This window comes from Schistocerca serialis, chromosome 11, assembly GCF_023864345.2.
Source record: "Schistocerca serialis cubense isolate TAMUIC-IGC-003099 chromosome 11, iqSchSeri2.2, whole genome shotgun sequence".
In the NCBI taxonomy this organism is placed as follows: Eukaryota; Metazoa; Arthropoda; class Insecta; order Orthoptera; family Acrididae; genus Schistocerca; species Schistocerca serialis.
The window spans coordinates 125,437,455-125,581,633 of NC_064648.1; the positions used below are offsets into that span (position 1 = coordinate 125,437,455).

General features: G+C 40.5%; 1 protein-coding gene and 1 non-coding gene across 2 annotated transcripts; one reads left to right on the forward strand and one right to left on the reverse strand.

The window, feature by feature from the left end:
- Positions 1-35,925: 35,925 nt before the first annotated feature.
- On the reverse strand, positions 35,926-97,362 carry LOC126426526 (beta-1,3-galactosyltransferase 6-like). The gene is made up of 5 exons (XM_050088430.1): positions 97,216-97,362; positions 96,802-97,158; positions 85,342-85,529; positions 58,669-58,785; positions 35,926-36,223 (listed from the first exon to the last, which is right to left on the reverse strand). The coding sequence occupies exons 1-5, from the start codon at positions 97,360-97,362 to the stop codon at positions 35,926-35,928; spliced, it is 1,107 nt and encodes a 368-aa protein (XP_049944387.1).
- A 10,197-nt stretch (positions 97,363-107,559) lies between these two features.
- On the forward strand, positions 107,560-107,634 carry Trnar-ucu (transfer RNA arginine (anticodon UCU)). Its single transcript has one exon. It is a non-coding gene; the product is annotated as a tRNA-Arg (tRNA).
- Positions 107,635-144,179: the final 36,545 nt, after the last annotated feature.

The window sequence follows — 144,179 nt, forward strand, 5'->3', positions numbered from 1 at the left end:
AACTAGGTTGTCCTGAAATTCAAGAGACGTCCACAGTTTTCCCCACGAATTTCTCAGTGTATTTTCTGAAATATTCTGCCATGCCTCAGCAGCCCAATAAACATTGGTCTTTTTTATTTTGTCCACTAAAGGAATGCTATCATCTTGGATCAGCATTCTTAAAAATTGTTTTCTATAAATCAGTTTTAATGTTTGCAGTATGCCCTGGTCCATCAGCTGTAGAAGTGGTGTAACATACAGCAGCAAAAACTTCGCCATAATTTCTCCATCACATAATTCCTCAGTGCTGGGGTGAGATGGTGCATTATCAGTCATAAGGATTGCATGGGAGACAAATAATTTTCCTTAGAAAACTGTTGAACAGAGGGAACAAACTGGCCATGAAACCATTATTTGAACAGCTTGCCATCTATCCATGCTTTTTTCTGGTTGCTTTAATATACAGGCAGGGACTTCATGATGCAGTTTTTAAAAGCTCTAGGCCCAGCAGATTTGCCGATCAGCATTAAAGGCAGCTTGTGATTACCAGCATCTTTGCTACACGCTAATAAAGTCACACAATCCAGAATGAGATTTTCAGTCTGCAGCAGAGTGTGCGCTGATATGAAACTTCTTGGCAGATTAAAACTGTGTGCCCGACCGAGACTTGAACTCGGGACCTTTGCCTTTTGCGGGCAAATGCTTTACCATCTGAGCTACCGAAGCACGACTCACGCCCGGTCCTCACAGCTTTACTTCTGCCAGTATCTCGTCTCCTACCTTCCAAACTTTACAGAAGCTCTCCTGCGAACCTTGCAGAACTAGCACTCCTGAAAGAAAGGATACAGCAGAGACATGGCTTAGCCACAGCCTGGGGGATGTTTCCAGAATGAGATTTTCACTCTGCAGCAGATTGTGTGCTGATATGAAACTTCCTGGCAGATTAAAACTGTGTGCCCGACCGAGACTCGAACTCGGGACCTTTGCCTTTCGCGGGCAAGTGCTCTACCGTCTGAGCTACCGAAGAGCGACTCACGCCTGGTCCTCACAGCTTTACTTCTGCCAGTATCTCGTCTCCTACCTTCCTGTGGCTAAGCCATTTGTTACCATCATGTACTTACTTATCTGCTTGGTATACTTCATTCTAGAAACTTGTCACCGTAATTCCAGCTAATCTGAACAAATTGGTAATCCGAACAAGGTCCAGTCCCAATTACTTCGGATGAATGAGACTCTACTGTACTTTAATCCATTTTGCAAAGTGCACAGTTTTACATTTCTGAACATTTAAAACAAACTGCCAATCTTGGTAACAGTTTGAAACCTTATCAAGATCTGGATGAATGTTTGTACAGCTTTTCTCAGACAGTGCTTCATTATAGATAACTGTTTCATCTGTGAAAAGTCTGAGGTTGTTATTAATATTTTATGCAAGGCCATTAATATACAACAACAAAGATGCCATCACACTTCCCTGGAGCACACCCAAAGTTACTTCTACATCTGACAGTGAATCTCGTGCTTTGTCTTTCCTACCAAGAACTCCTCTGTCCAGCCACACATTTTGTTTGATGCCCCACACAATCATTCTTTTCTTAATAAATGTTATTATGGTACTGCATTACGTGCTTTTAAGAAGTCAAGAAATACTGTATCTATCCAATTTCCTTGAGCCATGGCTTTGAGGATATCATGATCAAACAAGTCGGTTTTCTCATGATCAATGTTTTCAGAGTCCATGTTGTTTGGGATGAAGAATGTCATCCTGTTTGAGATAACTCAATATGTTTGAGCTCAGGATACATTCAAGATTTCTACAACAGATATATGTCAATGATATCGGGCAATATGAGCTGGCTGTGAAGGGGTCTGTCCAATCTTATCTCTCTCCCACCTACATTAAATGATACAGGTCATTCCTCACACGGAATCACCTGACCAAGTTATAGGCCATTCCTCCTAAAGATCTGCCTACCCTTTTACTCTCCTACAGATCATCCACTATTTGGGTATTATGCCACATCTCAGCATCACCAGTAAACACAGTTACTAGTCCCCTTTTACTATCTTTTTTCACTCTAAACGATAAGTTTCTCTCATAATTGCTTTCTGCTGACATTACCTGATTGTTCTCTCTCTCTCTCTAAATATCTTAATTTCCTCTTTTTTAATTTTTTTTTTTACTTAACACATATAACATCTGTAAAGGTTTCTCTAAATCCAAAAAAGTCACAAACACTGGTAGCATTAATTTAAAGGAACCTTTACGTATTTCTTGAGACAGTCATGGTCAAAAAATAGTCAAAATGATTTCAAACATATAACATCACCATGTACATATACTTCTCATATGAACTCAGGATACATTCAACATTTCTACAGCAAATATATGTCAATGATATTGGCAATATTTTCTGTTACCCTTCTTGTGGATGGGTGTGATCTGTGCTTAATCCTCTGCTGCCTTCACTATTTCATCTCTCAAAGCTACCCATTCTTCTTCTACTGTAGTCATTTCCCCTGTGCTTGTCAATTGTTCCCTAATGCTGTCTCTGAAACTCTATACAAACCTCTGGTTCTCTCAGTTTATCCAGGTCCCATCTCCTTAAAATCTTGTCATTTTGCAGTTTCTTCAGTTTTAATCTGCCGTTCATAACCAATAAATTGTGGTCACAGTCCACATCTGCCCCTGGAAATGTCTTACAGATTAAAACCTGTTTCCAAAATCTCTGTGTTACCATTACATAATTAATCTGAAACCTTCTGGTGTCTCCAGTTCTCTTCCATCTATACGACCTTCTTTCATGATTCTTAAACCAATTGTTAGCTATGATTAAATGATGCTCTGTGCAAAATTCTACCCTATGGCTTCCTCTTTCATTCCTTTCCATATTCACCCACTACTTTTCCTTCTCTTTCTTTTCATTCTGTCGAATTCCAGTCCCCCTATGACTATTAAATATTTATATCCATTAACTATCTGAATAACTTCTGTATCTCATCATACATTTCCTCAATCTCCTCATTGCAGAGCTAGTTGGCATATAGACTTGGACTACTGCGGTGGGTGTGGGCTTTGCGTTGTGTCTCTTGGCTACAGTAATCCATTCACCTGCATTCCTATTTTTTTATTCATTATTAGATCTACTCCTGCATTACCCCTATTTGACTTTGTATTTATAACTCTATATTCACCTGACCACAAGTCTTGTTCCTCCTGCCACCGAACTTCACTAATTCCACTATATCTAACTTTAACCTAGCCATTTCCCTTTTTAAATTTTCTAACCTACCTGCCCGATTAAGGGATCTGACATTCCACACTCCGACCCGTAGAATGCCAGTTTTCTTTCTCCTGATAACGACATCCTCTTGAGTAGTCCCCGCCCGGAGATCCGAATGGGGGACTGTTTTACCTGCGGAATATTTTACCCAAGAGGACGCCATCATCATTTAACCACACAGTAAAGCTGCATGCCCTCGGGAAAAATTACAGCCATAGTTTCCCCTTACTTTCAGCCGTTTGCAGTACCAGCACAGCAAGGCCGTTTTGGTTAGTTTTACAAGGCCATATCAGTCAGTCATCCAGACTGTTGCCCCTGCAGCTACTGAAAAGGCTGCTGCCCCTCTTCAGGAACCACACGTTTGTCTGACCTCTCAACAGATACCCCTCCGTTGTGGTTACACCTACGGTGCTGCTGCCTGTATTGAGGAGGCATGCAAGCCGTCCCACCAACGGCAAGGTCCAAGGTTCATGTGAGGGATGTTATATCAACAATGATAACAAAGTTTGAAATTATTGGTATTCATAATCAGCACAGTTTTGTTCAAGTAATTATACAAAATTGTTAAGGCTTTCGTGGGCATTTATTGACAATCGGCCTGTTGGCTTCTGTCTCGGGGTCATCGGCCGACTTTGGTCTGATGATTTTTCTGACGTTTCGCCAGCACATGTGGCTGGCATTGTCAGAGTTTCATCCTCCATTCCACCACCAGCAATGGAGGGTGACCTTTGACAATGCCAGCCACTTGTGCTGGCGAAATGTCAGGAAAATCATGAGACGAACGTCAGTGGAAGAACCCGAGACAGAAGCCAACAGGCAGTTTGTGAAAGTAATTATAAACATGAATTCCAAATAATCAAAAGAATATAACAGATAATAAAGTTGGCTAAGTCCTGAGTTAATATTCAATATTTCTGGTGCTGTGCACTGCCATATAAGTGATAATCTCAAAGATACTTGAAAAAAAAAAAAAAAAAAAAAAAAAAAAAAAAAAAAAAAAAAAAAAAAAAAAAAAATGATGAAAATTTTGTGGGAAGAAAAACATAACAGGGGAAGAAATTCACCTGCTTTGTTGCAATTAATACCTAAATCATGCGTCTTTTCTGTGTGCCAGAAGTGAAATAAGCACAGTGAACAGTATCTTCTTTAATACAGAAATGTTTGAAGATGGAGTTCAGTACCTTTGCTTTCACTTTGATGCACTCAATTTCAGTTACTGTCACTCATTGAAATGTTTTTCCTGTTGGTTTAAGGTTTTTTGTAGCTGCTGGCTTGCTCCTTGTAGTTGAAGCTGAGTCAGAACGCTTCATGAGATCTGTCACCTGACATAACATCTGACATATTTACCTTTTTTTTTTTTTTATTTGGTCACTGTAGTTGGTTTTCTTGAAGTAAAGGTCCTGCTTATCAGAGCGTCTGAAATGCCATGCATAGTCAAGGAAAGGTTTGACTTCTTCATGTTCTGCAGCTGTTATTTGAGCAAAAGAAGAAAACTTACACTTGTATCACGAAAAAGCATGTACTTTTATAAACATATATTGCCTTGAATAGGTGTACAGATCATTAGAGTGACTCATTAATTAGAATAGAACACAACTTTTCATACAAATTTTGCCTTGAAGACTCCACATCATCCACGATTACAATATATTTTATTTGTCACAAAACCATCTTGTCTTTTGTTTTCATTCTTGGAGAGTGCAATTGCTGCTCGATGGTCGAGCCCCCCCCCCCCCCCCCCCTCCTCATGCTGTGACACCAAAATGTAAAAGGCCCTGCCCACAGCAGGTTTTAATGTCAGCATGCATAAAAACAAGCACCCGTGCGCAGTATATGTTTTGCATCTTACTCCCTACTTAATATTATTCTGCCATGATCATCTTTCATTGTACTACAGGAGTGTGAAACATTATTTGCCTAAACGGCATGTAACACTTCATATACTCCTCCCTTAAAGATGTTGGCACCTCTCACAATCTCAAAAAAGATTTGATTTCTCATTAACATACAACTATAAACAATCTAATTATTTATAAACACTTGATACGCTTTCCTTCTTTAAAAAAAAATAAAACTTCATATTTAATATAAGTCTTTTCGATTTTGTTGTTTCATTTCAGGTAAATTGCGCTAAAATTTTTAGTCTATTTTGTGTACCTCCATCTTATTTAGTTCGCATCCTGTGTGATGCAAGAAATTGTCATAATGACCAGTCTCTCTATATAGCAAGATATTGCTGTTATATATATATCACGCTCAAAATTAAACAAACTTCTTCAAGTTACTTATGGTTTTTATATTTATTTATTTAATTATTTAACAATGCATTGCTGCCAAGCCTGTAAACTGCAGAGTTTCTTGTTTACTTCTTGTATATGTACATAGTTAGTTACATTTTACTCTTTCTCACATTATTATTACCTGTGGACTTGCTTGTTGGGTAAATGCCTACTATTTGGTCTCTAGAGTCAAATATCAATACAGGCTCTAGTCTACAAGCATGGAACATTCCTGCTCCAACCATTTTTGTCTCTACTATCAGGTAAGTCTATTTGATTATAGAACTAATTTGGAGAAAACTGTCATATTGTGACCACCAGTCATTATACAGCTTCATACTTCAGTATTCACTGCACTTACACACCTTCTTTGGGCAATCACTGCGTCAAACAGATCTGGGTGTATCCTTATTTCCCTAAAAATATGGTACAGGTCATTCCTTCAGTGTATTCACCTGAACAAGGTATAGACCATCCCCTCTAGGGGTCTGTCCAATCTTATCTCTCTCCTACCTACATTAAATGGTACAGGTCATTCCTCACACGGATTCACCTGACCAAGTTACAGGCCATTCCTTCTAAAGATCTGCCTACCCTTTTACTCTCCTACAGATCATCCACTATTTGGGTATTATGCCACATCTCAGCATCACCAGTAAACACAGTTACTAGTCCACTTTTACTATCTTTTTTCACCCTAAACAATAAGTTTCTCTCATAATTGCTTTCTGCTGACATTACCTGATTGCTCTCTCTCTCTCTCTAAATATCTTAACTTCCTCCTTTTTAATTTTTTTTTTTACTTAACACATATAACATCTGTGAAGGTTTCTCTAAATTACCACTACCAGTCACAAACACTGGTAGCATTAATTTAAAGAAACCTTTACATATTTCTTGAGACAGTCATGGTCAAAAAATAGTCAAAATGATTTCAAACATATAACATCACCATGTACATATACTTCTCATGCTTATATATCTTTCTTCTGCATACTGGTGTGTACAGATTATCATTTACTTTCTTATAATTACTAGATTTAGACAATACAAAAGATTTTATCTTGTGAATACACAAGGATAATGTTAGCACTTTTTCTCCTGTTATCAAAACTTATTCCTTAAGGATCTACTCCTTGTTGAAAACTAGTTATCAGACCTTCTCATTCTCTTGTTAACTCTTAGGATCTTGCTTCTTATTCAGCTACGCATGTTATCACGCCATCAGTTTGTCTTGCCTTCCGTCTCCTACCTGGACCCTTTTCCCCTACAACATGTGGTGTGACTAACATGTGTCACTTTCTCAACCCTAAAAAAATTCTGTAAGACTATTGTCTTTGTCATACATGAAATGCCTGCCAGTGCAATTCTACCATTGTAGGTCATAAATTCTACAATACAAACTGTAAAAAGAAGGGATCCTGCAACAGGAAATTTGCATATGGACAGAGGGAAGATAGATCTGACACTTCTAATGGGGAAGTAAGAAATGGAAATAGGGAGATGGGTACATTAGCGCTGATCAAGAAAAGCAGACACTACCCCATAGACAGATTCCCTTACCACCCTCCACCGCAGGGACCCCATCTGATCATGGTGCTAGAGAGAGAAGCTGTTTAGTATTCCCTACAGAATGAACCTGCCACCAGCCATTCTATTCTTCTGACTTTATGTTTAAAAAATGTACAAAACCAATAACTTCTTATTGTGAATTCCAGAATATTTAGCTTACTGCAAGGTGAACAACTTTGATTCTGCTGTTTTTTCCCAACATTTGAGGCTTTAATGAAACAAATTGGTTAGAACTTCCCATTTTAACGTTTCCAAGTACATTTTGACCTCTTTCGCAACTTGGGGTCGAGCGTTGTTGTGCTGCAAAATCACTTTATTGTGCCTCTCGCTGTATTGTGGCCATTTGTCTTTTAATGCTCTGCTCAAGCACATTAAATGCATTCAATAATGAGCACCTGTGATTGTTTCACTTGGTTTTAACACCTCATAGTACACGACGCCGAGCTGGTCCCACCAAATGCAGAACATGATCTTCGAGCCGTGAATATTCGGTTTGGCCATCGATGTGGAAGCATGGCTGGGATATCCTCATGATTTTTTGCGTTTAGGGTTATTGTAATGAAATCATTTTTCATCCCAGTCACAATGTGATGCAAAAATCCCTTCCGTTTTTGCCTCTGAAGCAACTGTTTACAAACACACAAACGCCGTTCAACGTCTCTTGGTTTCAGCTCACATGGGACCCAAGTTCCTTCTTTCTGAATCATGTCCATAGCCTTGAGATGTTTTGAAATGGCTTGCTGTGTCACTCCCACTAATCATGCCAATTTTTCTCGAGTTTGACGCAAGTCTTCACTCAGCAATGTCTCCAATTATGAATCTTTGAAAACATTTCTCTTCCACCACTATGCCAGTCTACAACATTAAAATCACCATTGTTGAAGCATTGAAACCACTCATGACACATTCTTTCACTAATAGCATCCTTACCCATTGTACATGCGAGCATTTTATGAGAATCAGCCGTTATTTTCTTCATAGTGAAACAAAACTGTAACACCTGCAAATGACGAGAATTAGGCTCGTAAACTGACATTTTCCATCAAAAACAACTTTATGATGCAGACACAAATCGACTAATGTTTGAATGAGGTTATGTTGACCAAGGTCCAAGCTAACTGCCTGATGTCTGCGATCTGTTTCTTTTGACTGCTACTTACCATTGTTGCCACTTATCAGTAAACGGCAGAAGCAAAGTTGTACATCTTGTATATTCATAGCTTATGCTAAGACATTACGATTTAAAGCATATCTATGCAAATTTCATAGTACTTTAACTTCCTCCACTTTCTATTACTATCATAGAATAATAGAGCTAAAACCATTGTTATTCTTGGCTTTTCATGTACTACATGTACATTATACATCTTCAAAATTTTCCTTGAAATGTCAATTTATAGTTCAGTTTATTAACTAGGCTTGAAAGTGTGGTACAACAGCCTTATTATTAAGGTTATGGATCTTTTTTGTGTTTGCATAATCAGATTCGCTTGTACCTTCTCTCGCAAATTTTCCAAGTCAATCATTGGTGAATTCAGTCATGTAAACAATTTTAACAAGGGTTCTCCTATAAAGATTTTATTCATAATTTCTACAAGAGCTAATCCTATTGACATATGTGATAGGCTAATTCATTAAGGATTACTTGAAATTGTGGCACTAGTTGTGGCCAGGTAGTGTGCCTCATAGAGCAAAATGTTTTACACAGTTGTCCTAATTCCTTCATAACACATTCAAAACACTTAGTTTGTGGGCTATACTTGGACATAGTTACATGTCTTAGCCCTTCTCGAGCCTAGAATTCCTTGAAATTGTGGATAATAAATTGTGAACCATTATGAATTAATAGACATTATGGTTTACCCACATCTTGAAAATACTCTTCCGAACAATGCTTTCCTGTATCGCTATTTAACTGTTTAATGGGGTAAAGTTTGACATACTTTGACCAACATTTGACCAACACCAATATATAAGCTACTCCTCCCCTACCTGTGGGTAATTGGCCAAAGAAGTTTGCTGCCATTAAATCATGCAAACCTTGAAACTATCAGACGTAGTTTATAGTACACATCACTATTATCCTCTTTAACAAATTGACAGGTTGTACATGATTTCGACACAATAACTGCCTTCTGACTCACATTCTCGAGATTTGATAACCACTGTTATTCATGCCTACCTTCTTATGGATTAGCTACTTAGTACTCTGAATAGCCTCCCATAGTCTCGTCAAGTCCTTTTTTGTTTTCTTCAGCACCTTCCTTAGAAAGAGTGTTTGTGTTAAGTGACTCCACTTTCTCTTGTTCAGTAGACTTTACAGATTTGTGTAATCGTTCCTCAAAATTATGAGGGCTATTCAGAAAGTAGGGAACGTTTCCGTCTGATGCCACTAGGCACACACCAATTGTGTATATTTTGGTATATGCCTGCTCGGCAGCTCAGTCAGCATCCACCCATGACAGTGGGAACGTCTCTGCGTGTCTGGTTTTTTTGATATTCGAATTTGAAATGTGTGCTGCAATCAAAAACCCCGCCAGTTGTGAAGTGCGGTCTGTGATACGGTTTTCGTTGGCAAAAAACCTAAAACCTATAGAAATTTATCGTGAACTGTGCGAAGTGTACAGAAACAACATAATTAGTGAATGAAAGTTTTGTCCAGAAATGGTGCATTTGGTTTAAAAATGGCCAAGCCAATGTTCATGATGATGAGAAGAGTGGACGCCCAAGCAGTGTGACTGACGATCTTCTCACTAAAATTGATGAAACGAACTGTAAAAACCATCACTTCACAATAACGGTGCTTTCGCTTTCTTTTCCACAAGTTTCACGGACTTTGTTGTTTGAAATTGTCACTCAAATGCTGAGGTCCAAAATTTTGTTTTTGCACAACAATGCCCGACCTCACATGGCAAACCACTCTAAAGAACTCCTTAATTCATTCAAATGGGAAATTTTCCCACATCCGCCCTACAGCCCTGATCTTGCACCAAGTGACTTCCACTTGTTTCACAAGATGAAAAACTGGCTTGCAACGCAGCGCTTTGATGATGACGCAAAACTGCAGGTGGGCGTGACTCACTGGATTAAGTCTCAGGCAGCAGAATTTTATTGACAAAGGTCTTTCTAAGCTCATCCACTGCTATGATAAATGCCTCAATGTGTTTGGCGACTATGTGGAAAAATAATATATCGGTCGCTCTTTCAGATGTATATAATGAAATGTATTTCTTATACTTAGTTTTTTTTTATGCCAAAATGTTCCCTTATTTCTGAATAGCCCTTGTAGATAATGTTTCAGGTGTTTTATTATTTCTCTAAATTCTTTACATTGTTCTAAAACAGTTACATGGTCATTTGCCTTTGAGATTTGCTCTTTAACCTGGTTGAATTCTCTAATGGCAATTGTTAGTTTTACCATCTAATTCTTTGAATTGCTCTTTTGCTTCCTCATGAACTAAATCACATGGTCATCGACCTCATCTTTCAACTCCTGAGGCAAATGGGTGAAAGTATTTGGAATGTTAGTTAACTTAGCTTCTATTTCCTGTTTGACACATTCTTTTATATCTAATTTTAGTTCTTCTTTTCTGCCTGAAAGACAGTTCATTACTTTTAGACTCTACTTTGTCAGATAGTTCCTTAATAATAGAAATCATTTCGTCAAACATTTGTTGTAATAAGCCTTTAAACCATTGTGGAGCCTCTGTGGCCATTTTTCCTAGTAATGGCGGCCATAAAAATGCAAATATTCTCTATTATTACCCTCTGTTATGGTAATAAAGGGTTACGAAACAGATTTCTTGAATGTGCTAACTCTGAAACACTGTGTCATTGCCTAGATGAAAAAAAAGTTTTCAAAATGGATTTCTGTATTTTCTGAACAACTCACCCTTTCCGGTGAACTGCACTCTCTCATCATGAAACCAATGCGACTGCACGTGCATGGCGATGTACTGCGACGATTCGTACTGCCCGGTGCAGCCGATATCTCGATCACAGTGACAGGTGGACTACACTGTGTCGTATAGCAGCACCCCAGCAGTGTTGCTGAGCTATGATTGCAACCCTGGTGATGTCAGGATTTGAAATCTTCTTCTCTGGATCCGACAAAAAATTCTTTTCCTCTAAACCCGCTTAAAAATTGCTCCATTGTAGATAAAACATTCTTTTATCCATATGCCACCATTGTTTACTTGATATATAAATTTAATCGAAGTTGCTGTAATATGAGGGCTATTCAGAAAGTAGGGAACATTTCTGTCTCATGCTGCTAGGCGCGCGCCAATCGCGTATATCTTGGTATGTGCCTCTTCGGCAGCTCAGTCGGCATCCATTTGTGACAGCGGGAATGTCTCTGCATGTGTGGTTTTTTCGATATTCGAATTTGAAATGTGCGCTACAATCGAAAATCCCGTCAGTTGTGAGGTGCGGTCTGTGATATGGTTTTTGTTGGCAAAAAACATAAAACCTATAGAAATTTATCAGGAACTGTTCGAAGTGTACAGAAACAACATAATGAGTGAATGTTCCATGTGGATAAGGTGCATTCGGTTTAAAAATGGCCAAACCAACATTCACGGTGAAGAGATGAGTGGACGCCCGAGCATTGTGACTGACGATCTTGTCGCTGAAGTTGATGAAACGATTCATGAAAACCGTCACTTTACAATAATGGAGCTTTTGCTCTCTTTTCCACAAGTTTCACTGACTTTGTTGTTTGAAATTGTCACTCAAAAGCTAGGCTACATAAATTTTGTGCATGATGGGTGCCCAAAATGCTTACAGAGCACCATAAAGAACAGCGAATGGGGGCAATGTTGACATTTCTGGAGGACTACCACAAACACGGTGATTTATAACTGAATCAAATCATAACCGGTGATGAGACTTGGGTGAAACACCTCAATTGCAAGACAAAATTACAGTCCATGGAGCTGGGGCACACAAGGTCCCCCCAAAAACCAAGAAAATGTTTGCAAATCTTGTCAGCAAGGAAAATGATGGTGACAGTGTTTTGGGATAGGCAAGGTGTGCTTCTTATTGATTTTGTTGAACATGGAACAACCATAAATTCTGCCCGGTACTGTCAAACTTTGCACAGCCTCAGAAGAGCAGTTCAAAACAAACAAGCTGACGTCCAAAATTTTGTTTTTGCACGACAATGCCTGACCTCACATGGCAAACCACACTAAAGAACTCCTTAAGTCCTTCAAATGGGAAATTTTCCCTCATCAACCCTACAGCCCCGCTCTTGCACCAAGCAACTTCCACTTGTTTCCCAAGATGAAGAACTGGGTTGCAACGCAGCGCTTTGATGATGACGCGGAGCTCCACGCAGGCGTGACTCACTGGCTGAAGTCTCAGGCGGCAGAATTTTACGACAGAGGTCTTTCAAAGCTTGTTCACCACTATGATAAGTGCCTCAATGTGTTTGGCGACTATGTGGAAAAGTAGTATGTCAGTTGCTCTTTCAGATGTATAATAAAATTTATTTCTTGTACTTAGTATTTTTTAATGCCAAAATGTTCCCTACTTTATGAATAGCCCTTGTACTTGTAGAACAGTTGTATAAGTATGGTTTGTCTTCAGATTTCATGAATTGTTCCAATATTTGCTTTTGCTTTCTCCTTAATGGATTGTCACTGAGTTTAAACAATATAGTTATGTCCATTCACTTATAGTTTCTCCTTTTGTTTAATCCTTGTCTTTGAGCAATGCCATAATTTATCATTCATCGAATTTCAAGATATTGTATATTTATAGTTCTCTATTTTCTTCCTTTTACCCCAATGCTTTGTGCCCTATCATGGACACTGAATGAAGTGTTTTTTTCCCTTTGGTTTAGTTTTCAGTAGTTGCTGGCTTGCTCTTTGTACTTGAAGCTGGATCAGAATAGTTCATGAGATCTGTCACTCAACTTTTTTTCCCCTTTTTTTCTCTTTTTACAAAAACTTCGGCAGATGTAGTCGATTCTCTTGAAGTAGATGTCCTGCTAATCAGTGATTCTGAAATCCCACGTGTAGTCGAGGAAAGACTTGACTTCTTCACGTTCTGCGGCTGTTATTGGAGCTAAAGATAACTTCTACTCAAGTCCACTGCTTTCCTTTTATAAACAAATATTTCCTTCAATGGATGCACAGATCATACGAGCGACTCACGAATTAGAGTAGAACTTTTCATATGACATACGCCTCAAGTGCTCGACACGACAGCCGAGATTACGACAAAATTTTTATTTGTCTCAAAACCGTCTCGTTTTCATTCTCGGCCAGTGTGGCCGCTCCTCGATGGTCGAGCCAGCACCGAGCCACAATACCAAAGCGTTCTGGGGACAATGCTGCAAATTTCGAGCTCTGTCGAAATCCCACAAGCCTGGTCTGGTCGACACACACTGCCAGTTGCTGGAATGATACGAGTACACCTCAGGAGCCAAGACAGTGGGCACCACTTGCTTCTTGTACACCACAGTCTGCAGTCAGATGCATCTCGTTGCCTTAACAGCTGCGAGAATAACTTCATCGGCGTGTGTAAGGGGGGTAGGATGTCAAACGGGCCGACTTGGAGCAGGAGAGACACCACGTGACATTTTAATTTCCACTGTCTACACTTTTATAAATAATTTCATAAAACTTTGTCAGTATGACCAGGAACGATTCAGGATTGACCAATAGCAGTGGAAGTGCAGAAACACAGCAAAATATTTTTTTTTTTTACGTGTGAAATTTCATCATTTTTTCGCTTACTATTGGCTGCATTTGTTGCTGTAGGTACACTTTTCTTCATAAGTAAGAGAGATTCTTCGATGAATTTTGCACGACATACAAACCGTACTTACAGGTGTCTGAAACTCTAGAATTTATTTAATTTATGAAAAAATGAATGAGGTGTTACATTTTAAACTTCACGTTTAGAAAAAACTCAAATTTTATAGTTAATTATCTCAATTTTTACCACAGTTTTTAATAGATCTGAAAAACTCTAGAGTTTCATACACCTGTAAGTATTGTTTGCATGCTGCACAAAATTCATCAAAGAATCTCTCTTACTTACGAAGAAGAGTGTACCTACAGCAACAAATGCAGCAAGTAGTAAGTGAAAAAATGATGAAATTTCACGTGTAAAAAAATTTATTTTGCTTTGGTTTTGAACTTCCACTGCTATGAGAGTGAATTCTGAATCCTTCCTGCTCATGCCGACAAAGTTTTATGAATTTATTTGTAAAAGTATAGACAGTGGAAATTAAAATGTCCTGTGGTGCCTCTCCTGCTCCTAGTCGGTCCATTTGATGTCCTAACCCCCTTAATGAGGCCTGCAGGCAGACACATTGAGTGCATAAGGTGATTCTTTACATTTATTACTGTCATTTCCTTGCCTAAAGAAAATAAAAGGAAAAGTTTCAAGCAGACTGGAACAAGTTTTTCGAAATAAAAAGCTCAGGACCTAGTGAACCTGCACCAAAGATGAGTATTAATAATAAATGTAAATAGTTTTTATTACTTCTTTGATATTGCTGACTTCATTACTGGTATGTGGTATTAAGACATCAGAATCACCCTACTGTTCTAATTTTATTAAAATTATTAATTTTTAATGTATCTTGATGGGTTGAGAACTTAAAATGTTGCCAAATGGATAAAGGAATGAGGAATAATGTGTAACTTTAAAAAAAAAAAAAAAAAAATTGTACTCCCTAAAGGCATGTGTTTCTAATAACATTACACAATTACAGCAAGATATTCACACCTGACAATATTTTCCCGATTTGGCAGTTTTGAATCCCTAGACAATTTTTATGCGTACCAAGGATGTACATTATACAGGGTGTACATAAAGTTCGGGGACACTTTCAGTTATTTCTTGCACAAGAACTAAACATCGTTCAGATGTCATACATATTGCATTTTGAAGAGAAACTCTGAAAGTTTTTTTTTTTTTACAAACATTCAATATGCGAACTATGAGCGAACTGGCAGGCGTCAATAAGGTAATAGAATTCTCGCCACACCCATCCCAGCATGGCATCGTCAACTGTGGCAGTCACTTCCTGTATTCTCTCCCGGAGCTCTGCTACATCACGTGATAGAGGCGGTACGTACACCAGATCTTTAATGTGTCCCCACAGAAAAAAGTGTCACGGAGTGAGATCTGGTGATTGGGGAGGCCATTTCGTGAACTCGCTATGTTTGCAACTAGTGCTGACTATCGGCAAATCACCATACTACGCTGTGGTGGTATACGTGAAAAAAAAACTTTCAGGGTTTCTGTTCAAAATGACATATGTATGATATCTGTACAATGTTTGGTTCTTGTACAACAAATAATTGAAAGTGTTCCCAGACTTTATGAACACCATATATACTCCAGAAGCTTTTCCCAAACAATTAAAAAAAAAGTTTGAAAGTATGCAAAATAAGTGAGAACTCTTGTCTCTTAAATTGACACAATTAAAAACACTTTGGCAAAATATGCTGAATTTCTTCTTTGGCTTATCTATGTATTACTTAATTTTTAGTTGTGATTTGTGACAATACAAATAAAAATCAAATAACCATCTCAAATGGAATATATGCATCACACAAAACATTTATTTCAGCTTCTAAATAGTCACAAAAATACACAGACAGGTGGTGAAAGACAAGGAAGGAACACACAGTATTAATTAAGTAGATCATCATCAGAAAATACACTTACTTTTTGTCTCTCTCTCTCTCTCTCTCTCTCTCTCTCTCTCTCTCTCTCTTACGAGTGAGCAGTTCAATGAACTGGATTGATTTGTCATCAGTTATCACAATGCCCACATAACAGAACTTACTATACATAATTACTGAAAAGAAAAAAATCTTGCGAGTGATATGCTATTCAGTGATTACAATATAATCAGAGATTAGGCTTTTTCTTTTGGTTTCATTTCGCTCGACAATTTATTTATGCATTATATTGACAAAAAGCAGTATACATTCATGCATCAGCTGACTGGTTATGAAGTTAGGTTATAAAATTAGTAAAATATCATCATAAATTAATTTTCATGTTTTTCTCTAAATGGGCACTTTTTGTGTTTCGTTCAAGGTTACTAGTGGTCTTCTAACAATGCAATACAAACATATAACACTATGCAGAAATACTGTCAGATAGAAAACCAAAATACAAAGTGAGCAGAATATCACCAACCAGCCATGTCACATTCTCTCCTATTGGATGATCAATTTTTTTCACACAAGGTGAAATGCACATTAAGTTAACACAACATGTAAGAAAAATCAGTACAAGAAGGTACAGGCAGAAAAGAAAAGGGACAAGCAATATTTTCACTGACTAGAATATGAGCACCACACTTCTTTTGCCATGGCTTTAACATTTCATTGCTACCTAACCTTCAATACACTATTCCATCACAAAAATATATAGAGGCTGTGGAAGGAAGACAAGGGATGGGCAGTTACTATATAGTCACTATCATACACACAAATTAAGATTTCTTTGGTAGTTTGTTTGAGTATCACTAGCAAATATTATGCCATTTTTATTTGATAACATAAATAATTCAACACTAATATGGTACAGGGATTCAATATACACTGGGAAGATCTCAAAGACATTTGGAGAGACTAGGTAAAATATTGCCCCAAATCAACATTGCCTCTTTAATGAATATACAACTTATGTAGCTTAAATCACTTAGTTATTCAGTTATCATAAAACTGTCAAAAAAAATTAAACACTAATTAGTTTATTCACAATCAGGTACATAGTCATAATGTATTTGAACTTTTACTTCAACATTTACTTTGCAATACTAGTCAATGAAGGCCTTCGAAAGGAGATGTACATCAACGACAAGTGTATTGTGACATTTAAAACCAATTCATGCTATGTATAAACAGGAATTTGTCTCCACACACAAGACAAATACTTTTGTGTATGAAGGCAATTACACTCATCCTGGGTGTTGTTCTCACATTCATATACAAGGAATTTGACCGACAGGTGCGAACAAATTTTTATTCTCGCAATACATGAATTGATTCTAAATGTATGTACATTTACATTCTGCAAAATAAATGTTGAAGCGATTGTTAAACTTCTCCCAATAAGTTCAATGGCCTATTGTGGAGAAAACATTTTTTCCTTCAGAAAAAAGTTAAAAACCCATTAAAGCATAGAGACTAGCACAGGAGTCAAGTGAGGTACAAATAATACTTGTTGACAGATCCTTCACTGCTGGATAGGAGGCAACAGTGGACAAGACTTAGCCAACTATCATACTTAGAAGTGTTAATATGCAACATTTTGCAACATAAATACTACGAGGAGTTTCTAAAAAGGCTATGATATTTGGTAGGAAGAGATTCTTTGCAAATTTTCTTTTAATAATATATGTATTTCTGTTGCCATCTATTCCTCTGTCTCTCTCACTTTTTTCCTCACAGAACATATATTCAGGTCAGTCAGTTCTCACGTCATTAGGCACCGGTAATATTAATATTTAATGTGACAAAAGGCCAAGATCATAGGCCGCAAGAGATTACACGTAACATTGATAGCTTTTTCTCCTGAACAAGTTATTAATTTTTTTATTGTTATTTCTTTTCCCCCTACAGACAACCACTGCTCATTCATTATGTAATAACATCTCTTGAATATAGACTTCTTAGACAGATGTGAAAAATGCACTCACTGGTGGCACTGTTTATGGGGGGAAAATGTATTCTTCAAAAACTAATGCATTAAAGATAATTACCATTTCTGCTTTTCCGTTTCACATACATGAGTATTGTGACTGACTGCTTGATGACATTTATCAATGACTCGGTTATTACCGAGATTAGGCTACATCATCACAAACACAAATGCCACATAAGCACTAAACTGGCATGTGCCGGATTCAAAAGCTCAATAACATATACTACTCAGCGACAATAACGTTATAATTTCCTTATGTTCACAAAATTACAAATGTTTACATGAGGAATGAACCACACATTTTGTTACTCAACATAGTAACTAATATCAGTACTCAGACCAATGAGAAGTTAAAGCATTTGATTTGAACTTACTGCAATAATATACACAACTGCTCAGTTACATTCTTTTCTTTTTCTGCTACAAAGTTCATTACAGCTCTCTCTTATTTAGTTTGGCTCACTGAAGACACATTTATGTAAATACTTTGGAGTTAAGAAAACCACTCATTAAAAAGCAGAAGTGTTGAGTCTTTGACAGGCACACAGAGAAAAGAAAGAAAACTTGCTAGCTTTCAGAGATAGGATACTCCAAAAGCTAGCAAATTTTCTTTCTTTTATGTTTGTGCTTGCCACTGACTCAACACTTCTGTTTTTCAGTGAGTGGTCTCCTTCACTCTGAAGTATTTACACTCTCATTCTGCCAGAACTTCCCTACAACGCTGATGAAACTTTTAGATTTATAACGTCTTGCATCTTTTGATAGGATCAACACCTGAGGAGACCAAAGGTTGGAAAGAGTGTACAAGGGGGAAACACATAACATTTACTACATTTTCACAGAATGTTCTTTTAAAGTGAATATACGTCAATGATTATGTAACATCAATAGTTAAAACACCAACATGTTAAACATGAAAATACATTCACTGGTGGAAAAAATTGAGGAAAAACATGCATTATTCAAAGACTTATATATAACAGTTAATTGCTAATTCGTCTATCTCTCTTTCTTTTCTTTCTCTGTTTTAACATTTATATTTTTTGAGAGAATGTTGTGTTTAGTGACTTAAATAGACCATTCAGTTATTTCAGTGCTGACAATACATTGACATTGGAATTCACATGCAATACATGAAAATGCATGGGCATGTAGTATGTGCCAAAATATTATACATTTAAACTACTTTTATCTTCATAATATACCAGTGTTTACTTATGTTCACTTTTTTTCGGGAGACATAAACTACACATTCTCTGAGCAAATGGCTTAAATTACATCCATACTAAAGCAAATAAAAAGTTACAGCAATATGAACTAGACTCTTTGGAGGAACATTTTGTTCCTGTTTTTTTCCCTGTTTTCTTTTTGTTCCCTCATCCCCATTTCTCTCTCTTTCTACTCACTAGTTTGTCTACACTTTCTCTTGCTCAGGATATATTTAGGTGATCTAAAGATTACATCAACATGTGAGGAAACCATACAGCAAGATGATTATACTATGGGGAAACATTTAACATTCAGGACATCAATAGTTCTACAGCAACATTTATTGGAGGCGGAAGCTAAGCGAAGAAATTCATTATTCCACAGACAGATGTGTTACATTTCTCTCTTTCTGTCTCATGTTTTAGCACAACACTGTAAAATCCTAGAGTAGCAGAATGAGTAAGGATAGTCACTGATCAAATAGTGGAGGCATTGAGCAGCGGATATGTAAACAAACTGGAGATCAAACACAGTACAGCATCAAAGCTTGCTAACTTGCATTCTTCTACCGAGCATGTGACTGTTTCAGATTGAATCACTACTGGAAATAATATTTGAAATTCATGTATGCCTTTGTTTAAAATGTTCAACGTACCACTGGTAGCTTGTACTTACATCTCAGAAGCAATATTGTTTCTTAAGACACAAGAAATCTGGAAGGAAAACTTGAGAAAAAATATTCACAATCACTGTAAAAGACTGTGAGATATCTAGTGAACTACACTTTCACTATACGACAAACTCCAAGATGGTAAAAAAATCCATCAGATTTTTTTTAAAAAAAAAAAAAAAGAAAAGAAAAAAAAACATAATTTGAGAAAACTATAAATTTATGAAACAAAACTGCTAGCCTGCACTTAACTTCAGGTTAGCTTTGGGAATGCCCTACCTGTCTCTCCTCCACAAGGAAGGAACTAATAGTTTTGAAAACTAAAACAGTGTCGTGTACTTTTATGTGAGTCTATTAGCAGTAGGGCATCCTACATATTTTGCCTCTTGAAGGTAAGTATTGTCCAGAAATTCAATCTCATAATCTTATAAATTTCTCAAGCGGATTTCAATTATGATACAAAACAAGTCTGAGAGGTAAGTAAAGGCAAAAATTTATATTTCCACCACTCCTGTTCAATAAAAAGAGGATACGGATGACGAGTAGTCATACACAGGTACGCTTTTACTCAGTGCAAGTTTTGTATTTCTATGGATGGACCTCTTAAATCAGATCTACAAAACAGAATACGCAACTGTCGGCAAATATGGTAGAACAACAAGTTTAGCCCTTTCCACTCGAATGGCGAGTGGTGTTCAACATTGCGAATTTTCTCTTCCACTCTGATGTCGATCATCGTTCGAGACAATTTTTCGTAGCTGTCACATCTGACTGTCCTAGGAATGAATACTGCACAGTACTGCCATCTAGGGAAGCCCGTGTCAACTAGTGCTGAACTGCAGCAGTTGTGTTGAGAGAAAGGTTGCAAGTTAGTAGAGACAAAATGGCTTGCTCTTCACACACAGTTCTTTCTGAGGAAGAGACTGCAGAGCTTTTAGAGGAATGTCTAAGTGAAAAAAAAGAGTGACAATGATTTTGATGACAATGATTTCGATTGTGACAGTGGTTCATTTCTAAACAATTTGAGTGAAATGAATATAATAGAGGGAAACATTCCACGCAGGAAAAATATATTTAAAAACAAAAATGATGTGACTTACCATACGAAAGCGCTGGCAGGTCGATAGATACATAAACAAACACATACATACACACAAAATTCAAGCTTTCGCAACCAATGGTTGCTTTGTCAGGAAAGAGAGAAGGAGAGGGAAAGATGAAAGGATATGGGTTTTAAGGGAGAGGGTAAGGAGTCATTCCAATCCCGGGAGCAGAAATACTTACCTTAGGGGGAAAAAGGACAGGTATACACTCGCACACACACACGCACATATCCATCCGCACATACACAGACACAAGCAGACATTTCTCTGCCCAAACTCTTTGCCTTTACAAATGTCTTCTTGTGTCTGTGTATGTGCGGATGGATATGTGTGTGTGTGGGAGTGTATACCTGTCCTTTTTCCCCCTAAGGTAAGTCTTTCCGCTCCCGGGATTGGAATGACTCCTTACCCTCTCCCTTAAAACCCGCATCCTTTCATCTTTCCCTCTCCTTCCCTCTTTCCTGACGAAGCAACCATTGGTTGCGAATGCTTGAATTTTGTGTGTATGTATGTGTTTGTTTGTGTATCTATTGACCTGCCAGCACTTTTGTATGGTAAGTCACATCATCTTTGTTTTTAAATATATTTTTCCCAATTTGAGTGAAATGATGATGGAAACAGCTCACCCTGAAAAGTTTCAAAAAATATCATGCAATGAAAACTTTTGTATTGTAAGGCTGATGTACATATATTTGAACAAAAACCTACTTTTTGTTTTAATGCGTACCCTAATTGTTGATCAGTGGCCTCATTGTTGCCACAAAGAGACTCACGCAATTCTGTGTGGTATTCTCACCATCCGGGTGGTGACAATTTAAATAAGAGTGCACAGAGACGCCTTTGTCTACATTATGGAGTGCAAAGTGTTAACATGTCTGGTATCAAGAAGTACACTGCTCTGTACATGATCCAACTGACAGATAATAAATGCACGAATCTGGGTAACAATCATGAAAACAAAAGCATTTTCGCTGCGGTAGGAGAAATGATCATTGTAATAAGAGAAATAGGATCTCGCACGGAAAGATTTAAGTGCTCATTTTTCTCACACACTGTTCGAGAATGGAATGGTAGAGAAGTAGCTTTAAGGTGGTTCGATGAACCTTCTGCCAGATGCTTAATTGTGAACTGCAGAGTAATTGTGTAGATGTAGCTTCATTTATCAGTGTGCGCTGGAGAAGAAACAAAGTTTACAAACTGAGATCTTAGAGGGAGACATCGGATTCATTTCACGATGTCATACGCGCAAGGAACAGAAGTGAACACAACAGTGACAACATTTATTTTGTGTCTATATTATTTTTTGGAATGTAAATTGTGGTGACTGATTAGTCTGTAGCATAGTCTGAGATCTCAGTTGGGCTGTAAGGTAACTGGTAGTGAGTTGATGAATCGACAGATGTGAATACAAAGTCTCAGTTGTGACATACTGATCTGTTGAGTAGCCCTAGTTCTAGGTAAGGATGAAAAGTGACTGGTTGGGAGTTGCCCAAACAGCATCAGATGCTCCAACTAATACTCTCACATCTTATCTTTTCAGTCAAGTGATCCACTGTTGAATATCAAAATGTGTAAGAACTTTATCTTGGCTGCTTGTATCTAGATGTAAAGCCACCAGTTTTCAAATGCTCTCTTGCAGCAAATCACTTTAAAACAATTCTCATTTAATATACACTGTAGCATGCAGCTTATCACTGTAATTAAAGCTGGTGGCACACTATGAAACAAATGTCAGAGCAAACCCCCCAAACCTGGACCTTGTAATATTTGCAACTTGCAACCAGTGTTGTAATAATATAAACTGCACTGAATGTAATGCAACATGGGCCACAACAAGTTATTACACTCCAGTCTTCTTTCACATACCTTTCCATGGCTAAATGCTTCCACTTTATGGTCAGTGGTTACCTGTATTGATTCCACTGCTTTCTATTACTTCATTATTTACACAGAGCAGTCAGTTAGTTTAGCAGCGATACATATGATACATAGACACAGCATTGCAGAGCCAGGCGGTAAGACATTAAAAGTTAGACACATACAGTAACTGTTGAAAAGGATATTATCATATGGTGTCATTATTTCACCTGTTTCCAATAATCTCTACATTTTATGTGAGGAAATACTACTTGCACTACTAGCAAACTGGTTATGTTGTACCAGTACCATACATAAACCAATTAATTTCCGTTACAACACATAGCGGGATACTATTTATCGGCATCTACTCAGGTACAATTACGATTATATATTTGGATGCTGCTGAGCAATGTTTCCTCCAAACTGCGTGCAAAATATAGAGGACAGACGTGGTGCATATTCAGTTTGTACAACCTGTGTAAAGTCAGTATGCAGGTGTTGTAAGGTAGTGAGTTCACCTTGAAAATGTGTGCTGGAGAAAGTGTGAAATCTCAAAATTGCAGAAGGTGGCATAAGTTAATTCCTCGTTTAAAAATGACAGTAACTACGAATTTGGAACTTACAGAGGTACTGCTAAATGCTGTTTTTGAGATCTGCTCATAAATCTTAAAATAGCAGAGAAAAAGTCCTACCTGAGACACTCACCTGAGAAAACGAAAGTGAATTCCGAAAAGGATGTTTGTGTAGTGTAGGAGGGACCGTGTAGAAGAATTGGCTACCTGAAAGTCACTGAACTGCCTCTGTTCTGGTATAACAAGGACCACAATACCTTCAAATAGCAGCAACATCAAAATGACAGGTTTCAGGATAACCGACGGTGGGACAGAAAATTGACTGAAATTTCTTGACAGGGGAAAGGTCTTTGCTCTGGACTTGATGAGATACCTACATGATACTACATGGAGAAAGTAAAAGAACTTGCTCCTCTTTTAGGAGCAGTGTGCCACAGGTCACTGGACGAACAGAGCACGTCGTTCTGGTTTTCAAAAATTGAACAGAAGAAGACAACTATAGTCCTACACCACTGACATCAGTCTGTTGTACAATTTTGGAACACATTTTATGCACACATATTACTGCAAAAACTGTCTCTGTAGAATCAAAATGAATTCTGTAAGTTGCTGTTGTGTGAAATGCAGCTTGCTCTGTTCATCCATGAGACCAAGAAAGCAGTAGGCATCTGCACTCAAATTGATGCTGTTGTCCTTTGACTACCAGGAGGCAGAGGACAGTTTAACAGTGCCACCTAATGAACAGAATATGGGCATGTGTAATATCAGGCAAGCTGTGTGACTGAGTTCAAGAATTTCTAGCAAATAGAAAACGGAGCGACATTCATATTTTAGCGAAATTTTCAGATGTAAAAACAATTTTGGGTGTACCCGAAGAGAGTGAAATCAGACCATTAATTTTCATAATATACAGTGTATTTTTTCCCCCAACCTGGGACAACTAAATATCTCGAAAATGACACATTGCACAAAAAAAACTGTTCTAAGTGAAATGTTAATTTTAGTAAATGTGGCACCTCTCTGTGCTACAAATGACCACCTCCTAATCATGCCTTCTGCATGAATCTTTGTATTTTCAAATGGGAACCTCCTACTGTTATTGCATATTTGGATTCTACACCAAAAAATATGTATAGTTTACTCAAAGCATTGTTCCCCATTCAAGGGAGATGACACTGTAATTGACAAACATCAAGTGTGTTTAAGAACTGACAAATTTGATTCTACATTTCATTTACAAAGTAAATGTAAACCTACCTTTATGTTCTAATGGGTTCTATTAAATAAACAGAAGTATGCATACAGTGTGATTTAATTTTGAATGACCACTAATTACAGGTAAGGCTGATGACAAAATGAGATTCAGTAGAAGTGTGGTTCACCCGCAAAGGAAGTACCTTATGAAACCCTCATTGAAACAGTACTTGACTATTGCTCATTAGTATCAGCCTTACCAGATAGGACTGACAGAGAAAATAGAAAAGATGCAAAGGAAAGCAGAGCATTTTGCCACAAGTTCATTTAGGAAGTGCGAAATTGCGATTGAGATTCACAACCATCTCCCGTGGCAGACACTAAAGAGAGCTGTTACGCATCATGATGTGGTTTACTGGTAAAATTCTGAGAGCACTGTAATTTTTGTATTTTGTTCTAGGTTAAGAGGCATAGAAAACAAAAGCATTCATGATCTAGACTCAAAATTGTAATGTAAATTCCAAAGAATGATTGCTGCCTGGTATGGATGCCATTTTTCTTTCACTCAGCTACTGTGGTTGTGTCCACTTTGTGAGCACTGCGGCAAGTCTCTGGTTTATCGTCACTCTCCCCCATGCCCACCTCACAAGGCATCAAAGGTGCCATCGTAAAACAGCCAACAGTTGATTAGCTCTACATGATGTGTGAGTTACTGCTGTAAGCACAACACAAAAAATTTACATTTACAACTCAAGAACTTTATTCCTACCAGCTGTGGGTAATTTATCTTCCACATAATGACCTTTAAGAACTCATATATTGTTGAATGGAATTTTTATGATTCACTTTAGCATCAGTATGGTTGACCAATCACTAGAAATATGTCTACGACCCAATGTTGTCAACAGATGTGGTGTTAATATTCACAAAAAAATTTGGCCAAAACTAAATAAAATAGGTCTGTATACACAGAAAGTTTCAATAATAGTGAATACAAATTTACCCAAGTAGAGAAATGTTTCACTGCACAACACAATAAACTGAAACTGAAGTTTGATTGTGTAGCTTTAAAATGTGGTAACAAAAAAGTGGTGTGAGACAGAAACAGGTGCGACACTAATGGTGCTCCACAAAATCAGACTTTTATATGTCAATTAGAGTAGTCAACATGAAATAAGTAAATATAAGACGTAAATGCTTTATAATTAATGTAAAAATTATGTGATAGATTATAGCTGGGACTAACACTTTCGGGGAGCACTTGGTAATATAGCAAAAGGCATTAAGATTAACGGATTCTTCATCAAAAACATTCACTAAGTGAAGAGTGGTATCACTGGAAAAAAATGTGCAATTGTTAGAAACATATTTAAAGGGTAGACAGCAGTGCACGGAGGTTATGTACTCTAATGGAGAAATATTGGAGAGGAGAAGATCAAGTATAAGAAATTAACATCTTGGTGTTCCTCAGGGCTCCATTTTAGGTCCAGTCCTATTCATATGCTATGTAAATTCTCTTGACAATAAGCAATTGATCACTATGTATGACAATACACCTGGTGTCTGGTAAGCAGACAGTGAGCCAGCCTAGTTGAAGAGATACATAACTTTATTGAAAAGGCAAGAGCTAATTCTGAAAGAGAAAACTTTAAACATAGAAAAAAACTAGTATTAATCATTTTAAACTAAGTGGTCCAAACAGACAAAACACTGTGATTGATTGATGAAATTCTTCCAAAAACCTGCATAGATTGTAAATTCTTCGATTTGTGCATTGATGATCGACTTTCATGGAGTCAGCAAGTCGATTAAGTCTGTAAAAAAATAACACCTAGTCTATATGTATTAAGAAGATTATCACCATATCTCAATTCTGAAACCCTAAGTACTGTATATTATGAGTTAGTGCACCCTTTCTTGTCTTGTAGTACAGTACTGTGGGGTGGGACATGCCAAACTAATATGAAAAGGGTTTTCATACTGCAGAAGCGAGCCTTGAGCATCATAGCAAAAGTAAAATGAGGAACTTCTTGCAAACCCCTATTCACTGGACACAATATTCCCACAGTTTATGCCATGTATATACTAGAAACTATAATACTAGCAAAAGAAGACCGTAAGATCACAAAAAGAAACATGGATACCCACAACTATGAAACAAGTCACAGAAAATATTTTCATATGGTTAACAGATGATTAACTTTAACGGCAAAAATCCCCTGTCAAAGGTGTTACCAAATGAAGTTAAGATATTGACAGGAGATACTTTTAAAAATAGAGTTAAGCAGTGGCTTATCCAAAAATGCCCTTATAAATTGAATTTATCATGAATTATAATTTAATAAGAAATAATATAAACTAAAAAAATTGTAATTGTAAAAACTTTATACTTAGTTTCAACACACATGTATGTAAAATTATGTGTTACATGCAATAAATTTAATTGAATAGAACAGCCTGGCTCCTTTACAAATGAAAATTTACAATTCAGTGCCTCCTTAAAACAAAGAATAGACAATTTTAAATACCTCAGAAGATGGCTCTGTGAAACCTGTAGATCAGGTATGGATCTAAAATGCCATGTGGAGAAAAACTGTAATGCTTTCATAAAACAAAAGAAAATTCTAATAAGTACAGATCTACACATAAACCACAGAGTTTGATTTGTAAGATGTTATATCTGGTCTGTACTCCTATACAGTTCCGAAGGCTGGAAACTAAATACGCTAAGAGCAAAGAAGATCATTGCCTTTAAAATATGGAGTTACTGCAGAATGCTTAAAATACCGTGAACACTGAGATTAACTAACACTGAATTATTGCGATAAATAGACAAATGGCAAGAAATATTCTCCTGTGAGGAGAACTTCTGTGAAATGTGGAAGAACGAAATCTGTGAGGATGGGATGTGAGTCATGCTCCGGTAGCTCAGTCAGTAGAGCACTTGCCCACAAAAGGCAAAGGTCCCGAGTTCCAGTCTCGGTCCAGAACACAGTTTTAATCTACCAGGAAGTTTTGGTAAAGAGAAGAAAAACTGCAACCTAGCACATAGCCCATGAAACACCAAATATATACTTCTGTTGTTGATGACAGAAGGAAATATCAAGAGTAAAAGAAGAATACAGAAAAGAACAGTATCTTGTTTAGATAATGTTTCTGCAGTAGCCAGGATTACCAAGTGAACATCAATTACTACATACTGTGGTTCACAGAATAAAGATGCATCATATGGTTACCAACAGAACTGAAGAAACTTTGGTTAGTGAAACAAAAAGAAACACCACCTCTTTTAAAATTGATGACAATCTATTTTCTATACTTTACATTGAATTAATTTTCCTAATTGCCACAGAGCCAAGAAATCTAATTGTGTAGAATGTACTGCTTGGAACTGAATGATACACCTGTCTCACCCTCCCTTTCAGTCCCTATTTTTTTTTTTTCTGTGAACAAAATTTTTTTGTGAATATTCATGCCACATCTGCCAATGGCAATGATTGAAACTTTTTTGCAATAAAAGGTGATCCTACTAAATAAAAAATAATTTTTTGCTTCAGTTATCAACATTTTTGCTAGTAATATGTCATCTTCAGTCACAATATATTTTTGTCTTGTTTTATTTCATTGTGTTTCAGAGCTGAGTTTACATTTTCAATGGCTACATTAACGTGGTTTTTAGGCATCTTCTTCAGTTTAACCCACCCATTTAAATTTTTTACCAGTATGTTTGACCAACATGCAAGTATTATGGAGACACTTCATGAAGTCAAGTGGGAAACCCTAGAGGGAAGATAAAATTCTTTTAACATAGCGCTATTGACAAAATTTAAAGAATGATCATTTGAAACTAACTGCAGAACAATTCTGCTGCTGCCAATGTGCATTTTGTATATGAGACATGAAGATAAGATAAGAGAAATTAGGACTCTTATGGAGTCATATTGACAATAGTTTTTCCTTCACTCCATTTGCAGAGTGTAATAGAAATGAAAATGGCTACTAGTGGTTTCAGGTACCCTCCACTATATGGTGCCTTGTGAAATATGCACGAAGATGTATGTGCAGTTGTATATAGCCAAGAGCATTAAAATGCCCACTTTTGGAACAAGGGGAGGTGTGCTGGCTTCAGATTGAATCTGCCCTGTGGAGTAACTATGGGGATTAGTGTGCCAGCCAGCATGTACATGGCTTTTAGGTGGCTTTCCACACCCATTTAGGTAAATACAAGGCCCATTACCAAGTTACACCACAGTTACACAATGCACAAACACTTTGAAACATTATGTCACATTTGACAGTGCGACAAAAGTGAAATGCAGGCTAAAGTGGTGCACAGATTCCTACTGAAATGGAGCTGGCAGTAGCTTTAAAATGCCTTTGGGAGTGGTACCCACCATGGCATGGTTCTCCATGGCACTGCAGAGGTATTGTATGAGTCCCAGAATAGCACAGGCTGGATATACAACACCTGAATGGATGGATGGACATCTGCTTCAGTTTATCACCTTCATTTGGTCACAAAAAATTCCCCTGCATCAGTGAAAAACTTCTACTATTGCATTTGCACTTCAAATAATACAACATATTACAGGCGTACAGCATTATACTAGACTGTGAAGGATGGTAATAAAGTTTTAATTATCACATCCAAAAATTAAAGTCATGTAGTTAATTCACTACTTGCCCATTAAATTTTGGGTGTGCAGATGCATAAATTCTTTCCTCTTCTAATATTTCAGCTGTACATCGTCCAGCCATCTTCAGAGTGATACAAAAGATTGATGATCCAGCACTAACTCTGTGCTTTGAAACTAGTGGACTGTATCGCTGTGCAAGTGGCCACAGACACACTGGTGGTAGAGACGTCGATCAGCGGCAAAGAAGTACAGTGTGCACAAATTATATCTGTGGCTGCGCAGTTGGTATACGCCGGGATGTCAATGTATCACTCTGAGCTGAACTGTCATGATATCTTTGTAAGTTTATCACAGAAAGTACCAGATTCCATGAATTATCAAAGCTGGAGCCATCCCTATTAATTAAATCCACTGCCATGCAAATTTCATTTGCCTCTTTCACCACCAAGTCTCAGAAAGGTGACACAGATGCTAAAATTTTGACAGCTTTGTACAACGTGCTGTGGTCTGCCACAAATGATTTATTTGGCTGTAACAGAACCAAATAAATCAACTATGGCAGAACACTGTATTGATACTGATCAGCCTCTGTTGTACGAAACCATCAAAACTGTAGCATCTACATCATCTTTCTGGGACTCGGTGGTGAAAGAGGCAATTGGAATTCACTTGGTGATGAATTCAATTGATGGAGATAGTGGCTTTAGCTTGCAGTCACAGAGTCCAATGCTTTCTGTAATAAAGTTACAAAGACGCCACGACAGTGCAGCTCAGAGTGATATGTTGACATCCCACCGTGAATCGAGCGTGCAGCCACAGATACAATTTGTGCACACTGTAATTCTTAGTCACTGATTGATGTCTCCTGTGCCCACATATCTGTGGCCACTTACACAGTGGTGTGGTCCATGAGTTTAACAGGACAGAGCAAGTGCTGGAGCGTCACTGTTTTGGATCGCTCTGAAAATAGCTTATCAATATATCAAAATATTAGAAAAAGAAGTAGAATTTATGTGACTGCACTCTTGAACTTTAATGGAGCAGTCATTGCGCCACAAAAATATGAAGATGCACCATTCGTCGCTTGTTCACAGTCCTGGCACACACTGAAATCTCCACCCCACAGAAGTGTCTGACTGGTGCAGACCACTGGTACAGTGCGATTCTGTGTGGTAATTCATTTTTGGCAGCATAGGAAATGTTGCAGCTGAGTCAGACCAATCCAAATGACCTATTCAGTCATGTGGAACTACTGCGAAATACTGCTACTTCTCAATGCAGTATTTTGTTTCGGTTCCTCTGTTGCGGAGATTTCAGTAAGTGCCAAAATTTCTGGCACATACCTAAGAGCAAACCAACAAGTAACTGCTATATCACAGGCTTACACCTACTCAGCCAGCGTCCCACACTATGTTCAAGTTTCGCAGGCAGCCCACTTCCTTATACATTACACTCGCTACACACGGCCATCAGACCGTGACCGAAGTGTCGGCAGAGGTCGCTGGCCAGACGATCACTCTCCTGCACCAACTGTGCGACAGGAGGTGAGACCAACCGTATCCTGCACCGAGGGCTGTACTTAGGCTGGTGTATAATCCCTGGGCAGCCAGTTCACTCTGAGTGTCAGGAAGTCACTTTGGAGCTGCCACAATGACAACACAAGACTTCGTGTTAATGTTCCTTTGAGTGATCTTGTACAATTTCTGGATCTGTTTTCATTTGCGATACACTGGACTTGATTATGTTTTTGTCATATTGGAACCTTAATATTGGACTGTTCTTCAGGGATTTTAACTTGAGTTTAGTCAGAGTTCTCAACATTTTAACTTGAAAACCGGTGATTATTATTACAACAAATTTATGCAGTCGGCTGGCTCTATAGTTTATATATTGAAAATTTATCTATTGTTGCTGCTGTCAGCCATGTTTCAAATTTTGAGGTTTCTAAATGCCCAAGTATCCAAGGCTGTTACTGCATAACAAGATGTCAGAAGAAAAATACTTAACACTGGTGATTTTCCTTCCGAAAAAGACACCCTTGGTGATGTTGAAATCTGGTTGAGACTAATACAATAAACTTCTGCAACCAGTTGGCTGTATACTTTATATACTAAAAATTTATTTACAGTTTTTACTGTCAGCCATGTTTAAAATTGTGGGATTTTAACAGGTGACTGCCCTGTCACCACTTCAACTCTTCCCTGCATAGTTCTTTGTGTAATTACTAGTTAGTAACAGTTTTCAACAGTCTTTGCTTCCATTCTAGAGGCCTTCTGCTTTCCACTTATATTTAAGTTAATTCTTTCTTGTTGCCAGCTCTGCCAAACTTAGTTGTAGACTGACATTTTCCTGGGCTCTAATTCTAGCACCTTGTATGTGATGACTTTAGTCCTGAAACTTTGTTTAGTTACTTGAGATATCACTGGCTTTTTGCCACAGTAACTGTTTAGGGTTGATTCCAGTTTAGAACTGTTTCTTTTTTTCCATTAATAGGCACTCTGTCTCAAGTACAGTTTGTGTTTGAACCAGAAGAGTTTATTTTGTTCCTAACTGGTTTACGGCTTGTTTACAAGGAGGAACGGTGTGGTCTCTTAACTCAAATAAACTTAGAGTTCATTGCCTTCTATTTTCAACCATCTGTAACAGGTACTTTAGTAACGGCCAAACTTTACTTTTTTGAGGTTATAATTAAAACTTAACTACCCTTCACAGTATAGAATAATGTAGTACACGTAAGAATGCTGTATTATTGAAAGTGGAATTGCTAATGCAAAAGTTTTTCACTGAAGCACAAGCCGAGTATTCTGTGAGCAATTTTTCCCCCTTTCTTTTCATTTACATTTCTTTTTGCTTGTAGTCACCAAATGATGACTCTTATGTTATGTACAGGATTAAGTTTATGTTTATGTACAAGATTAATATGCAACATACTTGTGTACAAATATGTAATATATATCATATTTATCTAGAAGATTCATACATAATATAATTTATATACATATTAATATATATCACTCTTATCTACAAGGTTAATACATACTATAATTCCTATAAATATAAGTGTTTTGCAAATTACAGACTGCATACTAAGGTAATAGTTTCTATGCTTATTTGCAAATGTTTGTATCTGCTTCTATCTTACAATTTCTATTTTCCTACATAGATTATTTCATACTCTACAGCTATTTCTATTGCCTCTTCGACTACTTAATAAAATCTACACCTTACAAAATCTTGCAGCTTTAGCTGTCAAGTACAATTTCGCCTCATAGTCTACATCATAATCCCAGTTTTCAAGAAAGTTGATGGAAAGAAATATTGTAATAATTAGGGTATCACTTTAACACACCAACTGGGCAAACTTTATCAAGGAATTATAGCACATAAGATCAGACCATTCATTGAAGAAAATCCCTTGGAAGAACGGCATGGGCTGAGGAAGTGGAGATCGAGAACTGATTCAATTAATGGAAAAATACTATGAATGCAACCAAGCTCTGTGGTTAGACATTCTGGATATAAGGACAGCGTTTGATGCTGTGAATGGGAAAACAGTGTGGGAATCAATCCCTGAAAAAAAAAAAACTGGAATAATGACGACATGATACACAGGATCTAGAATATCTACAACCCATAGTAATGTCAGAACAGACACAGTGATTAAATCTGGATGTATGTAAGGTGAAGTTCTCTCTCCTCTTCTTTTCATTACTATGGTCAGTTATATCCAGAAAAAAGTACACCAAGCCATAGGATGCAAAAAAATGAAATCCGTGTTGTTTGCAGATAACACACGTCTGTGGGAGTGAGTCCAAAGAAGACCTTCAACATCAGTTAAACGCCTGGGCAGAAGCTCCAAAAGTATACAGTCCCATCTTCAGTCAGGAAATAAGGGAGGTGATGGTAGTGAAAAGATATGTGAAACTGATGAGACATGTGAAATGAAGGGGAAACAAGCGCAGATAAACTATCATTTCAAATGTCATGACAGTGTTGTCTCTGCTACTTGATTTATAAACAAAAAAACTGCTTACAGAATTCAAACAGCTAGTGACTACACAGTTAAAGATCTCAAATGGAACAATAAAGTACTCTTACAATGTAGGAGAGCAAACTTATTATAGTCCCATTCAGACATATGGTTATGAACATGCACCAGGAGAAGTAAATACATCAGCAGAAATCTGGCAGCTGAGGCGAGGTGAGGTATGTTCACACAACAGTCAGGGAGACATGGAGAGCTGGACTCTGGAATAAGGAAGCCAGATACAGGCTCAAGTTTTAAGACTGGAAGGCAAAATAACGTCACAGAGCTTGAAATGGTACGGACGTATGAGACACACGGTCGCAACTGGGCCATCGAGACTAATGTACGATCTGGAACTCAGATGCAAAAGACCGAGAGTAAGACCAAGGTCCAGTTACAAGGACGTATTGAAATCTGACATTCAATGGAGAGGACATACTTGGGGCAGCATCAGAGAGGGAGAGAAATTTAAGAACTGTAATCGGTCGAGAAACCTCATTTGTCGATACATCGAATAGGATGGAAAAACGTGGGATATGATGATGACGAGACTTAAAGAGCCTAGAATTCTTTCAGTGAAAGTAGACATTTACTTACAAAGAAAGATTTAAAATTTGTTGTCAATAGGTCGCCAGTTTGTGGTCGTACAGATTCTGGAAGTAGTTGTGCACACTGCTCCACTGATCCGTCCACTGTTATCTACTAATTCTAATTTTGTTGTCTATCTACAAATACTTAGCTTCCTTCTTGTGTTCTTGTTACGTGTTTCATAACATTTGGGTGATGGAGGTGATAAACTGAAGCATGTGTAGCACCTAGAAAATGCTGACATTATCCTTAAACATGGGGCTGTAGCTTGGAAGCACAGTTGGTTAAAACAGATTTAAATTTTGTTCCAAATGTATCACCAGTTTGTGGCCATATGGATTCTGGAATTAGTTGTGCTCACTGCTTCACTGATATGTCCACTGTTATCTACTAATTCTAATTTTGTTGTCTATCTATAAACACTTAGCTTCCTTCTTGTGTTCTTGTTACGTGTTTCATAATGTTTGGGTGATGGTGATAAACTGAAGCATGTGTAGCACCTAGAAAATGCTGGCATTGTCCTTAAATGTGGAACTGTAGCTTGGAAACACAGTTGGTTAAAACAGGAAAACAAAAATATTGTAACAAAATACAGAATATCACTAACAAAATTATTGCTAACCTGTGAGGTACGGTTGTGGAAAGCCCTTCACAATATATGTGTTAATATTTTCCTTTAGAATGTAAATACTTTAGGATCTAAAGAGGCCACTCAATGAAAAGCAGAAGCACTGAGTTGTCAACAGGCACACACAGAGGAAGGAAGGATTGCTAACTTTTGGAGTTATCATTCGACAGACTAGAGTACACAAACACATACCGTCTGTGTGCTTGTGTACTCTAGCTCATTAAAGAATAACTCCAAACATTAGCAAGTTGTCCTCCTTTTGTGTGTACCTATTGCCAACTCAATGCTTCTGCTTTTTGGTGAGTGGTCTCCTTTAATCCTAAAGTATTTACATTCTGCAAGAACTTTCCTAAAAGATCAACATTTTTTTTAATTTGAATAAAAACCACAATGTAATCAGTCACTGACTTTTTACAACATATTTCAGAGGTTATTCCCTATCATCAGGTGGCAGATTAGGTGTTCAGCTGAGGTGTACTTCCTGGAAAGAACCGACAGAGTTGAAATATCTGCAATGAAGAAGAGACACAAAGCAGTTAGTCACAATTCCATCTGTTTTTATTATGTTTCCAAATCTACATTATGGCTATAAATAGCCACCTTCAGTGCATTTTCATTACAATTCGGCAGACTCGCAGCAGTTCATGTCAATATACGTTCTTACAGACGTACGGTTCCTTCTGCCTACACACCTGTAAGAACATATGGTGACATGCACTTCTGTGTTGAATTGTACCGAAAATGCACTGAAGATGGCTATTTGTAACTGAGATATAGATTTGCAATCATAATAAAAGCTAATGGGACTGTGACTGACTGTTGTGTGCCTCTTCTTCCTTACAATCTACAGTCGCTGTGCACAACGGTTTCTGACGTAATCAAAGTCGGTCGAAATATCTGCAGTCCCGTGAATCACATTTGTTGTATACTTCATCCAAAAGCACCGCTCACAGTGAAAGAATGCGTCGGAGATGTACGGAAGTGCATATATTTTGATACTGGTGGATTCCCTCAGACAAAACACTTACTACACGCACAATATAACCTGCCACTTGTCTGGGAGTGTAGGAAACGGTGAAACGGTGGACTGTTTTCGTCCATTGCCGATTTCAACTCAGAGACAATAAGGCGCACCTCGGCAATACAGCATTGTGGTACACACAGCGAATGCAGTGTCGAGTCTAGCACACTGCTCGTTCTGTGAGGAGGAGGTGGAGCTCATTCTGTCCCACACCTCTGTTCAACTACTGGAGCAAGCCGTGTGTCAGGTAGTGATCGTACGCTCGTGCTCCCAGCATCCTCTGCAGAACTGTCCAGTTATATTGTGCGTAGAGTAAACAAAATACCTGATCTGCCACCCTGCGATGGAGGCAGGCTTTTGAACTGTGTCATAAATTTAAAAAACTTAAAGGGGGACAGTGCTGCTCATTATTTGTACCGTAAACAGACAAGTACCTCAGTGAAATGTTAGCTACCTTTCAAGCATTCGCATAGAGAGAGTCGGCTTTGTGCAAGATGAAGCAAGGCAGAGGAAACACAGCTGCGAGCAGCACCCTCAGCTCTACAGACATACAACAGAGTTACGACACAATGAGACAGCGAGTAGAAGCGGGGCCCTCCCGCACCGCTACACCACCTCACGGGACGGAGGGGTCGCGGCGGCGGCAGCAGCGGGAGGGCGGCGAGGTCCAGTCGTAGTTGTAGGAGAGGCGGTGGCGCGTCTCCTGCCCCTCCGGGCACGGCTGGTTGGAACCCCAGCGCAGCCGCTGCCACATGGCCACCATTTCGTCGGCGCTCTTCTGGTGTGTCACCAGGTAACTGTTGTGGCAGCCGCGGGACACCGACTCCGTGTCGAACCGCGGGTCGTGCACGCGCCGCACATTCTTCAGGGGGGCCAGCCACGTACCCACAGCCACGTCGTCTTTGTAGTACAGCCTGCCGACATTTGTCTGTGTGTACAGTACTGTCGGTGTAGAATGTCGGTGAGTACACTAAATTTGACTACAGAGGTTAACAGTCAATTCCTAAATATACTGTTTGTCGGTTAGACCAATTTTGATAATTATTTCATTCTCAATAGGCTGTAGTACTACTCTGCTAGGAGATCTGAGGAGATTAACTATCCTACTACACACTGACATCGGCTAAGGAGTGATGTGCGAGGATGCGTAAGTAATACATTTGAACAGACTCGAGATTTCCCCGTATGCCGCAGCATTCGATACTGTATTGCTGCTCGCAGTCACGTGACATTTGATTCGTTCGGCGCAAGTGTGTATGATATGTGAGAAATTAGGAGCAATCCAAAATAACGAGCTATAACTATGCTTAACTGTCGAGTGGGCACACTGTTTTTTTAAAACAGGAGCAGGCGCACTTCTATTTTGTGCACATGTCAATAGTAGATGCCTTTATGTCACCAGGGTAAAAACGTATGAGCAAGAGGTATATAATGTGATTCTTCAGTATCTCCCAGCGTTACTGTTGATCAAACCAGCAGAGAGGGTGACGAATCGGGACCTGAAACAGTGCCCTGAGATTGCTGTCTTACCTGCTGACAAAGATAATGCTACTGTTGTTCTTATCCACAAGGACTACATTGAGAAGAGTCTGCTAGATGATGACTCCTACAGGAAGATCAGTAGTGACCCCACAAAGAAGGTGGAAAACCAGGCTACATCTACATCTACATCTACATCTACATCCATACTTCGCAAGCCACCTGACTGTGTGTGGCAGAGGGTACCTTGAGTACCTCTATCGGTTCTCCCTTCTATTCCAGTTTCGTATCGTTCGTGGAAAGAAGGATTGTCGGTATGCTTCTGTGTGGGCTCTAATCTCTGATTTTATCCTCATGGTCTCTTCACAAAATATACGTAGGAGGGAGAAATATACTGCTTGACTCCTCGGTGAAGTTATGTTCACGAAACTTCAACAAAAGTCCGTACCGAGCTACTGAGCGTCTCTCCTGCAGAGTCGTCCACTGGAGTTTATCTATCATCTCCGTAACGCTTTCGCGATTACTAAACGATCCTGTAACGAAGCGCGCTGCTCTCCGTTGGATCTTCTCTATCTCTTCTATCAACCCTATGTGGTACAGATCCCATACTGCTGAGCAGTATTCGAGCAGTGGGCGAACAAGTGTACTGTGATCTACTTCCTTTGTTTTCGGATTGCATTTCCTTAGGATTCTTCCAATGAATCTCAGTCTGGCATCTGCTTTACCGACGATCAACTTTATATGATCATTCCATTTTAAATCACTCCTAATGCGTACTCCCAGATAATTTATGGAATTAACTGCTTCCATTTGCTGACCTGCTATATTGTAGCTAAATGATAGGGGATCTATCTTTCTATGTATTCACAGCACATTACACTTGTCTACATTGAGATTCAATTGCCATTCCCTGCACCGTGCGTCAATTCGCTGCAGATCCCCCTGCATTTCAGTACAATTTTCCAATGTTACAACCTCTCCATATACCACAGTATCATCTGCAAAAAGCCTCAGTGAACTTCCGATGTCATCCACAAGGTCATTTATGTATATTGTGAATAGCAACGGTACTACGACACTCCCCTGTGTCACATCTGAAATCACTCTTATTTCGGAAGCCTTCTCTCCATTGAGAATGACATGCTGCGTTCTGTTATCTAGGAACTCTTCAATCCAATCACACAATTGGTCTGATAGTCCATATGCTCTTACTTTGTTCATTAAACGGCTGTGGGGAACTGTATCGAACGCCTTGCGGAAGTCAAGAAACACGGCATCTACCTGTGAACCCGTGTCTATGGCCCTCTGAGTCTCGTGGACGAATGGCGCGAGCTGGGTTTCATACGATCGTCTTTTTCGAAACCCATGCTGATTCCTACAGAGCAGATTTCTAGTCTCCAGAAAAGTCATTATACTTGAACATAACATGTGTTCCAAAATTCTACAACTGATCGACGTTAGAGATATAGGTCTATAGTTCTGTACATCTGTTCGACGTCCCTTCTTGAAAACGGGGATGACCTGTGCTCTTCTCAAGGACACAGATTTAACACAGGGTGTCACGAAACAATTGTTACCTCAAGGATCTGTACCGCCAAAACATTGTGGACTCCCTAAAATTCACAAAGGCAAGGTGCCTTTGCACCCCATTGTCAACAGCATTAGGGCACCTACATATGAGATGATGCCTCCTACAGGAAGGTCAATAGTGGCCCCACAAAGGAGGTGGAAAACAAGAGTAAGGCTCTTCTCGAGGACACGGATTTACCAGAGGGCGTCATGAAAAAACTGTTACCTCACGGATCTGTACTACCAAGACATTATGGACTCCCTAAAGTTCACAAAGACGGGGTGCCATTGCACCCGATTGTCAGTAACACTAGGGCACCTACATATTTGCTGACAAAATACCTGAAGGAAATACTAAGCCCTTATGTGAATAAGTGCACGCATCTTATCTGCAATTCTGTGGATTTTTCACAATGTCTTGACAACTTCAGAAATCTGATGAGAAGACCAGCAAGCTTTTCAGGAGTGACTTGACTTCCACATATTTATTTTCTGTTTAATGGAGAAAACTACAAACAAATGGAAGGAGTGGCAATGCACAGTCCACTCTTACCTGTGGTCACAAATTTGTATACCGAGTACTTCAAGGACGAAGCCCTGGCATCATCCAAACGGATACCCATGTGTTTTTTCCATGATGTAGATGACATGTTCATAATTTGACCCCATGGAATTGACAAACTCCTTGACTTCTATACACATCTGAAATCTATACATGCCAACGTCAAATTCCATATGGAGACTGAAGCAGAAGGAACAGTACCATTCCTGGACGTCACGGTCAAGAGAACATCTGATGGGCCACGGTGTGTATCAGAAGAAAACACACACTGACCTTTATTTGCATGCAGAGAGCTGCCACCACCCGTCGCAGAGGAATGGGGTACTAAAAACACTAGTACACAGGCGTGCACTGTTTCAGGTGCAGAGTGTCTGTCCCAGGAGCTGGAACATCTCAGAACTGTATTGTGAAAAAAATGGTACCCGGAATGGCAGTTTACGCATGCTCCCCATCCCACAAAACAGTGCAATCTGTGGAGATGGAAGAAGCCACTAAGGAAGACATAGCCACTGCCTTGATGCCATACACTGGCACACTAACAGGAACAATTGTATGCATATTGTAGAAGTGCAGAGTAAAAACCATCTTTTTCCTGCCCAACAAAAAATACATATTATTGGGAAGTGTCAAAGATGATTTCAGTTTGTGGAAGGCTGGTGTACACCAGATTCCATGTCAATGTGGGAAGACATATATGGCACAGACCATGCACACCGTCGAGGATTATTGCCAAGGACACCAGAGGCACACTCGACTGATGTTGTTGTTGTTGTTGTGGTCTTCAGTCCTGAGACTGGTTTGAAGCAGCTCTCCATGCTACTCTATCCTGTGCAAGCTTCTTCATCTCCCAGTAACTACTACAGCCTACATCCTTCTGAATCTGTTTAGCGTATCCATCTCTTGGTCTCCCTCTACGATTTTTACCCTCCACACTGCCCTCCAATACTAAATTGGTGATCCCTTGATGCCTCAGAACACGTCCTACCAACCGATCCCTTCTTCTAGTCAAGTTGTACCACAAACTTCTTTTCTCCCCAATCCTATTGAACACCTCCTCATTAGTTATGTGATCTACCCACCTAATCTTCAGCATTCTTCTGTAGCACCACATTTCGAAAGGTTCTATTCTTTTCTTGTCCAAACTGTTTATCATCCATGTTTCACTTCCATACATGGCTACACTCCATACAAATACTTTCAGAAACGACTTCCTGACACTTAAATCTATACTCGATGTTAACAAATTTCTCTTCTTCAGAAACGCTTTCCTTCCCATTGCCAGTCTACATTTTATATCCTCTCTACTTCAACCATCATCAGTTATTTTGCTCCCCAAATAGCAAAACTCCTTTACTACTTTAAGTGTCTCATTTCCTAATCTAATTCCCTCAGCATCACCCGACTTAATTCGACTACATTCCATTATCATCGTTTTGCTTTTGTTGTTGATCATCTTATGCCCTCCTTTCATGACACTGTCCATTCCATTCAACTGCTCTTCCAAGTCCTTTGCTGTCTCTGACAGAATTACAATGTCATCCGCGAACCTCAAAGTTTTTATTTCTTCTCCATGGATTTTAATACCTACTTCGAATTTTTCTTTTGTTTACTTCACTGCTTGCTCAATATACAGATTGAATAACATCGGGGAGAGGCTACAACCCTGTCTCACTCCCTTCCGAACCACTGCTTCCCTTTTGTGCCCCTCGACTCTTATACCTGCCATCTGGTTTCTGTGCAAATTGTAAATAGCCTTTCGCTCCCTGTATTTTACCCCTGCCACTTTCAGAATTTGAAAGAGAGTATTCCAGTCAACATTGTCAAAAGCTTTCTCTAAGTCTACAAATGCTAGAAATGTAGGTTTGCCTTTCCTTAATCTAGCTTCTAAGATAAGTCGTAGGGTCAGTATTGCCTCACGCGTACCAATATTTATACGGAATCCAAACTGATCTTCCCCGACGTCAGCTTCCACCAGTTTTTCCATTCGTCTTTAGAGAATACGCATTAGTATTTTGCATCCGTGACTTATTAAACTGACTGTTCGGTAATTTTCACATCTGTCAGCACCTGCTCGACTGATATATCCCACCAAACCAGCCATCTCAGAGAACTGTTTGTCTGAGAATCATGCAATGGAGTAAGATCATACCAGGATCTTGGCACAGACTTCCAAATACTGGGACAGTGTTGTTAGAGAGGGTGTATAAATTCGTACCAGGAATGAGCTCATCAACTGAGTTGCAGCTACAATCTTAGGAACATTTGGGAATCAGTACTGAGTTTAATTATGAAGGCTCTCAGCATTAAAATGATCTGGAGACCAGGGTGGACAGAGAAATCACATCAATGCCATCACAGATGGCAATGCTAGCATCTCTGTGACTGCCGAAGTGCAACGCGGACAGTGGACGGAATGGGTTGCAGGGGCAGGGGATGTCAGTCCGCCGCACGCCCTCAAAAGCTCAGTTTGCCAGCACACCTGATGATGGCAACATGTCTGATCACTAAAATATTGTGTCCGTTGGACACTATGAACCAGCAGTTCACCTGTGGACTGTTCAATCACGTACGAGCAATATCACAGAATAATCTTCGTTTAATTTAACAATGATGAAACAAAAGTACATTATACATCCTGTATCACTGTTTACTCAAACAATAATAAAATAAACCTTCATTACATCACTCTCCTGCCACATACAAATGTTATTCCTCAGTAATGACCCAGTCGCAGTATACTGAATAAGCTATTGAATAAGCTGTTAGCTGGGATCTGATGCAGCTGCACTCATTTCCATCAGGTCATAGCCAACTCCTTATTCAATTGCTAACTATCTCATAGACAGCTGCCTAATTGTGGGATTGTGCTTCTAGCTTGAAATCTTTGACATTTTCTTGCACAGCGGGCTGTGTCATTTTCTCACCTTGCTCACTGTTTATCTCATATTACTCCCACTCTCTTGGACATATGGCAATGCAACTCGTCACAGTATTACCTGAAGCAATAATGAAGGAATAGATAAGGTCTCACAATTGTAAAACAACACTGGAATGGTGCAAGACAATGTTGTTTGTGGCTGGTGCACTTTTTGCACAGGTGCATCCGCTTGATGGTTAAATTTAGAAAATTTTATGAAACATGTCAGGAAATACCATCAAATCCTACCATTGTACAAAATCTTGTTATATTTTAACAAAGAGTTCTCTTACAGAACGATTTACAAGGATACATAGACATTTATGTTGAATTTTTAGTAGTACTAACACTCAAAGGCAAAAGTGCTGTCTTTCAAAACATACTGCCTGACTATGAAGTCAGTTCAGTCTTTTATTTTGTTATTAGAGAACAGTAATGGTTTACCAAGTGGATTTCAAACGAGCATTTCAATCTTGATTCAGATATTAAAATAATGGGTAAAAACAGAATCGGCTTTTATTCAGCTCAAAAAGAAGATGGTAACATTCACATGAAATAAGGATTAAAATTAAGAATGACCAATAGGTAAAACAGATCACATCAAACTAACTGTAACTGCTATCATGAGAACGAATTACAGTGACAAGACCTGACACAAAGATAGCATCAAGTTGCTAGATCACAAGGTGATTGACAGACTGAACAGAACCAAGAATTTTTAGTGTGGTATAAACTGCTCAAGCAGTTCAACTTGTACTCAAGCACAGCACTAATCTGGGTTATCGAGAACTTGTTGTAGTCCCGACATTGCCCGGGATGTTTAACTTGTTGATACTCACAGTGAATGCAAGCTCCATAGCAAAATGCAATCCCTTTAAATTGAATGGCATGTTTGAATGACTGGGTGTCAATGAATAAGTCTTCACCTGTGGCACTCATAAAAACCAGGTTCTAAGCTCCCCGTTCTGACTTTTGCAAATATAGACCAATTTTAAATGAAAAGTTTAGTAATAATAATTGCATCATAGATCATGCTTTGGTTCCTTTTTAAATTACAAATTAAAGTTATATATTTGTGACACATATGTACCAAAAATCTAACTGTAAAATACATACTTTTATTTTTTTCAGTGTACCTAATTTTCTGCAAAAAATATTTTAACTCTAAAAATATGTGCATATGCTTAATGAATAAATATTTCACATATTTATTAATGTTTTTGATAATGTAAATACAGATTTACAGTCAGGAGGGATGAAAGAAACCCTATATATTTAAAAGGATATACTGAGTTAACCATTTCTACATTGCAAGCTGTGAAACTTCCCTTTCATAAAAACATAATTAAAGTGTTTTTACAGTTAGCAAAGATACAATTTTATCAAGCTCAAATGAAACACAGACTAAAATATCTTACAGGGTGTATGGCATATGCAACAATGGCAACAAATCAATAAATATGTTGCTAATAAATTCTCAAGCTTTCGCTCATTCTGCAATCTAGTGACATCTGATTGTACTATTTCCAAGACAGGTATTGCTGCTGTAATCTATTCTTGTGATCAGAATTACGGTCAGTTTACCACGATGTATTTTGTTTGTTAGGCATTTAATTTTTCATTAATTTTTTGTCATTGTTTCATCTGAATGTAGAAATTATGAGTAAACTGTCCAAGAACATTGAGGTAAATTTGACAGCCTGTCTGCCCAAATGTCGATCAGGGAACCATGCAGAAATCTGAAGTAAATTGGCCATGAGCTTTTAGAGATTTTTTTGTAACCTTTCCCCTTTATATATTACATACACATATGTTTCAAGTCAGATTACAAAACCTTGGTGTAGCCAACAAACAATATATGTGAGCATTGACTGTTGATCTCTGTAGTCTAATGTACAAAAAAGTTGTAACGGTACAAACCCATTGCATTAATTTTACGCCGGCCGCGGTGGTCTAGCAGTTGTAGGCGCTCAGTCCAGAGCCCCGCGACTGCTACGGTCGCAGGTTCGAGTCCTGCCTCGGGCGTGGATGTGTGTGATGTCCTTAGGTTAGTTAGGTTTAAGTAGTTCTAAGTTCTAGGGGACTGATGACCATAGATGTTAAGTCCCATAGTGCTCAGAGCCATTTTTTTTTTTTTATTAATTTTACAAATGAAGCAGACCAGCCGTAAATCATTGACTTTAGAAGTCTACATTAGTACTTTGAAAACCTATGTGAAATGCATGCCAGAGTGTACTTACCATTGTGCCAGTTTTTAGGGTTTCTTCCCATTCCATTCATGTACAAAGCACAGAAAGAATGACAGCTTAAACACCTCATACCTCATCTCGTCTTCACGATCCCTACAGTAATCATTAATAGGGTGTTGTTCTATATTGCTAGATTCGTCACATAAAACTGGTCTTTAAACTTTGTAGGCAGACTTTTATGGCATAATTGGTGCCTGCCTTCAATTGGTCCCGAGATCAGATTCACCAGAATTTCCCTGATGCTCCACCATGAGCCAAACAAAATCATGACCAACTGTGCTGCCCTTCTTTCTACACATTCAATGTCCATGTTAGTCTCATTTGGTGCTTGTCCCACACAGTTGAACAATATTCTAGGATGGGTCACACAAGGGTTTTGTAGGATATCGCCTTTGCAGGCTGATTGCATTTCCCCAATGAATCGAAGTCTGACATTTGCTTTTCCTATGACTGAGCCTAAATGATCATTACATTTCATATTCCTACAAACTGTTACCCTCACATAATTGTATGACTTGACAGATTCCAACTGTGACTCACTGATATTGTAGCCACAGGATACTTCATTTACATAGTGATCATGTGTGTGACAGGTGTGCTTGCTTGTGTGACTATGTCTATGTTTTTCTTTTCTAATAAAGGGTTTGTCCAAAAGCATAATGTGTAACAGTCTTTTTGTTGTGCCTGTTTGCAACTCAACATGTCGCCTTTAATGTCATAACTGTCGATATTCCAGTCTGGAATTTCCATTGCAGTTTTACTACTCTTGACATTTAAAGCAAATTGCCAATCTTTGTGCCTTTTCAAAATCTTACCAAGATCTGACTGAATATTGGTGCAGCTTTTCTCAGACAGTATTTCACTGCAGATAACTGCACCATCTGGAAAAATCTGAGGTTACTACTAACATTGTCTGCCTCAAGGTAATTAACATACAATATGGAGAGCAAGGGTCCCAACACATGTCACTGGGACACATCTTTTGTTACTTCTCCACTGATGCTGGCACAGCTGTATACAGAATCTATAGACACCTATGCTGCAAGGGATTTGAATAACCTCCCAGCCATTTTCTCCCATTCTGTGCCATCTCACAAATTCCTTATTCCTCCCTTGTCCTAAAGCAAATCAGGAAACTGAGTTGAATTATCTTACAGCATGGTTTTGAGTAATAATAACCATTTATTGTTATTTATAGCCTTCTCCACTACAATTCAATTTCTCAGAATACTGTGTTTCACTGCCCCTAACTGAACTGTGAGATCAGCACTGTAACTAAACCTTGGACCATTTTGTGTGACCAAACAATATAAAAAAAAACTGCAAACTACCATTTTAAAGTCCAAGTCTTGAGACTGACACGTGTGACCACCATTGCCTGCTAGGCTCATACACATATGTCGATATTTGCACAGGTTGTGAGAATGGCATCTTTACAAGATGATGCTGAGTGTATATAGAAAAGGACACCACAAATGGTCACAGGTTTCTTCGAGTCACAGAAGAGTGCCACAGAAATGGTGAAATATTGTTTCACTTAAGAGATAATCAAGAATTGGAGAAGTAACGATAGATTAGAGGAAGAGAAATTAAATGAATTGTGCAATTAATAACAAGTAGGTGATGGGGGAAAAAGTGAAGAGGTAGGGAGGGGGGCAGGTGGTGAAAATGAAGATAAAAATATAAAAGCAATCATATTATCTACTCGTAGTGCTTAATCACACTATTTTTTTATAATTTCTTTCTTCTTAATCCACCTTTACTCCTCAGCTGTTCTCCACTATCTTGGACTAAAGGTGGCACAATGCTTACCAAAGTACTAATGGGTGTCTAGAATGCCAGATCTAAAAAGCCTGTTATTTTTATTTATTGTTGTTGGCAACATTGTGTTTGCATGTTTTGTTATCAGTGACCACTGAGGTTATGTTTTGATACTGTGTTTTCATTTTCCAGGTCAGTGTTTGTGCAGCATCAGCACAGAAAGATAAAGGATGGAACAGTGAATGTTGATTGTGAAAACTCACTGGTGAAAGTCCTGCAAAAACTGTTCAGGAACTCCACACTATTCTTGGACACAACAATGTGCCCCACGCTGTTTAGCGCCCGTAAACCTCAAACACACGCACACAACAATGTGCCAAATAAATCCACTGTCAGGAGGTTGATTAAAAAAAGATTCAACAGTAGACACCAACAGATGTGGACAGCCTCAAAGTGGCTGGTGTAAGGGAAATGCTGTTGCTGTTGGTGATTCTGTTAATTTGGGTTAAGGGTAATTTGGGGGGAGGGGAACAAACTGCAAGGTCATCGGTTTCTTCAGAAGGAAGTCGGCCGTGCCCTTTCAAAGGAACCATCCCAGCATTTTAGGGAAATCACGGGAAACCTAAATCAGGATGGTCAGACGCAGGATTAAATTGTCATCCTCCCTAGTGTGCTAACAACTAGGTGTTAATGTGGGTCTGTGAAAAATGTGTCACCATGATGCTCAAGATATGCATAATGTGTCCAGCAACAGTGCAAAGAATCTTAAAAAAAAGATTTGCTTTTAACACCTGTACAGAGTTCATTTAACACAGGAACTTAGACCAGCAGAAGATGTAAAATGATGGCAGTTTGTGCAATGGGCCTTGGAAAGAGACAAGAGAGAGCCACTGTTTCACAAAGCACATAATTTTCTCAGACAAAGCCCTCTTCCATTTAAACAGCTATGTAAACAAGCATAATTGCCAAATATGGGGATCAGAGAACTCAAGAGTAATTCACAAAAAAGACATGCATCCTCCGTGAGTTACGGTTTGGTGTGGGAATTAGAGTGGATGCTCAATTGGTCATTACTTTTTTGAATATGAACAACAAAGGGCTGTCACAGAGAGTGGAGTTCACCATTGTGTGATGCTCACTGCCTTCCTTTGGCCCCTTTCAGATCAAATGAACCTCAAAAATATATGGTTGCAACAATACAGGCGCACCTTGCCACACTACACGAGACACAATTGCTCTGGTGCGGGAAAAGTTCCCACACAGTCTAATCTCATTACAAAGAGACCACAGCAATGATGTGACACCTTCTGACTTTTTCCTACAGGGGTACACTATGTCACAAGTTTACCAGAACAAACCTTGTAACCTGTTGGAACTCAAACAATAAATCTGACGTGTCCTTCACAAAGTCGATGGGCAAATATGAGAGCAGGTTAATTTCAATGACTGAACGATTGCAATTATGAACTAGTAGAGGGGGCCATATGCCTGATATTGTGTTTCAAATTTAAACCTCAATATCTTCTGAAAAGAATAGTGTGTTTTGTTTACTTCTTTCAAATAAATAAATTCAATTTATAGTAGCTTCAAATTCAGCATTCTTTCTCAGACAGCCTTAATCTCTGACCTCCTACTCTCTCTAATACTTCCCCTTCACCTTTGCCGCTCCTTATCCTCACCACAGGTCGGTCCCTCACATCTTGGGATATGAGTGGTCCACCCTTCCTTCTATAACTTTAATCAAACCCAACGCTCCCTCCTCTTTGAGGAAGGAACTAGCTGAAAAATGTGAACTGACAGATACTCGAAGAGAAATGCAAACAACTTTGCAAAAGCCTGCTTGCTAATTTTTGAAAATCATTATAGTAGACCCTCAACATAAACAAAGGTTCCATATTGTGAGTATACGAGGTCTGTCCTGTCTAAAAAGTATCTGACCTTTGGCCAGAAAAAATATTTTGAATACCTGATGGGGTTGGGAACCTAATCCCCTTCAAAGTAGGCCCCTTGTGCTCGCAGACACTTAGCCCACTGATCCTTCCACTGCTGGAAATAACTCTGGAAGTCTTCTTCTGGAATGGTGTTCAACTTCGTTATCGTTTTCCGTATTCTCTCTTCTCTACTCTCAAAACAGGATCCTTTCAGTGGCGTCTTCAATTTTGGAAACAACCAGAAGTCGCAAGGAGCCATTTCTGGTAATTAGGGAGGTTGGCGAACAGTTGTAATTCCATGTTTGGCCAGAAAATTTTGGATCAAGTGGGATGAATGGTTGGGCCATTGTCGTGATGCAGTTGCCAGTTTTTTGCCGTCCACATGTCTGATCTTTTGCCCTGAACTGCATCATGGAGTTGCTGGAGAACATCTTGATAGTAATCCTTTGTCACTGTTGTTCCTTCCGGTGTGTATTCATGATGCACAATTCTGCGGACATCAAAGAAGACAGTCAGCATCACCTCGATTTTGCTTCGCACGTGCCGCACTTTCTTCGGCCTTGGAGAGTCGGGATGCTTCCATTGTGATGGCTGTCTTTTTCTTTCTGGGTCATACCCGTACACCCATGACTCATCTCCAGTTATCACGGTGTTTCGAAACCCAGGATAAAGGTTGGTGGTGACCAGAAGGTCCTCTGCAATTCCAGATCCGAGGTCTTTTTGTTCCAGCGATAACAACTCGGGCACGAATTTCACAGCCACTCGGTGCACGTTCAAATCGTCACACAAAATTGCATGTGCAGCATCTTTACTCACTCCAACCTCTCGGGCAATCTCCCGCACGGTCAAACGACGATCTGCCATCACCAAAGTTTGCACCCTCTCAACAACAGTTGCACTTTGAGCAGTTTGGGGCCTGCCAGAACACCGGTCACTCGCCACTCATGTGCGGCCATTTTTGAAATGGTTGAGCCACTTCTTAATTTGTGTTACACCCATTGCATCTTCTCCAAAGACTTGCTGAATCTTACAAATTGTTTCACTTTGAGAATCACCAAGCTTTTGACAAAATTTGATGCAGTATCTTTGCTCAAATGTTCAGTCATCTTGAGAGAATCAGTAATACAATCAACATGTTGCATAGCACCTCACTCAGCGACTGACAGGTGGGGACAAAATTCACTCGCATTCATAAAGGCCTCTTCATTTACTGTGTACAGTTGTGCCACGCTATTGTCTATTTTGCATGGGAAAATCAAAGGTCGGATACTTTTTTTTAGACAGACCTTGTACACATAGGCAGAAAGAAACATCATTTCACCACTGCAGAAGAATCAGAAGAACAAGTCACACCTGTCAAATATGTAGGCGTATGCGTACGGAGTGATTTAAAGTGGAATGACCACATAACACTAATCCTCCAAAAGCGTAGTCCACCCAGCAAGGATACAGCTTAAAAAAACCTCATTCGACCGATGCTTGAATATTACTCGTCAGTCTGGAATTGGTAGGGGAAATGAAAAGAGTCAAAGGAGAGCAGTCCATTTCATTCAAAGTGTTAAAGTATGTTGGCAAGGCTCACCCAACTCCAGCGGCATGTGCTGCAAGAGAGGCATACTGCATCACAGTGCAGTTTCCTGATAAAATTCTGAGAGTGCACATTCCTAGAAGGGGTTGTGTTCGTGTCACAAACATGTACTGGCTACCAGTACTTAGTAACATTACACCATCATCTGTAAGAAGATCACAATCATTGGTGAATGTTGTTGTTCTTGTTGTTGTTGTGGTCTTCAGTCCTGAGACTGGTTTGATGCAGCTCTCCATGCTACTCTATCCTGTGCAACCCTCTTCATCTCCCAGTACCTACTGCAGCCTACATCCTTCTGAATCTGCTTAGTGTATTCATCTCTTGGTCTCCCTCTACAATTTTTACCCTCCACGCTGCCCTCCAATGCTAAATTTGTGATCCCTTGGTGCCTCAGAACATGTCCTACCAACCGATCCCTTCTTCTAGTCAAGTTGTGCCACAAACTCCTCTTCTCCCCAATTCTATTCAATACCTCCTCATTAGTTATGTGATCTACTCATCCAATCTTCAGTATTCTTCTGTAGCACCACATTTCCGAAGCTTCTATTCTCTTCTTGTCTAGACTATTTATTGTCCACGTTTCACTTCCATACGTGGTTACACTCCAAACAAATACTTTCAGAAAGGACTTCCTGACACTTAAATCTATACTCGATGTTAACAAATTTCTCTTCTTCAGAAATGCTTTCCTTGCCATTGCCAGTCTACATTTTCTCCTCTCTACTTCGACCATCATCAGTTATTTTGCTCCCCAAATAGCAAAACTCCTTTACTACTTTAAGTGTCTCATTTCCTAATCTAATTCCCTCAGCACCACCCTATTTAATTCAACTACATTCCATTATCGTCGTTTTGCTTTTGTTGATGTTCATCTTATATCCTCCTTTCAAGACACTGTCCATTCCGTTCAGCTGCTCTTCCAGGTCCTTTGCTGTCTGTAACAGAATTACAATGTCATCGGTGAACCTCAAAGTTTTTATTTCTTCTCCATGGATTTTAATTCCTACTCCAAATTTTTCTTTTGTTTCCTTTACTGCTTGCTCAATATACAGATTGAATAGCATCGGGGAGAGGCTGCAACCCTGTCTCACTCCCTTCCCAACCACTGCTTCCCTTTCATGCCCCTCAAGTCTTATAAATGCCATTTGGTTTCTGTACAAATTGCAAATAGCCTTTTGCTCCCTGTATTTTACCCCTGCCACCTTCAGAATTTGAAAGAGAGTATTCAAGTCAACATTGTCAAAAGCTTTCTCTAAGTCTAGGTGTTGACAGGTGTGAAAATTACCAAACTATCCCGGGTTTGATTCCCGGCAGGGTCAGGGATTTTCTCTGCCTCAAGATGACTGGATGTTGTGTTTGCCTTTCCTTAATCTATTTTCTAAGATAAGTCATAGGGACACCCGTCTGTAAAGAATTCATGTTAGTATTTTGCAGCCGTGGCTTATTGAACTGAAATGAAAAATGAAACGTCGTGTGACGAGTGCCTCCCGTCGGGTAGACCGTTCGCCTGGTGCAGGTCTTTCGAGTTGACGCCACTTCGGCGACTTGCGCATCGATGGGGATGAAATGATGATGAAAGACACACAACATCCAGTCATCTTGAGGCAGAGAAAATCCCTGACCCTGCCGGGAATCAAGCCCGGGATAGTTTGGTAATTTTCACACCTGTCAACACCTGCTTTCTTTGCAATTGGAATTATTGTATTCTTCTTGAAGTCTGAGGGTATTTCGCCTGTCTTATACATCTTGCCCACCAGATGGTATAGTTTTGTCAGGACGGGCTCTCCCAAGGCTATCAGTAGGTCTAATGGATTGTTGTCTACTCCCGGGGCCTTGTTTCAGCTTAGGTCTTTCAGTGCTCTGTCAAACTCTTCATGCAGTATCACCTCAGAATTACCAGTTCATTCACAAATTTTATTTTCAGAAGCCCAGTGGCTGCAAAAACTATCATGGTGTGCAGCCTTCAGCTTGCGGGGTGATTACTTCAACTTGCAAGAAGCCTGGGACAATCAATGGTAGGACCAGTCTTCCCTGAAGCATCACGAACTAGTTAAAACTCTCTAGGAGCAACCACTAGGTTTCGATCTACACTGATGGCACTGGTGCACACTGAATTGGATCACAACTGACTGGGAGCAGCTGTGGGGCATTGCTGCACCAATGGGGATGCTAAGTCCTCCCCTACATGTGCCTGTGGTGAAGAGCAGAAAGGCATTCGATACAGTTCCCCACAGTCGTTTAATGAACAAAGTAAGAGCATATGGACTATCAGACCAATTGTGTGATTGGATTGAAGTGTTCCTAAATAACTGAACGCAGCATGCCATTCTCAATGGAGAGAAGTCTTCCAAAGTAAGAGTGATTTCAGGTTTGCCGCAGGGGAGTGTCGTAGGACCATTGCTATTCACAATATACATAAATGACCTTGTGGATGACATCGGAAGTTCACTGAGGCTTTTTGCAGATGATGTTGTGGTATATTGAGAGGTTTTAACAATGGAAAATTGTACTGAAATGCAGGAGGATCCACAGCGAATTGACGCATGGTGCAGGGAATGGCAATTGAATCTCAATGTAGACAAGTGTAATGTGCTGCGATTACATAGAAAGAAAGATCCCTCATCATTTAGCTAGAATATAGCAGGTCAGCAACTGGAAGCAGTTAATTCCATAAATTATCTGGGAGTAGGCATTAGGAGTGATTTAAAATGGAATGATGATATCAAGTTGATTGTCGGTAAAGCAGATGCCAGACTGAAATTCACTGGAAGAATCCTAAGGAAACGCAATCCGAAAACAAAGGAAGTAGGTTACAGTACACTTATTCGCCCACTGCTCGAATACTGCTCAGCAGTGTGGGATCTGTACCAGATAGGGTCGATAGAAGAGATGGAGAAGATCCAACGGAGAGCGGCACACTTCGTTACAGGATCATTTAGTAATCGCGAAAGCGTTACGGAGATGATAGATAAACTCCAGTGGACGACTCTGCAGGAGAGATGCTCAGTAGCTCGGTACGGGCTTTTGTTGAAGTTTTGAGAACATACCTTCACCGAGGATTCAAGCAGTATATTGGTCGCTCCTATGTATATCTCGCGAAGAGACCGTGAGGATAAAATCAGAGAGATTAGAGCCCACACAAACGCATACCGACAATCTTTCTTTCCACGAACAATATGAGACTCGAACAGAAGGGAGAACCGATAGAGGTACTCAAAGTACCCTCCGCCACATACTTGCAGATTATGGATGTAGATTTAGATAGTTTCTTGTATAATATTTGAATGCTCTCTCAAAGCATTTAAATGGACAATGGAAGACCTTAACAGTTTATCTATGGAAGCTTCTAACGGGATTTCAAACCTGAATTTAAAACTATGAAACCGTTATAAACATTGGGTTGTGTGTATCTGTGTAGAAATGTATATAGAAGGTGATTCAAAAAGAAAGAACAGATTCAATTGTTCATTAGAGACAAAATATAAATGATGGAAACACATTGCACATCTCACTGGATAGAGGAAGGTTCGAAGTTTTGACAAAGCTACACAGTTGTTTTTCTGTACCAAAATGGCAATTATCCCACGAGAGAAATCACATTGTATGTTGAAATTTTGCATGAATCCAATCAATTGTTCAAGTGCAATGTGCATTCCGATGTCAATTCAGCAAGAAGCCACCTCTGCACAAGCAGATTTACGACTGGCACAAAAAATTCTAATAGCGAGCGTATCTGAAATGGGTTCACATGGAACCCTCAAAGTCTACAAGTCAGGTAGGCCAGGACTTCAACTTCCTCAGGCAATGGCGTGGCATGTTCTGAAACAATGCCTGCATGTGAAGCCTTGCAAGTTGCAGTTCCTGCAGCAATTGCATCCAAAGAACCATAACAGAAGGTACAAATTTTGCATTCCAGTTCTCCAGGGTACAGCACAGTATAGTTTTTCTGAATGACTAATCTTTTTGATGAATCAATGATTCATCTACTGGGAAATGAAAATCACCATAATGTAAGAATTTGGGGGGGGGGGGGGGGGGGGGTTTGTGGTGTCACCGCCAGACACCACACTTGCTGGGTGGCAGCCTTTAAATCGGCCGCGGTCCGTTAGTATACGTCGGACCCGCGTGTCGCCACTGTCAGTGATTGCAGACCGAGCGCCGCCACACGGCAGGTCTAGTCTAGAGAGACTCCCCAGCACTCGACCCAGTTGTACAGCCGACTTTGCTAGCGATGGTTCACTGCCTACATACGCTCTCATTTGCAGAGATGATAGTTTAGCATAGCCTACAGCTACGTCATTTGCTACGACCCAGCAAGGCGCCATATTCAGTTACTATAATGTATTCTGAACAGATAATATTGTGAATCATGTACCATCAAGAGGGACATTCATCATCAATGGATTAAAGTTAAGTATCTGTTGTGTACATAGTTCCGCGTAGTCAGCGCGTACACAACTTTCCCACAAGAGCGCGCCCCGCTAAGCACAACAGCGCAGGCGCAGCGCTCGTCCTTCTCCACACTATGAGATGGGGCTGGCATAGAGATGGACAAATTCTGCTTCTGCCGATCCGCGTATTAATATGTAATGCAGCCACTGAGATTGCTGCTAACATAAAACCTTTTCTCCTCGCAGATCACACTCGCGCAGTGATACATGAATGCGTGAGGTATTATAACAAGTGTACAGACCTCCGATCAGTCAGTCTGCATTTGTCTGCAGCAGTCTGTACCAGTCTGCGTTAGTCTGTACCAGGCTGCATTAGTCTGTACCAGTTTGTACGAGTTCTACATTTGTCTGTACCAGTCTATAGTCAAGTTTCAGTCTGCGCCTAATAAGATTACCATATTCCTGTACATAGCCATGAAGATAAATGTATAGACACTTTTGTCAAGTATCAGAGATATATGTGAGAATAAGATTAATGTACCAATACCAAAGGAACTTCAGGTTGTCAATTGTAAATAGCATCCAGAACCAAGTTAAGTAATTTTTATGCTTGTTATTATTTTAATAAATGTGTGTGAAAATTAATCAAGTTCTGTTTAAAGTTGGTCACCGTCAATATGCTACTCTAAGTGTGCAAGTGGCATTTCTATCGTCTGACCTAATGGCAGAAGATAAACACGCCACGATAAGACCACGAGACATATTGCTGACACTCACCTACTTTGTTAGAGCAATAAGTCAAATAATCTGATGGTGTGTGTATCGAAGGTCTTACAGTACGCACACCACAGTATCAAACTAATTACGTCCGCTTTCTGAATTCTAATCCCTTGTCATGTTCCAGACCTCACGTCAGTATAGTTCTTCCCTCCTCACGCCAGCCTGCGTGAGCTAAAATGCGTGCATTTCGGCCTCATTCGTAACACGGTATTAAAGCTTGTTCTCAACAGATAAGTAAGATTCTCAGCCACCTGTGTAATAGCTCTCTGGAACAGGGCATTTTCCCTGATAGACTGAAATATGCTATTGTTATACCTTTGCATAAAAAGGGGGATAGATCTGATGTCAACAATTACCATCCAATCTCACTTCTAACAGCTTTATCCAAAAATTTTGAGAAAGTAATGTATTCAAGAGTAGCTTCACATATCTGTAAAAGTGAAGTACTAACAAAATGTCAGTTTGGTTTCCAGAAAGGTTTTTCAACAGAAAATGCCATATATGCTTTCACCAGTCAAATTTTGAATGATCTGAATAACCGAACACCACCCATTGGGATTTTTTGTGATCTCTCAAAGGCTTTTGATTGTGTAAATCATGAAATTCTGCTAGAGAAGCTCAAGTATTGTGGCATGAGTGGGACAGTGCACAAATGGTTTAATTCGTACCTAACTGGAAGAGTGCAGAAAGTTGAAATAAGTAGTTCTCGTAACATGCAAAGATCAGCACATTCCTCAAACTGGGGAACTATCAAGAATGGGGTTCCACAAGGGTCAGTCTTGGGTCCTTTGTTGTTCTTATTATATATTAATGACTTGCCATTCTATATTCATGAAGAGGCAAAGTTAGTTCTCTTTGCTGATGATACAAGTATAGTAATCACGCCTGACAAACAAGAATTAACTGATGAAATTGTCAATACTGTCTTTCAGAAAATTACTAAGTGGTTCCTTGTAAACGGACTCTCACTGAATTTTGATAAGACACAGTACATACAGTTCCGTACAGTGAATGGTATGACGCCATTAATAAATATAGACCTTAATCAGAAGCATATAGCTAAGGTAGAATATTCCAAATTTTTAGGTGTGTCCATTGATGAGAGATTATATTGGAAGAAACACATTGATGATCTGCTGAAACGTTTGAGTTCAGCTACTTATGCAATAAGGGTCATTGCAAATTTTGGTGATAAACATCTTAGTAAATTAGCTTACTACACCTATTTTCACTCATTGCTTTCATATGGCACCATATTTTGTGGGAATTCATCACTGAGGAATAAAGTATTTATTGCACAAAAGCGTGTAATCAGAATAATAGCTGGAGTCCACCCAAGATCATCCTGCAGACATTTATTTAAGGATCTAGGGATATTCACAGTAGCTTCTCAGTATATATACTCTCTTATGAAATTTGTTATTAACAACCAAACCCAATTCAAAAGTAATAGCAGTGTGCATAACTACAATACTAGGAGAAAGGATGATCTTCACTATTCAAGATTAAATCTAACTTTGGCACAGAAAGGGGTGAATTATACTGGCACTAAAGTCTTTGGTCACTTACCAAATAGTATCAAAAGTCTGACAGATAACCAACAAGTATTTAAGAAGAAATTAAAAGAATTTCTGAATGACAACTCCTTCTACTCCATAGAGGAATTTTTAGATATAAATTAAGAAAAAAAAAGAAAAAAATATTAAAAAAATAAAAAAAAATAAAGTTGTTATATTAACTTAAGTATGTTGTTAAATTAACCTAATTATGTCATGTATTGGAAAATTTGACTCGTTCCACATCATTACGAAATATCGTATTCATGATCCATGGAACTAGTATTAATCTAATCTAATCTAATCTAATCTAATCTAATTGGCTCTTCTGCCAACACAACAGGGGTTCACAAAATTTTAGCGTTGTCATTGAACATAAAAGAGCCTCACCAAAAATGAATGTATTTTGTGCTGTTTCTGTTTAAAAGCTTATTGACCTTTCTTTTTTGCAGAGGTAAATGTGACAGGGATGTCATTCCTGGACAATGCTGCAAAATCGGTTCTTCCCTCAACTTCATGAAAATTCCAGTGATCTCAATTTTATGCATGATGGCACCCCACTTCACCTTCACCTTCAGCTATGGTGTCATATTAACAATACCAATGCACAATATCAGACTGAAAGAGGTGGGCAACAAGATCTTGTTCATCAGTTTTGGCTTCCCAGGTCACCAGAACTTACACTTTGTGATTCTTTTCTGTAGGCACAGGTAAAAGACAGAGTCTTTGTCCCATCTATGGCAGCTACTCTTCAAGATCTGAGAATCTGAATTGCTGAAGCTGTTGATTCAATATACAGGGACCTGTCAATTTGTGTGTAGAATGAAATGACTACTATTCTGTTGATTCTTGAGCAACATACAGGGCTCGTGTTGCGTGTACGGTATAGTGTTTGTTCAGACACAAAACTTTGAACCTTCCTCTATAGAGTGACATGCACATCGTGTTTCTGTCTTTCACAGGTTGTCTGAAATAAACAACTGAAATCTGTTTCTTCTTTCTGAGTCATCATGTATTTGTTGTAAATAGTTGTCTAGTATTTCTATTGTCATCATAGCTGCAAAATACTAATGCGAATTCCTTACATACGAATGAAAAAACTGGTAGAAGCCGACCTCGGGGAAGATCAGTTTGGATTCCGTAGAAATGTTGGAACACGTGAGGCAATACTGACCCTACGACTTATCTTAGAAGAAAGATTAAGGAAAGGCAAACCTACGTTTCTAGCATTTGTAGACTTAGAGAAAGCTTTTGACAGTGTTGACTGGAATATTGTCTTTCAAATTCTGAAGGTGGCAGGGGTAAAATACAGGGAGCGAAAGGCTATTTACAATTTGTACAGAAACCAGATGGCAGTTATAAGAGTCGAGGGACATGAAAGGGAAGCAGTGGTTGGAAGGGAGTGAGACACGGTTGTAGCCTCTCCCTGATATTATTCAATCTGTATATTGAGCAAGCAGTAAAGGAAACAAAAGAAAAGTTCGGAGTAGGTAATAAAATCCATGGAGAAGAAATAAAACCTTTGAGGTTCGCCAATGACATTGTAATTCTGTTAGAGACAGCAAAGGGCTTGGAAGAGCAGTTGAACGGAATGGATAGTGTCTTGAAAGGAGGATATAAGATGAACATCAACAAAAGCAAAACAAGGATAATGGAATGTAGTCGAATTAAGTCGGGTGATGCTGAGGAAATTACATTAGGCAATGAGAAACTTAAAGTAGAAAAGGAGTTTTGCTATTTGGGGAGCAAAATAACTGATGATGGTCGAAGTAGAGAGGATATAAAATGTAGACTGGGCAATGGCAAGGAAAGTGTTTCTGAAGAAGAGAAATTTGTTAACATCAAGTATTGATTTAAGTGTCAGTAAGTCGTTTCTGAAAGTATTTGTATGGAGTGTATCCATGTATGGAAGTGAAACGTGGACGATAAATAGTTTAGACAAAAAGAGAATAGAAGCCTTCAAAATGTGGTGCTACAGAAGAATGCTGAAGATTAGGTGGGTAGATCACATAACTAATGAGGAGGTATTGAATAGAATTGGGGAGAAGAGGAGCTTGTGGCACAACTTGACTAGAAAAAGGGATCGGTTGGTAGGTCATGTTCTGAGGCATCGAGGGATTACCAATTTAGTATTGGAGGGCAGTGTGGAGGGTAAAAATCGTAGAGGGAGACCAAGAGATGAATACACTAAGCAGATTCAGAAGGATGTAGGCTGCAGTAGGTACTGGGAGATGAAGAAGTTTGCACAGGATAGAGTAGCATGGAGAGCTGCATCAAACCAGTCTCAGGACTGAAGACCACAACAGCAACAACGACAAATAGATACTAATTAATTGCCTCCCTTTATGCATATCTCACAAAAAGGCCATGACGGAAAAATCAGAGGGCTCTGAGCTCACACGGAGGGTCATCGACAATTGTTCTTCCTGCGGATCCGTTGCAGCTGCAACAGGTGAGAGGGGAAGTGATGTTGGTGCACAAAGTAGCCTCCACCATGCACTGTAAGGTGGTTTTCAGAGTCTTAATGTAGATGAAGACACAGATATAGATGTAGATGTAGAGGGAGCAATACTTACAGCAGATCGTCCTGGTTGCGAGTGATGTAACGCAGCAGCCGGGAGCCCAGCACGAAGCCGCCTCCGTGGGCATACGGCAGGTAGTAGTCACACAGTACCCAGTCGGTGTCCCACCACCTGTGAGGACACAGCAAGTGGTCACTGAAAGTTGTTCACAAAGACAGTTCATTCTACAAAGATCAATAGCTGGAAGCGCTTTTAGCAAGTTAAATAGGCCTTTAAAAACGAAGCCTTAGAGGTGTCTGAAGAGAAATCTACACACACACACACACACACACACACACACACACACACACACAAAGTTCCATCACCCCGGTTCCCAGAACTCCTGAAGATAGATGTTGACTGTGGATATTGTATCACAGACACAGTCTCTTTGACTGTTCAGAGATGTCACTAAACCCACCCAAAGATCTACACAACCGTGCACGAGCAGCGCCTATTAGACGGAGGGGGTCTGACAGCCGATCAGTTCCAGTCATTCCACCAGGTTGGAGGTGCACGGCTCATGTTGTCTGTAGTTCAACCGTGCCTACAGGGTCAATTACACAGTTCGATTGCATCCGCACAGTTACTATGTGGCAGGAACAGCTCTCAACAAGCGTAGTGTCCAGGCATCTCGGAGTGAACCAAAACGATGTCTTTCGGACATGGAGGGCAAACAAAGAGACAGGAACTGTCAATGACATCTTGTAAGGCAACAGAGATAATATGCTGGGCAAAATAGACTGGAAAATACTTGTTTGTGTTTTGATGGGCGTTGTATTTCCGTTGCATAGTGTTTTGGTTTTCTATTAATTGCAACAAATTATAAAAGTGTGGTGATAAATGTGTAAGATTATATAATGTATTTAGATTTAAGTATTTAAATATTTAAATATTATAAAATGCTGTAAACGAATTGTGGACATGTTTAGGGATTATTTTGACTCGTGTGGTGTCATGTGACCCGACTCAGGAGTGTGGATATGAGCGGGAAAATGAGGTCTTTGGTCGTTGGCCGTGGTGGTGGCTAGTTGGGAGCGGCAAAGTGCCACGAATGCAAGCATGGACACCAGTGTATGCGAAGGAACAAAGTGAAAGTGTGTGGGTGTGAGACAAACAGTGTACAAATTGCACCAATTATTATTTGTGAACTTAAAAATGCATGGCCACAATGTTAAAGTGTTTCTTTTGAATAAATAAGTTTCAATCTGAACGTGTATAGTTCAATTCACTGCTGTTCAAAAGCCTGCCAATATCTGACTCAATAGTAGGGGCGCAACTGCAACCGTATACTACCAACCCCCTTTGCAGATGAGCCACGTGAAAAATAGGTAGTAAATCTATGGATTATAGTTCGAAGGAACCCTGACAGCAACATCACCATCTTGAATAATACTTTTCGTGCATCCACAGGGGATCATGTTACGACTCAAACTGTGTGCAATAGGCTGCATGATGTGCAACTTCACTCCCAACGTCGATCTTTGAAACCACCACACCATACAGCACGGTACAGATGGGCCCAACAACATGCCGAATGGACTGCTCGAGACTGGCATCACGTTCTCTTCACCAATGAGTATCGCACATGCCTTCAACCAGACAATCGTCAAAGATCTGTTTGGAGGCAACCCGGCCATGCCGAATGCCTTAGACACACTGTCCAACGAGTGCAGCAAGGTGGAGGTTCCCTGCTGTTTTGGGGTGGCATTATGTCAGGCCGACATACACCACTGGTGGTCACACAAGGTGCCTTAATAGCTGTATGATAGGTGAATGCCATCCTCCAACCAATACTGCAAACATATCAGCAAGGCATTTGTCTTTGTGGATGACAATTCACGCCTCCATCGTGCACATCTTGTGAATGACTTCCTTCAGGATAACAACATCGCTTGACTAGAGTGGTCAGCATGTTCTCCAGACATGAACCCTATTGAACATGCCTGGGATAGATTGAAAAGGGCTGTTTATAGATGATGTGACCCATCAACCACTCTGAGGGATCTACGCTGAATCGCCATTGAGGAGTGGGACAATCTGGACTGACGGTGCCTTGATGAACTTGTGGATAGTATGCCACGATGAATACAGGCATGCAGCAATGCAAGAGGACGTGCTACTGGGTATTAGAGGTAGCGTTGTGTACAGCTATCTGGACCACCACCTCTGAAGGTCTAGCTGTATGGTGGTACAACATGCAATGTGTGGTTTTCGTGAGCAATAAAAAGGGGTGGAAATGACGTTTATGTTGTTCTCTATTCCAATTATCTGTACAGGTTCCGGAACTCTCAGAACTGAGGTGATGCAAAACTTTTTTTGATGTGTGTATAACCAAAGAACCTCAGTCTTAAACAGTGTCTGCACTAACAAGGAATTTTGTATACGCATTTGGCATGTACGAGGAGCTTTCAGTAAGTAATGCAACATGTTTTTTCTGAAAGAAGGTTGATTTTATTCAGCTCGTGAGCAATAAAAAGGGTGCAAATGATGTTTATGTTGTCCTCTATTCCAAATATCTGTACAGGCTCCAGAACTCTCAGAACCGAGGTTATTCGTCCACGAGACTCAGAGGGTCATAGACACGGGTTCCCAGATAGATGCCGTGTTTCTTGACTTCCGCAAGGTGTTCGATACAGTTCCCCACAGTCATTTAATGAACAAAGTAAGAACATATGGACTGTCAGACCAATTGCGTGATTGGATTGAAGAGTTCCTAGGTAACAGAACACAGCATGTCATTCTCAATGGAGAGAAATCTTCCCAAGTAAGAGGATTCCAGGTGTGCTGCAGGGGAGTGTCGTAGGACCGCTGCTATTCACGATATACATAAATGACATTGTGGATGACTTCGGAAGATCACTGAGGCTTTTTGTGGATGATGCTGTGATATATCGAGAGGTTGTAACAATGGAAAATTGTACTGAAATGCAGGAGGATCTGCAGCGAATTGACGCATGGTGCAGGGAATGGCAATTGAATCTCAATGTAGACAAGTGTAATGTGCTGTGAATACATAGAAAGAAAGATCTCTTATCATCTAGCTACAATATAGCAGGTCAGCAACTGGAAGCAGTTAATTCCATAAATTATCTGGGAGTACACATTAGGAGTGATTTAAAATGGAATGATCATATAAAGTTGATCGTTGGTAAAGCAGAGTCCAGACTGAGATTCATTGGAAGAACCCTAAGGAAATGCAATGCAAAAAGAAAGGAAGTAGGTTACAGTACGCTTGTTCGCCCACTGCTCGAATACTGCTCAGCAGTGTGGGGCCCGTACCAGATAGGGTTGATAGAAGAGATAGAGAAGATCCAATGGAGAGCAGTGCGCTTCATTACAGGATCATTTAGTAATCGCGAAAGCATTACAGAGATGATAGATAAACTCCAATGGAAGACTCTGCAGGAGAGATGCTCAGTAGCTCGGTACGGGCTTTTGTCGAAGTTTCAAGAACATACCTTCACCGAGGAGTCAAGCAGTATATTGCTCCCTCCTGCATATATCTCGCAAAGAGACCGTGAGGTTAAAATCAGAGAGATTAGATCCCACACAGAGGCATACCAACAATCTTTCTTTCCATGAACAATACGAGACTGGAATAAAAGGGAGAACCGATAGAGGTACTCAAGGTACCCTCCGCCAGACACCGTCAGGTGGCTTGCGGAGTATGGATGTAGATGCAGATGTAGATTCCAACACACCATATTTCCCACTCTTTTGGCTACAAAACTGTATTTTTTAATGTGCTCTCTGCTCATGCGGCAGGCTTGCACCACCTTACTGGAAGGGCCCGTATGTCCGTACAGTACCACTGTCCTGGTCGACATCAGAACTGACATCTTGCTGCGTGCACTGCTTCCCACAGAATGCATCTTTCATTAGGCCAAACAGATGGGAGTCATAAGGTGTGAGATTTGGGCTGTAGGGTGGTGCGGAATCCACCGGATACACACCTTCAAGTACTTCACCTGGTGGATGGATGTGTCAGCACTACCAACAGAGATGCCCAGCTGTGCAGTGAGGTGTTTGATTGTGATCCGTCTATCAACTCAAATGAGAGTGCCCACACATTCCAACATTGCAGAAGTCACAGCTCTGTGCAGTCAGACAGCACACAGGATATCGGACAGGTTTGTGCGACCTCGTTGTGATGATGACAGGTGACTTGCCCAATGACTCACCGTGCTTTTGTTCACTGTCAGGTGTCCATAGACATTCTGCAAGTGCTTCTGAATATCTGCGAGACTCTGGTTTTCTGACAAATGACAGCCCACTGCTTGGAACACACCGCCATTACAGATGCCATTTTGAAGGCTACGTATAGTGCTGCCACCTATCAAAATGTCATGAAAGTATAGGGGCTGAAGCAGGAATATTCCATGGTGTCCCACGACAAATTCCGCATTTTTTCACCCAAAACTGGCTGAGAAAAAAAAGTGTTGCATTACTTACTGAACACCCCTCGTACATTGATTTTTATAAATTGCTGAAAAATGATTAAAATACTGATAAATCAAAACATTTCTTGTGCAGTACAATCTAACTTCTATGGTCTGAAGATCAAATAGCACTCTGTTTCCAAAACAGGTGCAGGACACTGCAGCTCCAATCCTTTCTGTAAAAAGACTGTGTAAACTGACAAATTACACTAGTTAACAAATTTAAACTTTTTTTCTGCATCTGGTTTGTAAATGGGTGGATTTAACTAATTCTGTGGTGCTGAATACACTGGTAAAAATCAGTTTATCTCTATGATGTCACATTTCCTAGATACACAGTAGAATATAAAATAGTAATAGCGAAAATTGACGCAATTTAGTCAAAGAAAAATACACATTCAGAACGTCTGAAATCGATACTATTTTGTATGTATATATGGGCATGATGCCAATAAAAGGTCCAAATTAGTTCAGAAGATATTTTCACCTTTAATCGTCTTTGGGTTTTGAAAAATGCGACGATGGAGCTCTTATTTTGTTTGCCATTTCATCACTCTCCCTAACAAGACCCCAGCTTCAGTCACTCATCATTCAAGGGTTCCAATGACCTCAGTAACAGTGTTCCACGGTAAGAATGTCTTGATGAAAGCATTCACCATGCTCATCACTTACAGCTCCCAAATTTTCTGGGAAGAAATCAAGGTGAGAATGTAAAAAGTGAATTTCAAGTGACGTTCTACACCCCGTGTTCTTATAGTTGTCCAACAAATCATTCACAATGGTAACACAGTTTTTGTCTTTTCTGTTACCCAAAAAGCCCTTCACAATTGCTTTAAAAGAAGACCAAGCAGGTAATTGGATATCTGTGAGTTTGGTATCAAAGGTTGGATCTTTCAGAAATTTTCTTATTTGTGGTCCAACAAATATGCTGTAGCAGCACCACCATTTAGGATAGGGAAAGTTAATTTGTGCTATATTTGGAGCACAAGTTACACCCAGGTGCAGGCCGGATTGCAGTAAGTTACGTATACCAGCAGTTGCGAAGGTAAATAGAGGCCACGGGGGCGTAGAACTGAAAGTCCACTGGACTCGACGGTATACCAATTCGATTCTACACAGAGTACGCAAATGAACTTGACCCCCTTCTAACAGCCGTGTACTGCAAGTCTCTAGAGGAACGGAAGGTTCCAAATGATTGGAAAAGAGCACAGGTAGTCCCAGTCTTCAAGAAGGGTCGTCGTTGAGCAGATGCGCAAAACTATAGACCTATATCTCTGACGTGGCTCTGTTGTAGAACTTTAGAACATGTTTTTTGCTCATGTATCATGTCGCTTCTGGAAACCCAGAATCTACTCTGTAGGAATCAACATGGATTCCGGAAACAGTGATCGTGTGAGACCCAACTCGCTTTATTTGTTCATGAGACCCAGAAAATATTAGATACAGGCTCCCAGGTAGATGCTATTTTACTTGACTTCCAGACGGTGTTCGATACAGTTCCGCACTGTCGCCTGATAAACAAAGTAAAAGCCTACGGAATATCAGACCAGCTGTGTGGCTGGATTAAAGAGTTTTTAGCAAACAGTACGCAGCATGTTTTTCTTAATGGGGAGACGTCTACAGACATTAAAGTAACCTCTGGTGTGCCACAGGGGAGTGTTAGGGGACCATTGCTTTTCACAATATATATAAATGACGTAGTAGATTGTGTCAGAAGTTCCGTGCGGCTTTTCGCAGATGATGCTGTAGTATACAGAGAAGTTGCAGCATTAGAAAATTGTAGCAAAATGCGGGAAGATCTGCAGCGGATAGGCACTTGGTGCCGGGAGTGGCAACTGACCCTTAACATAGACAAATGTAATGTATTGTGAATACATAGAAAGAAGGATCCTTTATTGTATGATTATATGATAGCGGAACCAACGCTTGTAGCAGTTACTTCTGTAAAATATCTGGGAGTATGCGTACGGAATGATTTGAAGTGGAATGATCGTATAAAATTAATTGTTGGTAAGGCGTACCAGGTTGAGATTCATTGGGAGAGTCCTTAGAATATGTAGTCCATCAACAAAGGAGGTGGCTTACAAAACACTCGTTCGACCTATACTTGAGTATTGCTCATCAGTGTGAGATCTGTACCAGATTGGGTTGACAGAGGAGATAGAGAAGATCCAAAGAAGAGTGCACATTTCGTCACAGGGTTATTTGGTAACCGTGATAGCGTTATGGAGATGTTTAGCAAACTCAAGTGGCAGACTCTGCAAGAGAGGCGCTCTGCATCACAGTGTAGCTTGCTATCCAGGTTTCGAGAGGGTGCATTTCTGGATGAGGTATCGAATATATTGCTCCTCCCTACTTATACCTCCCAAGGAGGACAGAAATGCAAAATTAGAGAGATTCGACCGCGCACAGAGGCTTTCCGGCAGTCGTTCTTCCCGCGAACCATACGCGACTGGAACAGGAAAGGGAAGTAATGACAGTGGGACGTAAAGTGCCCTCAGCCACACACCATTTGGTGGCTTGCGGAGTATAAATGTAGATGTAAAACTGCCAGAGAGGGCACACACAGCATTTTCCATGGCGCAAGTCACAGGCAGAAGAGGACCACTGGCCAACCTAAGTGTTACACATTCATGACACGAAGTGGCGCACTTGGCAAAACAGAGGCACACAGCTGAGAATAAATAGGTGCTGTTTTCTCACGAGAGTCATTCAAGTGGGCAGCTCTCCCGGACAGCAGGGCGTGTCACACCGCCAGGCTACTCGCAGCAACAGATAGGGCTACAGCGTCCCAGTCCATGGCGGGTCGTCGGTTCGACCCTCTGAGGCCGACACGGGGTCCGCATCCAGCCAGTGGTAGGCCACTCTTCGGCTCGCTGCTGCGGGCAGTCGTCTCGACTCCTGACACGCGCCGGGGACTTCCGAGGCGAGGGCCACAGATTCAGACGCGAGATCGTGGGTGGTCATTGCCGCCGCAGCCGTCCTAAGGTAATCGGAACTCTGCAGCTGGCGTACGAGGCCAGCTCAACACAGCACATTGCACTGGGTTGCCGGGGTGGTGGTCTCAGCATTACGGGGCCCTGTGACGTGGACCGTGTTAAATGGAGCGCTGTAGTGGAAGCAAATAAATAATTTGTAAAGCTCTCACAAAGTTTTAATGCAGCACCTCCTGGCACTCATCCCACTACATTTGGTGTCAATATGCCACAGAAAATACAAAAATGCAGTCAGTGAAGCAGGCAGAAAGGAATACAAACGTCTCAAAAATGAGATCAACACGAAGTGCAAAATGGCTAAGCAGGGATGGCTAGAGGACAAATGTAAGGATGTAGAGGCTTATCTCATGAGGGGTAAGATAGACACTGCCTACAGGAAAATTAAAGAGACCTTTGGAGAAAAGAGAACCACTTGTATGAATATCAAGAGCTCAGATGGAAACCCAATTCTAAGCAAAGAAGAGAAAGCAGAAAGGTGGAAGGAGTATATAGAGGGTCTATACAGGGGCGATGTTCTTGAGGACAATATTATGGAAATGGAAGAGGATGTAGATGAAGATGAAATGGGAGATACGATACTGCGTGAAGGGTTTGACAGAGCACTGAAAGACCAGAGTCGAAACAAGGCCCCCGGAGTAGACAACATTCCATTAGAACTACTGAGAGCCTTGGGAGAGCCAGTCCTGACAAAACTCTACCATCTGGTGAGCAAGATGTATGAGACAGGCAAAATTCCCTCAGACTTCAAGAAGAAGATAATAATTCCAATCCCAAAGAAAGCAGGTGTTGACAGATGTGAAAATTACCGAACTATCAGTTTAATAAGTCACAGCTGCAAAATCTAACGCAAATTCTTTAGAGACTAATGGAAAAACTGGTAGAAGCCGACCTCGGGGAAGATCAGTTTGGATTCTGTAGAAATGTTGGAACACATGAGGCAATACTGACCCTACGACTTATCTTAGAAGATAGATTAAGGAAAGGGAAACCTACGTTTCTAGCATTTGTAGACTTAGAGAAAGCTTTTGACAATGTTGACTGGAATATTGTCTTTCAAATTCTGAAGGTGGCAGGGGTAAAATACAGGGAGCGAAAGGCTATTTACAATTTGTACAGAAACCAGATGGCAGTTATAAGAATCAAGGGGCATGAAAGGGAAGCAAAACATTTTAAAAATATCAAAAAGCATGATTCTAACTCCAGAAATAATAGTGGTCCTAAGACAAATTTCAAAGCTTTTATAATACATGCAGGGACAAATTCATTACGAAGCAACAGCCAGGAAGAAATAATAAAAGAAACAAGAAATGTAATTCGCTGTGCTAAAACTGTTTATGCAGTCTCAAGACTGATAATCAGTGGAATTTTACAAAGAAGATCAGTGAGTACTACTGCAGTAGCCACCAGAAAGATCGCGGGAGGCGCACATTGGCACGGCGCGTCACGGACGGTAGTTGCCGCAAGTAGAGTCCCGTCCATCAGAGGGCACGTGAGAATTCGGATGCGACCTCTGCCGGTGTAACAACAACAACAACAACAACTGAGGCAGCACGGGCCGTGCCCAGTGAGTTATCATCGAGCGTGCCTAGGGCACAGTCCCGGTCTACGCCAAGTGAAGTGCGACGTAAACGTGAAGTGTTATTACACAATTGGCGACGAGTAGGGTCGTTCTTTCGCGTGTTGTGTTGTTGTTCCAGTTTCGCAGCTTATCCGCAGCATGGAGGATTTTGTGCGGGTTTTGGTTGCGCAGCAGACGGAGCTCACGGCCACCATGAAACAAGTGCTTCTGGCGTTGCTCTCCATCCCGTCTGCTCCAGCGCCGTTCCCTCCTCCCTTTCCCCCGTATGACAAGACGGCGGAGGATTGGGACGCGTATGAACATCGCCTTCGGCAGCATTTCCAGGCGTTTCATGTTGCTGATGCGGAGGTATGTCGTGCTCTCTTCTTGTCTCGGATATCTCCCTTGCTGTATCAAGTTTTGCGGCAGCTAGCGCCGTTGCAGGAACCCTCGTCCTTGTATTTTGACGCACTGTGTTCATTGCTGTCTTCATATTATCGCCGCCGCACGCATGTTGTGGTGGCTAGGGTCGAGTTCTATCAATGCGAGAAGCAGCCCCATCAGTCTTACCGGGCGTGGGCAGCTACCCTGCACGGTCTTAGTCGCAAGTGTCATTTTGTCACGGAGCAGTCGCAAGAGTCGTATGCCCACGTTATGGTACGCGACGTCATTGTTCGTTCGGCCCCTGATAGGGAGGTCCGGCAATGGGCCCTGCAGTTAGAAGACCCTTCCCTCGAGGAAGTCCTGTCCATTGCTCAATCGTATGCAGTCTCTCACGCCGCCGGTCAACAGTTGGAAGCGTGGTGCGACGTCGCGGCAGTTCAGGGCGGCGCGGCCGCGTCCGGGGTGGACGACGTGCGAGCGGTACAATCCGGTCGTTACGGCCGCTCCCGCACGGCGCGTAAACAGAGTTCCGGCCACCGGCCCCTGTTACCGCCCTGTGTGTCGTGCTATATACATCACGATCGGTCAGAGTGCCCCCAGCGTTGGGCCGTTTGTCACAAATGTAATAAAAAAGGACACATTGCTAAAGTTTGCCGCTCGGCCTCGAAAGAATCGAAGGAAGCAGGTACAGAGGACACGGGCGTTGACATTCAGGAAGTTTCATCGGGCCAGGCTCCCGACTCATCGGCCCACAAACTCTTTATCGAGGTGTCAGTTCGGTCGCGCTGATTACAACTGCAAGTAGATACGGGCGCGGCAGTTTCTTTGATGAATGCACAAACTTACTGCGACCTCTGGTCGCCCCCGTTGGCGCCAGTTTACCGGTGTCTTTGCGGTTATGGTAAACAGTTCATTCCCCTACTGGGTCAATTCACTACCGACATGACTTACAAATCAGTCACTCGGCCTATTACTTTTATTGTTGTCAGTGCTGTGAGCTCCGCTAACCTTTTTGGCTTGGATGCCTTTCAAGCTTTCGGGTTTTCTATCACTGACACCGTACAGTTGGTCTCCGAAGACTTTCCCTATCAATCATTGGAATCTTTGATCTCAGACTTTCCAGATATCTTTGAGGAGGGCCTGGGGCGTGTTTCAGATTTTGAAGCTCACTTAACATTGAAGGCGTCGGCTCGCCCGCGTTTTCTATGCGCGAGGCAGATCCCCTTGGCTCTCCGCCCTCAGGTAAAGGAAGAGCTAGACCGGCTGACAGCCCTAGGGTTCGTTCTTCCCCTTTCTTCTAGTGAGTGGGCTTCACCCCTCGTTATTGTAAGGAAGCCCTCGGGAAAATTACGTCTTTGTGGCGATTTCAAGGCCACCATTAATTCCCAATTGGTGGTGGACACCTATCCTTTGCCTTGTGCTGATGAATAGTTCTCCGCCGTGGCGGGAGGCCAATATTTTTCGAAAATCGATCTTTCAGAGGCTTATCATCAGATACTACTTGATGAGGACGCCAAACGGCTGGCAGTCGTCAACACCCCATTTGGCCTTTACCAATATCAGCGGTTGGCCTTCGGAATATCCACTGTCCCGGCGATATTCCAGCGTTATCTCGAGCACGTCACGTCGACAATCGCTCATTGTATTAATTACCTGGATGACATAATTGTCACAGGCCGCAGCACGAAGGAACACTTGCACAAGCTTCGCACCCTCTTTCTCAAATTCAGGTCTGTGGGCTTGCATTCAACCTGCATAAATCAAACTTCTTCCAACCGTCCATTGAGTATGTGGGCTACACCATCTCTCAGCAAAGTGTCCAGCCACTAGGAAGTTTGGTCCAAGGTATCGTCGACCTTCCTCGGCCCGCTTCTCTGAAAGAGTTACAAGCTTTTTTAGGCAAGATACCCTGTTACCACCGGTTCATTCCCAGGGCTTCCACCATAGCCTGCCCCCTGTACTGCCTTCTGCGCAAGGGTGTTCCTTTTGATTGGTCGCCTGCATGCGAGCGAGCGTTCAACTCGTTGAAGGGCCTCCTCACGTCAGCGCCTTGTTTGGCTACTTTTGACCCCCATAAGCCATTGGTCCTGGCTACAGATGCTTCGCAGTATGGGGTGGGGGCGGTCCTGGCCCATCGCAATGCAGATGGTTCCGAGCAGCCACTGGCGTTTGCGTCTAAAACTCTTAGTCCCGCGCAGGCCCATTACTCCCAGGTGGAAAAAGAGGCTTTGGCCATTGTCTACACTGTTACCAAGTGCACCCTTTCTTGTATGGCACGAAGTTTCAGTTAATCACTGACCATAAGCCGTTAATATCGTTATTTGGCCCCGCCTCTGATTCCGGATAGGGCGGCCCACAGACTACAGCGCTGGGCCTTGTTCCTCTCTAAGTACCATTACGACATTCATTTTCGCCCTACTGGACAGCATGCCAATGCCGACGCTCTTTCCCCTCTTCCGGTGGGCCTGGATCCTACGTTCGATCGAGAAGAGATTATGTGTTTTCATTTGGATGTGGCGTCCCGCCAAGCGGTTGATGGCTTCCCGATCACTAGTTCTCGAGTCGCCAAGGAAACGGCAGCCAACCCGGTTCTCCGGCAAGTAGTTCGCCTCATTCAGCAGGGGTAGTTATCCCGCCCTCCGGGCCGGGCCTCGGACCCTCTTCGTAATTATTTTCTTCTACGGGACCGCCTCTCGGTCTTGGAAGGTGTTCTCCTTCTGGCTACTGATGATACAGCTCCTTGCGTGGTTGTTCCTGCAAGTTTACGACGGGAGGTCCTCACGTTATTACATGCGGGGCACTGGGGTGTTTCCCGTACTAAAACCTTGGCTCGCAGACATGTGTAATGGCCCAGTATTGACAGAGAAATTGAACACTTGGTGGCCGCCTGTTCCCAGTGTGTGAGCCAACAGGCATCTCCCAGGGCAGCATTCTCTTCCTGGCCACTGGCAACCCAAGCACGGGAACGTGTTCACATTGATTTTGTGGGCCCGTTTCTCAATGGCTTTTGGCTCATTGTCATTGATGCTTATTCCCGATTCCAGTATGTGGTTCGCTGCTCCTCAACCACTTCAGAAGTTGAAATCCAGGCACTAGCAAAAATCTTTTCTGTGGAAGGGCTGCCAATCACCCTGGTCTCTGACAATGGACCGCAGTTTATTTCGCAGACCTTCCAGGATTTTTGTAGGCGCTTCGGTATTCGGCACGTTTGCTCTCCCCCCTTCCATTCACAATCGAATGGGGAAGCCGAGCGCATGGTGCGCACATTTAAGATGCAAATTAAAAAGTATGTGCACGAATTTCCTGCGGAGGAGGCATTGAGGTTTTTCCTGACGGCATACTGGACCACACCAATGGGCGAACGTAGCCCCGCAGAGCTCCTCCATGGGCGCCAACCTAGGACTCTGCTGCACCTCCTCCGGCCTGGTCCTCGCCAGTCTTCGCAAAATGGAGTACCTGGCTTTCCACTGGGTATGTCGGTCTGGGCACGTGGGTTTGGTCGCAATCCACTTTGGATACCGGCGGTGGTCCTGTGCCGAAATGGCCGCCGGCTCTATACCTTGCAGGCAGGGGACCGGGTGGTACGTCGTCACCAAAATCAGCTACATCCACGTTTGGGCACCCACCCTCCGCCCTCTCGGACACTGGCTTCCCCATTGCCGGAACCCGTGTCAGTTTCTCAGGGGACGTTACCGCCTCTCCCCGCTGTGACTCTGCCGCACTGCGATCGTTCTCAGCCTTGGCAGCCTCCAGTAGCTCCAGCACCGGCATTGCCATCGTTCGAGATGCCCCAGCGAGAGCCGGCCCCCCTCGCAGGCCCGGTTTCTCAGGAGGCCGGTTCACCTGTGGTCATCCCTTCCCCATCGTCCCCGCCACTGTGTCTTGCCCCTCCCGAGGTGGCACAGGATGCGAAGTTCGACAGCTTTTCGCCCGTTCTGTCCCGGGCTCCGGTGGTGGGACGACGGGGGCCTCTTCGTGTGGGTCACTTGCAGCCGTATTCGAAGGTTCCGGCTCGAGGATTGGCAGATCCCCTCGACTCCAGCCTTCCAATGGATGTGGAGGTCATCGCTCCTGCCCGATGCTCCACCTTCCGATGCAGTGGCTCACAGTGGCTTCACCCCCCGAAGGAGGAGGAGTGCAGTAGCCACCACTCAGTAGCCCAGTGAGTTATCATCGAGTATGCCTAGGGCACAGTCCCGGTCTACGCCAAGTGAAGTGCGACGTAAATATGAACAGTGTTACTACAAATACTCATATAAACAATTTAAACAGTGGCATTAGGGAACAGTGCGATGAACTTGGTGCAATTTTCGTTGGCCCAAACAAATTCCTGAGTACAAATGTCTGGCTAGGGATGGTGTTCATTTAAATAGACTTGGTTCAATGACTTTTATTAAAATGCTCGTTGATATTTGTAAAATAATTAAAAATAAGGGGAACTGATGCTGTATGTAGGGGGTGACAAATCAAAAATCTCTTCTCTATATAAAAATCGTGAAAGTAATCTAAATGTAGAAGCTTCTCAAGGATTTTTGGAGCCTCACCTGGTCGCAGAACAGGACATGACACAGAATATGACTAAAAAACTTTCTCATATTAACAAAACATTAACTGTGATGCAAGTGAATTTATGTAGCATTAGGAATAAATTGTTGGAACTGGAGCATTTCTGCATTGATTAGAAGTAGATGTTGTTTGTGTATCAGAGCACTGGCTGAGGAGTAATGAAGTAGATTGCTTTATTCCTCAAGGATATGTTGCTGCAGATGTAATGTGTCGGGAAGTAAAAAAAAGTGGGGGGCAGGCATTTTTGTTAAAGAGGGGACAGTATTCAGAATAATTGATATTAGCTCATAGTGTTTCGAAATGGATGGGGAATTCACCTGTGTAAATCTTGTGGATCATAACCTAATTATTGTAAGTCTCTACAGATCACCAAGTGGTCACATGTGTGTTTTCTTTGAGAAATTTGAATTAATAATGGAAAAGTTGTTAAAATCTAAATCAAAAATTGCTATCTGTGGGGACTTCAATATAGAAATGGGAAATGATTGTGAGCAAGACACAAAGGGTTTTTTCAACCTCCTCAGAATGTTCAATCTATATTGTAGCAATAGAAATGCCACACGTGATGGAGCATGTATAGATAACATCGTTGTTAACTTTGATAGGGATTTGTACACTGTCAGTATGGCAGGTGGGGATTTGCAGATCATGATCCAATACTCCTCACACTCAGCCAAAACAAAACTGAAGGACTCCCCTCCAACACAGGTGCCAATGCTAAGGAAAAGGTAATGTGGGTTAGAGGGCAGAAGGAAGAAGTAGTACACTAGTTCATTCAGAAACTCAGAGACATTAAGTGGGACTGTATATACAACTGTCAAGTGGGAATAAATAAAACTGAAACTGCTTTTGAGAACTTCATTAAAATTTATTTAGATTTGTGGTATTCTTGTTCTCCTCTTATGAAAACCAATCATAAAAGCCAACCTATAAAGAAAAACATTAAGTGATATACAGATGAACATACCAATACGAGGGAAAATATGTTATTGTTGTACCACATGTACAAAAATTCTCTTAAAGATGGAATGGAGAAGAAAGATGAATTGTACAAAGCATATCTTGAATGTAAGAGAACCTACAGAACTAAGCTTAGAATTGCAAAAAGAACAGCATATGAAAGATACATTGGAGGGGCTACTAATAAGTGCAAAGCTGCATGGAATGTTGTTGCACAAGAGCATTGCAGGATTGATGAACATAGCATAGCTCTTGACCCGGATAAAGTTAATCGTTTTCTCATGGACTCTGTAAGTGATATTAGCAACAAAATTGAAACAACAACCACTAATGCAAGTGATCTACTGAAGCAACAACAACCTGCAAACAATACCTTTAAATAGAGGATAATCACACCCACTGAGATTACAAAGGTAGTGCCAAAGTTCTCAAACTCGAAGAGCATGGACTACTCTTGGTTGTCCAATTACATAATTAAAAAAACAGTGCATATAATTAGTGAACCATTGGCCTTTCTGTTTAATAGGTGTCTAGAGTTTGGAGTCTATCCTACAACTCTAAAAATATCGAAAGTTATCCCAGTGTATACAAAAGGAGACAAACATGATCTCAAAAATTACCGACCAGTTTCAATAGTTCCCATTTTCTCGAAAATACACTCCTGGAAATTGAAATAAGAACACCGTGAATTCATTGTCCCAGGAAGGGGAAACTTTATTGACACATTCCTGGGGTCAGATACATCGCATGATCACACTGACAGAACCACAGGCACATAGACACAGGCAACAGAGCATGCACAATGTCGGCACTAGTACAGTGTATATCCACCTTTCGCAGCAATGCAGGCTGCTATTCTCCCATGGAGACGATCGTAGAGATGCTGGATGTAGTCCTGTGGAACGGCTTGCCATCCCATTTCCACCTGGTGCCTCAGTTGGACCAGCGTTCGTGCTGGACGTGCAGACCGCGTGAGACGACGCTTCATCCAGTCCCAAACATGCTCAATGGGGGACAGATCTGGAGATCTTGCTGGCCAGGGTAGTTGACTTACACCTTCTAGAGCACGTTGGGTGGCACGGGATACATGCGGACGTGCATTGTCCTGTTGGAACAGCAAGTTCCCTTGCCGGTCTACGAATGGTAGAACGATGGGTTCGATGACGGTTTGGATGTACCGTGCACTATTCAGTGTCCCCTCGACGATCAACAGTGGTGTACGGCCAGTGTAGGAGATCGCTCCCCACACCATGATGCCGGGTGTTGGCCCTGTGTGCCTCGGTCGTATGCAGTCCTGATTGTGGCGCTCACCTGCACGGCACCAAACACGCATACGACCATCATTGGCACCAAGGCAGAAGAGACCCCCACGCTGAAGACGACACGTCTCCATTCGTCCCTCCATTCACGCCTGTCGCGACACCACTGGAGGTGGGCTGCACGATGTTGGGGCGTGAGCGGAAGACGGCCTAACGGTGTGCGGGACCGTAGCCCAGCTTCATGGAGACGGTTGCAAATGGTCCTCGCCGATACCCCAGGAGCAACAGTGTCCCTAATTTGCTGGGAAGTGGCGGTGCGGTCCCCTACGGCACTGCGTAGGATCCTACGGTCTTGGCGTGCATCCGTGCGTCGCTGCGGTCCGGTCCCAGGTCGACGGGCACGTGCACCTTCCGCCGACCACTGGCGACAACATCGATGTACTGTGGAGACCTCACGCCCCACGTGTTGAGCAATTCGGCGGTACGTCCACCCAGCCTCCCGCATGCCCACTATACGCCCTCGCTCAAAGTCCGTCAACTGCACATACGGTTCACGTCCACGCTGTCGCGGCATGCTACCAGTGTTAAAGACTGCGATGGAGCTCCGTATGCCACGGCAAACTGGCTGACACTGACGGCGGCGGTGCACAAATGCTGCGCAGCTAGCGCCATTCGACGGCCAACACCGCGGTTCCTGGTGTGTCCGCTGTGCCGTGCGTGTGATCATTGCTTGTACAGCCCTCTCGCAGTGTCCGGAGCAAGTATGGTGGGTCTGACACACCGGTGTCAATGTGTTCTTATTTCAATTTCCAGGAGTGTATTTGAATCTCTTATTTATAACCAACTACACTACTACTTTGAGTCACATAACTTACTCTCTAATAGTCAATTTGGCTTCCGCAAGGGAAGAAATACCACCACTGCTGTTCTTTCAATTGTGAATGAAGTAATAACAGCCTTCGAGAATAAAAATAAAGCCTCACTTCTTTTATGTGATTTAAGTAAGGCATTTGACTGCATTTCTCACGATATCTTACTTGCTAAACTCAAATTCTATGGCGTACAAGACTCTGCATTGGCAGTAATTGAATCCTACCTAAACAATAGGCAGCAGTTTGCCTCTGTCAGAAACAGAGACTCACAATTGCTAGAAGTTAAGACAGGAGTCCAACAAAGTTCTGTCCTTGGGCTCTTCTTTTTTATAATTCCAGTCAATGATTTACCACATTGTATCCCCAATACTGTTATTTGTTATGCTGATGACACAACTTTGCTTGCTCAGCACGAGTACATATCAGTTCTGCAAGATATGATGCAAGATGGACTGGAAGCAGCACTAAATTGGTTCTCATCAAATACACTGCTTTGCAATCCTGATAAAAACCAACAGATTATACTAGGATTGTCAAAAGAGGTAGAGATGAAAGCAGTTACAACTCTAGGAATTCATGTAGACTCTAAGTTAACGTGGGAAACACACATCAACCATACCTGCGCAAAATTGTCTCGAGTTACGTATTTAATGTGGAAACTGAGGAGCATGGTGACAAAAGAATATTTAAGAGTTATTTATTTTGGACTGCTGATATGGGGACACTCTCTTCACATCACTGAAGTTCTAAAAATTCAGAAGAAAGTGATAAGGGCAATGAGCAATTCTGGTAGATCAGAGCACTGCCAGCCACTGTTCATTCAGCTGAAAATATTAACAGTTATTAATCTTTATATATACACCTCAGCATTGTATGCAAAATACAATATAGCAGATTTTGAAATGAGGGAAAACGTACACCACCATAATACCAGAGGCAAAACAAAATTAGACATACCTAGGCACAGGCTGACAAGAACAGGGAATTCCCATCTAATCAATAGTCTAAAAATATTTAATAAACTTCCATTTTCCTCTTGGTTGGCTCACATAAATAGCTTCAGGAGCAAGCTACCAAATTGGTTACTAATCAATCCTTTTTACAATATAGCAGAATTTATGAATATAAAATCAATCGACATTAATTTTTAAGGATTTCATTATGTGATGTCACTGAATGTATTTAGCTTATGTTATGGTGTGTGTTATCATCTATGGGCACTATTTGCAATGCTCATTTAGCTTTAAGGTACAATTCAAGGAAAATGTTATTATCTCCATGAAAATTGCCTATTCCACCTCAGGTGGTCAATGGTGAATAAAGAATCTGAATCTGAGTCTGAAGGAAGTGAGACAGGTTTGTAGCCTCTCCCCGATGTTATTCAATCTGTGTATTGAGCAAGCAGTAAAGGAAACTAAAGAAAAGTTCGGAGTAGGTATTAAAATCCATGAAGAATAAATAAAAACTTTGAGATTCGCCGATGACTTTGTAATTCTGTCAGAGACAGCAAAGGACTCAGAAGAGCAGTTGAACGGAATGGACAGTGTCTTGAAAGGAGGGTATAAGATTAACATCAACAAAAGCAAAACGAGGATAATGGAATGTAGCAGAATTAAGTCGCGTGATGCTGAGGGAATCAGATTAGGAAATGAGACACTTAAAGTAGTAAAGGAGTTTTGCTATTTGGGGAGCAAAATAACTGATGATGGTTGAAGTAGAGAGGATATAAAATGTAGACTGGCAATGGCAAGGAAAGCGTTTCTGAAGAAGAGAAATTTGTTAACATCGATTATTGATTTAAGTGTCAGGAAGTCGCTACTGAAAGTATTTGTATGGAGTGTAGCCATGTGTGGAAGTGAAACATGGACGATAAATAGCTTAGACAAGAAGAGAATAGAAGCTTTCGAAATGTGGTGCTACAGAAGAATGCTGAAGATAAGGTGGGTAGATCACATAACTAATGAGGAGGTATTGAATAGGATTGGGGAGCAGAGGAGCTTGTGGCACAACTTGACTAGAAGGGATCGGTTGGTAGGACATGTTCTGAGGCATCAAGGAATCACCAATTTAGTACTGGAGGGCAGCGTGGAGGGTAAAAATTGTAGAAGGAGACCAAGAGATGAATACACTAAGCAGATTCAGAAGGATGTAGGCTGCAGTAGGTACTTGGAGATGAAGAAGCTTGCACAGGATAGAATAGAATGGAGAGCTGCATCAAACCAGTCTATTTGGCGTCTGATAATTTGTAGATCTTCTAGCTCTCCTCTCCACATAAAAAACAAACAATTAAACATCAAAACAGAAGAACAGCAAAAAGCAAAATACCTAAAATGAAAAATAAAAAAAAAACTTTAAAAACTCAAAAATGGTTTGTGCTAGAATATTTTGAAAGGTATATTCATATTCTACACACCAAAATACATACTAGTTGATGTATCACATCCCAGAAGCAAAATGGTTGTTGACTAGTGTTATTAGGGTACTGCTAACTGGAAGAATGAATGGCTAGAATATATTGAATACATTTGTGGGAAATAATTAATTAAAAATGGCTCATCTTCAGAATACCAATCTTTAATCAGGCAATTAAAGATAATAATTGTAAATTGACAGAACAGCTAGTCACCTTATTAAACTGCCCCCACCTCCACTTTCATCCAGTAAGTGTGACATTGATGACACATTTATTTAAATTAACAGAGTGGAGACTGGCCACTTAGAAGAATCTTGGGTCTGGGAAGCTGGCCCTTTATGCCATTTTTTAATAGTTATTGGCACATATGTTATTGATGTATCTTAAAAAGTAATACATAGCAAAAAATGATCAAGCTTCAAGATTTATTTACCATATTGCTTATAACAGCTATTTTGAATCTCTTATTAGATATGGTATAGTTTTCAAGTTCAAGCAGTGTATCTCAAATAGTTAAATTGCATAATAAAATTGTCAGATACATGTGTACTGCACAGCAAACAGAGTCTTGTCACCATTATTTCAGAAACTGTTCGTTTCACATATGTTTATGAAATTATGATCTTCCTACACAGCAGACAAAAACTGTTTGAGGAGAGCCATTTTAACCACACCTATAACATGAGAAATAAAACTAATTTTATGCTACCCAAACACCCCTTGAAATCATATGCACGGAATCCACAGTATATGGGGATGACAATATATAACGAGTTCATGGGGAAAAACATATTTAATATAAAGACAAAAATTTTAAAAACAAGGCTTCAACAGGTTCTGTGGGAGAAATGCTACTATTCAATACAAGAATTCATAGAGGAGGAAATGATAATTTGAGCAAGGGGTAATTAAGTGTTAGATTTTATTGTATGTATACATAACAAAACTGTATTATTATTACGCTGTTTGTTAATATCAGTTGTTCTGTGTTTATAGAGAAATTTTACTGCAATTTTGATGTGTCTCCTGTACCTGAATCACATGATTTAGACTGACCTACCTCATCTGTTGACTGACAGAGGCCGCCAGTAGTTGAAGAGGGCCGTAATGTGTAATAGGCAGACATCTATCCAGACCATCACACAGGAATTCCAAACTGTGTCAGGATCCACTGCAAGTACTATGACAGTTAGGCAGGAGGTGAGAAAACTTGGATTTCATGGTCGAGCAGCTGCTCATAAGCCACACATCATGCTGGCAAATGAGAAATGACACCTCGCTTGGTGTAAGGAGCGTAATCACTGGACGATTGAACAGTGGAAAAACATTGTGAGGAGTGATGGATCATGGTACACAATGTGGCAATCCGATGGCAGGGTGGCACTGAATGTAGTTTTCAGAAATAAAAACCTTTTTCAATCATCTTCATTGGCTTTTTTACAATTCACCTGTCAAATCAGGGAGTCAACTCTACCCCACCTTGTATATACTAGGTGGTTATAATTAAAGTGCCATCAACTCACAGAGGTCCAATGTGGGCTGTAATTATCGTATGACAACAAAACTTGCTAGATATTCTAATGTTTTTATGTGGAACCGATTTACACTGGAAACAAATTAGCTCTAATTTTGGCTACCAGATGTGCATCTGGTGCTGTGAAGGCAAGAAAGACATATAGAAATGTTCCTGTATGTAATGGATTAGGAACAGGGTAAGGGCAGAAAAGGTCAGACAAGTCAGAAAGGCATAATGTTGATGTTGTTATTAACTGCCACTTACAAAATGTGTTCAATATGAGCACTGGAAACATCAACAAGATTCCATTCAGTGCCAGATTTGCATCTGTTGGCCAAAATTTAAACAAACTTTTTTCCAGCACAGATCAATTCTGCATTAACGCAGTAGCATATCAACCAAATTTTGCTGCCATATGATAATTACAGCTCACATTGGACTCCCATGAGTAGCAGCACTTTAATTATAATAATGTGGTACAAGCAAGGAGTGAATATTATTTACAGGAATGATTAGTGTTTTTATGAATATTGTTATCTATTTCACTGGTGTATGAAAAAAAGAGACAACTCCTAGCACTGATGGGGACCACAACACGGTTGGCTACAGAGATGGTGATATCAGGTGGGCAGTGAATAAACCATCCACCATAACACTTGAGAGGAGCAAAGCTCGACCAGAATATTATATTAATCATGAATTAACTTGACATATGATATTATAATGGGATGTATTGTAAGGGGGTCAAAGTGTTATTCATTTTGGCCTAGTTAAAAAGTTTGGGACTGACTAATGTCTGACAGTTGGAGAGGATTTGGATCCAGCAAGCGTCACATTTCTGTAGCATTTCCAATGTAATACATGCCAAACTGTAATACTTTGTCCATCCAGAGTTTCAATGGTTAACATGTGAACTCAATAATTTATCTATCTTAGTTTCAGAATGAGAGTAGTTTAGATAGATCACATCTGAAGTGGAAATGTTAAATTTTGTTTGATATCTTAAAAGTGATGCCATCAGTCAGGAATCATTTTTGTTATACTATTTTCTAGGACATCTACGAGGTAAGTGCAATAGGTAGAAGTGGGAATAGAATTTTTATGTTGTTCAGAAAGCTAAACTGCAGCTGTAAGTAAAAGAAGTAATAAATGTGTTGTTTAAACGATTATGGAAAATCTCATATGAGATGTGAAACAAATACTAACAAAGAGATAGAGGGGCTGGCCAGTACTTACCTCAGCTTAGTACAGCCGATAGATACACATAAAACAGAACTGAAAATTTACGTTCCTAGCTTTCGGAATAAATGTTCCTTCATCGGGGAGGAGAGAGGGGAAAGAAAGGGAAGAAGGGAAAGGAGATTCAGTTACTCACAACCCAGGTTATGAAGCAACAGGGAAAGGAAAATAGGGAGGGTAGCAAGGATGGAGGCATGGTTGTCAGAGGGAAGCCAAAGATGGAATAAGGAAAATAGGGAGGGTAGCAAGGATGGAGGCATGGTTGTCAGAGGGAAGCCAAAGATGGAATATCTTTGGCTTCCCTCTGACAACCATGCCTCCATCCTTGCTACCCTCCCTATTTTCCTTTCCCTGTTGCTTCATAACCTGGGTTGTGAGTAACTGAATCTCCTTTCCCTTCTTCCCTTTCTTTCCCCTCTCTCCTCCCCGATGAAGGAACATTTGTTCCGAAAGCTAGGAACGTAAATTTTCGGTTCTGTTTTATGTGTATCTATCGGCTGTACTGAGCTGAGGTAAGTACTGGCCAGCCCCTCTATCTCTTTGTTAGTAAATGTGTTGTTTGTTTAAAATAGAAAAGACGAATCTTTAATATTTAAATAGCAACCCTGAAAATTTTATCACTGAATTCTTAAGTGATGTGGACTAACATTTATATTCTAGACTCATTCTAACAGCAGAAAAAAAAAGTGTTTGACATTATTACAGTTATGAGCCTATATAGAATAAAATACTAAAGAACAGATTTGAATTTGCCCACTATAATTTGGTTTAATTAGAAAGATAACAAAAGTGTGGAAAGATAAGTATGACTAAGTATGTGTTTTTATATGCAAAGAAAATGTTTATTTATGAAATGCTAATGATTTAACCTCTGGTAAAGAATCCCCTGGAATATTTCATAGTATTACAGCAAAATAGTTTCATTTAAATATTGGTAATAAGTCATATGAAGAATTATCTTAGACCAACTAATCATTATAATGAAACCTGTGCCAACAAATTGGAGAAGTGTCAAGCACAATGATGCAGTATTGCATCTATAATTTTTAACTTTTCATGAACCTAATTACAGCAAGACATCAGCAGCAGAACTATGGAGGACTTTCAATAACTGCTGTGGGACATCACACTAATATGTAACTCATTGAATACGCTGAATTCAATCATACAAAGATGTAATTTCAGATGATTAAATGAAAAGGTGCCACCTTTAGTTAGAGATACACTAAGATTTCTGTACTTCATTCTTGTAAGCACCAGCAAACCCCCAGTTTTTTTAAAGAATCAAACTCCCATGAATAAAAAAACTTCAAACATCTGATTAATTTATAGATGGGTTAATGTATTAAATATTTATCTTTAAACAAATAAGTGAAAAAAATTAGGAAAGGTTTGAAATTATGCTTGAAGTTTGATGGTAGACACCAAGTGCTCTCATTATGAAACACTAGATGAATATAAACTGGGTAATTTGTGTTCCATTTTAAGCAAAACCTAGGTTTCGATCTATTTCAATGTTTATGATGTCATATTTCCTGAACTATGAGTTAACTTGCTAGAAGCACTTCCAGCTATTTTTACTTTTCTGTTTGTGTTCCTTGCTATCCCTACAGTCAATGTCTTGAACTGCCCTAAATGTAAAAGCTCATCAACTTGTTCTATGTCCTTGTTCTTAATTTGTACTGTCTTTGAACCTCACCCAGCGTATGCTTATTGATCTCTACATCTGGAACCTTTAAGTTACTTTGACTTGTTTTGAACTGCACAGACTATTGATTAAACTTTTCACTATGAGCCAGCCTGTTTCATTCTTCTCCTGATTGTCTCTGGCGTGGATGTATTTGGATTCATCTATGATGTTCCTGACAGCCCAGATGAGTAATTAGCTGAGGTTGGACCATCATGTGGATAAGTTAAACAAAAAGCTCAAATCTGCTTCCTTTGCACTTAGAAATGTTTCTCACTGTGTTGATCTGAAGACAAGATTGCTAGCATATTTTCACTCACTTCTCTCCTATGGCATTATCCTCTGGGGACCTGCAGCACAGGTGAAAAAAGTGTTTGTCCTACATAAGTGTCCAAAAGGAATATTGTGTAAAATAGATATCCGAACTTCTTGCACAAGCCAATTCAGGGCTCCAGGGTTCTCACACTTACAAGACAGTACATTTTGGTATTCGTGATTAATAACAAGAATGAACTGAGATTGAATTCTGCAGTTCACAACAACAATAACAGAAATCAAACAATTGTTAAATTCCTTCCTGGATTTTCCATTTTTTAGAAGTAGAAATCATTTCCATATAGAACATGCACTCCTCTTGTGTCTTGAGAATGCAGTTTTATATTCTGGTGAAAATGTTTGTAACGGAAGTTTGAAAATCCCCAAATGTTTAGAAGCAATTTAAAAGAATAAGTCCAGAATAAAACTTTCACTCTCTTGTTACCCAAACATGACTCACGACCTGCCCTCACAGTGTTACTTCCACCAATACATCTCCTACCTTCCAAGCTCCTGTTAAACTTGCAGGGCTTGCACACCTGGAAGAAAGGATACTGTGGAAATCTGGCTTAGACACAGCCTGGGGGACTGTTTCCAGAATGAAATTTTCACTGTACAGTGGAGTGTGTGATGATATGAAACTTTCTGGCAGATTAAAACTGTGTGCCAGGCCAGGACTCGAACACAGGAAGGGTAGGAGGCGAGGTACTGGTGGAAGTAAAGCTGTGAGGGGGTCGGGTCATGTGTTGTGCATGGGTAGCTTAGTCGGTAGAGCACTTGTCTGTGAAAAGGTCCTGGGTTTGAGTCACAATCTGGCACAGTTTTAATCCACCAGGACCTTTCATATCAGTGCACACTCCACAGCAAAGTGAAAATTTAAATCTGGAAACAGTTCCCCAAGCTGCAGCTAAGCCATGTGTCCACAACATCCTTTCATCCAGGAGTGTTAGTCCTGCAAGTTTCGCAGGAGAAGTTCACTGAAGTTTGGAAGGTAGGAGACGAGGTACTGACAGAAGTAAAGCTGTGGTGGTGGACTGTGAGTCATGCTTGGGCAGCTCAGACAGTAGGTCACTTGCCTGTGAAAGGCAAAGGTCCTGGGTTTGAGTCCTCGTCAGCACATAGTGTTAATCTGCCAGGAAGTTTCAAAAGAATAACTCATTATCCACTACTTCTCCAACATATCTGAAGAACTTGAACTCAAGACTGTAAATTCTGTGTACTTCCAATATTTCTTTGCCAGTACATTGATGGCTGGTAGTTGAAATATGCTCACTATTTTTATATACTTGAATTTAGCATATTTCGTGACAGTATTCACTTTTCCGTGAAATGTTTACAAGATGATATTTGACTTTTCTATGTTGGCTTCAGTCGTCTAGTGAAAGTATGATTCCGCAATGCTGTTTCGTCGTCTGCAGAAATGATCTGGTTCAATGCATTTGCCTCATTTTTGGTGCTTCAAATACCATTTCTTCTAATGTGGTTCCTTCTTGATGTTTATATAAAAAAAGTAGTAACATAATTCATTTTTACTGTTCACTTGCAAATTATTATAACGGCAACCTGCACATTGTTCCACTGTCACACACACCGAGAGTTCACTGCCGACTGACTACGGTCAAAGACGACTCCAGCGTCAAAGACATTTCACACAACACACAAGCTTCCACTTGTAACCAGTCTCTTTGATATTCTTCATCACATCTACTAATATTAATCAATATGCTGTCACTCTCGAACATATAAGCAAATTAGCATAAAATAAGGCAAATTACAATTCACAAAAAAAATATTCTGGCAAAAATATAAGAAAACATTTACAATCTCCCTCATTAGATTTGGTATCAACAAGTCCGGTAGAAAATAACACATCTCCTAGATCCATTACATAGTCATCTGTGTAAAGATAAAATGATTTGTCTGTAGTACAGTTTTAGATGAAAACAGCAGTTCACTATTGTAGGAGGGGAAATAGTTTGTTTCAATGTAAGTGTTTTTCTCCTAACATAAGCATGCAAAGTAATCTAGAAGTAATCACCGTAACCATGAGCCTTGAGTATATTAGCAATAGTCATAATTTGTTGTCAGTATGCTTTACAACAGTAGCCAGCTGTGACTGCATCTGTTAATGTATTAATTGACTCATTCCACATCACTGAAGGCTCTCTTTCATTATGGCATTGATGGCACGTGGTGCAAATGTATAAGTAAATGGACAATAATCATTTATACATTAAATGAATGATGTCATCATTTTTACCTTTTCTGTATGAAAACCAGTTACAATACAAATGAGATAAGATTTTAAAAAATGCCATGCACAGAATAAATTAAATAAATAACCATATTAAAACCAGCCCTTATTTTCAAAATTACAACTTTTGAAAATAAGAGATATGTGAATTGTATACAACAGCCCAGTTACAGTGAGAATGTCCAAGAGGAAAGTCACTGAAAATTATTGCAAGCTCCATTACTCACTTGCTCACAGCCTCTACGGGGGAATGGCCGTCGAAGAAACCCCAGTATATGGAAGCCGCAGAAGGGGCTGTGTCTCCTTCTTTGATCTCGTTCATTATCTGCGTCAGCCTGACAAATGAGTCGTCATTGCACTTCATCACGTATTGTGCGAGAGCCTTATTATCTGCCCATACGAACGCCTTCAGCACCTGCAAAGGAAAAATTCATTTAGCTCTCAATGAATGCAAACTGGCACAAAAAGACTAAACAATGATAGCATCACTACTGACAGAAAATGAACATTATGGTAAAGAGCTCTTCCCCTTTTCTGGTATTCCTTTTCTACATTGTGTGGTCATAAGATCCGTTCAGGAGAGGGTAAAATGAAAACTGACACACTGAAGTGTATTTATCAGTAGTTTGGTGCGATTCTTGTATAAAACAATTTCATTTTGCTTGCCACACCAAAATTTGGCAAAACCTCAAGCTTTCAACAATCACCTGCACCTGATACGATAGCTCCATATTTAGCAATTATATACAACCACTCGCTCACACAAAGATTCGTACCTAAAGACAGGAAAATTGCTAAGTCACACCAATACCCAAAAAGGGAAGTAGGCGTAATCCTCTGAATTACCGACCCATATCACTAACGTCGATTTGCGGTAGAGTTTTGGAACATATACTGTGTTCGAACATTATGAAGTACCTAGAAGAAAACGATTTATTTACACATAGTTAGCACGGATTCAGAAAATATCATTCTTGTGAAACACAATTAGCTCTTTATACTCATGAAGTAATGAGTGCTATTGACAGGGGCTGTCAAATTGATTCCATATTTTTAGATTTCCAGAAGGCTTTCGACACCGTTCCTCACAACCGTCTTCTAACCAAATTGCATGCATATGGAATATAGCCTCAGCTGTGCAACTGGATTCGTTACTTCCTGTCAGAAAGGTCACAGTTCGTAGTAATAGATGGAAAGTCATCGAGTCAAACAGAAGTAATATCCAGTGTTCCCCAAGGAAGTGTTATAGGCCCTCTATTGCTCCTGATCTATATTAATGACATAGGAGACAATCTGAGTAGCCATCTTAGATTGTTTGTAGATGACGCTGTCATTTACTGTCTTGTAAAGTCATCAGATGACCAAAACAAATTGCAAAATGATTTAGATATCTGTATGGTGTGGAGCGTGGCAATTGACCCTGAATGAAGAAAAGTGTGAAGTTATTCACATGAGTACGAAGAGAAATCCGCTAAATTTCGATAAAGTGATAAGTCAAACAAATCTGAAGGCTGTAAATTCAACTAAATACTTAAGGATTACAATTACAAATAACCTATATTGGAACGATCACATAGATAATGTTGTGGGCAGAGCAAACGAAAGACAGTGATTCAATGGCAGAACACTTAGAAGGTGCAACAGGTCTACTAAAAAGAGACTGCTTACACCATGCTTGACCATCCTATTTTGGAGTATTGCTGTGTGGTGTGGGATCTGCATCAGTTGGAAGTGACGGATGACATCAAAGAAGTTCAAAGAAGGGCAGCTCATATTGTATTAGGGGAGATAGTGCCACACGATACATGAATTGGAGTGGTAATCATTAAAACAAAGGCTTTTTCATTGCAACGGGATCTTCTCATGAAATTTCAATCACCACTTTTCTTCTCCGATTGCAAAAACATTCTGTTGGCACCCACCTACGTAGCAAGAAATGATCATCACAACAAAATAAGAGAAATCAGGGCTCGCACAGAAAAATTTAAGGGCTCGTTTTTCCCGCATGCCATTTGAGAGTGGAATGGTAGAGAGACAGCTTGAAGGTGGTTCACTGAACCCTCTGCCAGGTACTTTATTGTGAATAGCAGAGTAATCATGTAGATGTAGATGTAGATCTCTGTCAGGAGCAAATTACTGTCAGTTGCTGAGCAAATTACTGTCAGTTGCTCCTGTAAAGAAAGTGGACAGCGTGTTACACTAATTTTAGTATAGAACCTGATAACACTGCTTTAGTACGCACCACAAGCCACTACTTTGCTATACAATCAAATTGACCAATGTTATATGCATTACATGCACAACACATAGGATAAGAATCTCATTGCTTCTTACTGCCATTAATATTAGATATACAAATGCATAGAGGCAAAATTTTTTTGAGATCCATGCCCACATTTAAATGATTGTTGAACACAGATGCTTGCTGCAGCCAATAAAAATCTGCTGTGACTGAGAACTGTACACAGGGAATCAGACTATGAGGACATCCAGTTTTAACATATGTTTCATCCTTTTGGGACAGAGTTTTCGGGGAAGTTATTGAAATATGTTTTACAAATGACTTAATTAATTATGATAATGGTTTTAAGCTTGAAAACACGTGGATTCTGGCACAGGCAATAGGTAACTCTCTTAGATATGCCCTGTTGACCAGAATTAGTGAAACAACATCTTTCACAGATGTGTCACGGCAGCACATACCTCTGACTCACACACGGTATTTATTCCACTATGATTTGCCACATACTCAAATACAGCTGACTTGTCTTATTTGTATACAGGGTGGATGGAAGCACTTTACCATCAGTCTTTCTGATTAGCTCTGATAGATGGAAGAAAGGTTCACACCTGAAATACTAATAGTATAAAAATTTCAGTTAGATCCAAATGCCCACAATTTTACTGGTCAATAGAAAGGTACGCCACAAAATTGGTGAGGGAAGGAATACAGGATGACCCCATTATAAGCAGATTCATTATCTGCATTTTCACATATACGAAATTTTAGTTTTAAGTCCAATGCTGCCATTTGTTACGAGTACATGAAACAGAAATGTGTTGGTGGACATTACATCATGTCTGATGAGATCTGAATCATCAGTTCAGATCAGCAGAGCTGTGAAGTTGCACTTGACAGGCTCTGCATTTAAAATACTGTGTAAAAGGACTTTCAAGGGAAATATAAGTGTACAAAGATCTTATTCATTAGAAATAAAGTTACAAGTTTTGGATTGCAATGAGAAAGGTGAGTGTATTGTTGACATTCGGCATGCTTTAGAACGTAGTTTATCCACTGTGAGAACTGATCACAACAGTGTGGTATCAGTTTGAAAAACCACCCAATCTTCAATTGAATTAAGTGTGCCTAGAGTGACCAAATCTCGCTCGGAGACATTGGAAGAAAAAAAAAAAAAGAAAAAATGCTAAGCCTTTCGACCGAGCACCACAACTGACAGCATGTGCCTCTCTCTGGAGCTGCTATGCGTGCTAAAGTCGAGAGCTCATATGCAGATTTAATGAAAGAAGAGGAAGGTCTGACAACTTTCTCAGCCAGCTGAGCTCAGTTCGATTGCTTACGGCACCATTTTGACTTTCACAACATTAAAAATGACAGGAGAGGCAGCTGACGCTGGAGCTGAGGATCTTAAAAAGAGGTTGAAAGAAATTGTGACAGAAAAAGTCTATACTCTGAAGCCAGTTTTCAACCTCGATGGAACAGGCTTATTCGGAAATGGATGCCAAACTGCACATTCCTTTCTATTTAAAAAAACAGCACCTGGATTTAAGGCTGCCAAGGACTAGTGCACTATTCTTTCCAGAGGAAATGTTACAGGGGACAGCAAATTAAAGCCCCTTATTATCTACCACTCTCAAAATCCTAGGGCACTAAAGGGTTGCGACAAGAGTGACTCAGGTGGAGTGAAAAAGAATGGATGACTTCTGCCATTCTCAGCAATTATTATATTAATGAACTGAATAGGGAACTGAAGGCCTGCTGTGAGAAATAAAAATAACCTTTCAGAATTCTTCTCCTCCTTGGCAATGTTCCCAGCCACCCATTCTCCATTATTGATTCAAATCAAAACACTGGAGCCCATTTCTGCCGCTGAACACTACATCTGTCCCGCAACCCATGCACCAGGAGTTATTTCTACATTCAGGGCATATTACTTGCATAAAACTTTCTCAAGTCTCATAGAAGAATGTGAATTGAGTGACAAACTTACCATCAGATTTTCTGCCAACAGTTCAATATTAAGATGGCGACTGATGTTATTAGAGACGCACGGACTGGTATCATTCCAAAATGTGTGAATGGTCAATAGAGGAAACTGTGGTGCAATTCTGTGCCAGTTCTAGGAGTAGTAATGACCTCGCCATTGCAACAAAATAAGCTGTGGACGTGGCACAGCAGATTAGATTCACTGATGTCGACGAACAGAATTGTCTGTGACCTCCTACACTCTCATTACAAAGATCTTAGCAATGAAGATTTGCATGTAACAAAATATGTTACAGAAATTGAGCCAACTACAGCATCATCAGACTCTTCCAATGTATGAGAGGTATTTCATGGATAAATGACCGGTTGGTATTATTCTGTGTATTGTTTGATGCAACAACAATAAGAATTATGACAGATGTAGTTGGGAGCTTGAGCAAGAAGTATGTGTCTTTGTTTTTTCACTGTGTACTCTAACAAAAAGTTGGTAAGCAGTACAAATGGACACTGCAAGGGTCTCAGGTACTGTGACTGTTGAAGGGCAGAGGTCATACATCACGATCAAAACTTTATGTGGCAAAAACCCAACAGAAATCAACAGTGCGTTAAGTGAAGTTTGTGGTGAGTTTACAGTAGACTGTAGTACAGTTTCACGTTTGGTTAATTATTTTTGTGATGACCATATGAGCATAGATGATAATCCAAAGGCCAAAAATGTCAACAGATGAATAAAGTGTGAAGCTTGTGGCAGATGCTCCTGAACAAGATCACAGTGCAACTTGTGAAGAAGTCTCTGAAGCCACGAGAATTCCCCCAACATCAGTAAAGTGCCCTCCGCCACACCCCGTTGGGTGGCTTGCGGAGTATAAATGTAGATGTAGTATTTCGTATTCTCACAGATGATTTGAAGAAGAGGAAAATTTCTGCAAGATGGGTCCCACACTGTTCGACTGCTGAAGAAAAGCAGAAACTGCTGGACATTGTAACCTTGCTCAGACACTGATTTGACCACCAAGGTCAAGCATTCTTGTGTCAAATTGTCACTACTGATGAGGTGGGGTTTAGAGACTTTGAACCGGAGTTGAAATGAAAGTCCAATGAGTGGAGAGCTTCAGATTCTCCCCATCCACAAACATTTTGATGTGCTCAGTCACAGTTCAAGCAACAGACGATTTTCGCTTATGATCACCAAGGAATCATCATGACAGTTAGATCCCATGTGGAACAAGTGTCTCAGCAGTGTATTATTGTACCTCCATGCAAAACCTGTGCAGAAAAATGTACAAAACACGACCTCAGTTGGTCGAGGCTGTGGCCCTCATTCTCAACGACAATGCGCACCCTTATATCGGCAGTGTCGCAGCCCAAAAGTTCACAAATACGGATGGGAAGTGTTGCTGCATCCTCCCTACAGCCTGAATATGAGTTCACCAGACTTTGACATGTTCCTTAAGTTGAAAAAATATGTGTGGATGTTGTTATCTATCTCAGGAAGAGCTTTCTACCGCTGTTGCCTGAGCCATTTGACAGATGAACAGACGATGGTCCTGGATGGAATACTAGAGCTTCCAAGACATTGGGATTGAGTCATAGAGAAGCAGGGAGACTATGTTGGAGGTCTGTAAAGAGACATTGAAAAAAATAGACGTAAGTAAAAAAAAATTATTGTGCATTATTCAGGGTGTTACAAAAAGGTACAGCCAAACTTTCAGGAAACATTCCTCACACACAAAGAAAGAAAATATGTTACGTGGACATGTGTCCGGAAACGCTTACTTTCCATGTTAGAGCTCATTTTATTACTTCTCTTCAAATCACATTAATCATGGAATGGAAACACACAGCAACAGAACGTACCAGCGTGACTTTAAACACTTTGTTACAGGAACTGTTCAAAATGTCCTCCGTTAGCGAAGATACACGCATCCACCCTCCGTCGCATGGAATCCCTGATGCGCTGATGCAGCCCTGGAGAATGGCGTATTGTATCACAACCGTCCACAATACAAGCACGAAGAGTCTGTACATTTGGTACCGGGGTTGCGTAGACGAGAGCTTTCAAATGTCCCCATAAATGAAAGTCAAGAGGGTTGAGGTCAGGAGAGTGTGGAGGCCACAGAATTGGTCCGCTTCTACCAATCCATCGGTCACCGAATCTGTTGTTGAGAAGCGTACGAACACTTTCACTGAAATGTGCAGGAGCTCCATCGTGCATGAACCACATGTTGTGTCGTACTTGTAAAGGCACATGTTCTAGCAGCACAGGTAGAGTATCCTATATGAAATCATGATAATGTGCTCCATTGAACATAGGTGGAAGAACATGGGGCCCAATCAAGACATCACCAACAATGCCTGCCCAAACGTTCACAGAAAATCTGTGTTGATGACGTGATTGCACAATTGCGTGCAGATGCACACATGCCGATTGTGAAAATTTACAATTTGATCACGTTGGAATGAAGCTTCATCCGTAAAGAGAACATCTGCACTGAAATGAGGATTGACACATTGTCGGATGAACCATTCGCAGAAGTGTACCCGTGGAGGCCAATCAGCTGCTGATAATGCCTGCACACGCTGTACATGGTACGGAAACAACTGGTTCTCCCGTAGCACTCTCGATACAGTGACGTGGTCAACGTTACCTTGTACAGCAGCAACTTCTCTGACGCTGACATTAGGGTTATCGTCAACTGCATGAAGAATTGCCTCGTCCATTGCAGGTGTCCTCGTTGTTCTAGGTCTTCCCCAGTCGCGAGTCATAGGCTGGAATGTTCCGTGCTCCCTAAGACGCCAATCAATTGCTTCAAACATCTTCCTGTCGGGACACCTTTGTTCTGGAAATCTGTCTTGATACAAATGTACCATGCCACGGCTATTGCCCCGTCCTAATCCATACATCAAATGGGCAGCTGCGAACTCCGCATTTGTAAACATTGCACTGACTGCAAAACCACATTCGTGATGAACACTAACCTGTTGATACTACGTACTGATGTGCTTGATGCTAGTACTGTAGAGCAATGAGTCGCATGTCAACACAAGCACCGAAGTCAACATTACCTTCCCTCAATTGGGCCAACTGGCGGTGAATCGAGGAAGTACAGTACATACTGACGAAACTAAAATAAGCTCTAAGATGGAAATTAAGCGTTTCCGGACACATGTCCACATAACATCTTTTCTTTATTTGTGTGTGAGGAATGTTTCCTGAAAGTTTGGCCGTACCTTTTTGTAACACCCTGTTTATGAAATGTCTCTCTCAGATGATTCAGAAGCTATTTAGGTTGTATGAGGACTTAACGAAAATGATTTTAGGCAGGGAACTGGAAGACAGTATGATGCTTGATACATTATTTTAGAACATAACTTATTTCAGCTTTATTTCCTTCATCAGTACATCTGCAAACAATCACATTTGTTTATAATTTGTATAAAATATAATTTATAAGGTTTATTTTTGCATTTGATCTTGTACTCATTTCCTGACATTGTAGATGGACATATGTCAACTTTGTGTAAACCATTATTGCTGTCTGCAGTTGCATGTAATATTAGTTTTCAGCAGCATTATAACATTGTTCTATAATTTGCTGTTGCACATATATTATAATATGTTTTTTATTATATGACAGTTGTAGAAATTCAAGGGTAACAGCTAATTGTTTTAGTCAAAGATACTAAAGTTGTTGTGGGTCACGTTTCTATGGAACTGTTACTGATGTGTTTGTAATCTTCAGTGTTTTGTTTATTTGTTATCTCTATGCAAAATTTCAATAAAAGTTTTTAAAAACTGTCTGCATTTGAAATCAGTTTGTTTATTTAGTATATTGTATGGATAATCATGGTGTGTACGTGTATTTCAGATTCCTCCAAAATATCGACGACTGTACCTTTTCATATTTTGTGCAGGATTTGTGATGCATTTTCAGAGTTGTCAACTTTGTTTTTATTATTTTCAAGGTGTGTAAAGAAGGTGGATTGGTTGTTATTTGTTTCTCTCATGTGTTCTCTGAATCTAATGATGAAATTTCTTTCTGTCTGTCCTTCATGAAATATCAAGCAGCATACCCTATTACAATTCTCTGCATAATGTCCTACTGTGACATAATATATGCTGAAGGCCCACAATAAGGAAAACTATGTGCCTCGCCAATGGCCTTGCCACAGTGGTTCCCGTCAGGTCACCAATGCTAAGTGCTGTCGGGCTGGGCTAGCACTCAGATGGGTGAGCATCCGGTCTGCGAGTGCAGTCGGCAAGCGGTGTGCACTCAGCCCTTGTGAGGCAAACTGAGGAGCTACTTGACTGAGAAGCAGTGGCTCTGGTCTCGTAAACTGACGCACAGCTGGGAGAGTGGTGTGCTCATCACATGCCCCTCCATATCCGCATCCAGTGATGCCTTGGGCTGAGGATTACACGGCGGTCGGTCAGTGCTGTTGGGCCTTCACGCCCTGTTCGGATGGAGTTTAGTTTTACTATGTGCCTTAGCATTAAATTTTTAAGTGTATTAATTTTGCATTAAAATCCATTTCCAAAGGACGATAATGGTTATTTTTGGTAAAAGTAGTAGGAAACTCTACATCTATGTCTACATCTACATCCATACTATGCAAGCCACCTGACGGTGTGTGGCAGAGGGTACCTTGAGTGCCTCTATCAGTTCTCTCTTCTATTCCAGTCTCGTATTGTTCGTGGGTGTCTTGAAAGGAGGGTATAAGATGAACATCAACAAAAGCAAAACAAGGGTAATGGAATGTAGTCGAATTAAGTCGGGTGATGCTGAGGGAATTAGATTAGGAAATGAGAAACTTAAAGTAGTAAAGGAATTTTACTATTTGGGGAGCAAAATAACTGATGATGGTCAAAGTAGAGAGGATATAAAATGTAGACTGGCAATGGCAAGGAAAGCGTTTCTGAAGAAGAGAAATTTTTAACATCGAGTATAGATTTAAGTGTCAGGAAGTCATTTCTGAAAGTATTTGTATGGAGTGTAGCAATGTACGGAAGTGAAACATGGACGATAAATAGTTTGGATAAGAAGAGAATAGAAGCTTTTGAAATGTGGCACTACAGAAGAATGTTGAAGATTAGGTGGGTAGATCACATAACTAATGAGGAAGTATTGAATAGAATTGGGAGAAGAGAAGTTTGTGGCACAACTTGACTAGAAGAAGGGATCGGTTGGTAGGACATGTTCTGAGACATCGAGGGATCACAAATTTAGCATTGGAGGGCAGCATGGAGGGTAAAAATCATAGATGGAGACCAAGAGATGAATACACTAAGCAGATTCAGAAGGATGTAGGTTGCAGTAGGTACTGGGAGATGAAGAAGCTTGCACAGGATAGAGTAGCATGGAGAGCTGCATCAAACCAGTCTCAGGACTGAAGACCACAACAACAACATTGTTCGTGGAAAGAAAGATTGTCGGTATGCCTCTGTGTGGGCTCTAATCTCTCTGATTTTATCCTCATGGTCTCTTCGTGAGATATACGTAGGAGGAAGCAATATAATGCTTGACTCCTCGGTGAAGGTATGTTCTTGAAACTTCAACAAAAGCCTGTACCAAGGTACTGAGCGTCTCTCTTGCAGAGTCTTCCACTAGAGTTTATCTATCATCTCCGTAACGTTTTTGCGATTTCTAAATGATCCTGTAACAAAGCGCGCTGCTCTCCGTTGGATCTTCTCTATCTCTTCTGTCAACCCTATCTGGTACGGATCCCACACTGGTGAGCAGTATTCAAGCAGTGGGCAAACAAATCTACTGTAACCTACTTCCTTTGTTTTCCAATTGCATCTGGCATCCGCTTTACCGACGATCAACTTTATATCATCATTCCATTTTAAATCAATTCTAATGTCTGCTCCCAGATAATTTATGGAATTAACTGCTTACAGTTGCTGACCTGCTATATTGTAGCTAAACGATAAAGGATCTTTCTTTCTATGTATTTGCAGCACATTACACTTGTCTACATCGAGATTCAATTGCCATTACCTGCACTATGTGTCAATTCGCTGCAGATCCTCCTGCATTTCAGTACAATTTCCCATTGTTACAACTTCTCGATATACCACAGCATCATCTGCAAAAAGCCTCAGTGAACTTCCGATGTTATCCACAAGATCATTTATGTATATTGTGAATAGCAACAGTCCTACGACACTCCCCTGTGGCACACCTGAAATCACTCTTACTTCGGAAGACTTCTCTCCATTGAGAATGACATGCTGCGTTCTGTTATCTAGGAACTCTTCAATCCAATCACACAATTGATCTGATAGTCCATATGCTCTTACTTTGTTGATTAAACGACTGTGGGCAACTGTATCGAACGCCTTGCAGAAGTCAAGAAACACGGCATCTACCTGGGAACCCATGTCTATGGCCCTCTGAGTCTCGTGGACGAATAGCGCGAGCTGGGTTCACACGATCGTCTTTTTCGATACCCATGCTGGTTCCTACAGAGTAGATTTCTAGTATCCAGAAAAGTCATTATACTCGAACACAATACGTGTTCCAAAATTCTACAACTGATCGACGTTAGAGATATAAGTCTACAGCCCTGCACATCTGTTCGACTTCCTTTCTTGAAAACGGGGATGACCTGTGCCCTTTTCCAGTCCTCTGGAACGCTACGCTCTTCTAGAGACCTACTGTACACCGCTGCAAGAAGGGGGGCAAGTTCCTTCGCGTACTCTGTGTAAAATCGAACTGGTATCCCATCAAGTCCAGCGGCCTTTCCTTTTGTTTCTCTATCCCTCTGTCGTCTATTTCGATATCTGCCATTTTGTCATCTGTGCAACAATCTAGAGAAGGAACTACAGTGCAGTCTTCCTCTGTGAAACAGCTCTGGAAAAAGACATTTAGTATTTCGGCCTTTAGTCTGTCATCCTCTGTTTCAGCACGATTTTGGTCACAGAGTGTCTGGGCATTTTGTTTTGATCCACCTACTGCTCTGGCATAAGATCAAACTTTCTTAGGATTCTCTGCCAAGTCAGTACATAGAACTTTAGTTTCGAATTCATTGAACGCCTCTCGCATAGCCCTCCTCACACTACATTTCACTTCGTGTAATTTTTGTTTGTCTGCAAGGCTTTGGCTATATTTACGTTTGCTGTGAAGTTGCCTTTGCTTCCGCAGCAGTTTTCTAACTCGGTTGTTGTATCACGGTGGCTCTTTTCCATCTCTTATGATCTTGCTTGGCACATACTCATCTAATGCATATTGCACGTAAGTTTCGAACTTTGTCCAAAACTGCGATTTTAAACTTAATATGTCAGTAAATGAGAACCTAACCCCACATTTTATATATAAAATGGCTCTCGATTCACACAAATTCGGTACACACGGCAGTTCTGTGGATGTAGCTGACGTGTATAACGAAATTTACCTGCAGTAGAAAATACTAATTAGCAGAAAGGACGGGACGATAGGATGCACGTTAAGATGCGAACCTTGAGTGTGAGGTTGGCAGGAGTGTCGACGAGGTCGGGCAGCAGCAGCATGTCGTGGTGCAGGTCGCGCTCCTCCAGCAGCCGGCGCGTGTCCTCCTCGTCGAGCCCGCCCATCCCCACCACGAAGTAGCACTTGGCGTCCAAGTCCTGCGAGCACGACCGGAACCACGTGTCGCGCAGCACGCGGCGCCGCTCCTCGGAGGCGGGCGACGACACGGCCAGCACCACCAGGAACTGGCTGATCGGCTCCTCGTCCCTCGGCGGGTGCGGGGCCGGCTGCTGCGCGGGCAGCTGCTGCGCGGAGAGCTGCTGCGGGGCCGCCGGCGGCAGCCGACGGTCGGTGCACGATGGCCACGGCTGCGGCAGGCCGGTCAGCGCCAGCACCACCATCGTGAGGCGGCACGCCAGCCCCACGCCCGCCACCGTGTACGTTGCGAACAGCACGCGCCGCACGATTGCGTGCAGCAGCACTTTCGAAAACATGTCCGTGGGCGGCAGGGCTCTGCCTCTTTTAGCTAACCTGGTGCAGAAAGTTTGCCTGTGTACACGAATGTCATTCATACTGTTACAAAGATTGAAAACTAGCCGCAGTACATGGCACTGTCCGGGATATCCCTCCCCCCCCCCCCCCCCCTCCCCCCACGTCTTGTTCGGTAGGACAAAAGTTGTTTGGTTATGGAATGTGTCAGTACATAAAATTACAACAGAAAAGTAATAATAGATAAAATTAAACTTTGATGAATCCTGGAAAGACGACAACCTATAAGTTTACATAAAATCAGTCAACAGTGTAACACAGGAATTAGCATAATTTTTCAAAACTGCTGAGGTTATCGGTCCCTAGACTTACACACTACTTAAACTAACTTATGCTAAGAACAACCCACACACCCGTGCACGACGGAGGACTCGAGCCTCCGGTGGGAGAGGCCCCCCAATCCGTGACGTGGTGCCTCAAACGGTGCAGCCACTCTACGTGGCTCATAATTTTTCAAAGAACCCCTCAGTAGAATAGAAAGAGTGACTCATGAGGAAACTCTTCAGTTTAGATTTGAAAGTGCATGGATTACTGCTAAGATTTTTGAGTTCTTGTGGTATCTTATTAAAAATGGATGCAGTAGAATACCACACACCTTTCTACACAAGAGTTAAGGAAGTGCGACCCAAATGCTGATTGGATTTCTGCCCAGGATTAACTGAGTGAAAGCTGCTAATTCTTGGGAATAAGCTGATATTGTTAACAAGAAATGACACTAAAGAATATATATATGGAGAGGCCAATGTCACAATACCCAGACTAATGAACATGGGTTGCCAACAGGTTAGCAAACACACACCACTTATTGCCCAAATTGCCCATTTCTGAGCCAAAAATACACTTTCAGAAGGAAGAGTTATCCGAAAATATAATACGATACATCATAAGTGAATGAAAATAAGTAAAGTAGACTACTTTTCATGTCGAACAAAAAATCACTTACATTAGATACTGTTTTAAAAATAAAAATGGCAGCATACATCTTTGAACAAGATCCCGAACAAGGGCTTTCCGTGACAAGTTTACTATTTATCTGAACATCTACAAATTTGAACTGTTCAGTCTCACTATTCATATATGCCACACACAGTTATTGGCCCTGTACCTCATCAGTACTCGTAGTGAAATGGCAGCCACACAGGAAACTGCAATCACTTGAAATTGAAGGGGATATTTAAATCACTGGGTATTGACAGAATGCGAGGACCAAATACGTCTTCACCTGAGGTGCTCCCATGATGCTGGTGGCCTCTATTAGCTTCACCAATAAATTCTTCACAGCCAGCCTTGTTGCATTGCATATGTAACAATGGCAATTAATCAATAAATATAATTTTGCAAATAATTTTTGAGCGCCTCATCCTACAATTTAGTGATATCTGATGGTACTGTCTCCAAAACGGGTACTGCCACTGTAGTTTATTCTCACAACATGAATTAAGTCAGTTTACCATGATATCTTCCATTTCTTAGGCATTTAATTTTTCATTAATTTTCTTCATTGTTTCATCTGAATGTAGAAACTTTAAGTACATCGATCAAGAAATTTTAGACATTTTTCCCTTTTATATCTTACATACATATATGTTTCATGTCAGATTAAGAAATCTTATGTAGACAGTGCTCTTCCTCTTGTCTTGAAGGTGATGTGTGCATAATTCCATCAAGACTGAAACAAAATTGTAGATTTTTAGATACCACAAACAAAGAAATGGACATTCTTCTTTATACACGTAGACACTGATGGTAACGCTCTAGTCTTTCCCACCAGAGCTAAGACTGTAAAATGAGCTGTAAGCACCAGGTCAGGAGAGCTACATAATGCAATAACTGCTACTAGTTCTGTATGGGAGCAGGCAGTACTCTTTTTAATTATACTACATGGTATCAATGACTACAGACGGACTGAAGAGAGGAAACACAGACAAGCATATGGCATAGCACCATGTTTATTGGCTTGGAAAAAGATTTCTGAATAGACAGGGTGGACTACAAGGAGCATAACAGTTTGTTCATGGTGCAGGAATCACCAGTGGGTATGTGCAGATTATTTATAAAATATATAAAAACAAAGATGAGGTGACTTACCGAACAAAAGCGCTGGCAGGTCGATAGACACACAAACAAACACAAACATACACACAAAATTCAAGCTTTCGCAACAAACTGTTGCCTCATCAGGAAAGAGGGAAGGAGAGGGGAAGACGAAAGGAAGTGGGTTTTAAAGGAGAGGGTAAGGAGTCATTCCAATCCCGGGAGCGGAAAGACTTACCTTAGGGGGAAAAAAGGACAGGTATACACTCGCACACACGCACATATCCATCCACACATACAGACACAAGCAGACTCTTTAAATATGTCTGCTTGTGTCTGTATGTGTGGATGGATATGTGCGTGTGTGCGAGTGTATACCTGTCCTTTTTTCCCCCTAAGGTAAGTCTTTCCGCTCCCGGGATTGGAATGACTCCTTACCCTCTCCTTTAAAACCCACTTCCTTTCGTCTTCCCCTCTCCTTCCCTCTTTCCTGATGAGGCAACAGTTTGTTGCGAAAGCTTGAATTTTGTGTGTATGTTTGTGTTTGTTTGTGTGTCTATCGACCTGCCAGCGCTTTTGTTCGGTAAGTCACCTCATCTTTGTTTTTATATATAATTTTTCCCACATGGAATGTTTCCTTCCATTATATTGATATTATTTATAAAATAGTTATACAAAAGTTACGTTTAACCATGAAAAAGGTATTGGGTTGATGCATAAGTTCATACTATTTTTCCATAAGTTTAATAAACACAACAGTACACATGCCAGAGACTTTACTCATCAATAATAAATTCTCCTTCACTAATTTACAACAGTCTGCCAATACTGGGGTAACTTTTCGATTCCATGACTGAAATGTACTCCAGCGAAGACAACACCAATATGATACTGATTTCCTGAGGTAGCTTTTGAAGTAAGCATAGATTAAATGAAAATAATGCATTTGTACAATGTAGTATAAATGAAAGTGTTATTGTTATATTGCATTTAGGTTGCAGTATTATTTGTTCCTAAAATAATAATAATAATAATAATAATAATAATAATAATCCAGCAACTAGTGGTCAGCATCTGTCCACCTAGTTGGTGTGGCTGTGAAATATGGCTTGATCTCAACAATCAAGTCTGCAATCATTGTGATCTTTTTCAAAGATCACCACAACTAAACTCAACTTGAAGTGACTGTGATGGAACAAAATGAATCCACTACCCTAGTCAACACACTGGATTTTCCTGGTCATCGGATTCTGGGGGACCAGGAAAATTATGAGGAAAAGAAACAGAGCTTTTCAAAATCTCTCTGCAAACACAACATTGGCACTTTCAATACAAACACACTCTTCAAACTTGGAAAACTAAAACAACTCACAGACATACTGGAAAAATTTCATATCAAAATTCTCGCCATTCAAGAGATGCGCTTCAGAGATGAAAACCATTTCAATACAGAAAACCACAGGATCTACACACAGGACATGCTGTCAGAAGAGGCATACCATCATTGTTTGGTACAGGATTTGCTGTACATAAATCAGTCATGGAAAACATCGTAGACTTCAGTTCCATATCAGAACATATTTCCACACTCTCCTTCAAATAAAGTAATAAAACATACACAATTATCAATGCTCATGCACCACCAAATGACCACAATAGAAAAAAGCCACAAGAAGTTGAAAACTTCTGGGAAGACATGGCAGAAGTAACTAACAACATTCCAGAAAGACACATGAAAATTTTAATGGGAGATTTTAATACGCAATTAGGTAAAAAAAGAAAGTACTAACAAATCACAGGTCTGCACTCAGTGCACATTCGTACAAACAAAAATGGAGAACACCTCATAAAATATCAAAATTTCAATCTCAAAGTTATGTCGACACAATTTCAAAAGCCAAGACGAAAACTTACAACATGGAAAGCACCCCACACCGTGTGGGGAGAATTCCAGATTGATCATGTGGCAATTTCCACCAAATGTACAAGGGAAATTCTAAATATCAGAACATGTAAGGGATTTTTTGAGTCTGATCATTATTTACTACAAGTTAAGATTAGGACAATCCCAAGACAGAAAAAAAACACCATGAAACAAAATAGTCAAACTTGATCCGGAATACTTGAAGATAAACAGGGACAAAGTTGTTGAAGAGATTAATAGGCATTCAACAGACACTTGGACAGACTTTGCGGAAACAATGTGATGGGGGCAACCTCCTAGGAAACGAAAACATAGATGGTGGAATGCAAATTGCGATTTAGCCATTGAAAGAAGAACACAGGCATAGAAGATATTCAGCAGTAACAGAACGTCAGAAACACGGAAGGAATTTTACGAGATTCAGAAACAATCAACAAAGGAAATCGGAATAGAAAAATGGGCATATGTTAACAACAGGTTGAAAGAAATTGATGAAGATTTCAAGAGAAATAACACTAGAAATTTTTACAGAACATTCAAAGAAAATATGAAGGGTTATCAACCTCCTAGCCTCTGCTCCTGAAGAACATACGGATCCATCGAAACGAACACGAAAGAAAATTGCAAGATCCTCAAACAATACTTAGATGAACCTCTCAATTGCTAGAAACCCACAGAAAAATTAACCTTCCAAAAGCCCACAGCCAACCCAGATTCTAACCCACCCACAATAAAAGAGATAGAGAGTATCATCAAACAAACGAAAAATATCAGAGCAGCAGGAGAAGACGGTATTATTGCCGAGATCTGGAAGTTCCATGATGAAAACATCACCAAGCAAATTTGTAAGATTATCTCAGAAATTTGGGTCACAGAGAAGTTTCCAGAGGAATGTAAATGTGCTTTGATTCTCCCCCTACATAAAAAGGGTGATAACTCAGATCCAAATAATTCAAGCAGATCCGCAAATAGGGGAATACCAGGCAGGCTTCAGAAGAGGGATATCAGGCATAGAACAGATCTGGAACTTGAGAACACTATTGAAAGTCAGACAGACAAGAAACACTGTAGTTACTTTTGTTGACTTTAAAAAAGCACACGACTCCATGGACCGACAAACGCTCTTTGACATACTGGAAGAATACGGCATCGACAGAAAAACCAGTCAATTATACAACAAACGCTCACAGACACCACCTAGAAGATTAAGTTCATGGGAGAAATTTCAGAACCCTTCCAGATATACACAGGTGTCCGCCAAGGAGATGGGATTTCACATATCTTGTCTTAGACAAAATTGTCAAACAATGGGAAGAACAAGTTAAAGGAATACAGCTAGGAAGAACACGTGAAACAAGAACAATCATAAAATGTCTGGCATTTGCAGATGACACAGCCATACTTAGTAATAACACACAGGAGGCAAAGGAAGTACTGGAACACCTACATGAAATAGCTGCCAAAACAGGTCTACAGAAGACTCAGTACATGGAACGACAAACCAACAATGTACACATCATGCAAACCATGTATGGCTCCCTAAAAACAGTCAAAAAAATTAAATATTTAGGGGAATACATACAAATAGGAGGATCAAACAAGGCATCCGACATAGAATGAACAGAAAGACTCCAGAAAGCATACAAACTCACATTATCACATTATAATAAGAAAAGCATATCAAGACAGGCCAAAATTAGACACTACAAAAAAGTTGCATTACCGGAAGCACTATATGCGTCAGAAACAACCACAATTGGAGCATCAGGCTTTACAGAGACAGAAAAAATAGAACGCAAAATTCTCAGAAAAATATTCAGACCAATACACAAATATGGCATAGGGATGAAAAGAAATACCAATGAGTTACACCAACACACTAACAGACTCACAGACATTATCAGAAAATGCAGACTAAATTTCTATGGACACATACAGACAATGGACAACACCAGACTTACAAAGAGAATCTTTGATGTAGTAAAACATTCAAGCCTTAAAACAAATTGGTATCATGAAATAGAGGAAGACATAAGGCAGCTGGGGATCAATAAACAAATGATAAAAGACAGAAAGGAATTCAGGAACAAAACTGTTTCTTGTTGTTGTGGTCTTCAGTCCTCAGACTGGTTTGATGCAGCTCTCCATGCTACTCTATCCTGTGCAAGCTTCTTCATTAGGAACGCAAAATTTATGGTAAATGAGAAGAGGAAGGCGGGAGCATTACGCACGGAACAAAGGAAACAAGGGCATAGTCAAAAGATGAAGAGATTTTGGGAAGAGAAAATGAAGAAAGGAAAGAAGCGAAAATTGTGTTATAATGAGATATTTGAGTTCAAACACTGTCCATAAGGGCAAAAATGATATGAATGAATGAATGAATACAAGGTATGTTTTTTAAGTAAGTACCGTTTTGAAATTAAAAAAAGATGTGCTAAGATATCTCAATAATTTTATTTTTACATGAAAGCCTGTACCTTAATTTACTTTTCTACATAATTTCTGACAATATTGAGGCACTTGTCATAACATTGTACCAGTTTTTAAATACCCTCCTTATAGAAGTCTGCTGTCTGACTTGTTAACCACTGCATCATCGCTGTTTTGACTTTGTCATTGTCTTGAAGGAGCTGACTGCCCAAGTGTTTCTTCAAGTGCAGGAACAGATGGTAGTCACTGGGTGCAAGATCGGGGCTGTACGAAGGATGATCGAAGAGTTTCCCATCGAAAAGATGTGATGAGATCTTTGGTCTGATTCGCCACATGCGGACAGGCATTGTCTTGCAGCAAAATGATGCCCTTGCTCAACTTGCCGCATCTTTTGTTCTGAATTGAACAGCGCAGCTGCTGCATTGATTGTCTCATTACAAGGCAGAAATTCCACAACCAATACTCCTTTTCTGTCCCAAAAAACTTTGCACATGATTTTCCGGGCAGGAATTGTTTGCTTAAACTTCACTTTTCTGGGTGAATCTGAATGCCGCCATTCAATGGACTGTTGCTTTGATTCTGGTGTGACGTAGGCCACCCATGTTTCATTGCCCGTAACAATTCAGCTTAAGAAATCATCGCCATCGTTGTGGTACCATTCAAGGAAAGTCAAGGCACTGCCCAAACGTTTGGTTTTGTGCACATCCGTCAACATTTTCAGTACCCAACGTGTGCACAATTTTCGGTAATTCAAGCGCTCAGTCACAATGCCATGCAAAACACTATGAGAAACATTAGGAAAGTCATCCCACAAGGAGGAAATTGTAAAGTGTCTGTTTTCTCTCACCTTATTGTCCACTTCCTGCACCAAACTTTCATTAACGACCGAAGGACGCCCACTCCGTTGTTCATTGTGCACATTTGTGCGGCCATCTTTAAATGCTCTCACCCACTTTCTTACCTTTGCATCACTCATAACGTTTTCTCCGTAAACTGCACAGATCTCATGATGAGTATCGATCCCTTTTAGGCTTTTAGCACTAAGAAATCTTATAACAGCCCGTACTTCACAGTACTTCACGATTATTGAAGGCATCTTAAACACTCAGTAGACAATGTAAACAAGGAAGAATCAGACTGTAATGGCGTCAGTGCATAGACAACAGATGTAGGTACCCAGTGCACATGTGGAGAACGCCAACCGCAGCGCTGCAGCCGCGGTGTGGCAAAATGGTACTTACTTAAAAAACGCACCTCGTAATACTATTATTGTCATTATTAAAATTATGAACGCAATTTGCCTATAAATATTTATTTCTCACCATAGTTAGAACAAAGAAGAGATATAGCAGACCTGGGGCTACTGAAGTCCTCAGTACAAAAAATCTGGAGCAATGAAAATGGCACTCCTTTAAGCTGCTCCTACACCAACAACATACAGAAAAGATTTACAAAACTAGATATTGTTTTGCAGACATCTCATAAAGAAAGTAGCTGTAAATCTGGATTCCATCAGGGAGATTTTATGTAGAGATGAATGCTACTACGACAGTGATGCCACTGTCAATAGACTTTACTGTGCTCCAGCAAATCCTCACTGGTTATGACCACATCATATGTGTATCTACTGAAAAAGAGTCTCAGCCTTGCTGTACCATGACAGCTTGAGACAAATATACTTCATAGTGATGCATCCCCATCTTCAGTATGGTATTGAGATAATCGGGGGGGGGGGGGGGGGGGGGACAGAAGTTTACACAGCCAGGTTCTTCAGATTACATGAAAAGGCAGTAAGAGTGGTAGCCAAGGTAAAAAGCCTTGTAGAGAAATCTTCAGAAAATATAAAATACAAACCATCTGCTCTATGTACATCCTACAGGCAATAATGTTTGTCCAACAAAATCCAGAATATAATGGAACAAACAGAAATGTACATAGTTATAATACATGGAGAAGCGAAAATTTTCACAGAATTGCAAGTCCACATTCTATAGGAACCATCTTTTATAACAGACTTCCATCTGACATACAACAGAAACCACGTTTTATAACAGACTTCCATCTGACCTCACATATGGTGTGGCATCCAAGGAGACCACAGCACTTATTTGGCTCCCAGACTAACTGGTCAGCTGTATTTGCAATTCATACAGAATGAGCTGAATCTTGGGATCTCCTAGAAGACATTGCACTCGAGTTAGCCATGAGGCACTGATTTCAGCATGATGGTGGGCCACCCCATTATTGTAGACGGGTTAGGGAATATCTCAACAATGTGTACTTTGAAGATTAGATAGGTTGTGGTGGTTGCATTCAGCGGCCAGTGAGATTGCCTGATTCAATGCCTTTGGATGGAGTTACATCAAAATGGAACTGGAAAATCCACATGTGTTAAAAGAATGAATTCTCATGCTTGCACTTCAGATCTGCAGAAACATTAAGAGGTGTCCATGCAAAGACCGAGCAATGCTTACGTCACTGCACTGAACAGGGCAGACATGTATTTAAACATTTGTATTATGAATAATGCAATTATAAAACTGTCAGTCTATAATATAGGCTTAAAGGAGCATCATTTATGATATTCATTATAGTCATTGTTCTTTATTGCAATCAAAGATATGATAGCATTTATGTAATATTGCCAGTTGTGAAGCACGAATTGGTGCCTTATGTGTTGTTAATAAATTAGCTGTCATATGTTGATATGCCTTGAAACAGACAATTAATATGCTTTGTCCCTTATGTTCATTGTTTTGGTCAGGGACAATCTTTCTTCTGCACAGACACCTTTCGTGAGTCCAGGAATCGAAGCCAGCACTTCTCCTACAGCAAAGAAGTTTTCTAGCGACAAGCTGTAGGACCAGTTACAGCTGTAAAGTGTTTGTTTCTCACATTTAGCAGAGTCTCCTCTCTGTTGGTGTGGAGTCCCCTTTACTGTTCTGCTTAGGCAAACTTTTCAGCATCTGCAGTACTCAGGGTTAACTAACGTCATCGGAGGATGGCATGCCTGGGCCACCAGGTATATACATACATCCAAAAAAGTTTTGCATCACCCCAGTTCCCAGAATTCCTGAAGATGACTGTGGATATTGTATCACAGACACAGTCCATTTGACTGTTCAGAGATGTCACTAAACCTGTCCAAAGATGTAAACAACCATGCGTGAGCAGTGCTTATTACAGAGAGGGGGTCCGACAGCCGATCGGTTCAGTCATTCCACCAGGAAGGAGGTACACGGCTCGTTTTGTCTGTAGTTCAACCATGCCTACACAGTCAATACTGCAGTTCGATTGCATCCGCATTGTTACTTGGTGCCAGGAAGAGTTCTCAACGAGGGAAGAGTCCGGGCATCTCGGAGTGAACCAAAGTGATTATGTTTGGACATGAAGAAGATACAGAGAGACAGGAACTGTCAATGACATGCCTTGCTCAGATCACCTGAGGGCAACTACTGCAGTGGATGACTGCTACCTATCGATCATGGCTCGGAGGAACCCTGACAGCAACGTCACCATGTCGAATAATGCTTTTATGGCTCAAACTGCATGATATGCAACCTCATATATGGAAACAGTAACTGTTCTCAAAATAACAGTTACTGTTTCCATACATATAGTTAAAGGCTACCCAGCCATTGACTTTCATCTGTGCAAATGTGCACAGGTTGCCCAAACTCTTACGGGAATCGCCAAAGTGTGCGCAAGTAATGAATGGGTGGGCAAATGTCTATAAGGTACAATACATATGTAGAGTTGTGGACAGTTGGGAATGTGGGTCTCACAGGAAGCGTGCAAGGGATAAGTCCCTGCAGTCACGCCATTCATCTGTGCCCTCAGTGGCTCAGATGGATAGAGCGTCTGCCATCTAAGCAGGAGATCCTGGGTTCGAGTCCCGGTTGGGGCAAAAATTTTCAGCTGTCCACATCGAGGTAAATCAACAACACCTGTTGGCAGCTGAGGGTTTCAGTTAATCATCATTTATATGCAACTTCACTCCCGACATCCATGGCAAGGTCCACCTTTGCAACCACAACATCATGCAGCGCGGTACACATGGGCCCAACAACATGCCGAATGGACTGCTCAGGATTGGCATCACATTCTCTTCACCGATGAATGTCGCATATGCCTTCAACCGGACAATTGTCGGTTACGTGTTTGGAGGCAACCCGGTCAGACTGAACGCCTTAGACACACTGTCGAGCGAGTACAGCAAGGTGGAGGTTCCCCGATGATTTTGAGTGGCATTATGTGGGGCCAACGTGGGCAGCTGGTGGTCACGGAAGGTGCTGTAATGGCTGTAGGATATGTGAATGCCATCCTCCAACCGATAGTGCAACCGAATCAGCAGCATATTGGCAAAGCATTTGTCTTAATGGATGACAATTCGGGCCCTCATCATGCACCTCTTGTGAATGACTTCCTTCAGGATAACGACATCGCTCGACTAGAGTGGCCAGCATGTTCTCCAGACATGAACCCTATCGAACATGCTTGGGATAGATTGAAAAGGGCTGTTTATGGACGACGTGACCCACCAACCACTTTGAGGGATATACGCCGATTGCTGTTGAAGAGTGGGACAATCTGGACTGACAGTGCCTTGATGAACTTGTGGATAGTATGCCATGATGAATGCAGGCATGCATCAATGCAAGAGGGTGTGCTATTGGGTATGGGAGATCCCGCAGTGTACTCTTTGTAGAGTTACTGTCATGCATATTTTTGGGCAGATGTATATGAACTTCATACCAGAAAACGCATTGTCACTTGGTGGAGTGAAATATAGTTGATTCTCCATACTTTCTTATTATGGACACTTCAAACTGTTATCCAGTCTGAATTATTTTCTTCTTCTGTTCATATTTAGGATGTATATAAATGAATGGTGTGATTTCAAAAATTAATAAGAAGTCGATTTATTATTTTATATGAGCAAAGCATAAGCAGTGGCAACTGTACAAGCTTTTGATATGTTAATCACAGTTCGCCAACATGTGCATCCTTGGTCACACAACATACATCTACACAGTAATCATATCCTTCCCATACTTAGAATAGAATAGGAGTTTATTCTCTTGTAACATACAATTTCAAGCCATTGACTTAATGTACATGAGGCTCGTCAAAACACAAAAACTGGTTTACAGTTTTCTTTATAATATCAGTAACATAATATGCAGAACTGAATAATTATTTAATTAAACAACCAATAATTTTGCTTCAAAAGTAACAAACCATTGAAAATTAACAGTCCTATATACTTGTTCTCTCCTGATCAAATTTTCAGGTTGTCACTTATGAATTCTTCTACTGAATAGTAACATTTCTGCACTAGTTTCTCATATACGGATTTTTCCAATGTTTCTATTGTAGCATGTCCTCTGTGAGGGTCTGCAGTGCTTTCTTTATCTGATCACATGCTTCCTCAAGGGGCTCAACCATTGGAGCTGTACATAAATTCAGTTTCAAACCCCCGAAAAAGAAATTGCAGGGTGTTAAACCCAATGAACAAGGTGGCCAAGGGAAAAGGTTGTTGTCTGCTGTTGCAACAAGTCTGACCCAGTGTTGGTGATGAATATGATTAAGAAGTCTTGTACATTTCTGTGAAAGTGGGGAGGAGCATCAGAAACATAGAAGCAGATATCCTCGGTGTAACAAAGCAGCTTAAATCACTTAATAAAGGCAAGGCCTCCGGTCCAGATTGCATACCAGTCAGGTTCCTCTCAGAGTATGCTGATAATAAAGGTCCATATTTAGCAATTATATACAACCACTCGCTCACAGAAAGATAAGTACCTAAAGACTGGAAAATTGCTCAAGTCATACTAATACCCAAAAAGGGAAGTAGGAGTAATCCGCTGAATTACAGGCCTATACCACTAATGTCGATTTGCAGTAGGGTTTTAGAAAATATACTGTATTCGAACATTATGAAGTACCTCAAAGAAAATGATTTATTGACATTGAGTCAGCACAGATTCAGAAAACATCGTTCTTGTGAAACACAACTAGCTCTTTATACTTATGAAGTAATAAGTGCTATCGACAGGAGATGTCAAATTGATTCCATATTTTTAGATTTCCAGAAGGCTTTCAACACCATTCCTCACAAGCGTCTTCTAATCAAACTGCGTGCCTATGGAGTATCGCCTCAATTGTACTACTGGATTCATGATTTCCTGTCAGAAAAGTCACAGTTCGTAGTAATAGACGGAAAGTAAAACAGAAGTAATATCCAGCGTTCCCCAAGGAAGTGTTATAGGCCCTCTATTGTTCCTGATCTATATTAACAACATAGGAGACAATCTGAGTAGCCATCTTAGATTGTTTGCAGATGACGCTGTCATTTACCGTCTTGTAAAGTCATCAGATGATCAAAACGACTTGCAAAATGATTTAGCTAAGATATCTGTATGGTGCGAAAAGTGGCAATTGACCCTGAATAAAGAAAAGTGTGAAGTTATTCACATGAGTACTAAAAGAAATCCACTAAATTTCGATTACGCAAAAAGTCACACAAATCTGAGGGCTGTAAATTCAACTAAATACTTAGGGATTACAGTTACAAATAACCTAAATTGGAACGATTACATAGATAATATTGTGGGTAGAGCAAACCAAAGACTATGATTCATTGGCAGAACACTTAGAAGGTGCAACAGGTCTACCAAAGAGACTGCTTACACCACACTTGTCCGCCGTATTCTGGAGTATTGCTGTGCGGTGTGGGATCCGTATCAGGTGGGACTGACGGATGACATCGAAAAAGTACAAAGAAGGGCAGCTCGTTTTGTATTATCACAAAATAGGGGAGATAGTGACACCGACATGATGCGTGAATTGGAGTGGCAATCATTAAAACAAAGGCGTTTTCATTGCGATGGGATCTTCTCATGAAATTTCAATCACCAGTTTTCTCCTCCGATTGCAAAAAAATTCTGTTGGCACCCACCTACATAGGGAGAAATGATCATCACGATAAAATAAAGGAAATCAGTGCTTGCACGAAAAAATTTAAGTGCTTGTTTTTCCCGCGTGCCGTTCGAGAGTGGAATGGTAGAGAGACAGCATGGAGGTGGTTCATTGAACCCTCTGCCAGGCACTTTATTGTGAATAGCAGAGTAATCACGTTGATGTAGATGTAGATGTAGAGATCCAGTTACAAAATGCTATCACCATAACTGGTGTTCAGCTGGGTAACAACCAGGTTTTCGACATGTGTCAAGAAAAATAGTGCACTTTCTCACACGACACCACACAGAAAAGATATGCTTCTGGAGAGTCACTGTGATGCTCCATCAGCATGTGTAGTTTCTCACTTCCCCAGATGAGAGCACTTTGTGTGTTCACCTTGTCATGTACACAGTGCTTCATCACAGAAAATGTGTCTTTGTACAAAATCAGCATCATCCATTTCTAACTACAGCTATGCACAAAAGACACACTTTTCGCTTTGTCTGCTAGTGTAAGGGCCTGCATTAATCCCACTTTGTATAGTTTCAAACATAGTCGCTTATGCAACATCTCCTATACTGTAATCTTCAGCACAGCTTCCTGCGTGCCTTACTAAGTGACTTGCGAGGACTTCAGAGAGTGCCTCGCACACTCTTTCAACACTTGAATCAGACACACGAGCTCTTCCCCTTACAAAGGCATCCAGTTTCCATGAACTGTCAGTACCAACTACCCTTGTTATTCTTGTGTGGTGGATCATTCCTAAACCATGTATGAAACTCACACTGCACTGTAACCACATATCTGAACACCTTGAAACTGAGCACTCAGAAAGTGGTTTCTTGCTGCAGCAGCATCTTGGAAACTGATGCTGTGCCTGTGCAGAAAACATGACAAGCAAACAGTGGGTAGTGCATAAAATTTTGACAGTTGCCACTGCTCATGACATATGATTTGCACATATAAAATAATAAATTGATTTACGAGCTGTGTGGAAAAAGTAATAAGATTAATTTTTTTCTCTACAAAATTTTCATTTGTTTTCAAATAACAATATTCTCCCTGTCAAAGTAGTTCCCTTTGGCAGCTATACACCAGCAGAGTCATTGTTCCCCAGTTTGGTAGCACCACTAAGAGGCTTCAACTGATGGTACCTTTAACACGTCGGTCACATTCTTTTGAATATTCTCCAGAGCCCCAAAATGACACCCTTCTAAGATAGTTCAGGAAAATATAAAGTCAGAACGGCTCAGATAAGGTGAATAGGGGGGGGGGGGGCTGTAGAACATTGAGAATGCCTTTTGAGGTAAAAAATTCCACGGCGGTAGTGGCCGTGTGACATGGGACATTGTCACGATGCAGCATCCACTTGTTTGCAAGGCCAGTCTCACTCGATTCATGCTTTTCCTGAGCCTTTTGAGGATACCTTTTTGAAATACGTGGTTGATAGTTTGCCCTGGAGGAACAAATTCTCTATGCACGCTATGCCTACTGTCAAAAGAGCAAATCAGCATTGTTTTGATCTACATTTGCTGATTCGTGCATTTTCGGTCGAGGAAATGTGTCAGCATGCCATTCCTCACTCTGCCACATTGTCTCAGAATCTTACTCAAAAATCACCTCTGGTCAAACGACTGAACCATTGGTGGTCATTGGTAATCCTCTCAAGAAGATCAATCCACATGGTTCTCATTTGTGAGGGATTTTTTTTTTTTTTTACACAATTTTGGCACAAACCTTTTGTATGCACAAAACCTCAGTCAAAATTGGATGCGCAATGATAGTGTTTAAGTTTAGCAGGTCAGCCATAACCATAATTGTTAAATGTCAGTCTGATTTCACAAGAGCATGCACACTTCATCAGTTTTTTAAGTTGAAGGTAAAAAAAATTAATACACACAGATTAACTGATATGGCACTCTAAAAAATTACATGATGGCTGTATGGAACTTGAACTTGCACTGTGCATCTGGAAGGGATGAATACACCAGTCTACACAAGCAGAACAATGCAGCATTTCCAGATCGCTTAAAGTGTTGTCATTCTCATTACTTTTCTCAAACACACAATACTGCTAATTTTTGAAACTGCACCATTCTTTATAAAAACCCTGTATGCACAGAGATGTAATGATAACAATACCTAGATTTTGATGGAATTTCTTCCTTTTTCTTTAAATGATCCAAACAGCCTTTTCTCCTTTAACATGTTATTGCCATTGTTGTTCTTGGGATCACTTCAAAAACTGTTTTGATGCAGCTCTCCACAGTAGTCTATCATGTGGAATCAACATTCTTTTGAACCTGCAAACTTTAGTTAAACTTTGATCTCCCTCTACAATGTCCCCTTCTCCTTGTTCTCTCCATACCAAATTGATGATTCCTCCATGCCTCAGGTCATGCTTTATCAACAGATCAATTCTTTTAGTCATGTTCTGCAATAAATTGCTTTTCTCCTTAATTTGATTTGGTACCTCCCCATTATTTATTCAATCTACCCATACAATATTCTAAATTCTTCTGTATCAGAAGCTTATATTTTTCACTCCCATTTAATGCTGCACTCCAGACAAATACCCTCAGAAAATACTTTCTAACATTTAATATTATATTTGATATTAACAAATTTCCCTTTTTCAGAAACATTTTTCTTGTTGTTGTCAGTCCACTTTCCTTTCCTGTTTATTTTGCAGCTATTTTTCTGCTCAAATAGCAACATTCACCTACTACTTTTAGTACCTCATTTTCTGATCTCTATCTGTCAGCAACAAGATATAATTTGACTACATTACATTACCCTCATTTTACTTTATCGATATTCATCTTGTACCGGTGGCCACCCATTTGGAGGGAGTGGGTGTTATTTACTAAAATATTTATTTTGAACAATATTATGAAAAGGATAGTTGGCACTCACCAGACAGGGCGGACCATTGATCGTGACCGACACAACTATCTCACTAAATAACCGTCAAACGAAAGAACTACAAAGAACGAAACTTGTCTAGCTTGAAGGGGGAAACCAGATGGCACCATGGTAGGCCCACTAGATGGCGCTGCCATAGGTCAAATGGACATCAACTGTGTTTTTCTAAATAGGAACCCCCATTTTTTGTTACATATTCGTGTATTACATAAAGAATTATGAATGTTTTCGTTGGACCACTTTTTTCACTTTGTGATATATGGCGCTGTAATAGTCACAAACATATGGCTCACAATTTTAGACAAACAGCTGGTAACAGGTAGGTTTTTTAAATTAAAATACAGAACATAGGTGCATTTGAACATTTTATTTCGGTTGTTCCAATGTGATACATGTACCTTTGTGAACTTAACATTTCTGAGAATGCATGCTGTTACAGCGTGATTACCTGCAAATACCACATTAATGCAATAAATGCTCAAAATGATGTCCGTCAACCTCAATGCATTTGGCAATACGTGTAACGACATTCCTCTCAACAGCGAGTAGTTCGCCTTCCGTAATGTTCGCACATGCATTTAAAACATGCTGACACATGTTGTCAGGCATTGTCGGTGGATCACAACAGCAAATATCCTTCAACTTTCCCCACAGAAAGAAATCCGGGGATGTCAGATCCGGTGAACGTGCGGGCCATGGTATGGTGCTTCGACGACCAATCCACCTATTATGAAATGTGCTATTCAATACCGCTTAAACTGCACTTGAGCTATGTGCCAGACATCCATCATGTTGGAAGTACATTGCCATTCTGTCATGCAATGAAACATCTTGTAGTAACGTCGGTAGAACATTATGTAGGAAATCAGCATACATTGCACCATTTAGATTGCCACCGATAGAATGGGGACCAATTATCAAAAAATTCAAATGGGTCTGAGCACTATGGGACTTAACATCTATGGTCATCAGTCCCCTAGAACTTAGAACTACTTAAACCTAACTAACCTAAGGACAGCACACAACACCCAGCCATCACGAGGCAGAGAAAATCCCTGACCCCGCCGGGAATCGAACCCGGGATCCCGGGCGTGGGAAGCGAGAACGCTACCGCACGACCACGAGATACGGGCAGGACCAATTATCCTTCCTCCAATAGTGCCACACCATACATTAATCTGCCAAGGTCGCTGATGTTCCACTTGTTGCAGCCATCGTGGATTTTCCATTGCCCAATAGTGCATATTATGCCGGTTTATGCTACCGCTGCTGGTGAATGACACTTTGTAGCTAAATAAAACGCGTGCAAAAAATCTGTCATTGTCCTGTAATTTCTCTAGTGCTGAGTGGCAGAACTGTACATGACGTTCAAATTCATCGCCATGCAATTCCTGGTGCATAGAAATATGATACGGGTGCAATCAATGTTGATGCGGCATTCTCAACACTGACGTTTTTGAGATTCCCGATTCTCGAGCAATTTGTCTGCTATTGATGTGCGGATTAGCCATGACAGCAGCTAAAACACCTACTTGGGCATCATAATTTGTTGCAGGTCATGGTTGACATTCCTTCCTGTTTCCTTGCCATCTATCACAAAGCGAAGAAAGTGGTCCAACTAAAACATTCATATTTCTTTAAGCACTACATCAATTTGTAATAAAAAAATGGGGGTTTCTATTTAAAAAAACGCAATTGATATCCGTTTGATTTATGGCAGTGCTATCTAGAGGGCCAACCATAGCGCCATCTGGTTTCCCCCTTCAAGTTAGACGAGTTTCGTTCTTTGTAGTTTTTTTGTTTGATGCTTACTTCGTGATATATTTGGCTCAGTCACTATCAATGGACCACCCTGTATAGTGGAGACACTGAGTTGCAGATAGGCACAAGAGAAAGATTGTCACCAAATTAGCTTTCACCCAACAAGGCTTTGTCAAAAATAGGCAACTCTCTCTCTCTCTCTCTCTCTCTCTCTCTCTCTCTCTCTCTTTGTCTCTCTCACGTGCGCAGGCACACCTCACACACACATGACCACAGTCTCTGGCAGTTGAAAGTTGAAGCCTGGTGTCTATTTTTTACCCTTGTTGGGCAAAAGCTTATTTTGTGACACTCTTTTTGTTTTGCCTATCTGCAACTCAGCATCTCCACTATATGGTGAATAGCAACTAACCTTTTCATAATATTGTTACATTTCATGCTGAATTTTCCACTGTTTGTTTCTGTGATACAGTCTGCTGCTTGTTGGGAGTCCGCTCTCACAACCTGTTCAACATCCCAGAATGTAATTCTGAGCTAAGCACAGTTCTCACAGTAAGGACTGATAATAGGCGGATACCCTGGCAAGTGCCGTTCACAACCCTCAACCAACAGGAGTGCAGGAAAGGCTCTCATGGGATCTTGGGGACTGGGAGCCAAAGACCAGCAGAGAAATACTTCACTCTCTTGGATGCTGGCACCTAATCTGACAACACGTCCTTCTCCTGCTCTCCATTCTTCTATTCAGAACTGTAATGGCCCCTGTTGGGTCATAAGAATCCCTAATGGCAGAAGAAATGCCACAAGGTTTTTATCAGATTCACCTCATTTTCATTTTGCAACTTAACCACCCTGGATGTCTACTGGCAAACCTCAAAGTATAAACACACTTTTTATTTCCTGTATCTTTCAGTTTCCCAGACTTACCGCAAGTGAGGTTCAAAGAGTCTACACTATACTACACACACAAGCTGTTTGTCTGCATACTGCAATAGCTATTTTATAATAAATGCAACCGAGTTGAGTTTCTTACAGAAATTGTTAATACATTGTTTCCATTTCACCTCAAAGTGCTCAATAATCTATGAAAATCTAGTGAATTCCACTTTCTCAAACACTCTTTTGATACATTACAGTTCTTCAATTTCTAAGCTTTAGACATTGTTGAGAGAGCACTAATAATGTCCCACCACAGTGCCATAAAATCAAAATCCCTCTATCCATACATCAAGAATTTTTTTAGAAATAGCAGCCTCTGCACAATAATGGAGGCAAAGAAACATGTACAGTATTGGGTAGGCATCTAACAAAGTGTAATACACTGTCTAATGTTCTCAGTGTACACAAATGAAATATCAAATAAGGTCAGCAGCATTTTGAGAGTGTTTGTGATATCTACAGAGAAGCAAGACATGTAAGAAACTTATTGGAAGAGTTGAATAATGATTCACCTAATATCAGATTCATGAAGGAGAAACTGATATACAGGGTATTCCGGCTAGAGGTATACAAAAACACTAGTTCATATTTCAGTACCTGTTAAGGTTTAAAAGTTTATTTGCCCAACATTGTACACAGGAAGTCAAACATTTTTACACATGTTGTTACAGCTCCATGCAGGTAGGTATCGAAATGGTATTCCACTCATACCACAAGTTCGTAAGCATGACAGGTGTTATGGCCTTACTCAGTGTTGTCTCACATCTATCAGACCTCAAACGCTTGTTCTGTATACAATGTCCATCATAAACCCTCATACACTGAAATTCAGCAGAGTTAGACTGGATACCAAGGGAGCCAGGCAATTGGAACCCCCCCCCCCCCTTTTCCAATCCAACACTCAGAAAAATTTCATGGAGAAATGTGGTAACATCCCCATAATACTGAGTGCAGGGGGAAGGGGGAGGGGTGGGGGAAAATGCCAGAAAATGACATCAGATGGAATTTGTGGAGCTATATAGTTCGTCAATGTGTTGAGATAGGTGTGCCTAGTCACTAGTGTGCACACACCATGCGACCTAGTGCTATTCATGAAATGATGAGGATCACATCTTGGATATGTCTCTTTATTGATCACGTATTTACCCAACAACATAAAATTTTGAGTTCTTTCATTATAAGGGGCATGAAAGGGAAGCAGTGGTTGGAAAGGGAGTAAGACAGGGTTGTAGCCTCTCCCCGATGTTGTTCAATCTGTATATTGAGCAAGCAGTAAAGGAAACAAAAGAAAAATTCGGAGTAGGTATTAAAATTCATGGAGAAGAAATAAAAACTCTGAGGTTCGCCGATGACATAGTAATTCTGTCAGAGACAGCAAAGGACTTGGAAGAGCAGTTGAATGGAATGGACAGTGTCTTGAAAGGAGGATATAAGATGAACATCAATAAAAGCAAAACGACGATAATGGAATGTAGTCTAATTAAGTCGGGTGATGCTGAGGGAATTAGATTAGGAAATGAGACACTTAAAGTAGTAAAGGAGTTTTGCTATTTGGGGAGCAAAATAAATGATGATGGTCGAAGTAGAGAGGATATAAAATGTAGACTGGCAATGGCAAGGAAAGCCTTTCTGAAGAAGAGAAATTTGTTAACATCGAGTATAGATTTAAGTGTCAGGAAGTCATTTCTGAAAGTATTTGTATGGAGTGTAGCCATGTATGGAAGTGAAACATGGACGATAAATAGTTTGGAGAAGAAGAGAATAGAAGCTTTCGAAATGTGGTGCTACAGAAGAATGCTGAAGATTAGATGGGTAGATCACATAACTAATGAGGAAGTATTGAATAGGATTGGGGAGAAGAGAAGTTTGTGGCATAACTTGACCAGAAGAAGGGATCGGTTGGTAGGACATGTTCTGAGGCATCAAGGGATCACCAATTTAGTATTGGAGGGCAGCGTGGAGGGTAAAAATCGTAGAGGGAGACCAAGAGATGAATACACTAAGCAGATTCAGAAGGATGTAGGTTGCAGTAGGTACTGGGAGATGAAGAAGCTTGCACAGGATAGAGTAGCATGGAGAGCTGCATCAAACCAGTCTCAGGACTGAAGACCACAACAACAACAACAAGGATTTGTTTGTGTTTACCTCTAGCTCAGAATACAGATGTAGCAACATTATGAAAAGGAAAGTTACTACTCACCATATAGCAGAGATGCTGGGTCACAGATAGGCACAACAAAAAGACTGTCACAAATAAAGCTTTCGGCCAGCGAGGCCGCTGACAAAGGCCTTACTGGCCAAAAGCTTTATTTGTGACAGTCTTTTTTTTTGTGCCCATCTGCAACTCAGCATCTCCACTAGATGGTGAACAGTAACTTTCCTTTTCATAATATTGAATAAAGATGTAGAACATTAATAATATTTGTTTTATTTAAAAATCTTTAAGATGTTTAAATCTTAAAGATTTTTAAATAAAACAAATATTATTAATGTTCTACCACAGCTTCCACATAAAAAATTCTGAGGCAATAATTTGTAGCGTGCTCTCATAATTCAGTTCGCATGTTTCTGCATCTCGTAACCTCTTCAACTTATTCCTCCTCCTCTTGTAATTTTTTAACAGTGTATTTACTACTGCTAGATGAAACTGATTGCAGAGCTCAAAGAGTTTTTTGGCTGCCTCATACATCTATATAAGCTCATATTATCCTATCCCTTCTCCTTTGACAGCATACCAATCCCCCATGATTATTAGATTTTCATCTACCTTTACACACTGAATTACAAGATCAGATCCTCAATATTTTCCTATGTCTTCATCTTCTGCCCATAGCACTGGCATGTATACCTGAGCTATTGTTGTTAGTGCTGCTATCTGTTGATTCTGATATGAATAATTCTTCCCCTTTCACATCACTGACCCCTTGGCCCCCAGTACACCTAGATTCAGCCTTTGCATTTTTCTTTTCAGATTATCTAGCTTCCCTACAGTGTATAGATTTCTGACATTCCGTGTTCTGACTTACAGATTGTAACCCTGTATTTAACTTTTCATCATCATCTCCCTCTTGGCACTACCCTCCCAGCTGGGGGAATAATGTGGAATCTTTTTATAACAGAGACATCATTTGACACTTTTTCAGTTCTTGATGTAATTCCTTACTTCTTTACTCCCTGTTATTGATCCCAATTTTTCCTTGGTCTTCTTTGCTTTTTGGTTTGTATTTCTGTATTTTTACTGGCAAATTTTACTTGTGCTTTTACTGGTAATCTTTCGCTCTTTGTAGTACACCTAGATTCAGCCTTTGCATTTTTCTTTTCAGATTATCTAGCTTCCCTACAGTGTATAGATTTCTGACATTCTGTGTTCTGACTTACAGATTGTAACCCTGTATTTAACTTTTCATCATCATCTCCCTCTTGGTACTACCCTCCCAGCTGGGGGAATAATGTGGAATCTTTTTATAACAGAGACATCATTTGACACTTTTTCAGTTCTTGATGTAATTCCTTACTTCTTTACTCCCTGTTATTGATCCCAATTTTTCCTTGGTCTTCTTTGCTTTTTGGTTTGTATTTCTGTATTTTTACTGGCAAATTTTACTTGTGCTTTTACTGGTAATCTTTCGCTCTTTGTAGTTCAGTCTAATATATCTTATTTTCTTCTGCCTTTCTATTATAGTGCATATGTTTAAACAAGGGAAAATCCAGAATGGAATATGACAATATCATGCAAAGGATAGTGTGGCCATGTTTGTGTGAGTTGTGTTTGCATGAGTGTGCATGTGTATGTTGTGTATTTCTGATGAATGCTTTGTTGGCTGAAAGCTTACTTTCTGACAGTCTTTTTGTTATGCCTATCTGTGACTCAGTATCTCAGCTATATGGTGAGTAGCTACGATCTTTTTCATAATATTTTCATATTCCATACTGATTATACATTGTTCAGTTTTGCCTAATGGCTTTTCCATCCCGTAACCCAGTGCTGTTCTCCTTTATTACTATTTTCTAATTCATTACTATACTCAGTGTCCATCCTTCTTTCTCTTCTTTCCTGTGTTTGACTTGTCACCTGACTGTAGCCATGTATGTGTGTGAATTGTGTTTGTTTGTGCATGTTTTTTGTCTATTTCCAATGAAGGCCTTGTTGGCCTAATGCCTCCTTTCTGACAGTCCTCCACTATATGGCGAGTAGCAACTACCATTTCCATAATATTATCATACTGCCTATGTTTGATTTATCTGTTATTATGTCCCTTCTTTCTACATCATTTGGTACTTCCTAGAAATGTTCTCTCTGTACTCTGGATATGCACCAATTGTTCACCATCTAAAATTAATTTCTATATAATAGTGCTAGTAGAACCCGCCAGGGTAGCCAAGAACGCTAACGCGCTGCTTCCTGGACTTAGGTAGGCGCGCCGACCCCGGATCGAATCCGCTCGGCGGATTAACGATGAGGGCCCATGTGCCGGCCAGCTTGGATGTGGTTTCTAAGCGATTTTCCACATCCCACTAGGTGAATACCAGGCCGGTCCCCACATCCCACCTCAGTTACACGGCTTGCACTATTCCATGGATTACACTAGACGCAGACAGTTGGGGTACACAAATTCCATCCCGGGGGATACGGGGTGGCGTCAGGAAAGGCATCCGACCACGCCTTAAAATTAACATGCCAGATCCGATTAACCATAACAGCAGACCTCACAAGTCAAGATTAATGCTTGGAAAGAGAGAGATAATAGTGCTACTAGAGCAACAGTCTTATAAAACTTCAATTACAGATGTTTGAGAATTTTATGTGTGAGATAGCAGATGGTTTTCCCAAATATTGGTAAATGTGTTGAAATATATTAAGCTAGCATAGGCCATGTTGGCCATCCTGGTACTGGTTAGTGCTTCCTCCTCCTCCTTCCCCCCCCCCCCCCCCCCCCCCTCCCTTTATGACACTTTTCCTAGTAGCACTGTGTAATAGGGGAGAGTCAGTGTTGCGAGCTAGCTGCAGCAGGTTGTATTAGAGCCTGCTAAGAGCAGTTTTGAAATCTGTTCTGTGTGTGGCTAAAAGAGACTTAGGCAGGTGCTAGGAGGTGTTCTTTCAATGTGTGCACAGCACATTTCATTTCAGTAATAATGATTTTTGTTTTGTGAAATTTACTTATTTCTGTGCCAATTACAGTGACAAGCCATATTTCTTGTGAATAAACACACCGTGTCTGGCAGGTATATGGGCTAGGTATGTGATACACGAATGTAGGAGCCAGTGAGGAGAGGTGCACACTGAAGGTGACTTGGGTGTGTCAATTGGCTAGGAGTGAAAGGGCAGAGGTAGGGGAAGAAGGGGAAACTGTTCGATGGAGGGTGTAGGGACAATGGGTGACAGGTAACCCACCCCTCTACCTTCATTGCTACCAGTCCACTTGCAGAAATGCTGCACTGTTAGTCCATACAACACCAAGTAGGAGCCTGTATATCTGTGGTGTTTCTTTTTTTTTACTCTAGCACATAAAAGGATCAAACAGAAACTGAAATACTCCGAACTGTGACATAAACAGTTCTAACAGTTTGTAATGTAGGAAATTATCAAGTTGTCATCTTGCAATGAAAGCGTAGCTTGCTGTCGAGCTGGGGGGAGAGCAGATTTTGTTCGGTTCTCATACTGGGACAGCTGACGCTGGCTATTGGGTCGAGCAAGCCGTCTACTTGTCTAACGCTGCGTGCAATATGTTACACACACACTCTATGAATCTGAAGAAGTACTATTAAATATTAATTGATCTTTTTCATACTTAGAATAATAAATTCTATGGATAACACTACCATACCATTAATATTTCAAATCAATAATGTCAATACTTCTGGAGATATAAATTTTTGCCTAAAACACATAATAACCGTGCTGGCATTGTTAAACTGAGTTAGGGCCTGTAATGTTTTCATGCGTAGTATAAATTCAAACTACAACCTGGAGGATAGGTTCACATAATCTGATTTTCCAAAATTTTCTATAGTTTCATTACCATATATTTCTGATGTAGTTAAAAGTACTTTGGAAAATTATTATTTCATCATGTTTTAGTTCTGCGAGCAATTTGGAGAGACAGAGAGAGTGAATGGAGGACATAAGTAAAATGAGAATATGATATTGTATTAAAATTATGTAAATGTATGCGTGAGAAAGTTGTTGTGGAATAGGGGAATTGGTGATTTATACCAGAGTGAGCTCGATTTTGTAAAAGGCTGCCAGAAGGGCTGTGGAGTATTAAATATATTACCAATGACAACTCGCATTAATTGGATCCTTTTATCGCCCACATGACTCATCTCCTGCTTTAACAAAAAACTTCAGAGAAAACCTCAGTTCACTTGTACATAAGTTCCCCAGTCATACTGTAACTATCAGTGGAGACTTTATAATAATCCAACAATTAATTGGGAAAATTACAATTTTGTTAGTGGTGGGCATGATAAGACATCCTGTGAAACTTTACTAAATGCCTTCTCTGAAAACTACCTAGAACAGACAGTTAGGAACCCCAGTCATGATGAAAATATACTGGATCTAATGGCAACAAATAGACATGATCTCTTTGAGGATGTCCGCATCAAAACTGGTATCAGTGACCATGCTGCAGTTGTGGCAACAATGATTATCAAAGTACAAAGGATAACTAAAACAAGCAGAAAGATACGTATCTTCAGTAAACTGCACAAAAGATCAATAATGTCATATCTCAATGGGGAACTTAAAACTTTCAGCTCAGGTAACGAGCAAGTAGAGGAACTCTGGCTCAAGTTTAAAAGAATAGTTGACCACCCACTGGATAGATATGTACCCAGTACAACAGTTCATAATGGGCAGGAACATTGTATACAGTCACTGTAAAGAAACTTCTAAAGAAACAGAGATTACTGCATAATAGGTGTAAAACAAAGTGTAGGGCTATATATAGAGAGATGCTGAATGAAACACATTTGGCTGTCATGAGACCAATGTATGATTCCTTCAATGACTACCATAGCAGAATATTGTCAAATGACATTTCACAAAATCCATATGTAAAGGCTGTTAGCAGTACCAAAGTTAGTGTCCAGTCCCTAGCAAATGAGAAAGGAACTGAAATTGAAGGTAGCAAAGCAAAAGCTGAAATTCTTAATTCTGTTTTCAAAAGTTCCTTTACAATGGAAAACCCAGGAGAACTGCCCCAATTTAATCCTCATACAACTGAAAATATGAAACTTCCTGGCAGATTAAAACTGTGTGCCTGACCGAGACTTGAACTCGGGACCTTTGCCTTTCGCGGGCAAGTGCTCTACCATCTGAGCTACCAAAGCACGACTCACAACCGGTCCTCACAGCCTTACTTCTGCCAGTATCTCATCTCCTACCTTCCAAACATTACAGAAGCTCTCCTGCGAACCTTGCAGAACTAGCACTCCTGAAAGAAAGGATAATGCAGAGACATGGCTTAGCCACAGCCTAGGGGATGTTTCCAGAATGAGATTTTCACTCTGCAGTGGAGTGTGCGCTGATATGAAACTTCCTGGCAGATTAAAACTGTGTGCCTGACCAAGACTCGAACTCGGGACCTTTGCCTTTCACAGGCAAGTGCTCTACCACATCTGTCTACAAGAAGGGTATAGAAGTGATCCACGAAACTACCATCCAATATCCTTGACATTGATATGTTGTAGAATCTTAGAACATATTCTAAGCTCAAACATAGTGAGGTACCTTGAACTGAATAACCTTGTCAATGCCAACTGGCACAGTTTTTGAAAACATCGATCATGTGAAACCCAGCTTGCACTTTTCTCACATGACATACTACGAGGTTACATCAAAGACACTGTTTCCATGCCTCCACTTTCCCACAACATCTCTAACTTATGAGGCTGTACCAGGGAAGCTGTGACTTACAGCAATGCAGACACTTTGGGGGAACAGTGAGCCAAGCTGGACAATAGGCTGGATATGTGTCGTGTGACTAACGGTTCACAAGATGAACATTTGTGAATATGATGCAAAAAACTTTGGGAGTTAGTGTTTCTATACATATATTACCTTACCTCAATACAAACACTTTTTGCAATCACTTGAAAGAGTCTCAACATTTTGAATACCCCTGCACTTACAACAAATTATGACCAGTGCTAACCTACTTACACTGACCACTATGGGAATTACTACAACATTACTTTATTAACACTTGAAAAGCAGCTATGTAGGAAAACATAACTGCCCTCAAATAGGTGTCACGTTACTATCAAAATGGTCAACAAGTAACTGAAGTCAATGCACGAGAAGGAAACAGTATACATGTATACCAATTAGAAAAACAGAACATTAAATATGTTGTATCCCACAGCTTAACTGTAGACCCAATATGGGTCCTACTTTACATATATGACTAAGAAAAATCCAACCTTTTCCTAAAATGTATGAAATTTCCAGATGTTAGCCCACATATCTCATAATTAGAAAGAAGACTGCAGATGAGCTGCAGAATGAAATGGAAGCCTGTGTATCAAGGATTTCACAACGGTTCTTCAAAAAAATCACACAATTAGAAACGCAGAAAAAACAGATGCAGTGCAATTTCATCCTTCACGAAGGAAATGCCTACAAACTCCAGAAGTAACTCCATTTAAAAAGAAACTAGAAACTGTATATGCCATTAACTTCCTTGGTCTGCAGATACAAGATAATTTAAAATGGGATGAAAGGGGGAATTATATAAAAATTACACTAATTACTAAACATTATAGTAATTTTCATATTTTTTATTTTTTTTATTCATCTCTCCACATATCATCCAGTAATGATGTAGGGTTTGTCATCACAACACAATGAAAATAAGAGGGTAGTTTGGAAAGTAAGTTCCCTTTTGATTTTTCTCAGCAGCACTGCTGCAATTGCAGCTCCACTCATAAACAGTAGTATCTCTGGTTCCAGCAGAATGAAATGATGCCATTTTGAGCTTTCTCTGTGTTGTGTCATTCATAATCAATGTTCATAATGGTATCAGTGATCAAAAATCCCACAGCATGTGAATTGAGATCTGTAGTTTGTTTTCCAAATGTTAAGAAGATTAAATCAAGTGACATTCAATGACAAATCTGTGACGTTTGTGGAGAAAATGCAATGAGTGCTTCAGCACTGAGAAGATGAGTCCAACAGTTTAAGCAAGGGCATGATCAAGTGCATAGCGAAGAATGAAGTGGACTTTCATCTGTGTCTTCTAATGAATTGGTTAGTGCAGTCAAAGAAATGATTAAAATCATAGGTTTACAATTAATGCTATTGCTTATCAACTTCCACAAATTTCACAGTGTAATTTATGAGATTGTTATTGAAAAAACTGGGTTTTCTTAAACTTTGCACATGCTGGGTGACAAAACTTCTTAGCGAACAACACAAACAACAGTGGATGGGTAGCACACTTGATATTTTGACATGTTACAATGATGATGATGATGATAAATTTTTATTCCAGATAGTCACAGGGGATTAAACTTAGGTTCCTTATGACACCCCTGAAATGAAACAATGATCAATGGAATGAAGGCACACTTTGTCCCCAGGAAAGGATAAACCCAAGCAACTCTTGACACCCCAAAAAGTCATGTGCACAGTGTTTTGGGACAGACAAGGCATTTTACTGGCTGATTTTTTACTGCAAGGTAAAACCATCAATAAGGATGATAACTGCAAGATGCTTAAGAAATTGCACTGTGCAATACCAAACAAGCACAGAGAAATCCTCTCAAAAGGTGTGGTTTCCATTCACAACAATGCCTGACCACACACTACAAATGTGACAAAGCAACTCCTCCAGAGCTTTAGCTGGGATGCTTTTGGCCATCCCCCATTCAGTCCCAATCTTACTATTAGCAGTTTTCATCTCTTTCAGTATCTGAAGTTGCTCCTTGGTGGTAAGCACTTCAGTAATGAAGAAGAGGTAAAAGGAGATGTTACCACATGGTTGAAAACACAGGTGGCAACATTCTACAGGGTGGTCCATTGATTGTGACCGGGCCAAATATCTCACGAAATAAGCGTCAAAAACGAAAAAGCTACAAAGAACATAACTTGTCTAGCTTGAAGGGGGAAACCAGATGGCACTATCGTTGGCCCGCTAGATGGCACTGCCATAGGTCAAACGGACATCAACTGCATTTTTTAAAAATAGGAACCCCCATTTTATATTACACATTCGTGTAGTACATAAATAAATATGAATGTTTTAGTTGGACCACTTTGTTCGCTTTGTGATAGATGGCGCTGTAATAGTCACAAACACATGGCTCACAATTTTAGACAAACAGTTGGTAACAGGTAGGCTTTTTAAATTAAAATACAGAACATAGGTATGTTTGAACATTTTATTTCGGTTGTTCCAATGTGATACATGTACCTTTGTGAACTTATCATTTCTGAGAACACTTGTTGTTACAGCGTGATTACCTGCAAATACCACATTAATGCAATAAATGCTCAAAATGATGTCCGTCAACCTCAATGCATTTGGCAATACGTGTAACGATATTCCTCTCAACAGCGAGTAGTTCGCCTTCCGTAATGTTCGCACATGCATTTAAAACGTGCTGACACATGTTGTCAGGCATTGTCGGTGGATCACAACAGCAAATATCCTTCAACTTTCCCCACAGAAAGAAATCCGGGGACGTCAGATCCAGTGAACGTGCAGGCTATGGTATGGTGCTTCGACGACCAATCCACCTGTCATGAAATATGCTATTCAATACCGCTTCAACTGCACACGAGCTATGTGCCGGACATCCATCCTGTTGGAAGTACATTGCCACTCTGTCATGCCGTGAAACATCTTTTAGTAACATCAGTAGAACATTACGTAGGAAATCAGCATACATTCCACCATTTAGATTGCCATCGATAAAATGGAGACCAATTATCCTTCCTCCCATAATGCCGCACCATACATTAACCCACCAAGGTCGATGATGTTCCACTTGTCGCAGCCATTGTAGATTTTCTGTTGCCCAGTAGTGCATATTCTGCCAGTTTACATTACCGCTGTTGGTGAATGATGCTTTGTCGCTAAATAGAATGCGTGCAAAAAATCTGTCATTGTCCCGCAATTTCTCTTGTGCCCAGTGGCAGAACTGTACACAATGTTCAAAGTTGTTGCCATGCAATTCCTGGTGCATAGAAATATGGTACGGGTGCAATCGATGTTGATGTAGCATTCTCAAAAGCGACATTTTTGAGATTCCCGATTCTCACGCAATTTGTCTGTTACTGATGTGCGGATTAGCCATGACAGCAGCTAAAACACCTACTTAGGCATCATCATTTGCTGCATGTCGTGGTTGACGTTTCACATGTGGCTGAACACTTCCTGTTTCCTTAAATAACGTAACTATCCAGCAAACGGTCCGGACACTTGGATGATATCGTCCAGGATACCAAGCAGCACACATAGCACACACCCATCGGGTATTTTGATAACAACAGCAATACATCAACACAATATCGACCTTTTCCGCAATTGGTAAATGATCCATTTTAACATGGGTAATGTATCACGAAGCAAATACCGTCTGCACTGGCGGAATGTTACGTGATATGATGTAGTTATATGTTTGTGACTATTACAGCACCATCTATCATAAAGCGAAAAAACTGGTCCAATTAATACATTCATATTTCTTTACGTACTACACGAATATGAAATAAAAAATGGGGGTTCCTATTTTAAAAAACGCAGTTGATATCCGTTTGACCTATGGCAGCGCCATATAGCGGGCCAACCATAGTGCCATCTGGTTTCACTCTTCAAGCTAGACGAGTTTCGTTGTTTGTAGTTTTTTCGTTTGATGCTTATTTCGTGAGATATTTGGCCCTTTCACTATCAATGGACCACCCTGTATAACGAAGGAATACATAAAATTATACCACACTATGAGAAATGCTTGGAAAATTATGAGGGCTATGTTGAAAAGTAGTGTGTTACACATTTTTGTGAAATAAATTGCTTTCTTTAACTGTATCCAATTCCTTTTTTATTACCAAATGGAACTTACTTTTACAATTGCTTTTGTAAATAGCTCAACCATGCATGCACATAGTATAACAACAATGAAAATTCCTGGATGGAACAATACATAAAATAACAGAAAGGCAACTCTTCACCTATAGCCGATTGACACTAAAAAGCATTTATACTACCTTTCAAGCCCTTGCTCTTTCTTTAGTAGAAGTACACACTGGTGTGCATGGTACACATTTCTTATAGCCTGTTGTGTTGTCTATCCTGTGAGAATTTTGATACAAAAGAATACTGCAGAATAGGGTCTAATTGGAAGAGGCAATGCAGTTGTTACGACACTGACTTCACATATGTCTGGCCATCCTCATTAAGGATTTCTCTGGTTCTCCTAAATCTTTTCATTTCATGCAAATGCCGGGATGGTCCCTTCAGCAAGGCCGCAGCTGATCATCTGTCTTATCCTCATCAAATTTATTTATTTATTTATATACTTGTTCCATAGATCTGTACATGTGAGCAAGTCACTCAGATGTGGAACGTGTCAATGTACATAATAAAATACATAGAATAAAGACATTGTTATAGTATTAATAACAGTGCACAAAAGTCATACTTATTAGCTTAAAAACCAATCAACATAAATGTGAAGATAACTGTTTCATATTAAGGGCATTATTGCATCTATTTTAACCTTGAACAGTAATCAACTTCCCACTTTGGGTTTAAAAGTGACCCAAAAATGGAAATGAGAAAAATAGGAATTTTTACATTAGGGCATTATTACATTAGTTTAACAGTAAACAGTGTCAAAAAATTTAAAAACATCTTTCCAATCTGGGTTTTACTTATTTCTCTGAAAGAATTCCTCTAGTGTATAAAGTGAGGTCTCAAGTAAATAATTTTTCAATCTACGTTTAAATACTGATGTCCTACTCCTTATACTTTTGATGCTGTTGGATAGGGAATTGAAAATTTTCGTTCCAGCGTACTTTACCCCTTTCTGAATAAGTGCCAAGTTCTTTAACTCACAGTGAAAATCCTCTTTTCTTCTGGTGTTATGTTCATGATGTAGGCAATTCGTTTCATACAGAGTGGGGTTATTTATTATGAAGCACATCAGTGAATATACGTACTGAGATGTTGCTGTCAGTATTTCAAGTCGTTTAAAAAGATTTCGACATGAGGTTCGTGGGGGTACACCACAAATGATTCTTATTGCTCTTTTTTGTGCTGTGAGGATTTTCTTTGCGGCAGGTGTATTGCCCCAGAAGATGATGCCATAACACATGCCTGAATGAAAATAGCCAAAGTAAGCTGACTTTGAGATGGTAATGTCATTGAAGCGTGACAAAATTCGTAAAGCAAATGTTGCCGACGTCAGCCGTTTTAGTGTTTGAAGAACGTGATGTTCCCAGTTCAGCCTACTGTCCACGTATACGCCTAGGAATTTTGATAAGTACACTTGCTTTATCATCTGATCATTCTGTGTGATAACTATTTCTTTTGGGTTTTTGTGGGTTGTCTGGAACTGGATAAAATTGGTTTTTTTTTCAGATTTATTGAAAGGCAGTTAATACCAAACCAACCCAGAACTTCTTTAAGGATATCATTGACCTCGGATTCTAAGTCAGTAGTTGACACATTATCCACCACAATGCTCGTATCATCAGCGAACATTGTAAATTTACACTGCTTATTGATGGATAAAGGCAGGTCATTAACATATATGAGGAACAGCAAGGGCCCAAGCACTGATCCCTGTGGCACTCCATGCTGCACAATTCCCCACTCAGAGTCCACTATATATTGTGATACACTATCTGAAACATCTAGAATAATCTTCTGCTTCCTATTTTCGAGGTACGATTTTAACCAGTTCCCTACAGGTCCTGTAATTCCATAATGACAGGCCTTCTTGAAGAGTATCTGGTGATCTACACAGTCGAACGCCTTTGATAGGTCGCATAACACACCAATTGGCAGCCTCTTGCTGTTTATAGACTCTAGAACATCATTTGTGAATGAGAAAATTGCGTTATCTATTGAACTCCCTTTTGAAAACCAAACTGCTGACTGTTAATGATGTTCAGGTCACCAAGGTGTGCCACAATCCTGTTGTACAGAGCTTTTTCTAGGACTTTTGAAAATGTTGTTAATAGAGAGATAGGGCGATAGTTTGACACATTTGTAGCATCCCCTGCTTTGTACAGGGGCCTGACAACAGAGTATTTCATTCTGTCTAGAAACACTCCTTGTTGCATGGATGTGTTGCAGATGTGAGACAAAACTTCGGTCACTTCACTACAGCAACCCTTCAACAGCTTGCTTGAAATATCGTTGATACCAGCAGAATGTTTATTTTTCAAAGACTGTATGATTTTTTTGATTTCATTGGCAGTAATGGGAAGCACACGTATTTGACTGAAAGGTTCTGGAAAATTGGAAAATTATTTTTCATTATACAGGCAGCTTTATCTACAGAACCATGGCAACCTATCTGTGTTGGGACAGTTAAAAAATGTTGGTTAAAGATTTCAGCAATTTCCACACTATTAGTTATCTCTGAGTTGTCAACAGATAAAACAATATTTTTGTCTTTGGTGTAGTTTACAGTCCCTGTTTCTCTCTTTATCACATTCCAGATTGTTTTAATTTTATTTTCAGAATTAGTAATTTCAGATGCTATACACATACTTTTAGAGTTTTTAATTACTTTGGCAAGAATTTTACAGTAGAGTTTATAATGTTTTAGCTGAGCAGAGTTGTTAGAAGTCTTTGATGCAAAGCAAGAACTCAGAAGCTGCCGTAAATACGGTTTCTTGTTGTGTGTTTCTATGTGTCACACATCACTCAGCTATGATGAATGGTTGACTTCCCTTTATTTTACGTGCATACACATAGAATATACAAGGACATTTTTACAAGAGTAGAGGAGGTGGTTAGGAGAACCACAGAAAACTAAAATCAAGATGGCCAGATGGAGTAAAATCCAAGAGGTCTGTTCCTTAGCAATTGCACTGCCTCTTCCGGCTGGACCCTATTGTGCAATGTTCTTTTGTATGAAAATTCTTATAGGTTACACAACACAGCAGGTTATAAGAAGTACGTACCATACACAAGTAAAATCATTGTTAAGATATTTTGTGGGGAAAATATCCTGAAAATAGAAACAACTTACAGAAACTCATGCAAGCCACTGTTTAAAAATGGATGGCCCCCTACATTGCCTTGCCTATATTTCTTTGAGATCACATAATTTGCCAAGAAAATTCTAGAGAACAGAGACAAACTTGTTTATACAAACCAGGACGTTCACGTATACAAAACCAGACAAAAGCTGCAACACACAAAATTGAAGCAAAATGGACCACTACAACAGTGAAAAAGCATTAGAACAAATTACCTGGCCACATTTAAGCAATACAAAATATTACATGCTTCAAGACAAACATCTAAAGCGCACCTTCTATGATAGTGCTATTATAAAATAGTGCAATTACAATGTCAATAAAAATTTACAGTATAAAGTACAGGGTGTCATACAAGTCTTTCCCTGATTACAAACATGCATGAGGCAGAGAATATGATTCCCTGATTACAAATCTGCATAAGACAGAGAATATGATACATAAACACATATAAGTTACTGTGCACACATTCTCTCTCTCTCTCTCTCTTAAAAAATTTTGACATGTGCTCCTTCCATTACTCGAAGAATATCCACGCAATATTCCAGTTCCACCTGTGTGTTGGGTAACATTTCATGGAGGATGGATGTTATGATATCAATAACTCTGTGCCTGGTGTTTGGTAAACATGATCTTTGGCATAATCCCAAAGTAAGAAATCCAGTGGTGTTATGTCCGGTGATCACAGAGGATGGTTGATGGAACCATCACACTCGATCCATCTTCCAAAACTGTTGTCTGTTGTATCCAAACAAGCATAAACATCTAATCCCCAATGAGTTGGTGCACCGTCTTGTAGGCAGATTAAGTCTGGAATGTCCTGAATCTGTGGCACAACAAACAACTGGAACACATTAAGATAGGTATTGGCTGTGATTGTCATTTCACTGAGGAAAATGGTGCTATATTGTCAGCAGAATTTCATTTTTTCTACCATATGTATAAGCTGTAAAGTGATAAATGTTACTTTGTTAACAAAATGTATTGTTAGTACTAAAATGGTTAAGATAATAAGCTGTATAATATGTGAAAAGCTGTATGATTTTTCACTATCTACTATTGCTAAATTTTGTGTGACCCAACACTGGACCCCTGGAGCTCTACAGGTAAGCACATGCCTGAAAACCGAAAGGTCCTAGATCAAAGCCCAATTGGACTACAGATTTTTCAGTCTGCCTTTTAACTTAGCATTCACCTCTCAAAGATGTGGAGACTTGCCAGAAATGACAAGTGGTTAAGATTCTTGTTAAACCATAGGACCCCTTTCTCTGGCTGGATAATTGGAGTAGGTTTGGGTCACAGAATCTACTGAGATGGCATCCAATTGAAACACTTGCACCCAATCACTGAACCACACAAAATTATTGTTCTTCCTATTCCAAAGGCACTGCAAAAATTGTATCCATCATATCACACTACTTTACTTTCACGTATCTCACTGTATCTACACTCCTGGAAATTGAAATAAGAACACCGTGAATTCATTGTCCCAGGAAGGGGAAACTTTATTGACACATTCCTGGGGTCAGATACATCACATGATCACACTGACAGAACCACAGGCACATAGACACAGGCAACAGAGCATGCACAATGTCGGCACTAGTACAGTGTATATCCACCTTTCGCAGCAATGCAGGCTGCTATTCTCCCATGGAGACGATCGTAGAGATGCTGGATGTAGTCCTGTGGAACGGCTTGCCATGCCATTTCCACCTGGCGCCTCAGTCGGACCAGCGTTCGTGCTGGATGTGCAGACCGCGTGAGACGACGCTTCATCCAGTCCCAAACATGCTCAATGGGGGACAGATCCGGAGATCTTGCTGGCCAGGGTAGTTGACTTACACCTTCTAGAGCACGTTGGGTGGCACGGGATACATGCGGACGTGCATTGTCCTGTTGGAACACCAAGTTCCCTTGTCGGTCTAGGAATGGTAGAACGATGGGTTCGATGACGGTTTGGATGTACCGTGCACTATTCAGTGTCCCCTCAACGATCACCAGTGGTGTACGGCCAGTGTAGGAGATCGCTCCCCACACCATGATGCCGGGTGTTGGCCCTGTGTGCCTCGGTCGTATGTAGTCCTGATTGTGGCGCTCACCTGCACGGCGCCAAACACGCATACGACCATCATTGGCACCAAGGCAGAAGCGACTCTCATCGCTGAAGACGACACGTCTCCATTCGTCCCTCCATTCACGCCTGTCGCGACACCACTGGAGGCGGGCTGCACGATGTTGGGGCGTGAGCGGAAGACGGCCTAACGGTGTGCGGGACCGTAGCCCAGCTTCATGGAGACGGTTGCGAATGGTCCTCGCCGATACCCCAGGAGCAACAGTGTCCCTAATTTGCTGGGAAGTGGCGGTGCGGTCCCCTACGGCACTGCGTAGGATCCTACGGTCTTGGCGTGCATCCGTGCGTCGCTACGGTCCGGTCCCAGGTCGACGGGCACGTGCACCTTCCGCCGACCACTGGCGACAACATCGATGTTCTGTGGAGACCTCACGCCCCACGTGTTGAGCAATTCGGCGGTACGTCCACCCGGCCTCCCGCATGCCCACTATACGCCCTCACTCAAAGTCCGTCAACTGCACATACGGTTCACGTCCACGCTGTCGCGGCATGCTACTAGTGTTAAAGACTGCGGTGGAGCTCCGTATGCCACGGCAAACTGGCTGACACTGACGGCGGCGGTGCACAAATGCTGCGCAGCTAGCGCCATTCGACGGCCAACACCGCGGTTCCTGGTGTGTCCGCTGTGCCGTGCGTGTGATCATTGCTTGTACAGCCCTCTCGCAGTGTCCGGAGCAAGTATGGTGGGTCTGACACACCGGTGTCAATGTGTTCTTTTTTCCATTTCCAGGAGTGTATGTACATAAAAAGATAAAAGAATATCAGTGAAATACAATAATATATTTTTCAGTTGCTACTTTTATCTAATATTTCAAACAAAACATTTATTTAACAATACCAGAGAAGGTAAGTTGCTACTCACCATATAGCGGAGGTGCTGAGTCGCGATAGGCACAACAAAAAGATTCACACAATTAAAGCTTTCGGCCATTAAGGCCTTTGTCAGCAGTAGACACACACACACACACACACACACACACGAATACACACACACACGCGCGCGCGCGCAACTTGCACACGCGTCTGCAGTCTCAGAGAGCTGAAACCACACTACAAGCAGCAGCATCAGTGCATGACGGGAGTGGCGACTGGGTGGGGGTAAGGAGGAGGCTGGTGTGGAGAGGGGGAGGGATGGTATGGTGGGGGTGGCAGACAGTAAAGTGTTGCAGTTTAGACGAAGGGCAGGAGAGGAAGTGCAGAGGGGGGAGGGGTAAGTAGTGGAAAGGAGAAATTAAAAGACTGGGTGAGGCGGTGAAATGACAGCTGTGTAATGCTGGAATGGGTACAGGGAGGGGGCTGGATGGGTGAGGACAGCGACTAAGGAAGGTCGAGGCCAGGAGGGTTACGGGAACGTAGGATGTATTGCAGAGAAAGTTCCCACCAGTGCAATTCAGAAAAGCTGGTGTTGGTGGGAAGGACCTGAATTGTACAGGTGGGAACTTTCTCTGCAATACATCCTACGTTCCCGTAACCCTCCTGGCCTCGACCTTCGTTAGTCGCTGTTCTCAACCATCCGGCCCCCTCCCTGTACCCATTCCAGCATTACACAGCCGTCATTTCACCACCACACCCAGTCTTTTAATTTCTCTCCTTTCCACTATTTACCCCTCCCCCCTCTTCACTTACTCTCCTGCCCTCCATCTAAACTGCAACACTTTACTGTCTGCCACCCCCACCATACTATCCCTCCCCCTCCCTGCCCCAGCCTCCTCCTTACCCCCACCCAGTCGCCACTCCCATCATGCACTGGTGCTGCTGCTTGCAGTGTGATTTCAGCTCTCCGAGTCTGCAGACACATGTGCAAGTTGCGTGTTTGTGGTTGTGTGTGTGTGTGTGTGTGTGTGTGTGTGTATTTTTTTTTCGGGGGGGTTGGGGGGGGGGGGGGGGTGTATGTGTCTCTACTTCTGACAAAGGCCTTAATGGCCGAAAGCTTTAATTGCGTGAATCTTTTTGTTGTGCCTATTGCGACTCAGCATCTCCTCTATATGGTGAGGAGCAACTTTCCTTCTCTGGTATTGTTACAGAGCATTTATGTAAGTTCACACAGATCACTAACAGCTTCTACTTACTGGCAAACTCAGTATGCATCTTTTACAAATAGTGCATGCTGCATTCCAGAGACATGTACGCTGTAAGAGGATGAGGTAACATTAATTCATTCGTCATGATTCGTACATCACGTCAGGAAGGACAGCCCTCAGGGGCATATTTTAATAAAAGGCAAACACATCACAGACACTAAATTTGTATACAACATCCCCAACAATATAGTGACACTATACTGTCTTATGGTATTCCTTATTATCCCGTCTAAATTTAGCTCAGTAAATTAGAAAGAAAACTGCTATTTTGGGGAAAAAAAACTTCTGCTTTCTGAGTTAGACAAAATAGCAGTTCATTATCTTCTACTGGTAACCTAATGTTTACTCGACTGAGCACTGCAAACACGTACTGTCGCTTCAGAGTGTCCAATGGGCACAATGCTTCAGCAGTCAGATACATCACCATCATCAGGCATACTGACATACAGGTCGTACGGCTGACTTTGTCCCCTCCTCTTATGGGCTGCTCAGTACACGGTCCATACCCGAGCGGGTGTGTGCTGATGGTACCCTGCATCACAGTGTATACCAGAAGAAAACATACATTGACCTGTACTTGGGTGCACCAGCTGCCACCACTCAACGGAGTTTCTAAATCCACGCTACTACTACCAGGGCCTGGTGTCGCCAACTGGATGCGCCAAAGCAGCTGCCTCTTCGACCACCATTGTGCACCCTCAGGTGTGGACAGTATATGAAGCTGTCTAATAGGGAAGGGGTATAAGTGTGTTGCGTGCTCCTAGGAGGCCAGTCTGTCACCGCACCTGCCGATGCCGACCAGTACACCCGTGCACTGTTTGATCAACAAATATGTTAGAAGAAACTGACGAATTATGTATTATTTATTTGTTATATTATTATTATTTTGTTAAAATCTTCCCTACATCTTGAGACAGCCTCATGAATCCATGGAACCTGCAAGTCAGCAGGGAACTGTTCAAGCTCTACTAACCAACCAGAGGCAGCAGAACACAGATATAAAAATGTATTGACATTTGCAAGCTTTCAGAGCCAATGGCTTCTTCTGGCAGAAGGAGAAGGAAGAGGAGTGAAGGAAAAGGACTGGTGAAGTTTAGGAAATATGGAGCATCCGCAAAAGTCACCCGGAACCCCAAGTCATGGGAGACTTACCAGATGGGATGAGAAGGAAAGACTGATTGTTGGGGACTGCATCGGAAAAAATTTGAAAACCTGGGAGCTTAAAGGTGGATAATAGAGTAACACACAAAACCGAGATTACTGACTACACATGTGCACCACTTAATAGGAGCAGAAAACTGAGAGTGTTGTATGTGGTACAGCTCAGCACCCAATGCTTCGCTCATGTAGACTGTATGCCATGCAGAGATTTTTTTTTTTTCTTTCTATTTAATCAAATTTTTATGTTGTTCACAAATTGCAGCACTTAATAAGCTTTTCCTGCTAATTAAGACAATATGTACTTCTGACCAAAAAGCAATTCTAGTAGCGAGAGTCTAAAATTGTTGTTAATCATGCCTTTTACATTCTTGTGGAGATATTTCAATAGCAACTTTCATCCCCTCAAAAATATTTCTTTACATCTAACCAAGAAGTGAAATACTAATTTTCATAAATTTAACTTTAAATTTTTTAATGTAACGAATTATTTTCATAAAAATTTTCATCCCCTACTGCACTCTCTTAGGGGTCAAATTTCCACACACACTGAAGCCCTAAAACAAAACAAAACAAACACTGAAACATGTATTTTTTAATTGTAACCAAGAAGCCAAATACCAGTGTTCATAGATGTAACTTTAAATATACTTTATTAGTTCCTTAATAATGATGTATTTACAAAAAAGGCTTTCATCCACTATTTCACCCCCATAGGATTAAATTTTTAAAAATGCTGAAACACATAATTCTTTATTTCTGACTGAGAAACCAAATACCAATTTTTGTAGGTCTAGTTGTCTTCGTAGGTCTAGTTTCCTTAATAGCAAGATTTTTCAAAAAAGCCATTCATCCCCTATTTCACCCCAATAGAGTTGGAATTTTGAACAACCCCTTGTTAAGTGACACCTACAGTAAAAGAGCCACACCTTCTCCAAAATTCAAGTTTCTATCCTTAGTTGTTTGCGCTGCACAATAATGAGTCAGTTAGAACATTGCCTTTTATATATAGGAATATGTAATGTCATTCATTAAAAGACATTTACATGAGTAAAAAAAATACTATTTTTGTGGAACACAATTTCTAAAAAAAAAAACGGGCTCAGAACATTACAAGAATGCTTTGACACGTTCAGAGTACCAGGTAGAAGGACTGGTGGCATCCGTAAACACGTTCAGAGCACAAAGGGACAGATACAAAGGCGCGTGCGTTAACATGTCCACAGCAGTTAAAGGGTTAATCTGCCAGGAAGCTTCAAATGAATTACACATAAATCCAGAATTTTGCAGTTTTCATTCAGTTACAGTCGATCAAACAACCCTGATAGCACGTTAAAGCACCTGCTTCCGGGACACAGGAATGTGCACCATCCCCAGATTGAATCTGCCTTACAGATCTTACAGATTAATGATGGGATTTTGAGAATGAAACCATGGTCCAGGCACACTGTATTCTTTTTATTATCTGTGCAATTGGTCAGTTTCAATCTTTGGTCACTTTCCAGCGTATATCTTAAGCTTTCAGCTTTATTTTGCATTATAATAATATATCCCTGATACATGTGGAAAGGATAGTTACGCACTATAATGTAAAATGAAGCTGGAAGCTTAAGACAAGTGCTTGAAAATGACCAAAGGTTGAAATTGGCCAATCACATAGATAATAAAAAGAATAGTCTACCTGGAGCTTGTTCTAATTCTCAAAAGACATTGAGGCTGTGGACCCCCACAAAAATAAAATTTTCAAATATTAACAATGGGTCCCAATATGCCAGACAGACTGAACTTGGTTTTTTGGCAGTTTTTCACATTCACTTAGATAAACACCGGGCTGCTTCCAAGATTCCACAACAGTTACACAATGTGCAAACACTTTAAAAAATGATGTCACATCTGGCAATGTGATATGCACTAGATACAGGCTGAAGGCACAGGTATCCTCCCTAGGGGAACTTGTGACCCCATTGAAACCTCCTACCAGATTAAAACTGTGTGCCAGACCGAGACTCGAACTCAGGACCTTTGCCTTTCGCGGGCAAGTGCTCTACCATCTGAGCTACCCAAGCACAACTCACGCCCCATCCTCACAGCCTCACTTCTGCCTCTACCTCGTCTCCTACCCACCAAACTTTACAGAAGCTCTCCTGCGAACCTTGCAGAACTAGCACTCCTGAAAGAAAGGATATTGCGGAGACACGGTTTAGCCACGGCCTGGGGGTTGTTTCCAGAATGAGAAAAAGAGAAATTTGTCATCATCTAATTTAAGTATTAAACAACGGAAAATCCAGGATAGAATGTAACAATACTACATTGAACACACAGTTGTTGTAAATTGCATTTGCTATGTACTGTGAAGTTTACCTACAATTACTCAGCCATTGAGGGCCTTTATTTTGTGTTATATTACAAGTTATGTTGCAAACTTCATTATTCAACAAGCTACAAAGATCAGTAAACCTTTTTAACTCATTTGCGTGACTTCGTCACTAATTAGTTGGAGTGTTGTACATACTTCATTCTCCTATCCTGTTACCTGACTCTGGAGCACAGCTGTGTAATAGTGGTGGGAACACATTGACTTAGCAGTGTACTGCACCAGAAGCCGTTTCATGAACTCACAAACTCGCCTACCGTAACAACGGTGGCAAATCGGCCTCCACAGCAGTAGTGACAAAGCCTTTACTAAGCTGGCGACAGGGGTTAACAAAAGTAGCCTTCTATGTGGGTGAAACACGAATGATAACACTTAAGACTGGAAGAGATTGGAACCTTTCGAAACGTGGTGCTACAGATGAATGCTGAAGATCAGATTGGTAGATCGGATAACAAATGAGGTGGTACTGAATCAAACTGGAGAAAATGTGGTCACAACTTGAATAAAACAAGAGATACTGAGGCATCAAGGAACTGTCCATTTGTTAATGAAGGGAAATTTGAGACGGGGGTGGGGGGGAGGAAGGGAGGGGGCTAAAAATTGTAGAGGAAGCTTGGCATAAAAACGGTACGCAGGTTCAAGTAGACATAGGCTGGGGTAGTTATGCAGTCATGATGGGACATGCAATGAGTACATTAAGATGGAGAGCTGCATCAAACCTGTCTTCAGAGTGAAGACAACCGCAACAACATCAGTCTATCAGCAGAAGGCTGCTACAATTTTTGGTTCCTGAAATTATGTAGTGGTCAGGAATTCCGTCTCAATTGATAGTTTTCTCAACTGAATTTTCCGTTGAGATAATATAAGTCTTTGTGAGACTGAACTGCTTGTGAGATGCACCTGCATTCCCTTTGAGTTATTACCTGTGAGTTTGGCCCCATGATTACATCCACATCTATACTCTGCAAACCACCATGAAGTAGTATGTCCCCCATTGCACCAGTTATTAGGTTTTCTTGCCAATCCATTCATATATGGAGTGTGGGAAGAATGATTGATTAAATGAATGCCTCTGTGCATGCAGTAATTATTCCCTCTACTCTTATCCTCACAATCCCTATAGTAGCGATATGTAGGGAACTGTAGGACATTCTTACGAGTTCTTATTTAAAGCCAGTTCTTGAAACTTGTTAATAGACTTTCCCAGGATAGTTTACGTCTGCCTTCAAGTCTTCCAGTTCAGTTCATCTCCCACATATTAAACAAACCTGTGCCCATCTGTGTTGCCCTTCTCTGTATACATTCAAGATCCCCCATTAGTCCTATTTGGTACAGTCCCACACACTCGAGAAATATTCTATAACCAAGTTGCATGGGTTATTTGCAAGCAATCTCCTTTGTAGATTGATTGCACTTCCCCAGTATTCTGCCAATAAACTGAAGTCTGCCGCCTGCTTTACCCATGACTTGAGCCTATATGGTCAGTCCATTTCATATCCTTTCAAAGTGTTACACTCGGGTATTTGTGAGTTGGCCAGTTCCAACAATGACACACTGATATTATAGTCATAGGTCACTAGGCTTCTTTCTTTTTCATTTTGTGAACTGAACAATTTTACATTTCTGAACATTTAAAGCAAGTTTCCAATCTTCCCACCACTTCAAAATCTTCAGATAGTACTTCATTACAGATAACTGCATCGTCTGCAAAAAAGTCTGAGGTTACTATTAATATTGTCTGCACAGTCATTAATATACAACGAACAGTAAAGGCCCCCAAAACACTTCCCTCGAGCACACCTGAAGTTACTTCCACATCTGATGATGACTCCCCATCCAAGATAACATGCTGTGTCCTCCCTACCAAAAAGCCCTCAGTCCAGTCATAAATATCACTTGATACCCATATGTTCATATTTTTGACAGTAAGTGTAGGTGTGGTACCGAGTCAAACGTGTTGGTTTCTAAATCTAGATACACTGCATCTACCTGACCGCGTTGATCCAAAGCTTTCATTATGTCATCAGAGAGAAGTGCAAGTTGGGCTTCACATGATTTATGTTTTTGGAATCAATGGTGGTTGGCATTGAGGATGTCATTCTGTTCAAAATACATCATTATGTGTGAGCTCAGAATGTGTTCTAAGATTCTGCAACAAATTGATGTTAAGGATATTGGATGGTAGTTTTGTGAATCACTTCTTGTAGACAGGTGTTACCCACGCTTTTTTCACAGAACTGGTTTTCTTGATAGAGGTAACTATTATAGATTACAGCAGTTAGAAGAGGGGGGGGGGTTGCTATCTCAGCTGCAAATTCAGTACAGAATCTGACAGGGATTCCATCTGACCCTGGAGCTTTGTTCAGTTTTAACAATTTCAGCTGGTGCTGAACACCACTAGCACTAACATTATTTCATCCATTTTTCAGTGGTACGAGGACTGAATTGGGGAATTCTCCTGGGTTTTCCATTGTAAAGGAACATTAGAAAATGGACTTATGCATTTCAGCTTTCACTTTGTTACTATCAATTTCGGTTCCTGTTTCATTTGCTAGGGTCTGAACATGAACTTTGGTGCCACTAACAGCCTTTACAAATGACCAGAATTTCTTTGTTTTTTGTTAAATTTCATTTGAAAATATTCTGCTACAGTAGTCATTGAAGGCATCACGTATTGCTCTCCTGGCAGTCAAACACGTTTCATTCAGCATCTCTATCTATAGTCCCATGCTTTGCTTTCACCTGTTATGCAGTAGCCTATGTTTCTTTATAAGTTTCCGTACAGTGGCTGTATACCATGGAGGTTCCCTCACTTTAACAACTATGCCATGGGCAAATTTCTGTATGAAATTTTAAAATTACTAGATTATTTGTGTGTGATCGAGAAGGTCATTAACATATGAAAATGCAACTGTTCACGGAAGAATGGAGGTAGAGAGGTAAAAATTGACACACATGCCTGAAATGACATCAGGTTTTATTGAAACTGAAAGCAAGTGCAGAAACTGGCCAACAGATGCTGCACGAGAATCGTTTATAAAATGAGCTGTGGTGAGGGAAGCATTCAGATCACCTCTGGCCTGACTGTTAAACAACTGCTGGAAGGTAAGACTTTTCTGTGGCACAGTGCTCCTCTCCATAGTTCTAGACATGTGGACGATCTCTTGCGTTTGGTGAGATCACGTGTTGAGCCACCACACCCACCATGCTTGGCCTCCCATGTCACCAGAGCTGAAAAAGTGTGATTATTGGTTGTGGGGTTACCCGAAGTTGCAAGTCTTCTGCAATCACCCGGCCTCATTAGGGATGCTAAAAGACAACATCTGATGGCAATTTCTCACCATACCTACTGAAATACGGTGCTGCACAACACTGTCCCTACAATATGTGTACTGTTGAATAACGGCCAACATGTTGAGCATTTGTTATAAAGAACATCATCTTTGCTAAAAATCAACCCATTTATTGGTCATTTTGTACAGTTTTCTTTTCTTTCTATAAAGTCTCATGTCATTTCAAGTAAGTTTGTCAGTTTTTACCCCAGTGCTTAGATTATTCCGTGAAGTATTGAATTCACAGGTGTTAACAGATTCTTTGGTCACTTTGTGCATTAAGAATAACAGCAGTCACAGTACAGATCCTTCTGAGGGCCCTGGAGTTTTGTTCCCCCATACTGAGGTTAGTTTCATTCTTGGGACAGTCTGTCAATAACCCCCTTTTTTTCCTCTTATGAAGGCCCTCCACACAAGAGGGAAGTTGTTAAAGTCATAACGTTTTAGTCTGCCTTGTAGAATTCCATGTGCCCCTCCATAGCTGAGTGGTCTTAGTAGATGGCTGCCACACAATGGACTTGGGTTCAATTCTCATTACTGCCAAGGATTTTTCCTCAGTGAGATGACTGGTCGGGGTGCACTCAGCCTCGTGACATCAACTGAGGAGTCATTTGACTGAGGAGTAGCAGCTCTACAGTCTGCACAGTAAGCAAAATGATGGGAGAATGGTGGGCTAATCACATGCACAACCATAATACATCTGTACGACACCTCATGACAGAGGATGTCACAGCAGACACCCCTTGCACCTACTTGGTCTGGATGAGGAGCTCGCTTTACGTAGCATTATGTGGTCTGCACAAAGGATTTGGAAAGCTCACAGAATACGTTGTAGCTGCAGTCACCAGCCCAAAGACTAGTCTAATTCAGCTCTCCACACTAGTTACACTGTGGATATCCATCATCTCTGTATGTCTACTGAAATCCACTTATTTATTGAAGCCTCGTCTGTCTACAATTTTTACACCAACCCGCATGTCCCTCCATTACCAAATTTGTGATTTCTGGATAACTCAGGATGTGTCCTCTCCACCAACCCCTTCTTTTAGTCAAGTTGTGCCACAAATTACTTTTTCTCCTCCATTACTTGACATTCCCTCTTAGTCTTCAGCCTTATTCTATAGCACTACATTGCAAAAGTTTCTATTCCTATCTCGTCTGCTTATCAACCATGTTTCACTTCAGTATAAGGCTACCCACAAGACAACCACCCTGAAACAAAACTTTCCTAACAATTTTATATTACATTATAACAATTTTTTCTTTTTCAGTGTTGGTTTTTTACAGCTGTCAGTGTCGAGTTCATGTTGTTGTGGTCTTCAGTCCTGAGACTGGTTTGATGCAGCTCTCCGTGCTACTCTATCGTGTGCAAGCTTCTTCATCTTCCAGTACCTACTGCAACCTACATCCTTCTGAATCTGCTTAGTGTATTCATCTCTTGGTCTCCCTCTACTATTTTTACCCTCCAATGCTAAATTTGTGATCCCTTGATGCCTCAGGACATGTCCTACCAGCCGATCCCTTCTTCTAGTCGTTGAGTTCATACTGTCTCTAATTTGGCCACCATCAGT

Coding starts and splice junctions, on each gene's coding strand:
- LOC126426526 (XM_050088430.1), bottom strand. CDS start 97,362: ATGAATGACATTCGTGTACACAGGCAAACTTTCTGCACCAGGTTAGCT. Junction 97,159..97,215: donor CAACGTACACGGTGGCGGGC/GTGGGGCTGGCG, acceptor GGCCTGCCGCAG/CCGTGGCCATCGTGCACCGA. Junction 36,224..58,668: donor CGCAACCAGGACGATCTGCT/GTAAGTATTGCT, acceptor AAATGTCGGCAG/GCTGTACTACAAAGACGACG.